Consider the following 116,012-nt stretch of genomic DNA (forward strand, 5'->3'; position numbering starts at 1 on the left):
GCTGGAGAGCGAATGATATTTTCACCAAGTTTAAGATTATGGTTCTTAAAACACAATTGGGAAAGATTTGGTTACAACTAAGTGAGATACATTGGCGTTACTCTCTGTTGAAAATGTTGGAGAACTCTTCAAAAACAAGTCACCCTTCTGGCTCAAGCTTCAATTACAACATAAACCATCTAATAATGAACGTAATTGAAGATAACCTATTTGTAAAGGTATCAAACAGGTCCTTTAAAATGGCCATTGTAAACATTATTCTGCTTACATTGCTTAATCCAATCAAATGTATCACTCACAATGAATGGACATGTAATTCAATAGGGTTGATGGTTATGCTCAGGCAGAGAACAGAACATTGGTTGACCTTTTTGAAGACCTTTCAAAAGTAAAGTGTGTTGGATTAGGAATGTTCTTTCCTCCCTTCTTTTTCTCTGCAAAACTCTCCACTTTCTTTACCGAGTTTGACGGAAAGTAAATTAAGGAGTTTCAACAATGCGTGCCTCATCCACAAACACCAGTTTTATATTAGGGAGTTCAGAATTCAAGAGATCACAGGTATAGGTTGAAAGGCGGTGGATTTAAAACTGAGATGAGGAGGAATTACTTCTCGCAGAGATGGTGAATCTGTCGAACTCACTGTCCCGTAACTCGGTGGAGTCTGAATCATTAAATGGGCGGCACAATAGTTCAATAATTAACATTGCTGCCTCACAGTGCCAGGCGCCTGGGTCCAATTTCTAGCTTGGGTCATTGTCTTAGTGGAGCTTGTACATTCTCCCCATGTCTGCGTGGGTTTCTTCCGGGTACTCCGGTTCCCTCCCACGGTCCAAAGATGTGCAGGTTAGGTTGATTAGCCATGCTAAATTGCCCCTTAGAGTCATGGAGACTAGCAGAATAAATAGGTGGGGCTATGGGGATAGGGGCTGGGTGGGACTGTGACAGGTGCAGACACAATGGCCTCCTTCTGCACTGTAGGATTCTATGATTCTATAAGTGGTTTCACGAAGGAGATAGATATAGTTCTGATTTTACAAAAAGGTTGAAAGGTTATGGGGAACAGGGAGGGAGATGGATTTGACCCCAGGGAGAAATCAGCCAAGATCCAATAGAATGGCAGAGCAGGCTCAAAGAGCTGAGTTGCCTACTTCTGCTCCTAATTCCGATATATGTTCAAGTGAACATTTACCCCATCAGAACTCAAGAGTCTGCTGGATTTTCCAAATTTCATTTTCACCCACTTACTACTGGTGCCGTTTCCAAACATTAGCAACCCAACAACAGATCGGTCAGTGGCTGGGACAACAGCGAATCTTTGGAAAAACAAAATCTTTTAGATTCGTAATAATTTCATAAGGAATTTTTTTTTGTATCTTTTCATTTCCAGAAGGCTGCTATAGCATGAAGAGTTCAGCGAACAAGACATTTGAACATCTTAACTTTTCATCTCTGATACAGCAACACAAATGAACCTCACTTCTCTCACAAAATCAACGATTTATTTATTTCCATTGGCCTGACAGAAACAACATCGTCCTTTTGTTTTTTTTTACAATTTTCCTGGGAAGGGCCCCTTCGTTTCCTTCTGTCACTTCGAAAACCCAGATGTTATTTCCTTCCTGACAAGGAATTAAAAGCTGCCAAAGGAGTGTGCTCATTTCATTCACGCAGACTTGTGAGGGCAGGAGATACTACACCGAGGAGGATCAGGCGAAGCTTTATTTTCCATTCAGCAAGAATGAAGCATGTCATTGTTTTGGGGATGGTCTTCTGTCTTTTGAAAGTTTGCAACGGCGCTCCCGATGCAAAATCGCCCGTTGATTTGACCCCATTTGGGAACAGCAAGGATGGAAGCAAGTTTAACGCCACGGAAAATGGGAAAAATAGGCTTGGAATGACGGTGACTGGGGATGCATCCCCCAACAGGTCGCCTCTTGGTAACAGGTCTCCAAGGCAGGTGGATTACAATGTAGGAAAAGGAATGTATAGATCCAGTTACAGTCAGAAACTTCCTTTCTACAGCAAGCCTGGAGTCAGCAAATCAAACTTTGAAACAGCCAGGGGGAAGTAAGTACAACAAAAATTTTAGATAAGAGGTCATGATGATTTCAGATTAGTTCTCTACTGTGCCATCTATCTGTACTCAGTAATCTCGAATCCCCCTATCTCCATCTGTCTGTTTTTTTATTATTAGTGTCACAAGCAGGCTTGCATTAATACTCCACTGAAGTTACTGTGAAAATCCCTCAGTCACCATACTCTGGCGCCTGTTAAGGTACCTCGAGGGAAAATTTAGCATGACCAATGTACCTAATTAACACGTCTTTCAGATTGTGGGAGGAGCACCTGGAGGAAACCTACACAGACACGGGGAGAATGCGCAGACTCTGCGCAGATAGTGACCCAAACTGGGAATCAAACCTGGGGCCCTGGCGCCTTGAGGCAGCAGTCTTAACTACTGTGCCACTATGCTGCCCTTGTCTCCCTTTCTCTCTGTACAAACAATGTACAGACTACTAACCATATATCAATCTATATCTACCTTTCCTTGCCATTCCCTATCCATTTATCATGCATTGTTGCCTATGTTGTACAGTGTATTATTCACATTTTACCTACTGTCATCCACATAGGGGCGGATCTGCAGGAAATAATATCAATGTTCCACTGTATATGATTCAGAGTTTCATTCTCAATGTAAGAGTGTATTATTATCCCAGATGACTTAATAGCTAAGCTTATCCTGCATTGTAACACCAAATGATAAGGAACAGGGAGGTCCTTTTTCCACAGCACTGGGATTCCAAAACTGATCCCATACTCATGAATGGAAACTGAGACTGCTGATTTTTATTTAAAGTCAGATATCCCTGATCCTTCCCTCAGATAATCTACTTATATATATAAAACAATAGATATATCTCACTGAGAGGACTGTCTAAAAAGATACAGTTGAATCCATAGAATCCAAATCATAGAATCCCAACAGTGCTGGAATGGGGGAGATCTGGAAGATAGGGGTACAGTAGTATAGTGGTTATGATACTGGACAGGTTACCTGAACTAATGATTCTGAGACATGAGTTACAATTTCACCATGACAACTGGGGAGGTTGATAAATCATAGGAATATTACAGTGCAGAAGGAGGCCATTCGGCCCATCGAGTCTGCACCGACCACAATCCCACCCCGGCCCTATTCCTGCAACTTCACCAATTTACCTTGTTAATCCCATTTTACTAGTGTCAATTTAGCATGGCCAATCAACCTTACCTGCACATCTTTCACCTAACCAGCACGCCTTTCGGATTGTGGGAGGAAATCGGAGCACCCGGAGGAAACCCAGGCAGAGACAGAGAGAATGTGCAAACAGACAGTGAAGTGATGCTGGAATTGACCCTGGGTCCCTGGGCGCTGTGAGGCAGCAGTGCTAACCACTGTACCACTGTACTGCCCCAAAGTTGGTGTGAAGCACTTTGGAAAAAGATCAGGAAGATTGTGTGGGTTCAACAGAATGACCATGCTCTGTTTCAGAATTGAGAAGCCAATCTTTTTCCAGTATTTATTTTCTATTTTCCACCTTCCATTGCATGCTGTGATTGTGGACAGCTAATCATTTTTTTTTGTCTCATTGATTCACGGGGTGCAGGCATCGTTGGCAAGGCCAGCACACGTTTCTCATCCTTAATTGCCCTTGAGCAGATGGTGGTGAGCTGCCTTCTTGAATTCTAGCTTGCTAGGCTATTTCAGAGGCCAGTCAAGAATCAACACATTGCTGCGAGTCACTCATACATCAGACCAGGTGAAATAAAAAGCAGGGCATCAGTGAACCAGATCAGTTCACTTATCTGACATCTCCATGATGGAAAGTTTTTAATTTGGATTAATTTGATGACTTATATTTACACTATGGACAGCATGGTGGCACAGTGATTAGCACTGCTGCCTCACAGCTCCAGGGACCTGGGTTTGATTCCTGGCCTGGGTCACTGCCTGTGTGGAATCTGCACATTCTCCTCGTGTCTGCGTGGGTTTCCTCCGGGTGCTCCGGTTTCCTCCCACAGTCTGAAAGACATGCAGATTAGGTGCATTGGCCATGCTAAATTGCCCCTTATTGTCCCCGGATGCGTAGATTCAAGGGATTAGTGGGGTAAATATGTGGCACTATGTGGATAGGGCCTGGGTGGGATTGTGGTCAGTGCAGACTCAATGGGCCGAATGGCCTCCTTCTGCACTGTAATATTCCTACAACTTATCAACCTCCCCAGTTGTCATGGTGAAATTGTAACTCATGTCTCAGAATCTTTGGTTCAGGTAACCTGTCCAGTATCATAACCACTATGCTACTGTACCCCTATCTTCCAGATGTCCCCCATTGCAGGACTTTCGTTGTCCATGAGCAGACGTGCAAAGCCATTATGATTGTTCCTTTGGGTGCTCATACAACCTCCCCCTATTGATAGTAGAGGTGAAATCAGTAGGTGGGAACAGGGAGCAGAAATTCTGGTCCTTATATTCAGCAGAGCACACTAAAGTGTGCACCAACATCCTATGAAATGCTTCAAGTACACAGAAAGAGGGGCAGCTCCTCAAGCCTGCTCCTTCATGCACTTCGATCTCAGCTGATCCGTATCTTAAATCATCTGTCCGCCTTTAGAATCATAGAATCCCTGCAGTACAGAAGGAGGCCATTCAGCCCTTCAAGTCTGCACCAACCACAGTCGCACCTAGGCCCCATCCCCATCACCCAATGCATTTACCCTAGCTAGTCCCCTGACACTAAAGGGCAATTAAGCATGGCCATCCACATAACCGGCAAATCTTCGGACTGTGGGACAATACCAGAGCACCTGGAGGAAACTTACGCAGACACAGGGAGAACGTGCAAACTCCACACGGGCAGTCACCGGAGGCTGGAATCGAACCTGGCCCTTGGCACTCTGAGGCAGTGCTAACCACTGTGCCACAGTGCCGTCCTTGGTTTCCCTTGCCTAACAAAAATATATCAACTGCAGTTTTGAATTTTTCTATTGACGTTCAGCCTCAACAACTACTTGGGGAATGCGTTCCAGATTTTCACTACCCATTGTGTGAAGAAGTGCTTCCTGACATCACCTCTGAACAGTCTAGCTCTAATTTTAAGATTATGTTCCCTCCCCTGCGCCACTAGAGGGAATATCTTCTCTTTTTATAATGCTCTATCAAATCTTTCAATCATTTTACAAACTCCAGTTAGATTCACCACCACCTTCAACCCTCCTCCGCGTACCATTCCTAAAGAGGGTGGTGGTAACCCAAGGATTGGTCCACTGGTCCAAGATTTTGCCTGGCAAAGTAGTGCCAGTGGTTTGCAATTGTCTCCTTCAGTCTGGCCATCCAGGAAATTCTCCCATGTTACCATCTGCCAAGGGGCATACGGGAAGGAATTTATAGGCTGATAATCAACCTGTGTGGCCACGTTACGAACATACTTTCCATGGTCATCACATCCCAGAGTGGAACTTGAATCCAGAGCTTCTGGCCCAAGGATAGGGGCACTTATCACTATGCCACAAGACTGCCTCGTTTTTGATATCCAAGGCGTTACAAACATAGTTTAGGAAGGGGCAGCACAGTGGCACAGTGATTAGCACTGCTGTCTCACAGCTCCAGGGACCCGGGTTCAATTCCGGTCTCGGATGACTGCCTGTGTTGAATTTGCATGTTCTCCCTCTATCTGCGTGCGTTTCCTTTGGGTGCTCTGGTCTCACAGACCAAATATGTGCAGGTTAGGTAGATTGGCCATGCTAAATTAACCTTTAGTGGCTAGTTAGGGTAAAAATATTAGACCTTTAGAATTAGTTAGGGTAAAAATTTGGGGTTATGGGGATAGGACCTGGGTGGGATTGTTATCGGTGCAGACTTGATGGGCCAAATGGCCTCCTTCTGCACTGTAGGATTCTATGAACGTTGCTTTCATCGGTTAATCCCATTAGCCCTGGTAAAAGATGAATCTACACCCAGGCCTTTCTATACAGAATATGGGTCGGAATTTTCCATCATCCACACTGGCCCTGCTGCAGTGAACATAGATTTGGCTTAGTGCCACATTCTCTGATCTTGCTGGCAACGGCAGCAGAGTGTGAACGACCAGAAAATTCCAGTCATGGCTTCTATCCAGTTGTGTTTCAGGACTTGGGAGATAAAGGCTAATATTCCACAAACCATTCAAATGATTTTTGGACCTCTGCACAAGTTTCTTGTGATTTCTATACACAGACCCTTAAATCTCTCTGCACATCATAGCTCCCAGCTTCTCACTATTCAGATAATACTCTCACCTCTCTTTCTTGGGTCCAAAGCCATGATTTCACACTTTCCCGCAGTGAACGCCATCTGCCACAGTTTTGCCATTCATTTCGTCCATCAGTGCAAATTTCTGCTCTCATTTTCATTGCTTTTTGTGCCAGATCTTTATTCCTCCCTCAAATTGAACAAGGAGTACAGTGGTTCATGCAAAAAGCCCATCAGTTTCTCCTCAGGGAAAATAGCAACGGGCCATGACAATTGATAAGTGTTCATGGTCATTTCTTAATTTAATAATTACATTAAATGCGCTATATAAATACAACTATAAATGCATGGTTAAGAGAGGGACAGGACAGGCAGCTCAACGTTCCAGAGTACAGGTGCTATAGGAAAGATAGAACGGGAGGTAAGAGAGGAGGGGGAGTTGCACTCTTGATTAGGGAAAACATCACGGCCGTGCTGAGACTGGATATTTCTGAGGGTTGGTCTGCTGAGTCTACATGGGTAGAACTGGGAAAAAAGAAGGGGGAAATCACTTTGATGGGATTGTACTATAGGCCCCCAAATAGTCAGCAGGAAATTGAGGAGCAAATATGTAAGGAGATTACAGATAGAACCAAGAGAAACAGGATAGTACTCGCAGGGGACTTTAACCTTCCCAATATTGACTGGGACAGCCATAGTATTAGAGGGTTGGATGGAGAGAAATTTGTTGAGTGTATTAAGGAGGAATTTCTCCTTCAGTATGTGGATGTCCCGACTAGAGAGGGGACAAAATTTGACCTCCTCTTGAGAAATAAGGAAGGGCAGGTGACAGAATTGTTAGTGGGGATCACTTTGGGACAGTGACCATCATTCCATTAGTTTTAAGATAGCTATGGGGAACGATAGGTCTGACCCAAAAGTTAAAATTCTAAATTGGGGCAAGGTCAATTGGATAGGAACTTTCAAAAGTTGGTCGGGGGGGTCTTTTGGCAGACAAAGGGACACCTGTTAAGTGGGAGGCTTTCAAAGATGTGTTAACCAGGGTTCAGAGTAAGCACGTACCTTTGAGATTAAAGGGCAAGGTTGGTGGAAGTAGGGAACCCTGGATGACTCGGGATTTTTGTAATCTTGTGCACAAACTGACTGCTGCGTTCTTTACATTATAACAGTGTTTGCACTGCAAAGGTGCCACACTTGCTTCAAAGTCCTTTGGGCTGTCTGTTGTGGTGGAAGGTGCTGAATGATATGTCAATTCTGTCTTAGCTGATAAGGGCCAAGTAAAAGACAGTTTTTGGAGCCCCTGCATCTCGGTACTTAGAATGGGATGGGCAATTCTGGCAGTCTCTCATTGCCTGGATATATATTGCAGTGCCTTGATGTACTCTACTACCCTGGGCATGAACTTGGGACACAGTGGAATTGGAACAAGCTCTAAAGATACTGGGACGGCATAGTGGCATAGTCGGGCAGGGTATGGAGGGTGCGGTACGGATGCACAGTGATTTGCACTGCTGCTTCACAGTGCCATGAACGCATGTTCAATTCCCAGCTTGGGTTACCATCTGTGTGGCGTTTTCCCCGTTTTCCCTGTGTCTGCGTGGGTTTCCTCCGGGTGCTCCGGTTGCCTCCCACATTCCAAAGATGTGTGGGTTGGGTGGATTGGCCATGCTAAATTGTCACTTAGTATTAGCTAGATTAGCGGGGTAAATGGGTGGGGTTATGGGGATAGGGTCTTGTGGTGGGTGCAGACTTGATGGGCCAAATGGCCTCCTTCCACACAGTGGGGATTCTATGATTTTACTTCCAGACACACACATTTCAGACAGTGCCAAATGGACTTAACCAGGCTTGTGCTGTACAATGCTACCATCTGCTGGTAAGTGGCTGAATGGACACAGTTGAAATGGAAAAAGAACGGAATTTTTCTGAGGATGGTGAACTGCAAAGCTCACTCATGAGTACATTTTGAAATGTGATCCTTCAGAATCACAATCAGTTTACTCTCTTTTGCTTTATTCGCGCTCAAGATCTCGTTCCCATTCGCACAGAAGGCAATCCAAGTACTGAACATGCAGAAGGAACCGCTGTCATTCCACAACATCCAGGCAAGGCAGGAAGTAGAACACAATCTCACCCAGACCCTATCCCAGAATACAGAAGGAGGCTATTTGGCCCATTGTGACTGCACCAACCACAATCCCATCCAGACCCTACCCCAGAATACAGAAGGAGGCTATTTGGCTTACCGACTCTGCACAACCACAATCTCACTCAAACCCTATTCCTATAACCCCTAGCTAGTCCTCCTGACACTAAGTGGCAATTTAACATGGCCAATTCACCAAACCCACACATCTCTGAACTGTGGGAGGAAACCGGAGCACCCGGAGGAAACCCATGCAGACACAGGGAGAACATGCAAATTCCACAGCGGCAGTGACGCAAGCTGGGAATCGAACCCGGGACTCTGGCTCTGTAAGGCAGCAGTGCTAACTACTGTGCCACCATGCCCCCATTTGACTGGGTGAAGTGGGACTTCAGCTAAGACCAGTCCTGCTCCTTGGTACCCATACACGCACACTTCCAGCAAAAGCCGCCTAGTGATAAGGGCGAGAGTCCGGGATGATACCCTCTCTCCCTCCACTCAATCTCAACACCTTTCAGGGTACTGAAGCTAGCTGTAAATCTCCAGTATCCAGTCTGGTCTAAACCTCTCCTCTTTCTCTCTGCGTGTCTCAGTTATTAATTTATTTATACATGGGGCATGGGAGTCCCTGGCTGGCCAGAAGTAATTGTTAATTCCTACCTGCCCTTGTAATGAATGCCTCATGAGGCCATTCCAGAGGACATTTGAGAGTCCAACGGTGTGTAGGTTAGGTTGATTGGCCATGCTCAACTGATCCTAGTGTCAGAGAGTTAACAGGGTAAATGGGTGGGGTTGCTGGAATAGGCTTGGGTGGGATTGTGGTTTGTGCAGACTCAATGGGATGAATGGCCTCCTTCTGTACTGTAGGGAGTCTATGATTCAACCACATTGCTCTGACTCTGGAGTGATATATTGGCCAGACTGGATAAGGATGGCAGATTCCCTTCTCTAAAGGGCAATCGACAATGGGTTAATGGTCATCTCTAGATTTTTAGGGCAGAATTTTCCCGCCTCGCCCACCATGGGAATTGGACAAGGATCGTGCAAAAGTCTGTTGACCACAGGCAGGATTTTCCAGTCTTGGGGCAAACACAACAATCCCACCCTTAATCCCAGATTTTTTTAAAATTCAAATTTCACCATCTTTGAACCTGGCTCCCCAGAGCATTAGCTGAGTTTCTGGATTAGTAGGCCACTGGAGAGCACCCTTCAGTGTTTGATATTATTAAACTAAAAAGAATGCAGAGAAGATTTACTAGGATGCTACCAGGACTTGATGGTTTGAGTTACAAAAAGAGACAGGATAGACCGGAACTTTTTTCTCAGGAGCGTAGGATGCTGAGGGATGACCTTATAGAGGTCTATAAAATAATGAGGAGCATAGATCAGCTAGATAGTCAACATATTTCCCCAAAGGTAGGGGAGTCTAAAACTAGACAGTATATGTTTAAGGTGAGAAAGGAGAGACACAAGAGGGTCCAGAGATGCAACATTTTCACTCAGAGTGTGGTGAGTGTCTGGAACAAGCTGCCTGAGGTCATTGTAGACATGGGTACAATTTTGTCTTTTAAAAAGCATTTAGACAGTTAAGTGGATAAAATGGGTGTAGAGGGATATGGGCCAAACATGGGCAATTGGGACCAGGTTAGTAGTTAAAGAAATAAGGGTGGCACGGACGAGTTGGGCCAAAGGGCCTGTTTCCATGCTGTAAACCTCTATGATACCATGACTATGGCTTTAGCGATATTACAATTAGGCCATTGTCTCCCTCACTACGATAACTGCACCATGAGGTTAGTCGCTAGGATTGGATTTGGGCGTGGAAATCTCCTGGCCATAACACATGTGGAAAGGACACTAAAAGTATTCAGTATTTTGAGCCAAAGTTGCAAAGGGTAAATGGAGAATCCTGCACAGAAACTTAGCCCCTGAAGGCCCTTGTGCTAAATTCGAGGTAGAAATTTGTTTAAGGGGTGAATTTTTTCAGTGCAATCTCAGCCAAGGTTAAACCACATATTGCATGAGGCGTGGGGCTTCTGCTGTGGACACAATCTGGTAATAGCACCTAAAATGGGCTTGAAATTGTGCTGGTCAAATTAAGTTTCCACTAAAATTAATCTGAATAATCACAAACCTATAATCTTCCATGGACCAGTGCAATCGAGTTATGTAATTGAACATAACCAATTCTTGTCTGATTGAAGGAAAACAAGTTTTTCAACAAATGAAAACTCAGGTTTTTATTTCAAATGTAATCTCTTAAGGTGGAGTTGGAGGAATGCAGATTCCTAGGAGTAGGAGGAGGCCATTCAGCCCCTCAAGCCCATGATTAGGTCATGATTTGTACCTCAATTTGTTTTCCATTTCTCTATATCTCTTAGCATCTTTACCCAACAAAGACTGATTGATCTCTGCTTTGAAAATTCCTGCTGGCCTCCCAAATCAATGTTTTGGGGAGCAGAGAGAGTCCTAAGCCCCCATTACCCTTTATGTGAAAGAGCGCCTGGTTCTAATTTTAGACAGTGCCCCCTTGTTCTGGATCTCCCCTCAAGAGAAAGTAGTTTCTCTATCTCACAGAATCACTTATAGCTCCACAGGTCCCCTATTTTATCCTGTCAGATCCTGTAACGCTTCAATGAAAAAGCTCTAATGAAAATGAGTAGTTAAATTGCAATTGGTATGAGACAAGGTAGATGTGATTACATGATCTCTTCACCCAGCAAAGGGGAATTCTCAGCCGATTGGATATTTCAGAAACTCAGATGTACACCAAACATAAAGGTTAAATAATCTGAATATTGCTGTAAAGAGAGATATGCTGCTGAAGTTTTCATCTTGCATTCATCAGGACAAACACAAAAATGTCAAATCTCAAATGCTCGCAACAACTTATGCTATGGTAGAAGAGTGCCGATTGGTTGACAGGTCAACTCTGATTGGTTCAGGAGTTTCCATGGAGAAAGCTACTAGGAAATTCCCCAATTTCCTGGGTAATTCTAAACAAGTGCAAGGCTTGAAGAAATTCCTTTTGTTTGCAGAATCAGGGTGCCTACATGTGAGTGCATATTACTTTTAGCAAGCATGAATGAGTCACATTATGAGCTTGACTGACTATCTTATATTAGTTGTTAGTGTAGCTATTAGCACACTCAGGATTGTTCAGCAGGTGCAGACCAATTATAGTATCGTATCCAACAAAATAAAACAAAAGGGATATGTTCGTGCCTTGCGCCTTTCTTCAAATTACCCGGGAGCTTGGGGGGTATCTATGTGCCCATTGCTTCTTCATTTCTATGCCTTGACCAATCAGAGTCACTTAGGTGGCATAATGGTTAGCACCGCTGCCTCACAGTGCCAGGGACCCAAGTTCAATTCCTGGCTTAGGTCACTCTCTGTGTGGAGTTTGCACGTTCTCCTTGTGTCTGTGTGTGTTTCCTTCGGGTGCTCCGGTTTCCTCTCACACTCCAAGGGTGTGCTGGTTTAGGTACATTAGCCATACTAAATTCTCCCTCAGTGTACCCGAACAGGCACCGGAGTGTGGTGACTTGGGGATTTTCACAGTAATTTCATTGCAGTGTTAATGTTAGCCTATTTGTGATATTAATAAATAAGCTTCAAACTTCAAGCAGTACCCTTGTCGCCTGTAGTATTAATTGTTGTGATCGTTTAAAATTTGGAATTCTTGCATTTGTCCTGATGACTGCAAGGCAAAAACTTCCTGCAACTTCAATCCCTTCACAGCAATATTCAGATTAATTATACAAGTTGATTCTCATTGTATGTGACCTTCTGGAGAAACATTCTATCAAAACAAAGCAGACTCCAACCCCCCCCCAGAAAATAGTTTGGCCTTGGATGTGAAAAATCAACATATCCTTCTCTCTAATTAATATGCTCTTTGTATTTTCACCAGAATCTCAATAGCCCCTTACATTTCCCCATACGTTCCTCCACTGGACTCACCCTTGTGAGTTGTCCCTATTTCTTTTTCATCCACTTACGGGATATAGCCATTGCCGACAAGGGGAGCATTTGTTGCCCATCTCCCAATTGCCCTTGACCTAAATGGCTTGCTAGGCAGAGGGCAGTTAAGAGTCAACCACATTGGTGTGGGTCTGGAGTCCAATGTAGGCCACACCAGGTAAGGAGACTTCTGTCCCTAAAAGTCATTTGTGAATGGGTCTTTATGAATGTCAATGATAGTTTTATGGTCCCATTGCTAAGAATTGGGGCTGGAGTCTCCAAACTTGCCAGGGTTGGGAATCTCCCGTCCTGCTGCAGTGAATGGAGATTTGGCTGAGTGCCAATTTCTCCACTCTCGCTGGAAGTGATAGCAGGGCATGTGGAAAGCCAGAGAATTCCAGCCTAGCTTTATTTTTCATATTTATTAATTCAATTCAAATCTCACCAGTTGCCTTGTTGTTCCAGATTCCTTCCCAATTTAACTTAATGTTTCCTGGTATGTTTTGAAGGAACTGGTGTGCCTATGTCCATACAAGACTTACTCCTACTGTGACAATAGAGAATACACAGACATACGTGATGCAGACATCAAACCCATGCCCGTTGAAATTGGGAAACTGCCAGCCAAGGTATGTCACATCATTTCTCTATATTGATTAACATGGTGAAATTGCTTATTTAGCAAGGATGTGATTGCAATGAAGGGGGTATAGAAGAAATTCACCAGGATGCTACTGGGATGGAAGATTTAAGTTATGAAGAGAGTTTGGATAGGCTTGGGTTGTGTTAATTGGAGCAGAGAAGGCTGAAGGGCAACCTGATTGAGGTATACAACATCATGAGGTCTGGCACGATGGCACAGTAGTTAGCACTGCTGCTTCACAGCATCAGGGACCTGGGTTCAATTCTGGACTCGGGTCACTGTCAGTGTAGAGTTTTCATGTTCTCCCTGTGTCTGCGTGGGTTTCTCTGGGTGCTCTGGTTTCCTCCCACAGTCCAAAGGTGTGCGGGTTAGGTTAATTGGCCATGCTAAATTGTCCATAATGTCAGGGGGTTCGCAGGATAAATAGGTAGGGTATCGGGAATAGTATCTGGGTGGATTGCGGTAGATGCAGACTTGATGGGCCGATTGGCCTCCTTCTGCACTGTAGGAATTCTATGGATCCTATGGACAGAATGCATAAGGAGCAGCCATTCCCCTTAGTTGAAGAGTCAGTCACAAGTTCAAGGTGAGGGGCAGGAGGTTTAGGGTGGATGTGAGGAAAACATTTTTACCCAGTGGTGATGGTTTAGGACGCACTGCCTGGAAGGGTGGAAGAGGCAGGTTGCCTCACATCTTTTAAAAAGTACCTGGATGAGCACTTGGCATGTCATAACATTCAAACCCATGGGCCACCCATGGGTAAATGGGATTGGAGGGGGGGGTCAGGTGTTTCTCGGGTGTCAGTGCAGACTCAATGGGCCAAAGGGCCTCTTCTACATTGCATGATTCTATGAAATAGTTGATGTAATAAATAGAAAAGCTTAATTGAGACCAAGTGTACATTTTCTATAGAAGAAAAGAAGGTTAAGGGGTGAACTAATTGAGATATTTAAAGGAATTAAAACATTCGATTGAGTAGATAGGGGACCATTCCCTTTGGTAGGGGAGTCCAGAAAAAGGGGACTAGGCATAATCTTAAAATTAAAGCCAGACCATTCAGATATCAGGAAGCACTTAATCACTCGCGGATAATGGAAAGCTGGAATTCTCTTCCCCAAACACCACCACCTGGAGTTCGCTTCCAGGTCACTCACTATCCTGATTTGGAAATATATCACTGTCGTTGGGTCAAAATCCTGGAACTCCCTCCCTAACAGCACTGCAGATGTACCTACACCACACGGACTGCAGTGGTTCAAGAATGCAGCTCACCATCATCTTCTCAAGGGCAACTGGGGATGGACAATAAATGCTGGTCTAGCCAGTGATGCCCACATCCCATAAAAGTATTTAATAAAAGCAATGGAACCAGGGTGGGGGGTGGTTTATAGAATCTCTACAGTGCAGAAGAAAACCATTCAGCCCATCGAGTCTGCACCAACTGTCCTACAGAGCATCCCACCAAGACCCAAACATAACCCCATGCCTTTACCCCCTTAATACACTTTATGTACACATCTTGGGATACTAAGGGTCAATTTAACATGGCCAATCTACCTAACCTGCACATCTCTGGGGGGGAACCGGAGCACCCGAAGGAAACCCACGCAGACACAGAGAGAAAGTGCACCCTCCACACACAACACACAGTAACCCAAGGCCAGAATTGAACCTGGGTCCCTGGCATTGTGAGGAGGCAGTGCTAACCACTCTGCCACTGTGCTGCCCAAACTGAGCCTTTCAAAATTGAGATTGATAGAGTTTTTGTTCTTGGAAGGTCATTAAGAATTACAGAACCGGGTGAGGTGGGGGGGAGGGGGGGGTGGTAAATAGAGTTAAGAAGCATCTCAGCCATAATGTAATTGAATGGTGAACATGCTCAGGGGGTTAAATCGCCTGCTCTTGTTCTTTTGTTGCTAAGTGAGTTATCATCGGTGATTTATTTGCTGTTCACTCACTTATTAGGTGTGATTGTAGTTTGGGACACACTTCACAAAGAAACTGGTAAGGTTATGCCTCTTGTTACAAGTACCTTTATTAAATACACCTCACAGCAATGAGAATGGCTTTTAACTGCCCTCTGTAGTGGTTACATTCAAGAAGGCTGGTTATAACATATGTACTCATGCGGCCTGTTCACATTGTCCGTTAAGTGACCCGAAGAATGTGATTACATGAAGTTCCAAGGTGCTTACTTTATTATACCCACCTCTTTTTGGTAGCTGAAAAGAATAATGTGGATAATCTAGCCAACAGATTTTCAATTGGGGCAAATTTGGGCAACAATGTTGGCCTTGCCAATGACATTCATGTTCAGTAAATGCCACCCTTTTCCTTCACTGTCGCTGGGTCAAAATCATGGAACATCATTCGGGTGTACCTGCACCAGGGACAGCTGCGGTTCAAGAAGGCAGTTCACCACCACCTTCTCAAGGGATGGGGAATAAATGCTGGCCTAGCCAGCGACACCCACATCCCACAAGTGAATAAGAAATAAAGTTTGTCCTAGAATCTTTGGGAATTGAAGTTTTATTTCTAGGTATGTTGCATGTAACTCAGAAGAAAGAACACAACAGGCACTAAAGAAAACGCGTTTTATTTATTTTCTTTAATCACATTCACCAAGTAGTTTTATGATTACAACTGGGTGGTACAGTTGGAGACGGGGACCTGGAGTTTCCAGGCAATTGTGCTGGCCTATTCACAATTTTCCCAATATTGATATCGCCAGTGTAAAAGTGTACAGAACACATTGTGTTCCCTGCAACTCAGGTTTCCCTGATCTTTTGTGCTAGTTTTTAATTTGCAAGGAACAAAAAGAGCAAGCCATGCTCCTCGGACGAATTAATCAATACAGAGTCTTTCCATTAATTCCACCTATTTGTGGGTCTAAAGCTCAATCTGGATTCTTTGGTCACATTTTGATGAAGGAATCTCCAACTGTGCAACAATGTAACTAGAAAATAGTTCTGCATTTTTCTAAATTAATTCTCAGTCGCTGAAAATTGGGTTACTCACAGGTGGAGAATTGCCACTGTGATTAAAAACATATTTTCAGTTGCTTTAATCAAACTGCACCAAGTTGTAACAAAAACAGAAAATGCTGGAAAGTCACAGCAGGTCTGACAGCATCTGTGGAGAGAGAATAGAGCCAACGTTTCGAGTCTAGGGCCATTTGGCCCTTCAATCCTGTTCCTGGATGATCATCCAACTCAATAGCTTTCCAGGTGGAAGGAGTTTTGAGATCTTTTTGGTATCATTGGTATTATTGCTGGAATAATGGGTTGATTGTGGCTGGGTAATGTACTTGGACCAATCCTGGCAAAGGATGGTTAGACGGTTATGTCAGGTATGTTTGAGTTTCTACCTTGAATGTGGAGACAATGGGACTGGAACAGGGAAGAGCACTAGATGAGAGGTGCTTTGATGGGGAGTGATGGGGCCTGAGGAGAACAGATGAGTGGGTATAGGGGGAAAGCATTCCTTAAATTCAGATATTTTGTTCATTTATTTGTGTCACAAGCAGGCTTACATTAACACTGCAATGAAGTTACTGTGAAAATCCCCTTGTCACCACACTCTGGCACCTATTCGGGTAAACTGAGGAAGAATTTAGCATGGCCAAAGCAACTAACCACGTCTATTGGATTATGGGAGGAAACCAGAGCACCCGGAGGAAATCCATGCAGACTTGGCGAGAATGTGCAGATTACGCACAAACAGTTACCCAAGCTTGGAATTGAACCTGCATCCCTGATGCTGTGAACACCAGTGCTAACCACTGTGCCACCATACTGCTCCATGAAAGTGAGGATCACGGAGCTGGGAGAAAGTTTGGAAATGTGGACACCAAGGGAGACAGGGAAGTAGTTTGGAATGGGCTAGCTGACTAAAATTTCAGGAGCAGAGAGGCGATGAGGAATGGTAGGAGGGTAACAATGGGCATGGTTAGGAGAGTTTCTGTGAAAAGTGAGATCAAACGTAAAAAGGGGAGACAAGAAAATATGACACTCACCTGAAAATCAGAGATTTCCGCCCCACTGAGATGGACCTTTAAGTAGTCCACCCCCCCCACCCACTAGAATTCCAGGGGTGGGCGGGATGGGAGAATTCCATCCTGTGTCTTGTTCAACTTGACCATTCTCCATTTTGGCTGTGATTTAGAAGGACAGACTCCATTTACTCATGATATATTTAAAATGTGTCGGCCCTTCCAGCTTTGATCACATAAAGAATTATACAGAAACCTCTTTACAGTGCCAAAAGAACACTCTACTGACACAACTTCAAATAGTCCTTTGGTCGTACAGAGCCCGAGTATTGCTGAAATCAGGACCTTTTGGCATTCTCGCAAACAAAAACTGTCTCTTTCCTCTTCAATAACAACTTCATGAGCTTACACTAAAATAACAGGCTCCAGTGATTATGAACTGATTGAGCTATTCTTTCAGTCGGTTCAATAAACAGGATCAGTTTATTTTCTCTTGTGTCTTAGCCAAGCAGTCCACAAGAAAATGAAAAGATGCACAGGTAAGTAAAATCCATGCCAAGCTGCCAGTTATAGGCAGTGCACAGTCTTGGATCCACTGTCCCACATTCTCTCCATGTCAGTAAAACAAGACAGGTTTCACTTTCTGCTTTGAATAATGTGAGTTACCAACTCTGTCCAATAAATCACTGGGATCGTGTTAGATATCATGGAAGCAAATTGTATCTTCATTCTTATAAATTAGGAAAAAAATCTTAGAATGTTACTCCCATGAGTTTGATTCACTGATTTTTTTTTTAGTTTTTATTGGTGTCACAAGTAGGCTCATCTTAACGCTGCAGTAAAATTACTGTGAAAATCCCCCAGTCACCACACTCTGGCACCTGTTTGCATACACTGATGGAGAATTTAGCATAGCTAATGCACTTCACCAGCACGTTTTCAGACTGTGGGAGGGAACCGGGGCATCTGGAGAAAACCCGTGCAGACACGGGGAGAACGTGCAGACTCCACACAGACATTCCCAAGCCGAGAATCAAACCTGGGTCCCTGGCCCTGTAAGACAGCAGTGCTAACCACTGTGCCACTGTGTATAAGAACATAAGAACATAAGAAATAGGAGCAGGAGTAGGCCATCTGGCCCCTCGAGCCTGCCCCGCCATTCAATAGGATCACGGCTGACCTGTTGTGGCTCCGTTCCACATTCCCGCCCTCTCCCCATAACCCTTAATCCCCTCTCTTATCAAAAACCCATCAATCCGCGTCTTAAAAACATTTAGCGAGGCAGCCTCCACCACTTCAATGGGCAGAGAATTCCAGAGATTCACCACCCTTTGAGTGAAGAAGTTCTTCCTCAACTCCGTTCTAAACCACCCCCCCTTTATTTTGAGGCTGTGCCCCTTGGTCCTACTGTCCTTTCTGAGTGGGAAGAGTCTCTCCACCTCTATCCTATCCATCCCATTCATCATCTTATACGTCTCAATGAGATCTCCCCTCATTCTTCTAAACTCTAACGAGTACAAGCCTAGTTTATTCAGCCTCTCCTCATAGCTCAACCCCCTCAACTCCGGCATCAGCCTAGTAAACCTCCTCTGCACTCCCTCCAAGGCCAAAATATCCTTGCTTAAGTACGGCGCCCAAAACTGCACAGAGTACTCCAGCTGCGGCCTCACCAATGCCCTATACAGCCGCAGCAAGACCTCCCTACTTTTATATTCAATCCTCCTCGCTATGAAGGCCAGCATCCCATTCGCCTTCCTGACCACCTGCTGCACCTGCAAGCTGGGTTTTTGCGACTCATGCACAAGGACCCCGAGGTCCCTCTGCACTGTCGCCTGCTGCAGTTTTTCTCCATGTAAGTAATAATCCTTCCTACCATTATTCCTACCAAAGTGGACCACCTCACACTTGCCAACATTAAATTCCATTTGCCATTTCCTGGCCCATTCGCCCAGCCTAAAAGTCTTATGTTTTTAATCCCATTACAAATTGACGTTATTTTTATAAACTCTCCATTTGATTTTGCTTTGATTTATTATTGTCACATGTATTGTGATAGAGTGGGAAGTATTGTTTCATGCGCGTTATACAGGCAAAACATACTGTACATACGAAAGGAAAGGAGAGGGTGCAGAATGTAATGTTTCAGTCATAGCTAGTCTGTAAAGAAAGATCAAATTAATACAAGCTAGGTCCATTCAAAAATTTGATGACAGCACAGAAGAAACTGTTCTTGAGTCAATTGGTACATGACCTGAGACATTTTTTACATTTTTCCTGACGGAAGAAGGTGGAAGGGAGTATACCCGGGGTGTATGGGGTCCTTAATTATGATGGTTGTGTTTCCAAAGCTACGGGAAGTGTAGACAGAGTCGATGGATAGGAAGCTGGTTGCTTGATGGATTGGGCTTCACTCATGACCCTTTGTAGTTTCTAGTGGTCTTGGACAGAGCAGGAGCCAATCCAAGCTATGATATAACTGCTTTTTGCTGATCTGATTTTCTTTTAAGTATTAGATTGTGCTGCATAATATGATTAAACGACAACTATTCTCACAGCAGGAATATATTTAGAGTCATTTTTTGAGTTCGCTAACGCTCAGGAAACACATGCCCTCTGACAAGGAAGCACTGGTGGATGCTTTTTTGTTCCAGGGCTCCAGCTTTTCCACTAGGTGATATACAATGCCAGCCCCAGAGACAATTCTTCCTCTGTGCACCTCCCTCTGTTGGTGCCTCACAATTGCCAGGGGGACTGTAAACTATCTTCTCCTTCATTGTTTCAGTGGCCGGTTAGGTTCACCTAATGTACTGTGCTGTTGAGATACTAGATCAAACACTCCTTAAATGCAATTTTAAAATGAAGTCGGATTGCCAAAATCCAGAGGGCAATCTTCAATCATCTCCCTAAATTGGTCCAGCATTAGAGGACAGTCATGCCACTTTCCAATCCTTGCTGCCAGGAGGCCCAGAACAAAGAATAAAGAAAATTACAGCACAGGAACAGACCCTTTGGCCCTCCAAGCCTGCACTGACTATACTGCCCGTCTGAACTAAAACCCCCTATCTTTCCAGGGACCATAACCCTCTATTCCCATCTATTCATGTATTTGCCCCTTAAAAGTCACTGTCATATCTGCTTCCACTACCTTCCCTTGGCGGCAAGTTCCAAGCACACACCATCCTCTGTGTAAAAACCTTGTCTCGTACATCTCCTTTAAACCTTGCCCCTCGCACCTTAAACCTTTGCCCCCTAGTAATTGACTCTTCCACCCTGGGAAAAGGCTTCTGACTATCCACTATCTTGACAGAGATTGATTAGATTCTTAATATTTTTGACTGAATTCAAATTCTACCATCTGTTGTGGCAGGATTTGAACACAGGTCCCCAGAACATTAGCTGAGTTTTTGGATAAACAGTCTAGCAATAATATCACTAGGCCATCACCTCCTCTATGACAAAGATGTCATGGATACAAGACAAAGAAAGTGGTAACGATACCACTTAAAGACTCCAGCATTTGTTCAGAGTAGACGGTAATAGCTAATTAAAGAGCTCCGATAACATCAAAGATATCAACCCTGGTTCAATGGGTAACACTCTGACCTCTGAGACTGAAGATCATGCACTCAACCTTCACTCCGAACCCTTGAGAAAATAAATTAAGTTGCCATTCCAGTGCAGTACTGAGAGAATGATTATCATGGGAGATTTTAATCAACATATAGACTGGAATAAACAGATGGGCAAGTCAAGTGCAGATGACAAATTTATAGAATGTTTTTGGGATAATTTTTTCGATCAGTCCATTCTGGAGCCAACCAGGGAATAAACTATATTGAACCTTATGCAAGAGATCGAATTAATTAATGACCTAATAGTGAAGGTGCCCCTCAGTAGCAATAATCATAATGTGATTGAAATTTACATTCAATTTGAGGAGAGAAAAGGATGAACCTTAAACTAATGGTGGCATTCGCCCCCAAAAAAATTCCATGTTTCAAATTTGCGTAAAAACTGGAACAAATCCCGTAGGGTTTTTTTTCAGCGGGACTTTAAAAAATGAATCTCCCCCACTCTGTGCATCATGCATGAACTGTGCTGAAAATCTGTGTGCAGGGCCTGTTCCCACTGGAGAGACCGGCAGCTGACCTGTCTGCCCCGAGATGGGTGTGTGCACAGTAACCCCGCACTTGCTGGCCTCCCGCTCACTGGCTAGCTCGATCACTGGCCAGCTCCACAAACTCGCATTGCTGTCCATGCGAGCCCCACCCTCCACCCCACCATTGCCCTGATCACTGGCTGTCCCCGCACCGCCCCGCCCGCCGAACGTAAGATTAAAATGACTGTGTTAATGATTTTTGTACCACCCCACTGATTTCCAGCATGGAGCAGACGCCGGTGGAAATCCAGCGCTGGGAGACGCTAGCGGGGCCCAAACCCCACAAATCAGCCAGTGTGACAATCTCCCAGCCCACTATGCTAAACAATTAGTGCAGCGGGATGGGAGAATCGCGGCCAAGATCTCGAGGGGATTGACAGGATGGATGTTCCCTCTTATGGGAGCATCTATGACAAGGTCACCTATTCAAAAATGAGGCATTGACCATTTTAGACAGAGGGGAGGAAAATCTTTTTTTCTCAGACGTTTGTGTGACTCTGGAATTCTCTTCCTCAAAAGATGGGTGAGAGAAGTCTTTGAATATCTTTCAGGCTGAAATAGATAGAATGAGAAGCAAGGGGGCGAGATGTCATCAGGTTAGGCAGAAATATAAAGTTGAGGTTCAAATTAGATTATCCTTGATTTTATTGAATGGTGGAGCAGACTCGAGGGGTTGAGTGGCCTACTCCTGCTCCTAAATCATACGTTCATATGAACTGGTGTGGAAGCCATCTTTCTGTCGAGACCTTGGGGCGAATTTTCCCATCATGCCTGCCACATGAACCATAGCAGGCGAAGGGCAGCGGACCATGGAAAGTTCTGTTGATCTCGGGTGGGATTTTCCAGTTTTGGAGTGAGTGTGGTCGGAAAGTCCCAGCCCCTATCTGGCCTCTCAGGTGGAAATAAAAGATTGGACAGTACTACTTCAAAGAAAAGCATTGAGATTCACCCCAGTGTCCCTGCCAATCATTACCCCTCAAACAGCATCACTGAGACATAGTTATTGTTCGTCTCATTCCTATTCATGGGAGCTTGCTGTGCTTAAACTGACGTTTCCTACTTTACAGCAGTGACTACTTCACTGGTATTTCAAAGGTACTCCACTGACTGCAAAACCTTTTGAAATATCCTGAAAGAGCAATAAAAAATGAACGTTCTTTATTTCTGCCAGGGTTTGTAGTGAAAGATCAAATGTGAATAACAACCATTTGGGCACCATGTGGGGGAACGCCTGCTGCCTGAGGGACTCTGCCTCTGTAGGATGCTTTAGTCAGAGGAGCCAAAAGCAGAGAAATCATGTAGAATCTCCAGCAATGGAACCGCACTGGTTAATGCCGTTCAAAATACAATATATCATCAGCGACGCTGACATATTTGTCTGACCGAGATTATGCGTCCTGCCTTTCTCCCAGCAATGCAATCAGATCCATTCACCTCGAACCAATAAAAAGCATCAAATCCATTCTCTGGGACAGAAATGAAAAGCTGCTATTATCAAATCAAGCATTTCCCTTGCAGAAACTGAGTGAAGAGGCAATAATTAAATATCAAGCAGGCAGATGCATCATTTACCCCCATCATCAACATCAGCCAGATGTTGCTGCATCTGCATCCGCTGTGATCCTCACACTGAATAGAACCACACACAATGTTCATTATCCCATCACGGTTCAGTCGCAATTCTCATTGTTAATGGGGTAATGGATTTAAATCATTCAAATCACCTTAATCAATATATTTACATAGCGGCACCATGTTAAAAATATTGTGCAATGTAGTGAAGCCCTACTGCCAGTCCGATACACTTCTTATGAGTGTATTTTGGTTATTTCTTTCATCCTTGTTACAAGCATTTCTGCACAAAAGAGAATGATGTGTGGATTGGAGTTTAAACAACCCTCCCGGCACCCTCTACATTCTTATCAAAATGATGAGAATTGTTGACGGCTCTCTGTTAAGAAATAATATAATTTGAATATAGTGAATACGTGTTGGAGAAGAAAGGCAACGAGTTGGCAGCTAGATATTTTTAATTTATTGATGGGATGTGGGCATCGCTGGCTGGGCCAGCATTTATTGCCCATCCCTAACTGGCTTCCAAAAGATATTGGCAAGCCACCCACTTCGACTTTGGAGTCCACTTAGTAAAAGAGCAGCCACAGTGCTGTTGGGGAGGGAATCCCAGGATTTTGACTCAATGAAGTTGAAGGATACAGTTCCAGGTCAGCATGGTGCATGACCTGGAGGAGAAATTGCAGGTAGCGGTGTTCCCATGCATCTGCTGCACTTGTGTGTGTACATATACATTATATTAGTGTCACAAGCAGGCTTTTGTTAACATTACAATGAAGTTACTGTGAAAATCCCCCGGTCGCCACACTCCAGCACCTGTTTGGGTACACTGAGGGAGAATTTAGCATGGCCAATGCACCTAACCAGCACAGGAGGAAACCAGGGCACCCAGAGGAAACCCACACACACACAGGGAGAATGTGCAGACTCCACACAGACAGGAACCCAAGCGGGGATTTGAACCTGGGTCCCTGGCACTGTGAGGCAGCAGTGCCAACCTCTGTATCACCATACTGCCCAGACTTCTAGCTGCTAGAGGTTGTGAGTTGGAAGGTGCTGTTAGAGAAGCTCTGGAGTGTTGTTGCGCTGCATCTTGTAGTTGGTACACAGTGCCATCACTGTGGGTCGCGGTGGAGCAGGCGAATGTTTAAGGTGATGGGTGAGGTGCTGATACAGTGCTTTGTTCTGGATGATTTTGACCTCCTTGTGTGTTGTTGGAATCTTATTGTTGCATACATGCAGGTGGGAGGAGAATATCCCATTTGACTTGTGCTTTGTGGGTGGAGGGAAGGTTTGGAGTGGCCGAGGCCAATAATTTAATTTGATTCTCATCTAACTTTGTTCCCCAAAAACTCACTGGATAAATTGCACCATTTGATGTGGTATTGACAGAAGAGGAAAAGCCTATGTGCTTGTTGACAAAAACACCTACATTGAAACCTTAGCTGAGAAAGGAGTTAGTTGATTGGTGTGGGGGTTGGTATTAGAGTGGTGGCAGAGGAGTGCTGGGGGCAGCAATCAGGAGAGGGAAAGGATGAATGCAATTGGAGATTGGGAGTGTTGTGGGGGGCCCGGGATTGGGTGTGGGAGACAGCTGGTGCAGCACCACAATAAATTGGCAGGGGGATTGTGGTGCAGAGGTGACCAACAATTGACCACGGTTTGAATGAGATTGATAGGATCACTCCCCCATCCTTTGGCTCCACATTCAGCTAACATGGGGGCGATTCTCCCACCCCGCCGCATTGGTGTTGTAGTGCAGCGTGGTGGGAGAATCTCGTATCTAGTCGTGCACGGGATTCGTGCATGTGTTCCCACTGCGGGCACATCTCCCACTGCTGGTTTTCCGGTCTGTCTGCGGGGGAGTGGGAATGGCTGGAGATCGGGACAGACCAAGACCAGCGTGGGGGTCTGGGGGTCGGTGCTGGGCCTGGGACTAGTCGGGGGGCGGGGGGAGGGGGTGCAGCCGCGATCAGGCCGTGGGGAGGGTTCGGGGAGGCAGCACCGTGGGAGTCCCAGGAAGCAAAAGGGAGGCTATCAGTTTGGGGGATTAGGGTGGAGGAAGGTGCTGAGTGGAGTAGGGTTGGGTTGCCCTACTGAATGAATGTTCCATCCAAATACCTCCTTCATCAGTTGCTTGGAGATGGACTGCACTGAGTTGAGTCACCTCCTCTCCAATTGGACATTAATTTGCTACCACCCAATGGCACTTGTAATAACTCGGGAAGCCAACTGATAGGGAATGAATTTATATTCATGAAAGCAAAAATTAAACTACAATCCTGTTGGACATTAACATGAGTCCCATCCAGGGCAATAGAACACTGGAACAACTCAATGGTCTGGCTTATCAAGGTTTCGGGATGCATGTTCCACTTGGTTAGGCAAACATCTATCACCGCGGGAACTTGTATTCCATGAGTCCCGCAGGGAGGTCAGTTAGGGATTCCTTGGGGGTTACCACAGCAATGTTGTCATCAGAATCTGCCATGTACTGCGCACCAATTTCTCCTTCCATCCCCCAACACCCCACCTAACAAATCCACCCTCTTCTGATGACTGCGGGCTTGTTAAGGACAGTGAAAGGATGCTTTTTTTCTCTCCCTCGTTTTACTGCACAGTTAGAGGCAGCTGGCTTCCTGGCCTGCATTACAGGGTCATATTAAAGGCTGAATTAAGCTCCCATTAGTGGCAGCATTTATACAATCTGTTAGCATTTTTAGCCTTTCCGCAGTTAATGGTGCATTAATTTGATACGAAAACACAAGCCAACTGTTCTGATGAATCCCAATCACCATAGCAAGGAATGATATGAGAGTAATCCTGACAATAGCTTCATTAACATGGAGAGCAAATGCTTCTTTAATTCATTGGGGCAAAAATTAAGAGTTCACTGAGGTTTGTGACTAAAATTCGCAGCAGTAAATGAATTCATATTTATGTCAGTGGAGATCATTAGTGGTTTTTCACCTGACAATGGTGGGAGCTGTGGGCTGAAATTTATAAACCATCAGTGGGCAACTTACCCATGAGGACATGTTAAATAGGGTTGGTGCCCACCCCAGAGCCCATCCCCGTAATACCAAAATCAGCAGCCTGACCGCCATGCTAAATAGTCTGGGCCTGTAGATTATGAACAGTATGGTAGCACAGTGGTTAGCACTGCTGCTTCACAGCTCCAGGGACCTGCGTTCGATTCCCGGCTTTGGTCACTGTCTGTGTGGGATTTGCACGTTGTCTGAGTGGGTTTCCTCTGGGTACTCCAGTTTCCTCCCATAGTCCAAAGATGTGAGGTTTAGGTTGATTGGCCATGCTAAAATTGCTCCTTAGTGTCCTGAGATGTGGAGATTAGAGGGATTAGTGGATAAAATATGTAGGGATATGAGAGTAGGACCTAGTTTGGATTGTGGTCAATGCAGACTTGATGGGCTGAATGGTTTCTGTGTAGGGTTTCTATGATTCTATGACATCTAATGTTCAGAGACATTACCACTATGTACCCATGGAGTGCATGTTATTTGTCAAATTCTGAGGTTCCATTCCATTATATCTTGCTCAGTGGGGGAATCTGGCATGGGTATCTGCTCCTGATTTTCCACTAATGAATGGGAGGGCAGAAGGGACATTGAGAATCAATATATTGACCTCTCTGCATCAATGCTATAACTACAGCTCCTGCCAACACACAATCAGGGAATGGCTCCTCCTAACATTTCTCCTCCTCATCCTTCATTGAACTTTGGGTCCAGTTAGAGGTTTTTCTGACAATAGCAACTTATAAGGGTGGCGTGGTGGCACAGTGGTTGGAACTGCTGCCTCACAGCGCCGGGCACCCAGGTTCAATTCCCAACTTGGGTCACTGTTTGTGTGGAATTTGCACGTTTTCCCCGTGTCTGCATGGGTTTCCTCCAGGTGCTCCAGTTTCCTCCCACAGCCCAAAGATGTGTTGTTTGGGTGCATTGACCATGCTAAATTCCCTCTCCGTGTACCTGAACAGGCACTGGAGTGTGGCGACTAGGGGGTTTTCACAAGTAACATCATTGCAGTGTTCTTATAAGCCTACTTGTGACTAATAAATTAACTTTAACTTTACTTTGTACTTATAGAGATGCTTGAACATAATGGGTGGAATTTAATGGTCCAACCCTTCAAGAAGCAGGCAGGAAGGTGGGGAGGTGAGACAGATAACCATGTGGGCAGGTGCAATGTGGAGAGCCTATCATTGTCCCTCCAATTAAGGCAGTTTGAAATGGTCTACCAGCCCCTAGGCCACTAAACAGTCACTGAAGGGCCTTATGCCACCACCACTTATATCCTACCAGAAGCAGGGGTTGAGGGGTGTATGCTAAGTAATGGGTCTGCCAGATATATGCTGATGGCTTCCCTGTAGGCTTGGAGGAGGAAGAAACCCTCTTGACCAGACACCCTGTGCGTCTAGGCAGGCCCTACCGGAGGCAAGGACACACCACCCACTTCCCCATCACCTCCACTGTTGAAAGACCCGCCCCTGCCCTCCACACTAACCCAGTGACCTCAGGCAGCTAAATGCACAGCCACCAATGGCGGGGCAATAATTAAAAATCTAAACTGTTCAGGGGCCAGAAATATTTTAAGTTTATTTATTACTGTCACAAGGAAGCTTACATTAACACTTCAGTATAGTTACTGTGAAAACTCCCTAGCCACCACACTCTGGCACCAGTTCAGGTACACAGACGGAGAATTTAGCAAGGTTAATACACCAAACCAGCACGCCTTTTGGACTGTGGGGGGAAACCGGAGCACTCGAAGGAAACCCACACAAACACAGGGAAAATGTACAAACTCTGCATAGTCACCCGAGCCAGAAATCAAATCTGAGTTCCTGGCGCTGTGAGGCAGCAGTGCTCACAATCGTGCCACCGTGGGTGCTTATAATTTGGAGGGATAGAAGTGAATATAGAAAATAGCAAGAGTAGGGCTTTGGAGGGATCTGAAAACAGGGAATAGAATTTTAACATTGTGTTGTTGCTTGGATGGGAGCTAATGTTGGTCAGTTGAGAGGTAAATAGGGCTTGCTATGAGAAAGGACATGAGTAGTCAGACTTCAGATACCCTCAGGTTTATGGAGAATAGAATATGCAATGCCGGCCAGGAGTGAGTTGGGATATTAAAGTCTCGGGATAACAAAATGGATAAGGGGCCCATACTTGCTGATCACTGGACTCTGGTTGCTAGCTGTATGGCTGGTCTAGACAGGCATCCTACTTGTTGCTAATTCAAAAAAAATAAGATTGCTTTGTTAAGGAAAATAAAAAATTGAAAGTTGTCTTCCGCACAAAATCTTCTGGATGTTTCTGTTTATAGATACCAGATTCTGAACCGCCCAGGTTACAGAATGAAGCACAAGATAGTGACATCACTGGAATGGAAGTGTTGTCCCGGATATATTGGAGCTAACTGCCAGCCCAAAGGTCAGTATTAAACGAGTCAGTTTGAGTGCCTAGTTCTGGCACACGCTTAAGTCATATATTTAGCTCTTGTTCCTGACTTCTGGTGCCTTCTCCTGCTTGTTTTCAAATCCCAACATAGCCTTACCCCTGCCGGTCTCTGTGATCTAGGGCAAAGCTTAGTCTTGGAATACACCGATGTTTTACCAACAGTGATATTATGGGCCCTATTTTAACTCAGCGTCAGTACATGTGTTTTGAACAAGTTAAAATCCAGCCCATGATATGTGTTTCCTCTCCATTATTTCTCTGTACTTCGTTGTTAGGAGGAGGCGATGGCCTAGTGGTATTATCGTTGGGCTCTTAATCCTGAAACTCAGCTAATGTTCTAGCGACCTGGATTCGAATCCTGCCACAGCAGATTAGATTTCAATAAAAAACATCTAGAATTAAGAATCTACTAATGACCGTGATACCACTGTTGATTGGAAGAACCCATCTGGTTCACTAATGTCCCTTTAGGGAAGGAAATCTGCTGTCCTTACCTGATCTGGCCTACATGTGACACCAGAGCAATCTGGTTGACTCTCAACTGCCTTTGGGTAACTCAGGGTGGGCAATAAATGCTGACCAGCCAGGGATGCCCATGAATGAATAAAAAAAAATTGTTTACTTGGCCCTCCCAATCCTTGTTACCACCATCAGCTCTCTTCCAAATCTCTTTTATGATAATATCTAATATCATCCTCTTTTTGCACCTTTTTTATTTCTTGCTGAGTGCCCTAAGATTGCCTGTAAAATGGTTTGGGGTGTTGGATGCATGAAAGGTACCATAGAACTGTAAATTATCATAGAATTTTGCAGTATAGAAAGGGGCTATTCTGTCCCAGTCTTTGAAAGATCTATCCAGTTAGTACCACTCACTTGCCCTTCATCAAACTTGTCATGTGTAATATGTGCAATAACTGGCGGCCACCGGCTAACTAACAACATGGCTTTATTATTATCTACAACTACATACAGAGTGATTTGGCTTGATTTGTTGTTGTCACAAGTATTAGCATTTTACAGCCACGCTCATCCGGGAACCGGAAAATCCCGCCCGAGGTCAATGGACCTTTCCATGTTCTGCCCCTCGCCCGCTCCAACTCCCATGGACTATAAAATTCCGGCCAATGTGTTCATTCCCAATTCTAGGATCCAACTGACTGCAAAAGCCAATGCCCTTTCCTGAGATCCCCATGCTTGTTCCCCAATGGGCGATTGGGTCACTTGATGTATATGTGGATGCATGTCAGTAGACCTGGCACTTTCATTCCCACTGCTTAAGCCTGCTTGTTTACTGATGGGAAAGTTGATGGCCTCATGGTATTGTTGCTAGACTATTAGTCCAGAAAGTCGGCTGATATTCTGGGGACACGGGTTTGAATCCCGCCAAGTCAGATGGTGGAATTTGAATTCAATAAAAAAAAATTCTGGAATCAAGAACCTACAGATGACAATGAAGCCATTTTCAGGAAGTCCATCTGGTTCACTGATGCCCTTTAAGGAAGAAAATCTGAGATCTTACCTGGTCTGACCAACATGTGACTCCAGAGCCTCAGCAATATGATTGATTCTCAATTGCCCCAGGCAACTAGGGATAGGCAATAAATGTTGGCCAGCCAGCGACGTCCATATCCCATGAATGAAGTTAAAAAAATGTAATTTCATGAATAGTTCACTCTGTTTTTTGTCACGCCTCACCAAATCTTGTGGCATGGTGGCACAGTGCTACCTCACAGCGCCAGGGACCCAGGTTCAATTCCAGCCTTGGTGACTCCCAGCGTCTGCGTAGTTTCCCCCGGGTGCTCTGGTTTCCTCCCACACTCCAAAGAAGTGCAGGTTAGGTGGACTGGCAGTACTAAATTGTTTCTTAGTGTCCCAGATGTGTAGATTAGGGCGATCAGTGAGGTAAATACATGGGGCTATGGGGATAGAGCCTGGGTAAGATGATCTGTCGGAGAGTCAGTGCAGATTGGATGGGCCGAGTGGCCTCCTTCTGCACTGTAGGGATTTTATGCTTCTATGATTTTATGCGACACTTAGTTTGCCTAATGTTTGCACCAGCACTGTCCTGATTCAAAAGCTACTAATGATTATTTTCAACAGCTAGGGATTATATGAGGGCGTGTAGGCAAAAATTCCTTCCTTGGATTTAGACTTCAGTTCACAGAGAGATGAGGAAGAAGTGTGTATGTGGAAAGGGAGAAAGAATAGATTAACTAACCTCTTAGAGACATGTACGCCACCCCTCTGCTGTTTGTGTAATTATTGTCATCCACAGTTTTGCGATCACTTGGCATTCTTTCTCTAATTACCATGCTGGAGCAGTATCGCAGATAATGACATGTATTAACCACCCATTAAGATCAGACATCAGTCCCTTCCCATTAGATTGTTAATGAGATCAATGCAGTTTTTGATCGAGATAAACAATTGTGCTAACATCTTATAATTTTAGTCAAGCAGAATTTTTTTTTGTTGTTTATTTATTCCTTGTGTTTTCTTCCTTCTCTCTGCTCTTGCTGATGTCATGGAATCGTGGAATCCCTACAGTGCAGAAGAAGGCCATTCGGCCCATCGGTCCTGCACCGACCACAATCCCACCCAGCCCTCGCCTCGTAATCCCAGTTATTTACCCTGCTAATCCCCCTGACACTAAGGAGCAATTTAACATGGCCAATGAACGTAACCCGCACATCTTTGGACTGTGGGAGGAAACCGGAGCACCTGGAGGAAACCCACACAGACATGGGGAGAATGTGCAAACTCCACGCGGATGGTGACCCGAGCCGGGAATTGAGCCCTATCCCTCGTGCTGTGAGGCAGCAGTGCTAACCACTGCACCACTGTGCCGCCCCATGGCCACTCTGTGGCCAGATTTGCCACCACTCTTTCCTGTCTCTCAGATTTTGTGAGTTTTGTGGGATAATCAATTATACTCCTTCAGGGAGAGTTTATCTATACTTCCCGCTGCCTCGCAGAAGCAGCCAGCACCATCAAGGACACCACACACCCCAGACATTCTCCCTTCCACCTTCTTTGCTCTGGATTGGGCGAACTTCTTTCAATTTCTGATCCCAAAAATCTCATCACTTTTGATCTTTATCCTCATCTGTCAGTAAATTCCTGCATTCATTTCACAGGATCGAGTACTTTTGTTAACATCGAATGGGTTCCTGTGTCCTCAGAGATGTATCTCAGCCTTCCACCCACAGTGAATAGACCATAAAATGTGGCTGTGGTCTGAAGAAGGTGATATCTTTATACTGGGGTCCTGCCCTGATCAGGTTGCATTGGAGTCATGGGTCCCTTTCACCTGAACAAAAGTAGAATTTACAACATTGAAGCCACTTTAGAGACTTGCACTGTAAGGTCTTCAAAGTGGCCTTTCCTCCATCTATCAGAAGACTGATTACCCTGCTTATTCTTGGATGTTCTCCCATGCCAGGAGCATGTGAATGGTCAGCCTGCGAGTTTCAACCTCTGCCCACCACCACTCCCCGCTACCTCCAGCCTCTGCTTCTGCTCGAGTAGGCAGAACCCGCTGCCCCTCAGTGGAGAAACATCCACAGGAGTGTGGCCACATTTGCCGTATTCGTTTCCCGTCTCTCAGACATTGGGAGTTTTGCGGGATAACCAATCGCACTCCTTGAGGGAGAGTTTGTCTACACTTCCCGTTGCCTCAGAAATGCAGCGAGCAGAGTCAAGGACCGCATGCAGCCCGATCATACTCTCTTCCAACTTCTTTGCCCCAGGTCGGGCGAACTTCTAGCAGAAGATTGGGTCATTGAATATTCATATGGTTTACTGATACAATTTGAGCTTTAATCTATTCATTGGGCTATGCTACAATCCATTCCAACAAGCAACAGCTGTTTGCTTCCAGTTTGATGTTCACTGGTTAAGTGACAGCCATCACTTCCCAAAGTCAAACTGTTCAACACCAGCTGCAGCTTCTGATGGCTTCCTTGTTCTATTAGATCTTCACCTTCTGCTTCATTGTGCCAAGGATTGCGAATTCTTAATGGACCTGTTCCTGAAGTTGCCTCCCACTATCACCTGCCCATTCAAACTATAATTTTTTTTTATCCTTCTCACCTATTTGTTTAACCAAGAAATGAAAATGAAACAGATGCATTTTTACTTTACACTCCTATGACTTAATATCTGGGTTGCCCAGTGCAGTGTCCTGGAGATTAATTCTCAAATCCTTAAGACTCCAGGACACTCCTGGAGGGTGGTTGGCAACCCCAGTTGTATAGAAACAATGGGGGTCATAAAATCCATAGAATCTCAATCGTACAGAAGAGGTCATTCGGCCTATCATTTTGCACTGAATTTCTTGCAGAACATCCTACCCAGGCTCTCTGTCCTACCCTATCACTGTAACCCACACACTTAGCATGGCCAAGTGCCTAACTTGCATCTCTTTGGACTGTGGGAGGGAACCAGAACATCCAGAGGAAACCCACACAGACACAGGGAGAACATGCAACCTCCACACAGACAGTGACCCGAGGCTGGAATTGAACCCAGATCCCTAGAGGCAGTAGTGCTAGTCACTGTGCACCATGTCGCTCGGTTGGTCAGTTTATTTGGTTGGACAGCTGGTTTGTGATGCAGACTAATGCCAAAAGTATGGGTTCAATTCCTGTGCCGGCTGACGTTATTCATGAAGTCCCCATCTTTTCAACCTTGCCCCTTGCCTGAGGTGTGGTGATCCTCAGGTTAAAATCGCCATCAGTCATTCTCCCCTCAAAGCATAGAATAGCCAATGGTCATCTGTGACTGGGGCAACTTTACCTTTATGGGAACTATGTGGTCTTGGTGAAGGAGATGCAAGCTTACTCCACGCTCTGCATTCCTGCAACATTTGTAAATTTCATCAGGAAAATATCAAGTGCTTTTTCCAACATTATTTTGCAATTAACGTGAAGAGCTGATCTTTCTCTACACCCTAGCTATGACTGTAATACTACACTCTCTTCTTTCCTTCTCAACAGTATGCTTTGTCTGTGTAGAACGCAAGAAACAATACTTGCATTGTTGTGTTATTCTTACAATATATACCAATACATGTGACAACAATGGATCAAATCAAATCAGATCAAAGAGTTTCAAACTTCTGTTTTATTCATAGACCAATATTTAAGGAAACAAGCAGAAGAGAATCAAGCTGAGAGTCAGACAACTGGGGTTGGTATGTCTCGGGAACATCAACAGCCTCATGATCCAGGTCTGGAAAACTCTTCATTTTCTGGGACTGAATAATTCAATATGTTGATTTGGAAAGCTTGTTACAGAGAAATAATTTTTGCATAAGGGCACTGTTTGCTACACTTATTCAGTTCCAGGACTTGACATATACATCAACCACCCATGCTCTATTTAGATGGATCTAAGGGATAATCCAATTGAGGTGTTTAAGATGATTAAAGAATTGATAACATAGATTGAGAGAAGTTATTTCCTCTGGCTGGGGAATCCAGTGCAAGGATAACCTTAGAGCTACATCATTTTGGACTCATGCTTGGAAGCAGTTCTTTACTCAAAAAGAAATGAAAATCTAGAACTCTCTCCTCCATGGAGTTGCGGAGACTGAGACCAGGAGGGGAGAGGGGCTGGTGGGGTATGAGGGGGGGGGGGGGGGGGGGTTGGGGGGGGGGGGGGTGGTTGGGGATGCGGGGTGGTAGCCAATTGAACATTTTAGTTCACATTGAGATTGATAGACTTTTGTTGGTAAGGATATTATGGGATATGGGAACAACTACATTGAACTGGCCTGACAGACTGAGTTACATAATCTTTCTTGCTGTGTAAACAGTCAGCATTAGGGTCCATCACTGCCTTGTCTACTTCTGCTCAAACAAACAGCACACTCCACTCAAATATCCTGTGTCATTTGGGGTTGATGACCCCACAAGCTCAACAAGAAAATCAAGGGCCATTGAAAGTTGAGTAGGTTAGTTTATGAGCAAGCTCAGCTCTGACATAAAGCTTAAGTATCTTGCAGAGATATGGAAAATGGTTCTGGGACTCATTCCCAGACCTGTCACAAAGCAAGTTTGCAATCTAATGAAAACTGATTAAAGGCTAACACTTATACAAAGAGTCGATGCACCTACATCTGGTCCCAGGAGCAATTTCCTTCAATGCTATTAATTTAATTAGGACCAAAACAGAATTAAGACAAAAAAAATTGGGAACATATGATTACAAGACCCAAGGAAGGTCAATGTGAAATAAACTGGCTAAGCCAATTACAGTAACAAAGCAACTATACACAGGAAGCAAAAAGGAAATATCTTATCTTGTTGTAAAGGTATGCCATGTACTGTGATTCAAGCTGTGTATTTTATAGACAGAATATTTCACTTGTTCAGCAACCTAACTTGTGCATCTAGATCAGAAGCATAGGAGTCAATGGAGTTGCAAAAACGGCTACATTCTTCTGTTAAAATGAAAGGAATTGCACCAGGTGACTCCATGAACCCTGCTAGGTCTGACACACTCTCCCATTTTAACCCCCATTCTACTTGAAGTCAATGGAGGGGAAGTTTGGTCTAGGGTCAGATCGAATGTCTGCCAGGAACCTCGGTTAAAAACTGAATGTGCATTTCATCCAGCACTTGGTATATTCTGTGGATTGAGTTTTCTGCTCCTTTTTATACAAGGCATTGGTGAGGTCACACCTGGAGTATTGTGCCCAGTTTTGGTCCCCGTACTTGAGGAAAGATGTAGTGGCGTTGGAGGCAGTTCATAGGAGATTCATTAGATTGATTCCAGAGATGAAGGGTTTGTCACATGAAGCGAGATTGAACAATTTAGGCCTATACTCTCTGGAATTTAGAAGAATAAGCGGAGGTCAAATTGAGGTATTCAAAATGATAAAAAGCATCGATAAAGTAGATGTGGAGCGGATGCTTCTGCTGGTGTGGCATTCTAGGATGAGAGGTCTTAGGATAAGGGGTAGCAAATTTAAAACAGAGTTGAGGAAAAACTATTTCTCCCAAAGAGTTGTGAATCTGTGGAACTCACTACCCCAAAGTGCAGTGGATGCTGGGACAGTGAGTAAATTTAAAGAGGAACCTCTCTGGACTCTTTTGTATCTCTCCCATCTCACCTTAAACCTATGCCCATGAGTTTTAGACTTCCCTACCTTTGGCAAAAGATGTTGACTATCTACCTTATCAATGCTCCTCATTATTTTGTAGACTTCTATAAGATCATCCCTAAGCCTCCTAAGCTCCTGAGAAAAATGGTCCCAGTCTATCCAGCTTCTCCTTATAACTCAAACCATCCAATCCTGGTAGCATCCTAGTAAATCTGTCAAAATTGGTGAGAGAAAAGAAATAAAGAGGGAAAGAAAGATTACGTTAGAGAGAAAAAGAATCAGGAAAATAGGAAAAAAGAAACATTTAAATGTAACTTTTCTAAAAAGAAACTCCAATAAATAAATCCTGAAGGAATGAACCTATAATAGTTGATTTTCAGAGCCAGAGAGGTTGATTGGCAGTAGTACCATTTATCACATATTAAATGGTCAAGACTTTACTTTCAGCAGTGTGTTGAATTCTGCTGTCAAATAAGTGGTGTCACACCATTCGATGCAGTTCAATGGTGAGACGGTTACCAGGATGCCAATTTCATGAAGCGACTGTTGTGGTGACATGTCTTGCAAGGAGCTTTCAGATACCCCCATTTAGCCACACCTCGGTCCCTTGACTGTCAGTTGTTGTACAATGTGTGCGTAAGTATCCCTTAATATCACAATGACTTTAACAGCAAAATTTGGCCCAACATACTTTTAACAGCAACGATTTGCATTTATATCCTGCCTTTAACATAGAAAAAACATCTCAAGATCCTGTAGAGAAGCATGAAATAGACTCAATTCATTTTGGCTTGACAAGATTATAGTTTTTGGCTCCAAACTGTCTGAAACTCCTGATATCCATTCTTGTAAATCAAAGTCCCCACCACATCACAATAAATAAATAGTCTTTTCAGTGTTTGGCTATCGAATCCTAAATCTGCCGTTCCAGCGCACCTTCTGTAGATGCTTCTAAGGTTGTTGTTTCATTCCCCCCTACTCCACCCCTATGTTGAATTATTTAAGTTGGGGACACTTATATGTTTTGAATAAGCGGCTTAAAAAAAATCAATAAAAGGAATTAAACCTGCTGATAACGGAGGCCCCTTCAATCCATCACAACGTGGTCCTGGGAGAATGTCACTGAATTAAACAGTTAACCAGCTGCTTCCATGTCCTGTGTCCCTTCCAATGTAATTGTGATTGACAGCAAGACCCTTATTCAGTGTACCCCAGGGAATATTTCACCTTACAGTATCTTGACATTCAAATCAAATACATTAGCAATGTTAGGGAAGATTTCTGTGCTTTACTTGGGGAATATGTTGAAAATGCAAATTTCACATTGCCACTTTTTAAATAAAAGGCACTAACGTTTTGTTCCAAAGAGAATGATAGATTTTTATATAATAGCAAACATAAAATCTCTTGCAGGAAGTAATCTTCCTACAGCTATTGTTCATATAATTAGATACTGTGCTTGCAATATATGTGTGGTCTTAGTCCAATGAATCATAACTTTGGTAGCTTATTTTGATGTTTTAAAGCACTCACGGCGAAATTCAATGACAAGCTGTATAATCAGGAAATTAAACTGGGCCTATTGCGAAAGAAGGTGGAAAACATTTCTGCCAACATGAATGATGTGCGAATTGTACTGTACTCTCTGGAGGGAAAGATAAATGAAGATAAAGAGAAAGATCTACAATCAACCTCAAAAGGTATGACAAATGCTTCAAGATTGCAGCAGGGGTGCACCTTCACGATCAAACAGAGTCAAATAAACCTCATTTACACAGATTTCAATGATATTCAGAGAAAGGACCTTCCTTCCTTCATTCCATCCCATGCCACGTGGCACACGAGGCCGGCAGAGCATGCGTTTATCTGTTTTCCTGTCGGGCTTTCCCTGCAATGTATCACCAACCTGTTGCCTGACGCTTGTGGGGCACCAGTCCACAACATGCATGGCTGACCAGGAGACTCTACCCCTTTTGCCACCTGCCACAGGCACATTGGAAGGGTTTATGGGCTATCAATCAACCTGTTTGGCCACTTAATGGACACACGTTTCCATGGCCATCAATCCCCAGGGTGGGACTCGAGCATGGAGCCTCGAGCAGGAATGTTGACCCTGGCACTGCAAGACCTCAGTCATCAGACAAAGAACTGATTCAGTGATGAGAGAAATTACCTCTTTCAAAGGGATCTTTGGGATTCGCTACCTCAGAGTGCAGTGGATGCTGGGATATTGAGTAAATTTGAGGAGGAGATAGACAAACTTTTAGTTAATATAATAGATTGAAGCATAACGGGAATGGGCGGGAAAATGGAACTGAGGTCCAAGAGAAGATCAACCGTGATCGTATTGAATGGCGAGGTAGACTCAAGGGGCAGAATGGCCTACTCCTGCTCCTCATTCTTATGTTCTTATGTAGATACTGCCAACTGGGGTTGAGCGGTCAGACTGGGAGTGTGGGTTGTAAATTTCTTTGAAATATCAGCTGATTTACTGAGTGTTGGCACAGTTGATAACACTCTCATCTTAGAGTCAGAAGCTTGGGGATTGAAGCCCTATTTCACAAGGTGAACATGAGGTCAATGCTGACACTGTAATGCAGTAGGGAGGGAGCACTGCAGTGTTGTCATTCAGATGAGGTGACTGAGGTCCTGTCTGCCCTCTCAGGTGGGCACAAAGGATCACATGGCTCTCATTTTGCAGAGGAGTAGGGGAGTGATTTCTCGTGTCTTTCCCAAAATGTATCCCTCAATCGAGATTGCAAGAGAAAACAGATTATCTGGCCTTCATTGCATTGCAGTTTGTGAGAGCTTGCTGTGTGTAAATTGGGGGTGTCACATGTTCTATATTGCAACAATAACCACAGTTCACAAGTACCTCAGTGGCACCAAGCACTTTGGGACATCCTGAGATTGTGAAAGGTCATAGAACAGAATCCCTACGGTGCAGAAGAAGGCCATTTGGCCCATCAAATCTGCACCAACAACAATCCCACCCAGATTCCATCCTCGTAACTCCAGGTATTTACTCCACTAATTCTCCTGACACTTAAGGGGCAATTTTGCATGGCAAATCAACCTTGCCCGCACATCTTTGGCAGGAAACCACAGCACCCGAAAGAAAACCACGCAGACATGGGGAGAACATGCACACAGTCGCCCAAGGCCAGAATTGAACCTGGGTCTCCAGCACTGTGAGACAGCAGTGCTAACCACCGTGCCACCCTTCTTATATAGACGTACACCTTTCTTTTGCTTTTGTGAAAAGGCAATCCAGATGACAAAGGCCACATTGTGAATGGGATCCACCTCCTTAAGACCGGCTCGCAAATGGGGTTGCAGGCAGTGCTCACACCTGCATCCCCTTCCCAACCGTCCCCACTCCAGTCCGAAGAACAAGCAATCACTTGCCAAGCTAAGAATGAAATCTAACTAAATTTGGCAATAAGTGGATCCAGATCCTGATCTTCTTCCCATTGGCTCCGTAGCAACCCTGTCGGAATCATGATGCGAGTGAAGTGAAATCAGCAAGAAAATTTTACCCCTCCCCCAACCATGCCCGTTTGCTTCAAGCACAACCAAGAAAGAGCTGATGGGGCTGAATCCCTTCACCAAGAAAGATGTCTGTGTCCAGTTCTGATGTGCCTTTCCTGACAGCAGACAAATAAGTTGTAAATTTTACAGTGGATTGCTGTATTGATGTATGCGGCTGTCAGTTTGATTAACCCACGTGGAACTGTTAACTCATTCTTCCTTTAAAAAATGTGAAGCACTTAAGTCAGCTGTGCCATACTGCGAATGTGCTTTGCCTGTCCCCCGCAGATACACGAGTCCCCATACAATCAATGGAAATTGACTGAGTTCTGCTGCTGCCGAAGGTCAAAGGCCTTTTGCTAAATTATGTATCGGGCTCAGTCTGGTCCCAGTACAATTGAGTCCGCTGCACAGAGCCGAAATTGCCTCGTTTCATCGTCAGATATGTTTGTGACCCCAAGGCTGTAAAAGGGCTGAGCTATCAAAAGACTTTGGAATAGGAAATTGTTGTCTAAGATTTTCATTGTTTAGAGAATTCCTAAGATGAGAAGTTGCATACCTCATTCGATTTAAGAGATGTTCAACACTGTGGCATGGAGATTGCTTCCTGCTTTTTTTTTACACCAAAAGTACTCATTCTAGACATGTTTGGTTCGCATGAAATTGGAAAACACGAAGTCAAATCTATTTTTCCTTCCGTTCTTCCACGGAAAATAGAGAGAAAAGATCTTGCAGTTTACAAGGCAGTGGGCAGGGGGTGGGAGGGAGGGAGGGGATAGCTGAAATATAATGCAGAAAACAGGGTTACAATAGCAAAAACTGAGACGGAATCATGGAATCCTACAGTGCAGAAGGAGGCTATTTGGCTCATCGAGTCTGCTCCGACCACAATCCCACCCAGACTCTATCCCCATAGTCCCGTGCATTTACACTAGCTAGTCCTTCTGATACTAAGGAGCAATTTAGCACAGCCAATTCACCTAAACTGCACATCTATGGACTGTGGGAGGAAACCGGAGCACCCAAAGGAATCTGACACAGACATGGGGAGAATGTGCAAACTCCACACAAACAGTGAACCCAAGCTTGGGAATTGAACCCAGGTCCCTGTGAGGCAGCATGCTAACCACTGTGCTCCCATGCTGCCCAGGAAGTGAATGAGAGCAACATGCAAGAGTCATTATGGGACAAAAGGGAGGGGACAATTCTCATTTGTTAAAGCAGCTAAGAGGCTAAAATCGACACCTAAGACAAAGTTCAGTAATGGGGAGATTCAGCAAAAATGATAGCTGCTGGCAAATGGGTGACACTTTAACATTATACTTATTCCGATCCATTTAGAGAGTGCAACAGTATTTAATGAGAATTACTGGAAGAAACCGAAGATTTTCAGACACTATTAGCATCTCGTCAGCACAAGTTGCTCCCTCAGGTTGAGGTGGGGAAGTGCAAAAGCTCAGTGACTTGTCATAAGAAATTCTGTCTTTTGGATGGACTCCTACAATATACATACTGCAGACCATCGATCTGCAAAGGTCTGAAATTCCTTTGTCATGTTCTGTGTTTGCAAAACCACTTTTCTACAGAAAGAATTTGGAAAATGTGTTCATTTAAAATACTCAGCTTTAAAGCAAGGTGCAAGCACACAAGTGTTAAAAATAAACATGGAAATAAAAGAAGGATCAAACATTAACTTTCCCCAAAGACTATAAGCAATAGTCAATCTATTGCTTATTACAAAAGCAGCAATAATATAATGACCTAGATAACCTGTTTTAATGATGTTATTTGATGGATAAAGTTAAAGTTTATTTATTAGTCATAAGTAAGTCTTACATTAACTTGCAATGAAATTACTGTGAAATTCCCCCAGTCGCCACAGTCCCGTGTCTGTTCAGGTCGATGCACCTAACCAGAATGTCTTTCAAACTGGGAGGAAACTGGAGCACCTGGACAAAACCCACACAGACACGGGGAGAATGTGCAAACTCCATACACACAGCAACCCAAACCAGGAATCAAACCTGGGTCCTTGGTGCTGTGAAGTAGCAGTGCTAATGCCTGTGCCACCCAGGAAGTGAATGCAAGCAATATGCAAGGGTTATTATGGGACAAGAGGGAAGAGATAATATTCCTGTGCCGCCCATAAGTACGGTTGGAAGCAAAGAGAATTCCCCTGTTCTTCAAATAGTGCTGTGGGATCATGAACCTCCTCCTGAGGGTCACATAGGGATTCAGTTTAGCATTTCACTCAAAAGGCAGCAGCTTTGGCAGTGCAGCACTCCTTCAGTATTGCAATGAAGTGTCAGCATATATTATAAGCTAAATTCTCCAATGTACATCTCAAATCCACAACCTCTGACTCAGAAGTGAACATGCATCCAATGAGGAATTGTTGCCAGCTCTATGCTATCATAGAGTTACATATTAAGCAACCCTTTGTTAAGAGACGTTTGAGTAGTAAGGGGAACAATCAACAATCAACAGTACTGTATCTGTTAGAATATCTAAGGCAAGACACCTAAATTATAATGGGACAATACGCATCTTCTTTGCATTCATAGAGTCTGAGGAAGGTAAAGCTTTGAATGAGCAATTTCTGAAAGTCTAATCCCATTTGGCACCTCCAAGGATGACGTGGTGTAGTGCGTTGGGAGCAAGTTAACACAATTCAATAAAACACACAATCACCATGCCCGGGATTTTCTGGGTCTGTTCAGCATGGACGCAAATACCGCTATGATCCGAAACTCATGCAAGAGGGCCTTTACGGGATTTGTGCAATGGAGATCTGAGATCTTCTCCACCCCCAGCCAATGACACAAACAATGTTCACACCCAGTGAGGGCCTGAACCTGATTACTATCAATTTAGATTTTAATATGGTTAAACTGCAAAACACCTTACTTCCGGGATTTGGCATATGCTTCCCCCCTACCCCCACCCCCTTCCCCCACTCACCTTAACAGGAATTATGACTGCTCTCTTACAGTTGGGATGACCATGCCAGGGGTGTGGAGGCCATTGCAGCCCCATTGTGGTCAAGAAAAAGGGAGGGCAATGCCCTGGCACTGCCTCCTAGGCAGCCTGGCACTCAAAGTTGGCACTGTCAAGTTGGCATTGTAAGGGGCAGAACCTATAGGGGGGCCTGGGGCTGGGGAGATTACTGATAAACATTGATCATGTGGGAAGAGTTTGAAAGTGATCATTGTTGTGGGGGGAGCGGGGTGCAGTTCCTCAAGTCTGGGGGATTTGGGAGGAGAGGGGCTGGCCGTTAACATTGATATCAGGACACTCTCTGTGGAGCTGATCTTGCCGTCGTCCTGAGGCTTCACCCCTCAGGCACAAAACATGCCTCTCCTCCCGTTTTGTTTTGACAAAGTGTAAGAAGATCTGGGGAGAAAATCTGGCTGTGGGAGAAACACAGCAATATTCAGTCAGAATCTGACACTTTGCCATTTTTTGGGGGGGGAGGAAATTCCACCCATTTTAGTGATTATTCTGTCAATGATTTTTCAAAGTAGAACCATTCCTTTAAACTGATTTGTTTCCTTTCTTTCAGCAATTAAATCAAAGGGGATTCAGGAGCTGGTAAAAGAACTTGTAACACAACAAGTTCAGTCATTTCAAAACAATATGCAGAAGACGATTGCTCAGCTCACCAAAACTGTTACAGGCTTAACTGAAGAACTTGAAAGTACGAAGGAAGCTATCAATCAATTAAACAGCACTGTTTTGACACTATCTGAGAATGCCCAATCCGCAACATTGAAGCAAAATCTCACAACTGGTGCTGAACTCCAAGAGATTAGGGAGGAAATGGAAAGTGCTCAGAGCATATGTGTCAGTGGCTTGTAATGACACATCTCAGGAGGTAAATGCAAAGCTTAAGTCTCTTCAAGCAGAATTGGCAAAGGATCGCAACTGGACCGGCTCTTTCTTTGAAACCATGAACCATACCTTCTCGCAGATAAAAGAAGCTCATGAGATGCTGGCCTTCAATCAGATGTTCCCAGGTGTCACCATCTCCGAGGAGGAAGGAGGCCTGAAGGAGGAAAGCTTCCAAAAGTATTTACTCAACATAACCGAAAATGTCAAAATGCAGGGCCGCATGATATTCCAATTGTACACTAAAGTGAATGCGCACGGATTACAGCTCTTCAACCTCAACCATTCTTTTGGCAGCCAGCAGGACATGGTGACTGGAACTTGCCAAGGGATGTTGGAAGAATGCAAGAGCAGCACGCACCTCCGGCTGGTCCAGGTGGAGAACCAATTGCACAACTTAACCAAGACTTTCTCTGACACCTTCACATCACTGGATGATATCCTAAGCTCAATGAACGAGCGGATCAGCATCTTGTCGTATGATGTTGAAGTTCTTCAACCTGTCACTGAAGGGCAAAGGCCGTTCATTGAAACAGGAGCCGCTGACCACGGTGCTGAAGCGGGCCGTGCTGTTGCTCCTGTCGCCGACCACGGTGCTGTCACTGACCATGGTGCTGAAATCGGCCCTGGTGCAGCCGCTGCCGCTGGCCATGGTGCTGAAGTTGCGGCCCTAGTCGAACGTTTAGACAATCTCAGTTCCACAGTGGACGTCTTAGTTGCATTTGTCAAAGTTGCAGCAGAAAATCCATGGGCTGGCAACCAAAATCAACCTGGAGGTGAAATGCTCAAAGGGTTGCTGGCCGAATGCCACCTTGAAATTGAGGATAGTCTGAATGATACAATGACGGTTGTTAATGATGCCGTTGATTCCATGAGAGATGGTTATTACATCCTGAAAAACAACATCACTGATCTAAGGCAATATGTTTTGGAACTGTATCATAGGAGTACTGAAAAACAGAAGGATGTTTTGACTGTGATCCCACTGTTTCATCAATTGAATGCCTCTTTTATGGTGCTGTTAAATGACATGGTGAGACACCAAGATGCATTGGAAATGATGGGTGCCCTTCAGGAGCTGAAAGACAATGAGGTAAGCGTACCTCCAAATCTCACAATGATGTCTCAGTTGTTGAACAGGACTGTGGCCAGAATTGAAGATCACCAACAGCTAATGAACCATCTGCAGGAAACAGTGCTCCGTTCACCTCCAGAAATTACAGACTATGAATCACGCATTCTGGCACTTGAATCACAGCTGAAATCCATACTGTCCGGCACCAAATCTTCGTCAAAGATTAAGAAACCCAAAAAAGCACAAGGCAAAGTCCAGCTTGCTCCTCCAAAATATCAGGAGCTGAGCCGCAAAGTGTCAGGATTGCAGTCCAAATGGATTGACCTGAATGACAGGCTCTCCCAAATACAAGTGGAGACAGGGACAACCTGGGGATTTTGTCACAATTTGTCTTTGTTGGTAGATCAGGTCAATGCCAGTATTCCAAAGACTGCATCAATAATGGCAAAGCCAAACATCACAGTCCTTCAGGAAGACCTGAGAGATTTCATGCAGTCTATCAGCAAGACCACTGTGGAGGTCTTTTTCACTAATATTACAGTGTTTATGGATAAGGCCATTTCTAATATTATGAGGAATATTACAAAGATCCAGAAGCAAATGAAACAGTTATACAAGAGGCCACGATTCATTGCGAAAACCAACATTACAACCAGTACTGTGAGAAGCCAACGCTATGCTGACAAGAATATGGGTCCAGGTAACTACCACAATTTATCATTTTATTCCTTTCTCTCAAGCACCATTAACGTTTATGCAGTTACTCAGCCAGAGAAGAGAGACACAAGTCTTCCATGCCTGAAACAGAAGTTATTATGTTAACTGATTTGTAAAAGATACACAGAAGCAGAGGAAGTATGAGTGCCACAAACATTCATCATGGCAGTAGAGCAAATAAGTGGTGAACTTGCAAAAGAAGGGAACATAATCTTAAAAATCACACCTAGGGTCAGTCTGAGATAATGGCAGTAAGTACTTCTTTGGACAAAGGATGTTGAAAACCTGGAATACTCCATCAAAACGCTGTTGAGGATGGGGATCAAATGAATATTTTTAAAATTCTAATATTTTCTAATTCATTTTTGGGACATGGGCATCACTGGCTGGCCAACATTTATTACCCATCCCTAGTTGCCCAAAGGCAGTTGAGGGTCAACCATATTGCTGTGGCTCTGGAGTCACATGTAGGCCAGGCCAGGTAAGGATGGCAAATTTCCTTCCCTAAAGGGCATTAATGAACCAGTAAGGTTTTTCCAACAATCGACAGTGATTTCATGATCATCTGTAGATTCTTAAGCCCAGATTTTTTTTTATTGAATTCAAATTGTACCATCTGCTGTGGCGGGATTTGAACCTGACTCCCCAGAACATTAGGTGAGTTTCTGGATTAATAGTTTAATGATAATACCACTAGTTAAATGTCAACAAAGATTGACAAAGAAGTTGATAAAGGAGGGTAGGAGAAGCTGTGAAGCTGGGCTTGCACTTAATATAAAAAAGGATAGCAAGAGTTTTTATAAATATATAAAAAGGAAGAGGCTGGCTAGGGTGAACGTTGGCCCTTTAGAGGATGAGAAAGGGGACCTAGTGGTAGGGGATGGGGATATGGCTAAGGTCTTGAATAACTTTTTTGTTTCTGTCTTCACGGAGGAGGACGTGAATAATTTGCCGGGTGTTAGAGATGGAAAGGTGGTAGGACTGGAGGGTCTTAATGACATTACTGTTACTAGAAAGGTGGTGCTCAACAGACTGGAGGGGCTGATTGTGGACAAGTCCCCAGGACCGGATGGAATGCATCCGAGGGTTCTGAAAGAAATGGCGGAGGTGATAGTGGATGCCTTGGTGGTTATTTTCCAGACGTCGCTGGATTCCGGGGAAGTGCCGGAAGATTGGAAAGTGGCTAATGTTACGCCGTTGTTTAAGAAGGGTGCCAGGCAAAAGGCGGGGAATTATAGGCTGGTTAGTTTAACGTCTGTGGTAGGTAAAATGTTAGAATCCGTCATTAAGGAGGAAATTGCGAGGCATCTTGAAGGGAATTGCTTGATAGGGCAGACGCAACACGGTTTCATTAAAGGGAAGTCGTGTCTGACAAATTTACTGGAGTTCTATGAGGATGTGTCTAGGGCAGTGGATAGAGGAAAGCCGGTGGATGTGGTCTTTCTGGATTTTCAGAAGGCGTTTGACAAGGTACCTCACAAGAGGTTATTGCAGAAGGTCGGGGACATGGAGTTGGGGGTAGGGTGTTAGCGTGGATAGAGGATTGGTTGTCAAATAGGAGACAGAGAGTGGGGGTCAATGGGTGCTATTCAGATTGGCAGTTGGTGACTAGTGGGGTGCCCCAGGGGTCGGTGCTGGGGCCTCAGCTATTTACCATTTATATAGATGATCTGGAGGAGGGAACTGAGTGTAGGGTGTCGAAATTTGCTGATGACACCAAGATTGAGGGAAAGGCAAATTGTGCGGAGGGTGTGGAGAGTCTGCAGAAGGACCTAGATAGGCTGGGCGAATGGGCCAGGAAATGGCAAATGGAATTTAATGTTGGCAAGTGTGAGGTGGTCCACTTTGGTAGGAAGAATGGTAGGAAGGACTATTACTTACGTGGCGAAAAACTGCAGCAGGCGACGGTGCAGAGGGACCTCGGGGTCCTTGTGCATGAGTCGCAAAAACCCAGCTTGCAGGTGCAGCAGGTGGTCAGGAAGGCGAATGGGATGCTGGCCTTCATAGCGAGGGGGATTGAATATAAAAGTAGGGAGGTCTTGCTGCAGCTGTATAGGGCATTGGTGAGGCCGCAGCTGGAGTACTGTGTGCAGTTTTGGGCGCTGCACCTGCGCAAGGATATTTTGGCCTTGGAGGGAGTGCAGAGGAGGTTTACTAGGCTGATACCGGAGTTGAGGGGGTTGAGCTATGAGGAGAGGCTGAATAAACTAGGCTTGTACTCGTTAGAGTTTAGAAGAATGAGGGGAGATCTCATTGAGACGTATAAGATGATGAATGGGATGGATAGGATAGAGGTGGAGAGACTCTTCCCGCTCAAAAAAGACAGTAGGACTAGGGGGCACAGCCTCAAGATAAAGGGGAGGCGGTTTAGAACGGAGTTGAGGAGGAACTTCTTCACTCAAAGGGTGGTGAATCTCTGGAATTCTCTGCCCGTTGAAGTGGTGGAGGCTGCCTCGCTAAATATTTTTAAGAAGCGGGTTGATGGGTTTTTGATAAGAGAGAACATAAGAACATAAGAAATAGGAGCAGGAGTAGGCCATCTAGCCCTTCGAGCCTGCCCCGCCATTCAATAAGATCATGGCTGATCTGTCGTGGCTCAGTTCCACTTTCCCGCCCTCTCCCCATAACCCTTAATCCCTTCTCTTATCAAAAACCCATCAACCCGCTTCTTAAAAATATTTAGCGAGGCAGCCTCCACCACTTCAACGGGCAGAGAATTCCAGAGATTCACCACCCTTTGAGTGAAGAAGGGGATTAAGGGTTATGGGGAGAGGGCGGGAAAGTGGAACTGAGCCACGACAGATCAGCCATGATCTTATTGAATGGCGGGGCAGGCTCGAAGGGCTAGATGGCCTACTCCTGCTCCTATTTCTTATGTTCTTATGTTCTTAAGACTTCTCCTCATATCCCAATACGGAGACTGATAGATTATTTATAGGTAAGACATTAAAGGTTATGGAACCAAGGCAGGTCAATGGATTTAAAATGCAGATTAGACATGATCTAAGTGAATAGCAGAACAGGTTCAAGGAGCTGAATGGCCTCCTCCTGTTCCCACATGTAGTTGGTCATGTCAAATCATGTAACATTAAATGTTTTGTAGAACATAGGACTCTCTGCCTCAATGTATTTATTTATTTATGTATCCAATATTTATGTTCCCCTTTTAATTGAATGAGATATAAATTTAAATATTTTCTGGGTTTTGTGGGCATAAAATAGACAAACAATAATAAATTGAGTGGCAGAAGGCTGTGTGCTTGATCTGCCTTAGTGCTAGGAACACTTGTGAATTTGACAGGGCCTTTCTTTAGGTGGTCATGACAAGCACATGATATTTGTATAGGTTTCATCTTAATATTGAAATGAAGTTCCTGTTTTAATTTCCAAACCTATTTGCATAATTGGTTTAAACCAGCCAGATGTCATGTTTTCACAAGTGCCAAGTATATTTTCAGGATTGACAGTGAGTGAACCAGGTGCGTTTTTGCAGAAGAAGCCCGTAGCTATTTTTTTAAACTCACATTAAGATGAAGTTAGGGAGAGCAGGTGAACTGATATTGATGCCATATTAAGTCCGTTAGCTGCTGTTTGCCTGTCTCCCAATTACATCCCTGGTCCGCTTCATGGAGCAGGATAAGTTGGTGCTTGGGTTTCTTCTTCCAAAAGATACACACAGAGAGCTTTGTAATCAGCAGTTTGAAGGAATAAGATGGCTTGGTAATGTCACTGCAGTCTGGCATTTTGAGAATCAGCAAATCCTTTTATTATCAGACTATATGAGATGAAACAAACAGACAGCATGGCTTTCAAGTCCTTTCAGTCCTCTGTCATGGAGATTTGATTTGATTTGATTTATTATTACACACGTATTACTATACAGTAAGAAGTATTGTTTCTTGCACACTATACAGGCAAAACATACTGTTCATAACATACATAAGGGAAAAGGGAAAGGATAGGGTACAGAATGTTGCAGTTGGGTGCTGAGGCGATGGGTTATGAGACAGATCAGCTTACTATATGATAGGGCCTTTCAAATGTCTGACAGCAGCATGGAAGAAGCTGTTCTTGAGTCAGTTGGTATTTGACCTTAGACTCTTGCATCTTTTTCCCAATGAAAGAAGATGAAGAGAGTATGTCTGGGATGCATGGAGTCCTTGATCATGCTAGCTGCTTTTCTGAGACAGCAGGAAATGTAGACAGAGTCAGTGGATTGGGCTTCATTCACGACCTTTTGTAGTTTCTTGCGGTTTGGGGCAGAGCAGGAGCCATACTCAGTTGTGATACAACCAGAAAGAATGCTTTCTATGGTACATCTGTAAAGGTTGGTGAGAGTCGCAGCTGACAAGTGAAATTTCCTTAGGCTTCTGAGAAAGTAAAGGCATTGGTGGGCTTCTCTAACAATTGTGTCGGCGTGGGGGTGGGGGGTGGGGGGGGGGGGGGGGGGGGTGGGGGGGGAGGGGGGGAATGCGTCCAGGACAGGTTTTTGGTGATCTGGACGCCTAAAAACTTAAAGCTCTCTACTTTGTCCTCATTTTCAACTTCGAAGTTGAAAAAATTTGCAATGCATTTTTGCAAGTTTAATGCATGAAGTATATCTTTTGGGAAAATATCACTTCCCCAGTTCTTCCAGGAAACAGTTGACGAGAGTGAAAGCAGGGTAGGAGCAGGAGGGATGCCTGCCAAGGACATTTATGGAGGAATGGAAGACAAATTTTCCTTCACACTGTGGTGGTGATGATAAAACATCAAAGCTTTTTTTGACAATGCCAGCTGCCTCCATGCAATCCTCCGAATGTTTCGCAGTGGCAAAGGTGGCCCATCATTGGCCAGTGGTGCAATTGGTCTGATCCCACTATTGTCAGTGGGGTTACCAGTTAAACGCACCCCTCACCACTGGGAAATCTGCGGTGAGGATATGCCATAAATATGACCAGAAGATCCGCCGGCATTAATGACCAGAAAATTCTGACAACTATCTATAGCAGCTTTCCACATGAAAGCCACAAAAGGTATTGAAGACTATAATGAAAAGATAAAGAGGAATCTAAATGTGGATGAGGATTATGATGACTAAGAAGAAGTTGTAGGCTACTTGAGCGGAGTTTGCTTTGACATTCAATAAGATCATAGAATAGAATTCATAGAATCCTTACAGTGCAGAAGGAAGCCATTTGGCCCATCGAGTCTGCACTGACAACAATCCCATCCAGGCCCCATCCCCGCCATCCCACATATTTACCCCAGTAATCCCTCTAATCTGCAACTCCCAGGACACTAAGGATCAATTTACCATGGCCAATCAACCTAGCTTGCACATCTTTGGGGTGTGGGAGGAAACCAGAGCGCCTGGAGGAAACCCACACAGACACGAGGAGAATGTGCAAACTCCACACAGACAATGACCTAAGCCAGGAATCGAACCCAGGCCCCTGGAGCTGTGAAGTAGCAGTGCTAACCACCGTGCTACCATGCTGCTCTATATTTGCCAGTGAAATTGATGACTAAATATGTTAGTTGCAGCATCAGTGGTCCTTTGCTTTCTCAGATGTTCAAAATATATTTCGTTCATGCAGTGTCTACCAAAATAAATTTTAAGAGGAAATAAATATTTCTAGATGTTAAAAAATTGCCTTCCTTTCTCCTCCCACTGAAGGCTCAGTTGTGGACCTCAAATTTACTAGGCCCCATCCAGCTAGCTATGGGTGGTTGTCCAATTAACTCTTGCAGTTTGCTGGCATTATGATGACAAGGCCCAAGGAACAATTTAGGATGATGCTTTGTTCGGCCTTCTCATTTTGTTTGCAATCAAGCATGGCCTTGGTCACTCACAGGCTTCATAGAATCATTCAGTTCAGTGCAGAAGAAGCCATTTGGCCCATCAAGTCTGCACTGACTCTGTGACAGAATATCTTATCCATGCTCTCTCCCCTGCCCTGTCTCCTAATCCCCCACATTTCCAATAGCTAATCCATCAAACCTGCACATCTTGAGACACTAAGGGACAATTTAGCACGGCTAACATTGAGCATGTGCCCTAACCTGCACATCTTTGGAGTGTGGGAGGAAACTAGAGTACCCAAAGAAAACCCATGTAGACATGGGGAGAAGGTGCAAATTCTGCACAGACATTGATCCAAGGTCTGAATTGAATCCGGGTTCCTGGCGCTGAGAGGCAGCAGTGCTAACCACTGTGCCACTGTGCCGCCCCTTTAAGCTTAGACTTTGGCTCTATTTTTCTCCTTTCCATTGACTTCTCTTTCTTCTGACATGGAAGGGGCAAAACATCCAGTGTAATGGGTGAGAGTAAAATAACAATGAACATCTTATCCTTCATCAACAGAATATTCCAATCTGTGGACACCCTAATGTGTACAACCCATGCTGCTCTCTGATTGTCCCACTAGGTGGAGTACTTGAACAGTGTAGAAGGTAATTTTCCTGGACCAATGTACCTTGTTCTCTCACAGATAACCATGCCAAGCTTACCGAGATGCATCCTCTTTGTAAGGCATGCCGTGTGACTAAAGATTGGGTGGGCCATACTCTCCAACATGTCATGAATGGGCCACATCTCCAACACACCCAACAGTACCCTCTGAAGCCCACCTCAATGACACGTGTTTAACACCATAAGAATGCAAGAACTGAAATAGGTAATTCTGTCCTGTTCCAATTCATTTAGATAATGTCTGATCTGCACCTTAACTGCATCAACTTGCCTTGGTTCCTGATCTCTTAGCCAACAAATATCTATCAATCTCAGTTTTGACATTTGCAGCTGACTGCCAATCCCAACAACATTTTGGGGTGGAGATTTCCCAATTCCCACACCAAATTGGCAGAAGAGACATTTTCTGATGTCAAGCTTGCATCACCTGGTTCTAATCTTAAAGCTACATTCTCTTGTTCGCTATTGCCCCATCACAGCAAATAGTTCCTCTCTACCTCATCAAGTACTTAAATCATTTTCCACACTTCAATCATTATCTTCCACATTTGAGAGAAATATCTGTCCTCATCACTTAACCCACAAGTTTTGTATCATTCTGAAGAATCTGTACTTTAATTTGATTTGATTTATTATTGTCACGTATTAGCATACAGTGAAAAGTATTGTTTCTTGTGCACTGTACAAACAAAGCATAACACTCATCGAGGAGGAAATGAAAGAGTGCAAAATGTATTGTTACAGTCATAGCTAGGGTGTAGACAACTTAATGCAAGGTAGGTCCATTCAAAAGTCTGATGACAGCAGGGAAGAAGCTGCTCTTGAGTCAGGTAGCACATGACCTCAGACTTTTGTATCTTTTTCCTAACGGAAGAAGATGGAAGAGAAGATGTCTGGGGTGTGTGGGGTCCTTAATTGTGCTGGCTGCTTTGCTGAGGCAATGGAAATGGATGGGAGCCTGGTTTGCGTGATGGGCTACATTTACAACCTTTCATAGTTTCTCGCAGTCTTGAGCACAGCATAAGAACATGAGAACATAAGAACATAAGAAATAGGAGCAGGAGTAGGCCATCTAGCCCCTCGAGCCTGCCCCGCCATTCAATAAGATCATGGCTGATCTGTCGTGGCTCAGTTCCACATTCCCGCCCTGTCCCCATAACCCTTAATCCCCTTGCCTATCAAAAACCTATCAACCCACGTCTTAAAAATATTGAGCGAGGCAGCCTCCACCACTTCAACGGGCAGAGAATTCCAGAGATTCACCACCCTTTGAGTGAAGAAGTTCCTCCTCAACTCCATTCTAAACCGCCCCCCCCTTTATCTTGAGGCTGTGCCCTCTAGTTCTACTGTCCTTTCTGAGCGGGAAGAGCCTCTCCACCTCTATCCTATCCATCCCATTCATCATCTTGTACGTCTCAATGAGATCTCCCCTCATTCTTCTACACTCTAACGAGTACAAACCTAGTTTATTCAGCCTCTCCTCATAGTTCAACCCCCTCAACTCGGAGCTCGGCAAACAAATACTTCCTCAGTGGCAGTGGCCAGCAGAGAGGAGAACAGTTCTATAAATATATTTTGGGCTCATCTGAAGGTCAGACCATGATCCCAAACTAGATCTCCCTCCTTTCCTCCCCAATGCAGCCTATGTCCAACCAGCCAGGATGTGTGGTATATTGGTACTCAAAGCTATGTGGCATTCCTATGAGTCCAGGCTGCCCGTACTTCCTTACGTGGATGCCTTTGTGTGGATGGGCAAAGGAGGGCAGTAGGAGATTTTTTTTAGGTATGTCCTCAGAGCACCCTCAAAGTGCCAAACATGCCTGCCAACTTATGGAAGATCCTAGTTTGTCACTGACGAAAATGGAGAAGGCTTATTTACGGAGGTACCAAACACATCGAGAGATCTGATCCAGGGACATTCCAAGGCCAAAATGAGGTATTGGAGGAACCTCACAAACATCAAAACATCACTTCAGTCCTTCGCGGACCATCTCCTCCACGTGTGGCAGTCTGCACAATGCACATTGGACTCATCAGCCACATCAGAACCTATCAAACAGGCGGCATGGTGGCACAGTGCTTAGCACTGCTGCCTCACAGCTCCAATGTCCTGGGTTCGATTCCTGGCTTGAGTCACTGTCTGTGCGCAGTCTGCATGTTCTTCCTCTATCTGCATGGATTTCTTCCGGGCACTCTGGTTTCCTTCCACAGTCCAAAGATGTGTGGGTTAGGTGCATTGGCCGTGCCAAATTGCCCTTTAGTGTCCCAGGATACATAAGTTAGAGTGATTAGTGGGATAAATATGTGGGATTACGTGAATAGGCCTGGATAGGGGTTGTTTTCAGTACAGAATCAATGGACCAAATGGCCTCCTTCTGTACTGTTGGGTTTCTAAACAGGAGTGGCAGCAAGTCATCCTCAATCCTGAGGGACTTCCTGAGGGAGAGAAAGAGAGAGAGAGAGAAATGAAATCTGGGAATGTCCAGGAGAGTAAGAAGTCTCACAACACCAGGTTAAAGTTCAGCAGGTTTATTTGGTAGCTCAAGACATAGGCTTTCAGAGCCCTGCTCCTTCATCAGATGATTACCTCACCTGATGAAGGAGCAGTGCTATGAAAGCTTGTGGCTTGTGCTACCAAATAAACCTGTTGGACGTTAACCTGGTGTTGTGAGACCTTTTACTGTGGACCCCAGTGCATTGCCAGCATCTCCACATCATGTCCAGGAGGCCTGATTTACTGGAATGCAGGCATCATGCAGGGGTGTAGAATTGGAAGAGGTTACTGAGATGGGGAGGGCAAAGCCATAGAGATTTAAAAACAATGGGAATGAAAGTAGAAATTACCAATTCCAAGTTAGGAATTCCAGCAGCTGGCTGGAATATAACAGGTAGGAGTGGCACGTTGGTTAGCACCGCTGCCTCACAGTGCCAGGAACCCAGGTTCAATTCCAGCCTTGGGTGACTGTCTGTGTGAAGTTTGTAACTGCTGCTTGTATCCGCATGGGTTTCCTCCAGGTGCTTTGGTTTCCTCCCACAGTCCAAAGATGTGCAGGTTAGTTGTATTGGCCATGCTACATTGCGCCTTAGTGTCCAAAGATGTGTTGATTAAGGGACTTAGTAGGTTAAGTATGTGGGGTTACTGGGATAGCACCTGGGGCAGATACTCTGTCAGAAGTCAGTGGAGTGTCAATGGGTTGAATGGCCTCTTTCTGCAATGTTGGGATTTTATGATTCTAGGAGGAACAAGGAGTTGGCTGTTTACTGTATCAATGTTGCAAGGCCCAATAAAATATTTGAATGTAAGAATATTGCCAAAGAAAATGTATGAAGGTGGGTGCAATTAAATCACAATAATTGACTCTTTAAAGAGAGACTTGCACTTATTTGGTGCCTTTCTTAAATTCATGACATTGCAAAGTGCATTACGACCACTGAAGCACTTTGGAAGTGGAGTCACTGTTGTAACATAGGAAATGTGGCAGCCAATTTGCACACATAGTAAGCTCCCACCAATAGCAGTGAGGTAAGTGACCGGACTGTTTTAATGATGTTGGTTGAAGGATAAATAATGGGATAACCTGGATTAACAGCTCTGCTTCTCAACGCACAGGACTATCTTTTACTTCCACCTGAGAGGAAGATGGGGCTTTGGTTTCTTATCTCATCTAAAGAGATGATGTGGAGTTGCTGGCGTTGGACTCGGGTAGGCACAGTAAGTAGTCTCACAACACCAGGTTAAAGTCTAACTGGTTTATTTGGTAGCATGAGCTTCACTGCCTGATGAAGGGGTGACGCTCCGAAAGTTCATGCCTCCAAACAAGCCTGTTGGACTTGAACCTGGTGTTGTGAGACTACTTAGTGTCCAAAGAGATGACAATTTGTCATGTGGGAATTTTATTTTCATGCAATATTTAGTTTACCACCTTACTCTGTGTTCCATCACAACAATCACCCATTTCACTCTTCCTTACTGCGCACAGTGTCTACTCAATGGAACCACCGCATTTCCTCCCAGCTCCCCTCACCACCACCCCCCTCCCCTCACCACCATCACTTTCAGGAAAATTCTCCCTGAGGTCACTGGCAGGAGAAATCAACCTAAACATTATCCTTGCATTCAGACGGAGTCATCCATTTGCAGTGCAAACAGCATTAGTGTCAAACAGCGGGCTGTACCTTTTAAGATAATTTACAGTTCAAAATTGTATTTGCTGTCAGCAAACTGATGGTGATTGAAGTAGGTTCCGTGACAGAATGCCTTAATAGAAGCAATACAGATTCACTCACCTCTGCAATATAAAGTCCTGTTTTGTGATTTTCAGGAAATGTCTGTCCATCGGTTGTGGGGTGGTGGTGGGAGGGGGGATTAGGCGCAATTATCAATATCATTGGTTGTGACAATCGTGAGTTAGTCCTTGTACAAGATGCAAAGGAAAGAAGCTAATGGAATGCTCACCTTTATATCTAGGGGACTACAATACAAGGGGGTGGAAGACACTTCTCAGCTATCCAGAGTCCTAGTCAGACAACACTTTGAGTACGGTGAACAGTACTGGTCACTAAACATGAGGAAGGATATAGATTGACCTTAGATTCAACAGGAAGCCACCTGGACTCCTAGGGAAATTGTATTCCCTGCAATTTAGAAGATTAAGGGATGATTGGATCAAGGTTTTCGAGATATTAAAACAAACAGGGAGTGTAATGTCTTAACTATGTTAGGGCTTGTGCATTTTACATGAAGGTGTGGCTTGAACATATAGATTGTTACAATGCTAGACCTAGACTCCAATGTATATTATGAAACCAGACTAGGCCCCAACATTTTTTTATTTTTCCAGAAATGTGAGGAAAGGATGCCTCACCGCAGGAGTAATTCCAATGACAACCTAAGGATCTTTTATCAAAACAAACTTTATTCATAATACAGTTTAAGTAAAACTCTGACAAAATGAAACAGTTTGAATTTTAACTATTAAACAAGCTTTAAACATGAAAGAAAACAACTCTTAACTTCTAATTTATCGCTATGTCAGTTCCGATTAAGCAATATTTGTCTTATAGACTTGAATTCCACTTTAAAAATAGTTAGCAAATACAGATATACTTGCTCTAACTTTGATAACAACTTTGGAGCTTTCAGAGATAGAGAGAGAGAAAGAGAGAGAGAGAGAGGCTCTTCTTTTTAGCAACTCATGTCACCAACTTCCTTTAAATATGAAATGAAACTCTTTTGCCTCCTATAAGCCTAGCTCTACCCATTAATCAAACATCACATGACTCTGTCACCAACTCCAATCTGAAAACTCTGGAGTACTTAAGTAAACAAAAAACACACATTCCTAGCTGAAATGTGTTATTATCCTGCTTTCCAGCACCTGCTAAATTCCCCCCAAACAAATCGACTGCTTGTAGTAAAACACAATCTTAAATCAGTCCCCCTCAGTCATAAAGTATATAAACAGGACAGCGTCATCACAAGATTCAAAGAAGTCCACAATAGGTTTAGTGAAAGGAATGTTCTCTACACAGAACAAAACTAAGAAACCTGTGAAACGCCCTAATGACATCACCATCAAATCATGTGATGGGCTCTTAAGAAGTCATGCAACCATTTAAATATTAGAGAGTCATAGAATCCCTGCAGTGCAGATGATAAATGATGGTAAATTGATTGTTATCTGGTTCTCAAATGGTCCTTTAGGGAAGGAAATCTGCCGTCCTTACCCGGTCTGGCCTACATGTGACTCCAGAGTCACAATGTGGTTGATTTTCAACTGCCCGCTGAACAAGGGCAACAGGGATGGGCAATAAATGCTGGCCAGCCAGCGATGCCCATGTTTCATGAATGAATAAAGAACAAAAAAGAAGGAAGCCGTTTGGCCATGCACTGACCACAATCCCACCCAGGCCCTATTCCCGTAACCCCACATATTTACCCTGTTAATCCTCTGACACTAAGGGGCAATTTAGTATGGCCAATCAATATAACTTGCACATCTTTGGACTGTGGGAGGTAATTGGAGCACCCAGCAGAAACCCACGCAGACATGGGGAGAATGTGCAAACTCCACACAGAGTTTACATATAACACGATTGATTGGGAGAAACTATTTCTGTGTGTTAGGAGTCCAGGATTAGATGCAAAGCCTAAAAATTAAATTTGGACCTTTTAGATATGAAAGAGGAAATATTTCTTCTCACAAAGAGTAATAGAAGTTTGCAACCCTATTCCACAAGCAGCTATTGATGCTCGATCAACTGTTTTACAACTGAAATCGATATATTTTTGTTATACAAATATGTTAAGGGACTCGGGGGAGGCCAAGATGGGTACGTGCAGTTGGGTCACAGGTAAGCCATGATTTCATTGAATGGTGGAACAGTGCTTGAGGGGCTGAATGGCCTCTGTGTATTCCAATGATCTTATGAAGCCCGACGCTTACTGCAGCTCCTGGCTGGATGAGGTTTTGCAAATTGTTTTGTTTCTTTTTACAAAGAAGCTAAAAGAGATAAGGTAATTCATTTCTAATAATGATAACAACTTGCATTTATGTAACACTTTTTAAAAAGTACCTGCTCGGTTGTAATCAAATCAAGGAAGGTGACACCGGAAAGGGTGACCAGAAGTTAACTTAAAGTGGTTGATAACAAATAGAGATTTAAAGGAAATGAGAGAGGCAGAGAGTTTTAGAATCATAGAATCCCAACAGTGCAGGAGGAAGCCATTCGGCCCATCAAGTCTGGACCTACCACAATCCCACCCATGCCCTACTCCCATAACCCTTATTTACCCTGCTTTTCCCCCTTATACTAGGGTCAATTCAGCATAGCCAATCAACCTAACCCTCATATCTTTGGACTGTGGGAGGAAACTGGAGCACCTGGAGGAAATCCACGCAGACACAGGTTAGAAAGTGCAAACTCCACTCAGACAATGACCTGAGGCTGGAATTGAACCCAGGTCCCTGGCTCTGTGAGGCAGCAATACTGACCACTGTGCCACCATCCCACTCTTGGGAGGACATTTCACAGCACTGAGCAGAGAGAGATGAAGAGCTGAGATCTTGAAAGGGACTGTGTGAACAGAAGTGGGGGGCGGGGGGCAGGAATTTTCCCATCAGCCCGCCATGGGAATCATAGTGGGTGATGGTGGGGAGGGGGAGTCACAGAAAGGTCTATTGACCTCTGGCAGTTTCTTTTGGGGAAAGCGGGGCCAGAAAATCCCACCCTTCAGTCTTTTTAGTTCATACAATTTCGTTCATACACACGGACAGCACGGTGGCATTGTGATTGGAGCACTGCAGCCTCACAGCAGCAAGGACATAGATTTGATTCTGGCCTTGGGTGACAATGTGATGTTGGCACGTTCTCCCAGTGTCTGCCTGGTTTTCCTTTGAGCGCTCCAGTTTCATCTCACAGTCCAAAGATGCGCAGATTAGGTGGATTGGCCATAGTAAAAATGCCCCTTAGTGTCCCAGGATGTGTAGATCAGTTGGATTAGCCATGGTAAATGTGTTGGGGGTTGCGGGCATAGGGCAGGGGAGAAGACTTGTGCAAGATAGTCTTTCGGAGAGTTGGTGCAGACACGATGGACTAAATGGCCTTCTTCTGTACTGTAGGGATTCAATGATTTGAATTGATGGCTGTTGGTATCGGATTGCAAACGCTATTTTACTATTCACAACACCCATCAACTGATACCATTTTGCATAGATTCTTGTGGCCAAGCATGGAATGAACGGGACAATAATGGAGCGTGTTCTCTAAAGAGTATGCAACGTCCCCCAGCAGATTACCACCCAGGCAGTAAAGATAAAAATCTATCCCGCTGGGCTTTCATTTTCTTTTCTCCCGCTGCCTGACAGCTCTGTTTGAAAACATTTTTCTTGGGGGGAATGGAGAAGAAAAAAAAGTACTTACCTGCTCTCAGTTCTCCCTGAGGGATAAATTGTCTGTCATACATCCGCCTTGGAAATCACAGTCACAGTGTTGTTTGAAGCTAGAATTACAATGTTACTGTGTGAAGTTTGTAAAGGACTGACCTTGCTTTGAAACCAGATGTTAGCACAGCGATCCATCACAAGAGACTTACTGAAGAACTTCTGGATTTTGCAACTGCCCTAATATTAAATCCTTGTCAGACTTCATTATAATTGTGATAACAAATTGTATCACCAGCAAGTCTCTCAGAAAAGAAAGACAGCAGTGATACGAATTGTCTCATTACAACAGGATCGGTATTGATCAGAGCTGCAGTGAGTACTGATCCGTGGAGCAGAAACACAAAGGGTGGAATCTTCTGGTGCTTGTTTCTTTTTGGCAGTCGGGTTCATGTCCGGGTCCCAAACTTGCACACTCCAGCATGATCTTCCAGGAGACAGAACCCAGAGTCAGTTGCCTCCCCATTCTACTTCCAATTAATTATGGAATTTGGTTTGATTTCATTTGATTCTGTACTGCATGACTTCCTCCAAATATTTTCGTTTGATTTTGATTTGATTCATTATTGTTACATGTATTATATACAGTGAAAAGTATTGTTTCTTGAGCACTATATACCCAAAGCATACCGTTCATACAGAAGGAAAGGAAAGAGTGCAGAGTTTAGTGTTATAGTCATAGCTAGGGTGTGGAGAAAGATCAACTTAATGCAAGGTAGGTCCATTCAAAAGATGGCAGCAGGGTAGAAAATGTTCTTGAGTCGGTTGCGACAACCTCAGACGTTTGTAACTTTTTCCCGAAGGAAGAAGGTGGAAGAGAGTATGTTCGGGGTGCTTGGGATCATTAGTTATGGGAGGCTGGTTTGCATGATGTATTGGGCTACATTCATGATCTTTTGTAGTTTCTTGCATCCTTGGGCAGAGCAGGAGCCATACCAAGCTGTGATACAACCAGAAAGAATGCTTTCTGTGGTGCATCTGCAAAAGTTGGTGAGAGTCATAGCTGACATGCCAAATTTCCTTAGTCTTCTGAGGTAGATGGGTTGTTAAGATTTTGTCTGAAGCAGTGTCTTCAGAGAAGGAAGGCATGTTGCCAGAAAAGATAACAGTGTTAATGATAATACTTTAGATGGGAACAATATCATGCGAAACAATGATAGCACTCTCAAGGAAGTTGCCCGATATCATTGTCCTTCTGTCAGCTGTGGTAGCAGTTTTGCCTCAGAGTCAGAAGGTTGTGGATTCAAGTCACACTCCATGACATAAAGAGTAAATTCAAGGCTGATACTTCAGTGTTACACTGAGGAAGTCATGCACTTCTCACGATGCAATTTTTCAGGTAAGACATCAAACAGCACGGTGGCACAGTGGTTAGCATTGCTGCCTCACAGCTCCAGGGATCTGGGTTTGATTCCCAGCTTGGATCACTGTCCATATGGCATTTGCACATTCTCCCCTTTTCTGCGTGGGTTTCATCTAGATTCACTGGTTTCTTCCCACAGTCCAGTGATGTGCAGGTTAGGTTGATTGGCCATGCTAAATTGGTCCTTAGTGTCCCGGGATGTGTATGTTAGATGGAGTAGCAGGATAAATATGTGGGGTTTTGGGGCAAGGGCCCAAGTAGTTGTTGATGCAAACTCAATGCGCTGAAAGACGTCCTTCTGCACTGTAGGGTTTGTATGAGATTGTATGTAAGCTGAGGTCCTGCCTGCCCTCTCAAATGGATTTAACAATTCCACAACACGACTTTGAAGAGCCGGGAATTACATCTGATTTGATTTATTATTGTCACGTATACTGGGATACAGTGAAAAGTAATACTTCTTGTACTATCCAGACAAAACATACCATTCACGGTGTACATAGGGGAGAAGGAGAAGATAGGGTGCAGAATGTAATCACAGGTACTATCAAGAGAAAGATTGGCTTAATATATGATAGGACCATTGAAAAGTCTGATGGCAGCAGGGAAGAAGCTATTCTTGAGTTGGTTGGTTCGTGTTTTCAGACACTTGTATCTTTTTGCCAATGGAAGAAGGCGGAAGAAAGGATGTCCAGGGTATGTAGGGTGCTTGGTTATGCTGGCTGTTTTTCCAAGGCAGCGGGAAGTATGGCAGTGTCAATGGGTGGGAGGCTGGTTTGCGTGATGGACTGGGCTACATTAACTACTCTTTGTTGCCAGTGGCTTCCTGGTCAATAGTTATCTCTGATGCAACATCAGAAAAAGTGATTACCTGGTCACCACTGCATTGTTTCCAATGAGAGTTTGTTGGGCATAAATTGGCCATCCCACTTCTCTCATTACAATAGTGACTGCCCTTCAAAAATACTCCATTGAGGACACTAAAGAGCAATTGAGAATGGCCAATTCACTGCACCCACACATCTTTGGACATTGGGAGGAAACCAGAATTTCCTCTGATTCTGGAGGATGTGTAACCTCCACGCAGACAGTGACCCAAGAGAGGAATTAAACCGGGTCCCTTGCGCTGTGAGGTAGCTGTGCTAACCGCTGTGCCACTGTGCTGCACATTTGTCAGTCCTGCCATTCCGGGAATCAATCTGGTGAACCTTTGCTGGACTCCCTCAATTGCAAGAATGCCCTTGATAGGGAGGGGTCAGTGGTTGGATTTGGAAACAAGCATGAGAATTTAAAAAATTTTGAAACTGCAAGGATGAACCCAAACTAACCTTTTTCAGGAACCCTGCCAATGACTACATTTTGCTATCATATCAACTAAGCTTCCCATAAGACACAGGATCAGAGAACATGGTAACCGTAGTTTCGGAGGTGGTAATTGACTATTATTATGTTCATGATGTCTGCTTCAGAGGGCAACTGTCTGAGGAGACTGGCATCAGCAAAGGTGGCTAAAAGTTTTCAAAATTTCTTTATGAAATGTAAAGAGTGAACCGCCCAGTTCTAAACAATGTTATAATGACTCTTGCCATTTTTGTTTTCAGTGGAGTCTCTCAGCTGTGATAGTGGCCCATGCCAGCACGGTGGTACGTGTATAAACCAAAGGAAAGGCTTTGTTTGCGCCTGTCGTCCCCCATTCGGGGGTCCCAGCTGTGACGTAAAGCTACTGGATGAAAATACCTTGAAGACAGGTGAGGTCCATCGATTTTCCATTAATACAATACTCACAGCAGAGTAGACAAGGTCTGTCTCCTGGAGTAAGAAAGGCTTAGCTTCAGCCAATGAGTTTTCCAATTGAATGGACCAAAATGGGCCACTTTCTCTCCTGTAGTGCAATGGGCTGCTGCACCAATAGAATAACTCAACACCCACTCATAAGATCGTGACAAGCGTGCATTTTCAAATAAGCTAACTATTCCAGTCCGAAGACACTGCGGCACAGACAAAAACTTTAGCCGTTCAAACTGATTACATCACATTGGAAGTGGCCCAGACGGGATCTGATTCTGTTTGGAAAACATCCATTAAATTTGGGACAGCATTTTTCCATTTGGCATTTTATTTCCACCCTAAGGCAAATTATTCTCGATGCAGGTGCAATACCACAAATCCAGCACCCTCAGGACTCAGGATGTCATTAAAAATAACACTTTAACTCATCATGCAATGGGTCATAGAATCCCTACAGTCCAGAAGGAGATCACTTGGCCCATCAAGTCTGCACCAACTCGCCCACTCTCCGGCTCTATCTCTGTAATCCTGCGCATTTACCCTGCTAATCCAAAGTTCTGGGATATTAAGAGACAATTTAACGTGACCAATCCATGTAAGTGAACATCTTTTGAGTGTGGGAGGAAACTGGAGCACCCGGAGAAGACTTATGCAGAGACGGCGCAGAATGTACAAACTCCACACTGGCAGTCACCCAAAACCGGAATCGAACCTGGGTCCCTGGAGCTCTGAGGCAGCAGTGCTAACCACTGTGCCACCATGAACTATACTACCCATCAAAGATAACTGGCTCTCCAGTGACAGAATCTCCTGTCACTAAGGTGGCATGGTAGCACACTAGTTAGCACTGCTGTCTTACAGTGCCAGAAATTCAGGTTCAATTCCTACCTCGGGTCACTGTCAATGTGGAGTTTGCACTTTCTCCCCTTGTCTGCGTGGGTTTCCTCCAGCTTCCTCCCACCATTCAAATATGTGCGAGTTAGGTTGATTGGTCAGACTAATTTGACCCTAGTGTCAGGGGATTATCAGTGTAAGTGTGTGGAGTTACGGGAATAGGGCCTCGTTGGGATGCTGGTTGGTGCATACTCGATGGGCCGAATGGCCTCCTTCTGTACTGTAGGGATTCAATTCTATTCTATTGTTTTTACCAAATCTTCTCCCAAACTCTTTCACCCCATTGAAACAGCTAAATCGCCCATAGGTGCCACTAACATGGTTCTGGCTGTAACTCCCTAGAGGAACCATTCTCTCCCTGTTATTCAGACTAAAATCTTTCTAGGTTTTTCTAAATTGCTCCATTTTCAAACAAGAATATATGCACCAAAAGTGACTCAATGTGCCAACATCTCAACATTGCAAAGTAATCATTTGCCCCTTATATATGAAAAATGAAGAATCGCTGAAAATCTGGATGGCATGGAAATTTAATGATTGTTCTCAGTTGAACAATGAAGTGATCCTTAACCCAGTATTCCTCAGCACCAAGCTTCTCAGGCGATGTGGATGGCACAGTAGTCAGCGCTACTGCCTCACAGCACCAGGGACCCAGGTTCGATTGCAGGCTTGGGTCACTGATTGTGCAAAGTTTGCATGTTCTCCCTGTGCCTGTGTTGGTTTCTTTGGGTGCTCCAGTTTCCTCCCACTGTCCAATAGACGTGCTGGTTAGGTGCATTGACCCGAACAGGCGCTAGAGTGTGGCAACTAGGGGATTTTCACAGTTGCTTCATTGCAGTGTCAATGTAAGCCTATTTGCGACACTAATCAATGAATAAATGTCACAAATGCTTGTCACGATTGTTTGAAGGAAATTGCTGGTTGGATCAGACGTTTGCTCAAATTAAGCCACAGGCTCCATTCCTGATGTGCCCTTCCATCAATTCCTGTAAGTTTCGGCTTTGCAACTATACTCCTACCGGAATCCAAAGACTTTGGTTTCCCGGAAGCTGCTCGCCGGGTCATGGGAATAACGCCACTGGATCGCTAGTCAGCATCGTTTATGGTCAGAACTGCGTTGGTATCTGATCATCTTCGAACGTCCAACTTTCTTTCTTGATGCTCACAGCAGAGACGCATGTGTTTCTTGACAGTCAAGAAACCTCATTATAAATATAAAAAAGCATTATGTTTGTACACTATATTTACCGTTCTCAACGCATCTTAAAACACTTTACTTCTGGAGTGTAGCCGTTAGCAAACATTGCAGCTAATTTACACACTGAAGTTCCACAGGCAACAAATGAGATAAATGGCCAGTTTACCAGTTATTGGTGGTATTGGCTGAGGGATGAGTAGTTGGATGTTTGCTGGAAGAAATCCCTGCTTTTCAAATAGTGCCAAGGGATCTCTTATGTTTTCCTGGGCAGGCACAAAGCGCTTTAACATCTTGTTCAGAAGGAGACACTTCCAACAATGTGGCAATCCCTCAAAACTCTACCAAAGTGTCAACACAGATTATGCTTTCAAATCCTGGAGGTGCGCTTGAACTCATAGCCTTCAGAAGCCAGAATCCTGTCAAGAGTCAAAACAAAGTTTTGCTCTCCATTCTTACAGTTCTGAACAAAGTGAGGCTTATTTGGGATAACTTGATAGTCATGGTGAAACCTGTTTTGTGCTTTTTTTTGGCAATAACGTCGCTCCAAATGTTTCTCAAAAAGAATCAAAGTGAAATTATTGCACTTTAACTTGGACATCATCAGTGAGACTACCTTTGATGCTGCTTCTGACTAGTTCCTTGTCCAAGTGGGGTGAGCACAGTAAGTAGTCTCACAACACCAAGTTAAAGTCCAACGGGTTTAATCTGACAGCACAAGCTTTTGGAGTCTCGCTCCTTCATCAGGTGAGTGAGGACTTGTGTTCACAAACAGGCCATATACAGACACAAACTCAACTTACAAGATAATGGTTCGAATGAGAGTCTTTACAAGTAATCAAATCTTTACTGGTGCAAACAATGTGAGTGGAGAGAGGGTTAAGCACAGATTAAAAAGGCATGTATTGTCTCCAGCCTGGACAGTTAGAGTGAGATTTTGCAAGCCCAGGCAAGTCTTGGGGGCTACAAGATAGTGTGACATGAACCCAAGATCCCGGTTGAGGCCCTCCTCATTTGTGCAGAGCTTGGCTATCAGTTTCTGCTCAGCGATTCTGCGCTGTCGTGTGTCGTAAAGGCCGCCTTGGAAAATGCTTGCCCGAAGGTCACACATGGGATTTGTAGAGAGCTGGCTGGTGCTGTGCCAAGCTGGAATCAGGCTATGTTCCAAAGCTGAGACGAGTGTTTGGGTCCAGTGTATAAAATAAAAACCTGTACTCGCTTGTCCCTTTAAAGTTGTCATCGACTTCAGGAAGTGTAGAGGAGAACATGCCCCTGTCTACGTCAATGGGGATGAAGTAGAAAGGTCAGAGCTTCAAGTTTTTAAGTGTTCAGATCACCGACAACCTGTCCTGGTCCGTCATTGCTGACACTATAGTTAAGAAAGCCCACCAATGCCTCTACTTTCTCAGGAGACTAAGGAAATTTGGCATGTCAGCTATGACTCTCACCAACGTTTACAGATGCACCATAGAAAGCATAATTTCTGGTGGTACCACAGCTTGGTATGGTTCCTGCTCTGCCCAAAACCACAAGAAACTACAAAAGGTTGTCAATGTAGCTCAATCCATCACACAAACCAGCCTCCCATCCATTGACTCTATCTCCACTTCTCAATGCCATGGCAAAACAGCCAGCATAGTTAAGGACCCCATGCACCCTGGACATTCTCTCTTCCACCTTCTTCCATCAGAAAAACAATACAAAAGTTGAAGGTCATGTACCAATCAACTCTAGAACGGCTTCTCCCCTGCTGCCATCAGACTTTTGATTGGATTTACCTTGCATTAAGTTGATCTGGTCTACACCCTCGCTAAGACTGTAGCACTACAATCTGCACTCTCTTGTTTCCTTCTCTATGAACGGTATGCTTTGTCTGTATAGTGTGCAAGAAACAATACATTTCACTGTATGCTAGTACATGTGACAATAATAAATCAAATCAAATCAAATCAAAGTTGGAGTTGCAAGAAGGATGAAAATTTCTTTCTGCTTAGGCAATTTGTCAATTTACACATTGTAATAAATCCTCGGAGGCAGAAGTCTCTTCACCAAAATCCTTTTATTTACAAGTCTAACAACAGCATACAGAATGCTATCAGTTAGCAGTCTATACTCGGAGTCACAGAGGAACTGACACTCCTGGTTAGGTACAAAGCAAAAGGCCCATAAATGGCCTGTAATCGGGGAGTTCCTATTCTAACAGGCCCATCTCAATTGCAATCACACACATGTAGCAAACTTTCCCTCATAATGTCGAGTGGCTGAAGCAAAAGATAACTGGATATTTTTACCTTTTACTTGGTATTTAGACCTTTTCTTTCCCCAGTCTAGTGACCGGGAAATGCTGTTCATTGTCATCAAATTCCCATTTCATCCTGACACCTCTGTTTTAAGATTGGATTTAGACTTGGAGGACTCAAGTCATAATTTAGATTGAGTTTATAGCAGAGAAATAGGCACAGCCCAATTAATCCATGATCATTCATCCTTCACATGATCTTCCTCCCTCCTCTCTCCATCAGACTCCATCAGCGTACCCTTCTACGTCCTTCACCCTCGAGTCTTTATCAAGTTTCCCCATTCCATTCATTGTAACTATTCGATGTGTTACTGACCTCCACATTTGAACCTGGGTGAAGATGTTCCTCTTCAATTCTCTATTGAGTTCATTGTTGGCTACCATAGCCACGCAGAAGGCTTACTATCTGCAGCAGTTTACCGTGACAATACCAATAGATAGTGAAAGCATTCAGAACCCCAGGGACAGTCTCTTTGTTGTAATCAAATCATCCATCTGATTTTCCTTTGAATTCTTTTGTTAGATTTCTCAAAAGGATCTTACAGATACGCCCCAATGGTGACATTCTTCGTAGCTCACACTTACGAGATGAGAACAGCCGGTCCAATCAAGTTTAACCATCTCTACGTCAATTATGGTTCTTCCTATGCCCCCGGAAGTGGGAAGTTTCTGATTCCATACCTTGGAGTGTATGTTTTCGAATACACCATCGAGTCTTCCAGCCCACACCTGTCCGGATATCTGGTGGTTGACGGAGTGGATAAGCTTGCCTTTCAGTCTGAAGATACAGACAGTGGCGCCTCTGGCAACAGAGTGGTGACAGGTGACGCACTGCTGGAACTAAACTATGGGCAAAGCGTTTGGTTAAGATTGACATCAGGCGTAATACCTGCAAAGTTTCCACCCATGACAACATTCGGTGGTTATCTATTGTATCGCACTTAAGGGAAAGCAATAGCACATATATATGATATATAAACTCCTAGAAGCCAATTAAGCAGATACTAGGGGTATATTTTACTACAGAATTACTAAAATGAGACATTTAATATTGTTAGAGAATAATTAAAATCTATTGATAATATTCGATGTTCTTCCGTTGCATTTCCTGAGCATATATTGAAGTTAGATACTACACAGCACTAATTAGCACTGAGCTATTCATATACCCCAATCTTTAGGAACAGCGGTGCCAACATTTTGTTTTATTTTCCTACGCTGTGCCCTTATATAAAATTTGACTGTTCAAAAGAAGAACTTGATGAAGTTACTGCAAAAGAAAGTTCTACTCAACACTAACGTGGCATCACAAGATCTCTTGTGCACATCAATGTCACAATCCCTGAAGAGAAATATTGTGATGCTACAATTCCAAAACTGGCAGCTGTGTTTGTTCTACACATGGTTCCCAATCTTGGTACATTTCAGAGCTTGAGATTTTATGGGGACAGGGAGCTTGGCCGATTCAGAAAGAAAGATTTGTATTCACACAGCGCTTTTCACAAACTCCTGCCACCTGAAAGATATACAGTCAATATGCAAGGATCATGTTTCTGAAAATTGTTTTTCATTTGTGTTTTTATGAAAGGGAATGGCAAAAAGATTTGTGAACAATTTTCCTCATGAGATTATACACAATTTGGGGCCCATTGTAACTCATTCAATAACTGTCCACTTGTTGTTTCTCTTCCTGCATCTAGTGGGGTACAATGATGTGGAGATACCAGTATTGGACTGGGGTGGGCACAGTAAGAAGTCTCACAACACCAGGTTAAAGTCCAACAGGTTTATTTGGAATCACGAGCTTACATAATGTTGCTCACCTGATGAAGGAGCAGTGTTCCAAAAGCTCATGATTCCAAATAAATCTGTTGGACTTTCACCTGGTGTTGCGAGACTTCTTACAGTGGGGCACAAGGCAGACTTTCATCTATTTCCATAACGAAGTTTTCCTGGAACAGGTTGTGACATATTCACCGGAGACTTATAGCTTGAAGAGTGTTACTGTTGATCAAATGTGGCTGATCAGGAGTCTCTTCTGCTCTTACTCCTAGCTGTTGGAGTGTTTGGAAGGATTTTGCAGGTTGGCACACTCAAACTGCTTGGCCTCATTATGAATGCACCTTCCTTGACAATCAGATCCTGAGGAGGGACTCAAACTCAGAATAATTCTGGCCAATTATTGAGCGGCACGGTGACACAGTGGTTAGCACTGCTGCCTCATAGTGCCAGGGGCCCGGGTTCAATTCCAGCCTCGGGTCACTGTTTGTGTGGGGTTTGCATGTTCTCCCCGTTATCCACTGCACCACAAGACTTCATAACCATCCACTTCCGCAGAGGTAGATTATTAGGTCCATTATATCCATTCCTGCCTACCCGCAATAACCTTTCACCCCTTTGTTAATCAAGTGACAATAGTAATTGGGCAGAATTTTACACCCCCTCCGCCATGTGTTCATTGATGTGGATGAGCATAAAATGGGTTTGCCGCTGTGTTCCTGTCTGCCCCACCCCTCTACAACTGCATGCTGGGGTGGGTGATGCCCAGGCTGGCATTCCCACCCTCGCCTCAATTGAGACCTTAATTGGCCAATTATTGAGTGGCACAGCACCAGGGACCCGGATTCAATTCCAGCCTCGGATACTGTCTGTGTGGAGTTTGCACATTTTCCCCATACCTGCGTGGGTTTCCTCTGGGTGCTCCAGTTTCCTCCCACAGTTCAAAAGATGCACGGGCTAGGTGGTTTGGCCATGCTAAATTGCCCCTTCATGTCAGGGGATTAGCAGCGTAATGGGGTTACAGGGGTAGGACCTGTGTGGGATTGTTATCAGTGCAGACTCAATGGACCTCTTTCTGCACTGTTGGCATCCTATGATTCTAATATCCAGTTAATCAAACACTATAAGATAATAAGGGCTGAAATAAATGTTCAACTATTGGTCACCACTGAAAGCTATTGGAAAATGGAAATATTTCCAGAGATTTGCAAAATCTCAGATTGAAGCCATTGCCGGAAGACCATTCTGCGTTGCAACTGTATGCGTTATAGATCAGAATTTTCCCTCCCAGGAACTGGCTGCAAAGTGGGTGGAGGGTGTAAAATTGGTTAGGATTGGGAGGGTGTGCTGTGGCCATCGTCTTTCCATGTTTACTATTGGCAGTGGACCCACCGTTAAATCAACTGAGGATCTTAACTGGTCTCTTTCTGTCTCTGCAGCTAAAGCATTAGCGACGGGCTGGGCATTTTGCCACAGGGACGGTACCCAATTAAAACTGGCAGCCACCCTGAAGATGCAGTGGGAGAACACCCCTGATTGGTACCATCTGATCGATGGAAGTCTCACCAAGCCCTCCCCAGAAGCCAACCCCTGCCCCCACATTCCAGACCCTCACCTCCTCACCAGAACCTGCCTGACTAGCCCCATCATGCCCTGATTCCATTAATCCATGTCTCCTCTTTCATGGCTGCTCTGATGACTGCCTGCAGTGCCAGCAGTGGCCATCACTCCTGGTGGCGCTGCTGGGACTGAATGTCCATCAGCCCTCTGAACGGCCAACAGCACTTGGAGGTGGGACATTCTGCCTGAGAATCATGGCTTCTCGGGACGATGGAGACAGGATTGCCCCCACTTTTCTGCTGGTGGACGGGTCCAACACTCCCGCATAAAATCCCATCCATAATTACTGAACATCAGTAGTGTAGGCATGTACATGAACCTTAACCATATGATCTCAAAAACACAATGACCTTCTGTTCTGAAGCTATTACTGGATGGATATTGTGAACTGCAAATGGTCTGATTCAAATTCAAGACCATGTGAATGAACTTTATAATATTTAGGGTCATAAAATAATCATGTTTGCAGTGAAAGGAAAAATGAGAGGTTAATTTTGTCAGCAAGGGACCAGTTGTGCCATGGGCCTGGATTTATGATAATAACATCAATATGTATTTTTGGAACAAGTAGGTGACTGAGTTGAAGCATTCTCATCCAATGGGTTAGGTTTCACTTTTACCCCTGACTGTCTCTGAGATAGGAACTAAAATAACACGAATTGCAACCAGATTCAAACAAATACAGAGCTGCTGATGACATTGGAATTCAAGTTAATTTTGGCAAGGGTGAGAAGCACACTAAAGCATGACTTTACTTCCATTGAATTCAAGTTGGGGTTGTTCCCCCTTGGGCAAAGAGGAGGTATGCAAGATTATAACAGGTTTAAGTAAGGTGGAATAAGATTAACTTTAATTGATTGTACAAGGATGAGGGGATACTATTTAAGGTTTTGAGGAAGAGTTGCAGAGTGGGTGTAAGGAAGAACCACTTTTTAAACAACGAGTAGTAATGCCCTGAATATTATTACTCACGGGAGCGGGGTGATAGAATTGGAGAGCACCAGTGGTTTCAAGTGGAAATTGGATAGGCACCAGTGGGAAATAAACACGCAGGGCTAAGGAAATAGAGCAGGGGACTGACTGGATCACCACAGCTAGCATGGACTTGATGGGCCAAATAGCCTCTTTGTTTCTGCTATTATTTCTCTGTGAAGCTATATCCCTTTGGCAATAAATTCAAAACTCACTTGGAGATGCCATAAAATCGTTGATACTGTCAGTGAAATTTCAGGGAAATGCTGTAAGAGTTGGGGGGAATGGTTCCTGTTCTGAAGTAGGGATGAGGATATGTTTTGGTACAGACAAGGGAAATTCAACTGTGTTCCTTGCTGTACTGCTCTGGCACTCAAACACACACAATCCTGATCTTGGAAAACAAGTGATAAAAAGGTTCCTTTCCCCAAAACCTCTTTTTATTATTCATTCATAGGACAAGGGCGTCACTGGCTAGGCTGGCATTTATTGCCCATTCCTAGTTGCTCTTGAGAAGGTGGTGGTGAGCTGCCTTCTTGAATTGCTACAGTCCATGTGCAGTGGTTTGACCCACAATGTCATTAGGGAGGGAATTTCAGGATTTTGACCCAGTGACTGCAAAGGAACAGTGATGTTTTTCCAAGTCAGGACAGTGAATGGCTTGGAGGGGAACCTGCAGGTGGTAGTGTTGCTATGTATCTGCTGCCTTTGCTCTTCAAGATGGAAATTGTTGTGAGTTTGAAAGGTGCTGCCTAAGGTGAATTTCTGCTTCTGCCCATCATACCGATGAGCACAAATTATAGACCATAAAGACTTAGAAGGAAAAAGAAACACAACAGAAACCTTCCTTCAAGAGGTCACCTTTACAAAATATTGAAGGTGGAAAATTTGAAGATGGAATAGTGGATGCGAAATGTCATACATTTGTGCAAGAGATTACAGTGTCAGATTTGTGGAAGTGACAGCACGAGACCTTCCCAAAGAAAATTTAAATCTGTTCTTTCATAATATTCCTCCATCTCCCTGTTATCTAACACTTGACAATCCACCAAAATCTGTCTCACTTGCTATGCCTCATTCAAATAAAGACTGCAGTCTCCCACATTAGTTGTGAGCCACCATTAAATCTGGAACCGCTGTGAGATCTGTCTTTATCCTCCCAATATTTGAACCACGTGAAGCAATCTTAGTTTGAGGGTACTGGATCCTTAGCATAAGGCGCATGGTTTAAGCATGTGAATCTTATTATGTGGCTTCAATCCAAAACAATCTCATTGCAGTGCTAAGCCAACAATAACAACCACCATCAACAACAAGGCTGTCATTGTTGCTGCCAATTCAATGGCAAATTACCTCCCACATTGAAACGGGCCAAAAAAAAATTTCCTTTGTTTGAGGTGAAATTCCCCTTTTAGTGACAAAAGGGAGAATATTTCTTGCTTGCTGTAATCCGTTAAATCACAATAAGGGGCATTTCTGCTTTCTCTTCAGATCAAATCAATTGAAGATTTCTGTGGAATGTAAAGTTCCGTGTTTCCCACAATGTTGCGAAGGTCTGCTTATCATTGAGCATATTCCAATATGAACAACAGATAGCTCCTGTGAGTGCAATTTTCTGAATCGACTACTAATTAGGAGGCAGAAGGACCGGTGATGCAGTGGTTAACACTGCTGCCTCACAGCACCAGGGACCCGGATTTGATTCCCAGCTTGGGTGACTGCTGGCGTGGAACCTGCATGTTCTTCCCTTGTCTGAGTGGGTTGCCCCCAGGTGCTCCAGTTTCCTTTCATAGTCCAAAAGATGTGTTGGTTAGGATGCATTGGCTGTGCTAAATTCTCCTTCAACGTAGCCGAACAGGCACCAGAGTGTAGCGATTAGGGGATTTTCACAGTAACTTCATTGCAGTGTTAATGTAAGTTTATTTGTGACAATAATCACATTTTTTAAAAAATCAGATAACTTGCCATTTTTCTATCCAAAGGGGAACTTGCATTGATGTGACCTCTGTCATTACCTCAGGAAACCCCAGAAGCTCTTTACAGCCAATGGAATACTTTTGAAGTGCAGTCACAGGGCTGGATTTTCCGACCACGCTCACCCCAAAACTGGAAAATCCTGTCCGAGGTCAAGGGCGGGATGGCAAAATTCCTCCATAGAGTCAAAGGAAATTTGTGACACCAAAGGCGGTCGTTCAGCCCATCATCCGTGCTGCTAATGTAGGAAATGCAGCAACCAACTTTGTGTAGCTTCCCCAACAAGCAAGATAGTGACACTGGCTTGTCATTATGTTTTTGTGGCATTATATGCCGGCCAGGACACCAGACAGAACCACTCCCACTTCACCTCCGCCCCCCGCCCAACACCCCACACACACACACACTGCTCTTCTTCAGAATAGCGTTGTGGGATCTTGCGCATCTCTCAGGCTATCATCCCAATCAGAAATGGGATTGTGAGACAATAGACATCAACGTAGCCTTGAGTAGTTTCCTTCTTTATGCTGTGCTGACGATGTACACAAAGACATCTTACAGTCTAGCAAGCTCTTTTGAATTTCATTCACGTCAATGCAACTTTGAATGACAAGTGAAAATGTTTAGTCGGTCAAACAGAAATTATGCAGCGTTCTCTCGATCCCTGCTTGTAATTATTCTTATTTACATTAACACCAGCTGCATGGCAGGAGACTGATGAACGAGCGAACTTAAAAAGCTACGGATATCTGAATATTTCATTTAATGTTATTAGTCATAAATTTTGCATGCAAAACTCTGGCATACAAATGCTGCATTTTTTAAATTACAACAGCGATGTGCCATTTCAGTACAGATTTCAACAACAATAACCAAGTGTGAGCGGTTAATAACTGATAATATTATGAAGACTGATACAGTTGCTTTTCTGTCCATGCTGTATGTTAAAATAAGATTTCATGAGATAATTATAATAACTTGAATAATAATATACCCTTTGCTTTATTTTATTTTACAATGCACAGCAGTGAATGCTACACGGTTGGGCTAGTATGCTCTCAGATGCAGAAATGATTCTCCATGGTGTGTTGAATTTCAGCTACATATAGTGACGCGTTTCCTCAGGAATTATTACATTGACACTGCCCATGCCCCCAGTTGCAGAACAGAAGAAAGCTGGGTGTAGGATATGGTGACATGGTGACACACTACTGCCTCACAGCGCCAGGGACCTGGGTTCAATTCCCAGCTTCGGTCACTGTCTTGTGGAGTTTGCATGTTCTCCCCATGTCTGCCTGGGTTTCCTCCGGGTGATCCGGTTTCCTCCCACAGTCCAAAGGTGTGCGGGTTAGGTTATTGGCCATGATAAATTGTCCTTAGTTTCGGGGGCATTAGCAGGGTAAATACGTGAGGTTATGGGGGTAGGGTGGGATTGTTGTTGGTGCAGGCTCAATGGGCTCCTTCTGTACTGTAGGGATTCTATAATTCTACACACAACCTATTGTTCTCAATTGAGAATGGTAGATATTTCATGTCATCACTGAGGTTTTCTTCTTTTCACTCTTTCGTGGGATGTGGTTGTTGCTGGCAGGGACAACCAACTCATCCCTGGTTACCCTTGAGAAGGTGGTGGTGAGCTGCCTTCTTTAACTGCTACAATCCCTGAGGTATATGTACACCCTCTGTTAGGGAGGGAGTTTCAGGATCTTGACTCAGCGGCAGTGAAGGGACGGTGATATATTCAGCTGGAGAGGCGATGTCCTAGTGGTATTATCGCTAGACTATTAATCCAGAAACTCAGCTAATGTCCTGGGGACCTGGTTCAAATCCCTCCATGGCAGATGGTGGGATTTGAATTGAGTAAAAAATATCTGGAGTTAAGAATCTACTAATGACGTGAAATCATTGTTGATTGTTGAAAAACCCATCTGGTTCACTAATGTCATTTAGGGAAGGAAATCTGCTGTGCTTACCCAGTCTGGCCTACTTGTGCCTCCAGAGCCACAGCAATATGGTTGTCTCTCAAATACCCTCTAAGGGCAATTAGGAACGGACAATAAATGCTGGACAGCCAGCAACACCCATGTTTCACAAATGAATGAAAAAAAAATTTTCGAAGTCAGGATGCTGAGTGGCTTGGAGGGGAACCTTCAGGTGGTGGCATTCCCTGGTATCTGCTGCATTTGTCTTTCTGGCTGGTAGTGGTCGTGTGTTTGAAAGATGCTGCCTGAGGAGACTTGGCGAGTTCCTGCCATGTGTCTTGTAGATGGTACGCACAGTTGCCACTATTTGTTGATGATGGAGGGATTGAATGCTTTGTCCTGGGTGGTGTCAAGCTTCCTGTTGGAGCTGAACTTATTCCAGACAAGTAGAGACTATTCCATCACTCCTGACTTGTGCCTCACAGATGGAGAACAGGCTTTAGAGAGTCAGGATGTGAGTCAATCGCCACAAGATTCCTAGTCTTTGACCTACTCTGGTAGCCACAGTATTCATAAGGTGATCCGAATTCAGCTTCTGATCATTTGTAACTCCCACGTTGACAATAGTAGAGGATGCAACCATTGGATGTCAAGACGTGATGGTCAGATGTCTTGTTGAAGATGGTTATTGCCTTGCAACAGTGTGGTGTGAATATTACTTGCCACTTGGCAGCCCAAGGCTGGATATTGTCCAGGTCTTGCTGCGTTTGGACATGAACTGCTTCAGTATCTGAGGAGTCGACAATGGTGCTGAACATTGTGCAGTCATCAATGAACATCCCCTCTTCTGACTTTATGATGGAAGGAATGTAATTAATGGAAGGAAAATCATTGATGAATCAGCTGAATGTGGCTGGACCTAGGACACTTTCCTGAGGAACTCCAGCTTCCCTCAGCCCCAGTCAAGTAAAAATAAAAATTACCAGTGATCTCCTCATAGGCTGTTCACCCGCTGATACTGAGCAGGGTGGGTGTGGCATGTGCTCGACTCTGGAACACTCTGGGTCCTGTGAGTATCATTGAATTTGAAATTTGCCCAGCCTACTGCCTGACTCTGGGTCAGTGGTGCACTCATCCAGTGATCGGCCTAGTTGCCACAGTGACAGTGGGAACAGTGGCAGTAAATCATTCCCCATCAGTTTCCTGGGAGTGTTAGAGCTTCCTGCTCTTCTCCACAGAGAGGAGGATTCATGTACTCCCTCACAAATTACTATCAAAACTCCTTCAGGATGGTTCTCAATTCAACATAACACTACGACAATGGAAAATAACTACAAATTTTCCAACAGTGTGTCTAAGCTGACATATCTGCTCCTTCACTTTGGAAATCTCGCAACACACGATGCAATGATAAATGCCTCACGTTTGTCCTTAACAACAGGAAGGTGGAGTATGCTGCATAAAGGCTGTCTTTTATAATACACAATAGCTCAATGCAATTACGAATAAAGAGACAAGTTGTCCTGTGTGTTCATCAATGTTTATTTAACGACATTTAAAAGTCAATACACCTGTCACTTTGATGAATATTTTTCTATTGAGCTGTAAGTATGTTCAAATTGTTACTCACATATGCCCATGGCCCTATATGCAGAGACCAATGAACCTTGACATTTGTTCACAAATAGAAACACAGAAAGAGAGAATTATAACCCCTATGCTTGTGTCATCACCAGCTCCACACTGGAACAACATAGCTGTTCTTCCCCCATGTACATTAAAAGATTTGGCTCTCATTCTACATCAAAGTCTTATGTGGCAATGTGAAAGGATTAGTGAGACCTGGGGGTACACGTACAAATCTCTGAAGGTGCAGGAGAAATTGACAAGGCTGCTTAAAAAGCTCCTTAGCTTTACAAATCGAGACTCAGGGTTCCACAGTAACAAAAGCATTAATGTACATTAGCACTGGTTAGCACTGCTGCCTCACAGCGCCAGGGACCTGGATTCGAATCCCGGCTTGGGTCACTGTCTGTATGGAGTTTGCACATTCTCCTCATGTCTGCATGGGTTTCCTCTGGCTGCTCCAATTTCCTCCCACAATCCAGAGATGTGTGGGTTAGGTGAATTGGCCATGCTAAATTGCCCCTTAGTGTCAGGAGGACTAGCTAGGGTAAATGCATGGGGTTATGGGGGTAGGGCCTGGGTGGGATTGTGGTTGGTGCAGACTCAATGGGGCAAACGGCCACCTTCTGCACTGTAGGATTCTATGATTCTACACATTATGTTATTCTGCCTGTGATGGTCAGGAGAGGGACAGGAGACAGGACAGTGGTCAAAAATTAAAAAAAACACAGATCGTAGACAATGCAATAGTCTCTTCCTCTCCAACTTGCCAGTACCAGCACCACCCCTATCTCTGTACCCCAACCTCACCACTCACACCTCACCACCCACAGCTCACCACCCACAGCTCACTGTCCCTCCCAAGGCATGGCCTTGGGTTTCACCTCCTCCCTCGATCAATATGACCACAACAGAATTAGATTATCTGGTCAATAACCTGTTAATGTTCAACACGACAAAGCCTCAATCGAATAGTGCGCTGAGAAATTTTGGGCTGACTTTGAGACATGTTCATTTCGAATATGACTTGGCCACAGCGCCATTTCCATGACTGAATGAATAAGAGTCTCCCTCAGATGATGGGATTTGTGGTTATTCAATAAGGTGGGATAATATGAAAGTGGTTGTTCATTTATATTGATGGTTGTCAAAACAAACCATCATAGAATGTAAATTCCATCGTTCCTGTCCACTTTGGCTTTTGTATAGTTTCCAGTGCATTCACCAGATAGAATGTAACCAATATATTGAATGAATGCTGCTCAATAAAACACAAAAGGATTGAGACTGAAATGTATTTCAAATTCTGTACGTGATCAATTTATTTGCCTCAGTTGGGCAGTTCATCATCAGTTTATGGTATAGTGCATCTGTGTAATATATTATTCATTTGCGCTAGTAATTTATTGCACTGTACAGTGTCAAAAAAGCAAAAACATAGCCGAGGTTAACTTCTAACAAATTGGTTTCTGTTGTGTTGAGTGGGTTTTCATGTTGCACATCAGCCGTCTCAGCAACGGTGATGAAAATGAAGATAGATTCTGACATCAAGTAAATTGTTTTTCTGAGAAGTTTTGTTTTTCTTTAATATGTTTGTCCCAAATTTGAATATTTCTAATAAAAATACTGTTGCTCGCCTGTCGCAAGTTTACAATCATGTCAGAGATATCCAATGCGTGTCTCAGTGTCAAACACTTTTCCAGAAGTGGTTAGAAAGAGCACACATCAGGTGTGAAAAGTGTCCCTAGAACAAACCTGTCTCTACCAATTTTTGTTTTATTCATTCATGGGACTTGGGCATCATTGGCTGGCCAGCATTTAGTAAGCCATTCCGTTTAAAGTTTAATTTATTAATGTCACAAGTAGGCTGATATTAACATTGTAATGAAGTTCCCACACCATTTCAGAGGGCAGTTGAGAGTCAACCACATCGCTGTGGCTCTGGAGTCACATGTATATCAGATCAGGTAAGGGTAGCAGATCTCCTTCCCTGAAGGACATCCGTGATTCAAATGGTCTTTTTCAACAATTGACAATGGTATCGTAAAGTAGGATCACTACAATACGGAAGAAGGCCATTTGACCCATTGAGTCTGTACCGACTACAATCCCACCCATACCCTGTTCCCATAACACCGCATATCTACCCTGCTAATCCTCCTGACATTAGGGTCAATTTAGCATTGCCAATCAACTTAACCCACGCATCTTTGGACTGTAGGAGGAAACCAGAGCACCCAGAGGAAACCCCTCCACCCATCATATTCATTAGTAGACTCTTAATTCCAGATATTTTTTATTGAATTCAATTTCCACCATCTGCCGTGGTGGGATTCGAACCTGGCACCCCAGAACATTAACTGAGTTGGATTAATAGTCTAGTGATAACACCACTCCATTGCCTTCCCTTACCACTGTTATAAAAATTTATTTCCGGCCATTTCCAAATTATTTATTGAGTTTGATGTCAGCTCATTAAAGGAAGAGATAGATGGTGAGCAAACAGTTTTATCGTTATTGCTTTTTCCCTTTTTAGTTTCAAAACCCGAATAGAAATGCATTTGTTAAAGAGGTTATGACAAAGAACTTTGGCAATGCACTCTATCAGTAACAATCCTTGGCCTGTGGAATTCCAACTTGAGTTCAGCTGCAACTGATACCCACCTGGCAACCACCTTCTTTCTAAGTCAACAGTCAGTTTCTTAACGCAAGTGGAATCTTGTCAGAGCCCAATGCAACTTATCTGCTGGAGGATGAACCACACAGATCAGTCAAGCAGGCAGGGCCAGAGGCTGACAGATTGGCCAGTAATGGCTTCATGCTTTCCTTTGAACAGAAGAGAGAGAAGTGGCAGAATGGGCAGCTAAGCTACTAACATTTATTGCCATTCATGCTTTCCAGCTTCATACTTGGTATTTAAAAAGAAGGAGTGGTGGAGGGACTAAGGGAGGGAATTCCATGTCATGGGGCCCAGGATTTGAAGAAAAAGTTGTCGACAGCGCCATGATTTCACCATCAGCTGTGTAGTAATGGGGATTCATGATGTGGAGATGCCGGCGTTGGACTGGGGCAAACACAGTAAAAAGTTTCACAACACCAGGTTAAAGTCCAACCAATTTATTTGATAGTAAACCCTCAAGCTTTCGGAAGCGCTGTTCCTTTGTCAGATGTGTGGAAGGTAATGGGGATTGGCAGCTTGCTAATTGCTCTTAATTCCAAGAGGTGCAATTCTTCACTGATGCTCACACCACCTCATCTGTATTGAAATCTGGATTCCGGGGAAGTGCCGGATGATTGGAAAACGGCTAATGTTACGCCGTTGTTTAAGAAGGGTGCCAGGCAAAAGGCGGGGAATTATAGGCCGGTTAGTTTAACGTCTGTGGTAGGTAAAATGTTAGAATCTGTCATTAAGGAGGAAATTGCGAGGCATCTTGAAGGGAATTGCTTGATAGAGCAGATGCAGCACGGTTTCATTAAAGTGTCTGACAAATTTACTGGAGTTCTATGAGGATGTGTCTAGGGCGGTGGATAGAGGAGAGCCGGTGGATGTGGTCTTTCTAGATTTTCAGAAGGCGTTTGACAAAGTGCCTCACAAGAGGTTATTGCAGAAGGTCGAGGGACATGGAGTTGGGGGTAGGGTGTTAGCGTGGATAGAGGATTGGTTGTCAAATAGGAGGCAGAGAGTGGGGGTCAACGGGTGCTATTCGGATTGGCGGATGGTGACTAGTGGTGGAGGCTGCCTCGCTAAATATTTTTAAGACGCGGGTTGATGGGTTTTTGATAAGCGAGGGGATTAAGGGTTATGGGGAGAGGGTGGGAAAGTGGAACTGAGCAGCGACAGATCAGCCATGATCTTATTGAATGGCGGGGCAGGCTCGAAGGGCTGGATGGCCTACTCCTGCTCCTATTTCTTATGTTCTTATGTTCTTATATTAAATCCTTATTTGTTCAGGAAGATGTCGACGAACTATTGAAGATGGCAGGGTGAGAGAGTAGTCAATAAAGCGCACAAGATAATAATTCATAAATAGGGACATAGGCCGCAAATTTACCGGCCTACCCGAATTGGAGCAGGCAAGGGACAGACCATGGAAACGGGTTTGACCTTGGGTGGGATTTTATGGTTTCAGGGAATGCCTGCCCATGGAATGCAAAAGGAAGGAATTTATGACAAAACGTTTGTTTGGCTTGAGCTAGAGTATGGGGGCTAATTCTGGGCAACACGTTTTAATAAGGATGTGGAGCCTCACACTCTATACAAGCATGAGGATATTGAACATTACAGACTGTAAGAGAATACTTCTTGAAAGTGGCCTCATACTCTCTTCAGCTAGCTGCAAATTAACTGATGACTATGGACGTCTGAACTGCGGACAGTATTCAATTCTGTGGCCGATACTTAATTAAACATGGGCCTGAATGAGGGAATGCTGCAACCACCTGTGAAGTTTGAACATCACACTGGGTGAGGATTTACCAGCATTTGAGGAATAAGAAACCTCTAGACTGTGGATCTGAGAGTGACACCGAACAAAGGAGAGTAGTTGAGCTCAGGTTGAGACAGAGATCAGAATAAATGAGCATTGTCAACTGCGATTGCATCGTGGTAAGCCTAGACTCCAGCAGTGCTATCCCTGTAGTCACGTGACTGAAATTAACCTTCAGAGACTGCATTATACAGGCTGAACAAAGCAAGTGTGTGTGTGTGTGTGAGAAACATGTGAAGCACCAGATAATATCTAAAACCAGCAGTGAACCACTGTAACTGAAAAGCTTCTAATGCAGTCAAAGTGCTGCATTTAATCCAGCATGCAAGTCCAGCCGAGAACCAACCTTCTGGCTATTTGTCTACAAGAGGCCGTTGCAATTTCATGAGAATCCTTTATTTGGAAAAGATCTTCATTCTAGCTAAAGTATCAACACAACTAAAAAGACACCAGACCTGCATTGAAATAAAAACTCAGATAAAATTCCATTTCGATAATTACAACTTTAACTAATTTTCTAATTTTTGCGTGCCACTCCAGTCAGTTGCGTGGGAGCTGTTTAAAATGGAAACATAAAAAGCTGGAAAAAAAACTCAGCAGGTCTGGCAGTGTCTGTGGCGAGAACAACAGAGTTAATGGGGGAAATTTTCCCATTCCACCTGCCATGAGAATCGTAGCGGGTGAGGGATGGACCATGGAACGGTCTGTTGATCTTGGGCAGGATTTTCCAGTTTTGGGATGAGCGTGGCCAGAAAATCCCACCTGACGTTTCAAGTCCTTATCATTCCTCTTCATACAGTCTCAGAAGGTTGTCTTTGTTTTTATCTCAGATCTGCTGAGCTTTTCCAGCATCTTCAGTTTTTATTTCAGATTTCCAGCATCTGCAGTATTTTGCTGGTATTATGAGGACCTGATGAGTCTGTTATTGGGCAGAAAGTGTGCAAATGGTTCCTTTATCTCACTGCTGCCTTTTCTGATGAACTTTTAACAAAACTATTAAAATCTTGCAGCCTCAATGTGGGAAAATATTAACCACCCCTGCATACGCCATACTATTAAATCCCCCCCAGCTCTCCACCCCACTTGCTCTGCCCCCCACCAAATATGATTATACCCCTCACCTTGCACTCCACCTGCTCTGCGCCTTTGTACTATTAACTTTATACCCTCAATGCTATTAAACCCCCCACTCTACACTCCCCATACTGTTAAACACCCCCAGCTCTCCATCCCACTTGTTCTGCCTCCACCAAATACTATTAACCCTCGCCATTCTACACCATAATACTATTAAACCCCCCACTCTACACCATCAATACTATCACACCCCCCTCCACTCTGCACCTCAATACTATTAACCCCTCACTTTGCACTCCTCATACTATTAAATCTCCCCAGCTCTCCATCTCACCTGCTCTGCCCCCCACCAAATATGGTTACAACACCACCCCCCCCCCCCCCACTCTGCACTCCACCTGCTCGGCACCTCAATACTATGAAACCTCCCCACTCTGCAACCCCCCAGTGCTATAAAACTCCCTACTCAGTACTATTAACCACATGCTCTACACACCCCAATTCAATTAAACCCCCCCACACTACATCTCCCAATTCTATGAAACCCCCCCCACTCCACACTGTCAATACTATTAATCCCCCCTTCATTTGCACCCCCTCAATGCTGTTAAACCTCCCCCACCCTACAGCATCAATACTATTAAACCTCCTCGCTCTACACCCCCTAATACTATTAAACCCCCTACCCTACACCATCAATACTATTAACCCCTTCCAACACTGCACTCCCTCAATACACTTAAACGTCCCCCACTGCTAATCCTCCCTGCCCCCAACCCCCTCCATCCCCAACGTTGCTTAAAATTCTGGCCTCGTGGTTTACAAGATCGTTTGAGAGGTGAGCTTACATTCAGTGTCTCTGCAATGTTTGAATGTCATCCTTGTACAAGGTGAACCATCACTGGACTTAGAATGGAAATCTGTCATTAATGAAGGGTCAGTCTGGTCAATTCCCCCAGTGTCAATGGCTCCTGAAACTCAATCCACAGCTTTACTCTCCCAGCTGATATTTTCCCCAAGCAGGAATGCCTGTGAAGGATACCTAGCCCATTTAGATTTGTGATGCTATGCAGACTGGGGGGGGGGTGGTTTCTCTGCATCCTTGACATTGGATTTCACCAGGAGGACACTGAGTGAGAGAGAACAGGATTGGTAATTAATGCAACCTTCACCTTGGCCTCTGCTCCAGGCTTTTCCCATAGAATTCCCAGCTCATCTATCGTCCAGCAACACATAATGAACACGATTTGTCCAGTTTAAAAACTAACAAACCACCAATCCCCTTTTTGTTCAAAAATGCAAATGACTGGTTTTTAGACAACATGCAACAACATTCTCCATTCCACAATGCCTTACTGCACACTTCCCATTTCTGTAAGCTTGTGTCAGCAGTCAGGATTTGATGTTCCTGATACCAATGAGAATTACATCCTCTTGACTTCCTGGCACCTACTGTGGGACTGCAACTTATTTGTAGCTTTACATCTCGGAGGTGGGAGCAGGGTTTGGGAGGGGTGGGGGGGGTTGCAGCTGGAGAAGGTCGAGGCATAGGCTGTGAATGGCACAGTGGTTAGCACTGTTGCCTCACAGCACCAGGCACCCAGCCTCATTCCGGCCTTGGGTGGCTGTATGTGTGAAGTTTGCACGTTCTCCCCGTGTCTGCGTGGGTTCTCCGGTTTCCGCCTACAGTCCAGTGGTGTGCACATTGGATTGATTAGCCATGCTAAATTGCCCCTGAGCTGTCCCAAGATTTTTAACTTAAGCACATCTTTTGGGCTGTGGGAGGAAACCAGAGCACCCAGAGGAAACCCACTCAGACACGGGGAGAACGTGCAGACTCCGTGCAGGCAATGACCCAAGCCAGGAATCAAACCTATGTCCCTGCATCACTAACCAGCTATCCAATCAGCTGAGCTACACCAACCCCCTATTAAATGCCATTCTTAAAGGTATTAACAAAGAATTGCCATAAGATTTGTGATAAATTGCGTGCTGACATGTACCATTTATTTAAGTTAAGAAAAATTAATTTATCAGTTAGAATGGCCTAGAATCGGAGACGATGATCTCATGATATTAACGCTAGACTATTAATCCAGATACTCAGCTAATGTTCGAGGGACCGAGTTTGAATCCCAATATGGTGGAATTTGAATTCAATAAGAATATCTGGAATTAAGAGTCCACTGATGACCATGAAACTCTTGACAATTGTCAGAAAAACCCATCTGGTTCACTAATATTCTTTAGGGAAGGAAATCTGTCGTCCTTACCTGGTCTGGCCTACAAGTTAACATCGCAAGTAGGCTTATATTAACACTGTAATGAAGTTACTGTGAAAATCCCCTAGTCGTCACATTCTGAGCTTGTTTGGGTACTCTGAGGGAGAATTTAGCATGGCCAATGCGCCGAAAAAGCACATCTTTTGGGCGGTGGGAGGAAATCAGAGCACCCACAGGGAAACCCAAGGGAGGAACAGAGTTGAGGAGGAACTTCTTCACTCAAAGGGTGATGAATCTCTGGAATTCTCTGCCCACTGAAGTGGTGGAGGCTACCTCATTGAATATGATTAAGTCATGGGTAGATAGATTTCTGATAGACAAGGGAATTAACGGTTATGGGGAGCAGGCGGGAAAGTGGAACTGATCCACTTCAGATCAGCCATGATCTTATTGAATGGCGGGGTAGGCTCAAAGGGCTAGATGGCCTACTCCTGCTCCTATTTCATATGTTCTTATGTTCTTATGAACGTGCAGACTCCACACGACAGTGACCCAAGCTGGAAATCAAACCCGGGTCCCTGGCGTTATGAGGCTGCAGTGCTAACCACTGTGCCACTGTGCAGCAGTGTGCTAACCACCATGGTGGGTTAAATAGGTGGGGTTATGGGGATAGGCTCTGGGTGAGATGCTCTTTTGGAGAGTCGGTCTGGACTCAATGGGCCAAATGGCCTGCTTCTGCACTGTAGAGATTCTATGATTCATTTGCCTTGAGATAAGAACAACCAAGGGACTGTTGATTTACAGATGTTATGTGTGTGCTATGCTTCCTTTATTTTCATCCCCAAGTCTCTCAGTCTCCCTGGGCTGTGCATCGTCTGTGGACAATGGAGTTGGATGAAAACCCTGCAATGATATGAAAGGCATGTTGGCAGCCTATAAACATCCTTCACTTTTCTTCTCATTGTGTGTTGCCATCTGACTTGTGTCATTGACCATACAGTCAGTGCCAGTAAATTTTTAAGTCTGTAATCCACATTGAGATGCACTGATGACGCTGTATACTGTCCCACCATATGGCCAAACCCTTTTCCAATTTAACAGCTAAATTTGCTATAGTCCCAGATGGCCGCAGGCTGTTCCCCCCTCAAAGGGGGACTGGGGATGATTTATCCTGCGGTCACCATACTTCAGGCAAGGGGCAATGTTGAGAAGACAGGCTTTCATGAATAACCTCAGCCGGTACGGGAATTGGGCGTGCATTGTTGGTGTCGCTCTGCATCACTAACCAGCTGTCCAGCCAACTAAGCTAAACCAACCCTCTATTAAATGGCATTCTTAAGGGCATTAATAAAAAATTGCCATAAGTTTCGGGACAAATTTCCTGCTGCCATACACTATTTACGTAAGGTTAAGAAAAAATAATTTATTAGTCAGAATGGCCAATTCCCGTTCCTATAGTTCATTGTTCCTGTATCATTCTGAGAGACAAGATGTGGAGATGCCAGCGTTTTATTGGGGTTGGCACAGTAAAAAGTCTGACAACACCAGGTTAAAGTCCAACAGGTTTATTTGGAATCATGAGTTTTTGGAGTGCTGTTCTTTCATCAGGTGATTGACTCAATGAAGGAACAGCGCTCCGAAAGCTCATTATTCCAAATAAACTTGTCGGACTTTAACCAGCCGTTGTGAGACTTTTTACTGTGCCCATTCTGAGACACACAGCTTATTAGTGAGGCTGAAGTCAACAAAAAGAGTTTGGAAAAGGAGTTAAGATATAGGCCTGGAGTTTAGTGACTGAAGTAGGGAGGGGAAAATCTACTCAGGAATTTCAACAGAAGTGGCAAATTTTATCTCTGAGGCTTCTGGGGACTGCACGTGAATGTTGGCATATGAGGGCTGGGGTGATGAGCTGGTGTGACAGTATTGGAGAGGATACAAGATGTCCAAATGTAACCAATGATAATATTGGATCTGTTGTAGTGTGACCAATGATAACAAGTTGTAAGGGTCAGCTGACCCAGTGAACCATGTAACCAATGACAAAATAATGTGATGATAAGCTGACTCAGTATAAATAAGAACCTGTTGGGAATTGTTGGAGAGCTTGGAGTGACCCAGGGTGAGGCCTCAAGTGTTGGAGTAATGAAGTTTCTTTATTAAATCTTTTTCTTTGATTCATCTGTTGGATTAAGTTTTGTTTTGTTTTATTGCCTATTACTGAAGAGTACCTTCTGCTGTATGGACACGAGACACCAAGGTTTGGACAAACTGAAAGTTATGGAAGATGCAGGATGGGAGGCTGATTAGCAGAGCATTGGAGTAAATGAGTATGGAGGTTGATTGAATGTTTGAGTGGAAGATGGGCTGAGCTGAGACAGAGGTGATCTTTGTGGTAGAGAGGATAGAGGGTTGGAAACAGTTTGGTTCAGAGCAAGATATAAAGGTTGTGAGCAATTTCATTTCGACTGAATGATTGGCCAGGGAAGGGGAATACATTTACACAATTATCATAGCTGGGGATATTCACATGATAATATGTCTATTGGGGAAGGAAATATAAAATAGTCTTAATAACTAGCTGACCTATATCAGACATCCAGTAACAATATAACTGGGTGTGAATCTGGGATGATGTTGCTCTTTGTTTGAGAAGAGAGGCCACAATTGCTAAAATTAATAAAGAGACGTATCCTGTGTTGGAGATTCAATGTCACAAGATCTGCAAACTTCTAAGACTGTGTGAACTTGTTTCAAGTCATGTTAATAAAAGAAAGAGATGCTTGCATTTATGTGGCACCTTTCATTAATCAATACATCCCAATGTATTTTTGAGAGGCTGAATAAGGAAAGACACCAAGAATACTGTGAGCAGTTTTGACCTCCTTATCTAAGGAAAGATATACTGGCTTTGGAGGCAGTCCAGAGAATGTCCACGAGGTCAATCCTGGATTTGGAGGGATTTTCTTATGAGGAGACGGTCAAGTAGGTTGGGCTTGTACTCACTGGAGTTTAGAAAAATGAGAGGCAAACTTATTGGGACATAGAGGATTCCCAGGGGGTTTGACAGGATAGATACTGTAAAGTTGTTTCCCCTTGTGGGAGAGTCTAGGAACAGGGGGCATAATCTAAGCAAGGGATTGCCCATTTAAGGCAGAGGGGCAACATGGTGGCACAGTGGTTAGCACTGCTGCCTCACAGCGCCAGGGATCCAGGTTCGATTTCTGGCTTTGGACACTGTCTGTGTGGAGTTTGCATGTTCTTCCCATGTCTGTGTGGGCTTCCTCCCACAGTCTGAAAGATGTGCTGGTTAGGTGCATTGACCTGAACAGGTGCCGGAGTATGGAGACTAGGGGAATTTCACAGTAACTTCATTACAGTGTTAATGTCAGCCTTACTCGTGATAAATAAACTTTTACTTTAAAGATGAGGAGGAATTGCCTTTCTCAGAGGGCAGTGAATCTGTGGAATTCTTTACAGCAGAGGATTGTGGAGGTAAGTTCAATGCTGAGATAGACAGGTTTTTAATCAGTAAGGGAATCAAGGGGTTATGGGGAAATGGCAGGAAGGTGGAGTTGAGGATTATTATATTGAATCAATCATGATCTCATTGAATGGCGGGGTAGACTCGATGGACCAAATGGCCACTTTCTGCTCTTGCGTCTCACAATTATTTTGTTGCTGATCGAGTGATGAGGAGTCATCAGTTTAAAATTGTCAGGAAGAGACAAGGAGAGAGGTTAGGAGAGAAAGCTCTACATAGATTATTTATACTGAGGAATGTTTTACAAGAGAGTGGGCGAGGCAGGCACCATTTTACCTTCCAACAGAAAATTAGATCAATATCTGAAGCAGCTTTGAAACCAAAATCAGATAAGCCATGATCTTATTGAATGGTGAAGCGGGCTCTAAAGAACAGATCGTCTACTCCTGCTCCTATGTCCCTATGTCCTATGTTCCTAGGTAAAGAGTTACGTGGAGTGTGCTTTAGGGGCAGAGAAATTCATTTTGGATTTCTCCAGCTTAAAGCTGCATTGATTTGCTTCCAGCTGTGCTGTAAACTTCTAAAACATTACACTTTTCATATTTGTTATACAGACACTATTATAATGTTTGCAAACACCTTTTGTTCAAGGAGGTGAAGGTGTATGATGAGGATTCAAGTGGGGCATAATTCTGATTTGATTTATTATTGTCACATGTATTGGTGTACATTGAAAAGTATTGTTTTTTGCGGACTATACAAACAAAGCATACCATTCATAGAGAAGGAAAGGAGCGAGTGCAAAATGTAGTGTTACAGCGATAGCTAGGGTATAGAGAAAGATCAACTTAATGCGAAGTAGGTCCATTCAAAAGTTTGATGTCAGGAACTGTTCTGGAGTCGGATGGTACATGATCTCAGACCTTTGTCTCTTTTTCCTGACAGAAGAAGGTGGAAGACAGAACGTCCGGGATGCGTGCGGTCCGTAATTATGCTGGCTGCTTTTCTAAGGCAGTGGGAAGTGTAAACACGGCCAATGGATGGGAGGCTGGTTTGTGTGATGGAATGGGCTTCATCCACGATCCTTTGTAGTTTCTTGCATCCTTGGACAGATCAGGATTCAAGTGGAGCATAATTCTGATTTGATTTATTATTGTCCCATATATTGGGACACAGTGAAAAGAATTGTTTCTTGTGCGCTATACAGACAAAACATACTATTCATCAAGAAGGAAAGGAGAGGGTGCAGAATGTAGTGTTACAGTCATAGCTAGGGTGCAGAGAAAGATCAACTTAATACAAGGTAAGTCCATTCAAAAATCTGATGGCAGCAGGGAAGAAACTGTCCTGGAGTCGGTTGGTACGTGACCTCAGAATTTTGTTTCTTTTTTCCCAAATGGAAAAAGGTGGAACAGATACGTCTGGGATGCGTGGGGTCCTTAATTATGCTGGCTGCTTTTCTGAGGCAGCAGGAACTGTCTACAGAGTCAATGTTGGGAGGCTGGTTTGTGTGATGGAATGGGCTTTGTTCATGACCCTTTGTGGTTTCTTGCGGTCTTGGACAGATCAGGATTCAAGTGGAGCATAATTTTGATTTATTATTGTCACATGTATTAGTGTACAATGAAAAGTATTGTTTTTTGCACTCTATACAAACAAAACATACCGTTCATAAAGTACATAGGGGAGAAGGAAAGGAGAGGGTACAGAATATAAATGCCAGCATAGGCCATATGGGGGTCAAATGGCCTCCATTTTTATGTTGTAGAGTCCAATATTATTCTCAACATAATAGCTTTTGCTTTGTCTGTTTCCTGTTGTAGTATTGTCCCCATTTTAGTCTCCGAGCTCATTATAACTTTCCAAGATGTGGACAAACCACAAGTGTCAGAAACCTGCTTATTGCCAGTGGCAGGCTGCAGTCAATTCTCTCCCTCGCCTGCGCACAGTGTAACAACACATGGCCTTGCAGTTTACTGGGCCATATTCCCACAGCAGAGTCTTCTATTTAATAGCCTTCTGGTTTACTCTGGGCTATTGCTTACATCCTGTGAGCAGCGTCTGTCGGCTCAGAATTCCAGCTAATTAAACTCAGGTCACCACTTAAGTATCCCTTTATATCCCAGTAGGTCTTGCATAATAGCGAAACCGCAATATACTTTGAATATCCAATTAGGTGTCAAATGGGATTGGTGATGACTGCTTAGGAATTACTGTCTAATCCTTGACAATTTTGAACAGTTTCCGTGAAATTGCTAACAATTACACGGTTATGCCTAAGTAGTCATCACCGCATTACCTGTATTATCACAAGTGCCATCAAATCATTGTTCCCCAGCTGTCCGGGACAGATTGTGTGGACCGTGGTGTATGCCAAGCACCCTTTAGGCACACAACTGGAGTACTCCAAGCATCACTCAAGCCACTCATTATAAATCACAGTCAAACAAGTACATTAATGATCTGTGCGACCTATTTCCACTCAAGAAATAGATACGCAATGTCAGTTACGGTGGAGTGATGGTCGGAGGCTCAATAAATCTTGAAGAAGTTCAGCATCTGTATTTCTAGGGGCTGTCCCCACTCACATTGTCAAAGGCATAGTTGTGATGGTTGTTTGACGTATTGGTTCTCAGTGCATCAGTACAAAAAGGGACAGTGGGGACCTTTTGTGGGAATTCGCTGCACAGAAATCAAAGTCAAGTTTATTTATTAGTCACAAGTAAGGCTTACATTAACACTGCAATGAGGTTATTGTGAAAAAAATACCCTGGTCGCCATACTCCGGCGCCAGTTCAGATCAACGCACTTGATCAGCACGTCTTTCGGACTGTGAGAGGAAACTAGGGCACCCGGAGGAAACCCACGCAGACACAGGGAGAATGTGCAAACTCCACACAGACCCAAGCCAGCAATTGAACCTTGGTCCCTGGTGCTGTGAGGTGGCAGAGATGGCCACTGTGCCACTGTGTCTGCTGCATTTGGAAAAATTTTTTTTCCAAAAATATACTTTATTCGTAAAAAATTTCAAATAAACTGTTGCAAATATACATGGCTTTGAATTGCAAACAGTGCAGAATCAAAACATTTTGACATTTTTATACAAATTATGATCAATACATTTCAATACTTAAAGCTATATACATGCCTCAATAAAATACTGTGTGCCGTTAGTGCTCAGATTGGCACACAGTTATGCAGGTCGAGGGTATTCTGCAGTTCCCGGGCCCTCGGTCTGCCTCCGTTAAAAGGCCTTACAGTGTGGCCTTTCCCCATTGTGCCTTTGCGGCGGTTGCCCCAAGTTCAGCGCGTCCCTCAGCACATAGGGCATTTGGAAAAATATTACATCAGTTTCACTGGCTGTAAGGTGCTTGTGGGCACCCTGTAGCTGTGAATGAACGTTACACAAATGCAAGCCTTCCTTCCTTTAAGATGGTCGAGGAAATTCTGAGGACAGAAGAATCGAAAACCACAGAGTGGAAAATGCTTGTGGTCTGTGCACGGGCAAAGCTCAAATGTTGAAGTTTCCAACTCAGGGAATCAGCAGCATTCCAGGTTCAGTGCAGCTCAGAGATCAGTACGGTAGCACGGTAAATCATTAAGGCATGACCTGATGCCTTTCCCTATGGAACCCACAGGAGACTTGTTTAAAAACTTGAAACCCAAGTTCTGCACACATGAGGACGGCCTCAACCGGGATCTTGGATTCATCTCACACTACATATAACCCCCACCATTTGGCGTGGGCTTGCAAAATCCTACTAGCTGTCCTGGCTTGAGGCAATTCACACCTCTTTACCCTGTGATTATCCCTCTCTCCACTCTCATTGTCTATACCTGTAAAGACTTGATTACCTGTAAAAATTTGATTACATGTAACAACTCATATTACCATTATCATAACCATTATCTTGCAACTGTGTATTTTTCTATATATGCCGTGTTTGTGAATCCACCTCTCCACTCATCTGATGAAGGGGCAGCACTCTGAAAGCTCGTGATTCTAAATAAACCTGTTGGACTTTAACCTGGTGATGTGAGACTTCTTACTGTGGCCACCCCAGTCCAACACTGGCATCTCCACATCATGCTTGAAAAATGGACAGCCTCTGCTGCTGAATTTTGAACCTTCTCTTGCAGTATCTCAGTGTTCGTGAGCTGATTGATCCAAGGAAGTTGGCAATATTGGTCTGAATGTTAGCAAGTTAAATAATAATGGGGAGGCAATGGCATAGTGGTATTGTCGCTATAGTAATCCAGAGCCCTGGGTAATCCTGCAGGGATCTGGGTTCAAATCCCACCATGGCAGATGCTGGAATCTATATTCAATAAAAACCTGGAATTAAAGTAAATTTTGTTTATTAGTCACATTAACACCGCAGTGAAGTTACTGTGAAAATCCCCTAGTCACCACGCTCCAGCACCTGATCGGGCAAACTGAGGGAGAATTTAGCGTGGCCAATGCACCTAACTACCATGTCTGTCAGACCATGGGAGGAAACCAGAGCACCTGGAGGAAACCCATGCGGACACAGGGAGAATGCGCAAACTTCACACAGACAGTGACCCAAGCCAGGAATCGAACTTGAATCCCTGGTGCTGTGAGCAGGGCTATCCAATGTGCCACCTTGCAAAAAGGTCTAACAATGATTATGAAACCATTGTCCACCGTGTAGAAACCCATCTGTTCACAAATGTTGCTTTAGGGAAGCGAATTTGCCATCCTTACGTAGTTTGGCCTACATGTGACTCCAGACTCACAGCAATGTGGATTGACCCTTAAATGCCTCCTGAAATGGCCCAGCAAGTCACTCTATGCATTAGAGATAGGCAACAAATGCTTTCCCAGCCAGCAATACCCACATCCTATGGAAATTTTAAAAATTTCAGTACATTAAGTTGTGGATTGCAAGCATTTTTATTCCAAACGATCATAGAATCATAGAAACCCTACAATGCAGAAAGAGGCCACTCGGCCCATCAAGTCTGCACTGACCACAATCCCACCTACGCCCTACCCTCATATCTCTACATATTTATCTATTAATCCTTCTAACCTATGCCTCTCAGGACACGAAGGGGAAATTTTAGCTTGGCCAATCAACCTAACCCGCACATCTTTGGACTGTGGGAGAAAAACAGGGCACCTGGAAGAACATAAGAACATAAGAAATAGGAGCAGGAGTAGGCCATCTAGCCCTTCGAGCCTGCCCCGCCATTCAATAAGATCATGGCTGATCTGTCGCTGCTCAGTTCCACTTTCCCGCCCTCTCCCCATAACCCTTAATCCCCTCTCTTATCACAAACCCATCAACCCGCGTCTTAAAAATATTTAGCGAGGCAGCCTCCATCACTTCAACGGGCAGAGAATTCCAGAGATTCACCACCCTTTGAGTGAAGAAGTTCCTCCTCAACTCCGTTCTAAACCGCCCCCCTTTTATCTTGAGGCTGTGCCCCCTAGTCCTACTGTCTTTTCTGAGCGGGAAGAGTCTCTCCACCTCTATCCTATCCATCCCATTCATCATCTTATACGTCTCAATGAGATCTCCCCTCATTCTTCTAAACTCTAACGAGTACAAGCCCAGTTTATTCAGCCTCTCCTGATAGCTCAACTCCCTCAACTCCGGTATCAGCCTAGTAAACCTCCTCTGCACTCCCTCCAAGGCCAAAATATCTTTGCGCAGGTGCGGCGCCCAAAACTGCACACAGTACTCCAGCTGCGGCCTCACCAATGCCCTATACAGCTGCAGCAAGACCTCCCTACTTTTATATTCAATCCCCCTCGCTATGAAGGCCAGCATCCCATTTGCCTTCCTGACCACCTGCTGCACCTGCAAGCTGGGTTTTTGCGACTCATGCACAAGGACCCCGAGGTCCCTCTGCACCGTCGCCTGCTGCAGTTTTTCGCCCTGTAAGTAATAGTCCTTCCTACCATTCTTCCTACCAAAGTGGACCACCTCACACTTGCCAACATTAAATTCCATTTGCCATTTCCTGGCCCATTCGCCCAGCCTATCTAGATCCTTCTGTAGACTCTCCACACCCTCCGCACAATTTGCCGTTCCCCCAATCTTGGTGTCATCAGCAAATTTCGACACCCTACACTCGGTTCCCTCCTCCAGATCATCTCTATAAATGGTAAAAAGCTGAGGCCCCAGCACCGACCCCTGGGGCACTCCACTAGTCACCATCCGCCAATCCGAATAGCACCCGTTGACCCCCACTCTCTGCCTCCTATTTGACAACCAATCCTCTATCCACGCTAACACCCTACCCCCAACTCCATGTCCCTCGACCTTCTGCAATAACCTCTTGTGAGGCACTTTGTCAAACGCCATGCAGACATGAGGAGAATGTGCAAACTCCACACAGACAGTGACCTACGCCAGGAATCAAACCCAGGTCCCTGATGCTGTGAAACAGCAGTGTTAACTACTGTGCTACCATGATGATAGGAAGTATCAGGGGTAAGGGGGGAGAATTCTTCTTTTTCTGATGAGGCTATGCCTTTTCTGATCTCTGCTGTGTGCACGCAGGCTGTGTTTATTCTGTTTTCACTGTTGGACAGAACTTGACTCCATTCCTTCTATTTACTCTTTTACTGTTTGCCCTATTTGGGCTCTTCTTCCCACACCATCTCGCCCAACAAACCCCAGTTCATCCCATTCCTGTTACTCAGCCATGACTCTTCTGGTTTTCCTCCTTTCGGATACTTCCTCTGCCTCTTTCCCCACCCCAATCATCGATACCCTTCAGGCTTCTCCCTGGATACAGAATCATAGAAACTTACAGTGCAGAAAGAGGCCATCTGGCCCATCGAGTCTGTACCAGCCACAATCCCACCCAGGGCCTACCCCATATCCCTACACATTTACCCGCTAATCCCTCTAACCTATGCCTCGCAGGATACTAAGGGGCAATTTTAGCACAGCTAATCAACCTAACCCACACATCTTTGGACTGTGGGAGGAAACCGGAGCACCTGGAGGAAAGCCACGCAGACACGAGGAGAAAGTGCAAACTCGACACAGACAGTGACCCAAACTGGGAATCGAATCCAGGTCCCCGGAGCTGTGAATCTCCCATGAATGAATTCACCAATAGTCTCTGTGCCTCTCTTGACATTTTTTGATTGGTCCATTAAGTCACCCTTTGCTACAATGCTATACTTTTCCAAATTCCTTCTTGCCTTGTCCTTCCCATACAGCAGGCGGTATGGAGGTGATGGGGATCTCACCCATTGGCGGGAGAGCCAGCGAGAGCCCTACATTACCTCCATCGAGAAAGGTTCCCTCACTGAATTTTGGTTGGGCACCTAACTCAGCATTGGCGAGTTTCCCCCAGAATCAAAGGCCCTGGGTGTGGAAATCCCACCTGGTGGGAGCCGCAAACTCATCAGAGGCTGGCAGCTCTATTTAACCTTGGGGAGACAGCAGTTGCTATTGGTATTACACCCACCTGAGATCCAGAACTCAGGAATAGGTGGTGGGTGGGAGAGGTTTGACAACAAGACTAGGGGTGGCTCTCAGTGGGCCACCCCCCTTCCTGATGCAGGGTCCCTTAATCAGACACTGAGTGCTTTCGAAAGAAGCACCCTTCCTTGGACCCTGCAACCAAATACACCAGGATTGCCATTTAGGCTTCCCATATTGTGAGTCCCTGAAATGTGTTAATTGTTCATTTAAAATCCTCGGTAAGTGGCAGGGCAAGTAGGCCGTCCATAAGCCTTTCCATCAAAGGCTTAATTGGGGCAGAAATGGGGTGTGACATGGTCTCCACTTGACAGCCACCTGTCTGATTGCTGCTGTGAGCAGATTCAGCAAAAAGCAGGAGAGTTCCTGGTTCAAGGGTTGAGTAAGTGGCTTGTTTGGAGATTTATGCACTCCCTCCAACACCTCGACTTCATCTCTGCACATTCCTATAGACTCCTCCAATGTGGTCAGTGCCTTCCCAAGTGATCCTTCTCCATTTTGATTGGTTGTTAGCCAGGATCTCCCATGAGTCAACAGGAAAGTTCTAAGAAAAATAATATGTGGCACGGTACCACAGTGCTTAGTACTGCTGCTTCACAGCTCCAGGGACCTGGGCTCAACTCCCGGCTTGGGTCACTGTCTGTGTAGAGTTTGCACATTCTCCTCGTGTCCGCGTGGGTTTCCTCTGGGTGTTCCGGTTTCCTCCCACATTCAAAAGATGTGCGGGTTAGGTTGATTGGCCGTGCCAAAATTGCCCCTTAGTGTCCTGAGATGCGTAAGTTAGAGGGAATAGTGGGTAAAATATGTGGGGATATGGGGGTAGAGCCTGGGTGGGTTTGTGGGTCAGTGCAGACTCAATGGGCCGAATGGCCTCCTTCTGTACTGTAGGGATTCTATGATTTCTATGAAAGTTTGATCTTGCTCGTGGATGTTTTGTTCCTGGGAATCTCTTGTCATGGCTGAGTACCAAGCTTAGCTGTTGACCTCGGAAGTCTGGCGTCAGGCATGTGAATGACACGTCCCACCCAGAGGAGCAGGTTTTGAGCGATCAGCACTTCGAACTGGGCATGTTGGTTTGGGAGAACACCTTTCCTGCCGCCAGATTTGGAGGCTCTGCAAAGACACCAATGATAGTATTTCTCCAGTGCTTTGAGGTTGTCCAAGACTCCGAAAGCAGCTAAGAGCTGAGGGTAATAGTCTAGCAGCAGAAGGAATGCTAAGTCTATGCCCCTAAGCAGTGTTAGCCAGAAATGGTGACCTTATCAGCTACAAAGGCAATTAGGTTCTCTGTTCAATTTTCAGACTTCATGAGACAGGCGTTCCCCTCCTAATACTAATCACAGTCTCATTAAGAGGGTTTTGGAATTGTGAATAGAAAGAGGGTTAAGTAATAGATAAAGCTCATTTTAAAAGAATAGTGATTCAAGCAGCCAATCAATTTTCAGCCATTGCCAATTCTTAAAGGTGCTTCAGAGTTCTACTTTTCTTCATGTGGTTGTGACCATCATTTGATTTGATTTATTATTGTCACATGTATTGGCATACAGTGAAAAATATTGTTTCTTGCATGCTATACAGACACAAAATACTCTACATAGAGTGCATAGGGGAGAAGGAAACGAGTAAGTACAGAATGTAGTGTTACAGTCATAGCTAGGGTATAGAGAAGATCAACTTAATGTAAGGTGGGTCTGATGGCAGCAGGGAAGAAGTTGCTCTTGAGTCAATTGATACATAACCTTATACTTTTGTATCTTTTTCCCGAAGGGAGAGGTGGTAGAGTGAGCGTCCAGGGTCATTGGGGTCCTTAATTTTGCTGACTGCTTTTCTTAGGCAGCGGGAAGTGAAGACAGAGTCAATGAATGGGAGACTGGTTTGCGTGATGGGTGGGGGTATGTTCACGACTCTTTGTAGTTTCTTGCAGTCTTGGTCAGAGCAGGAACCATACTAAGCTGTGATAAATACAGAAAGGATGCTTTCTACGGTGAATCTGTAAAAATTGGTGAGAATCATGGTGAATATGCCAAATTTCCTTAGTCTCCTGAGAAAGTAGAGGCGTTGATGGGCTTTTTAAACTATGATGACAGTATTATGGATACTAATCACAAGAATGTGAAAATTTTACATATATCTCCCTCTGCTGGCATCATGTGGGAGCCAGTGGGCAGGACAATTAGTAACCCTACACTGTCAGCCATTGCAGCTTTACGATGCCAAACACCTCTGCAAGATTGTACAGGGAATAAAGCAAATCCAGCAAGAGGCAACTATCAGTGGGATCATTCAAATTTATCAATTACCTCTCTCTGCCCAGATGTTTCTAGTAAGGGGACACATAACATCTGCCTGTATGCTTGAGAAACTCTATGTCTTATGGGAACTGCAAAGGACTGGGATGGTTTGTGAAAGAAATAAAGAAAACATCTGCTGTTCGACGTGATTCATTGATTCTCAGCGCTTGCTGAGAAATCCTGAGTGCGCCAATAGCTATGCTCACAACTAATTTAAGATAATCAGTCGTACTCTTGTCATGGCTCATTTATACTTGCTAGTTGTGACATATATGCCTGGATCCATTCTCAATAGTCAAAGGTATACATTCAAGCCTTGGACCTTTTCTGAATGACCTGCAAGCATGGGGAGCCTGTAGTTCTCCATTGGTTTCTCCGGAGTCAACTTGCCCACCAATCAGCACCCTTTTTGCTTGTAGTATATTTTGTTGTGAACATTTGAAATTTGGCATTCTTGCATTTGTCCCAATGAGTAGAAGACATAAAGCTTCAGCAACATGTCTCTCTTTTCAGCAATATTAAAGAAGAGAAAGAAAGCCTTGATATTATATAGTTGTTATGGACCAGATCAGAAATTAGCCTAGACCAGAAAGGCAGGTTAATAGAGTGGTGAAAAAGGCATATGGCGCACTCGTCGTTATCAATCTGGGTATAGATTACAAAAGCAGAGAGGTCATGATGGAGTTGTATAGAACTTTGGTGAGGCCACAGCTGGAGCAGTTCTGGTCACCACATTAAAGGAAGGACATGAACACACTGGAAGGGGTGCAGAGGAGATTCACCAGGGAGCTGCCTGGGATGGAATATTTAAGTTATAAAGAGAGGTTGGACAGGCTAGGGTTGTTTTCTCTGGAGCAGAGAAGACTGAATAGTGACCTGATTGAGGTATTCAAGATTATGTGGGGTATGGAAAGGGTCGATAGGGAGCTGCTGTTCCCATTAATTGAGGGGTCAGTTACGAGGGGTCACGAGTTAAAAATGAGGGTGGGGGGTTGAGGGGGGATTTGAGGGTGGTGACAGCCTGGAATGCGCTGCCTGTGAGGGTGATGGAGACAGGATGTCTCACATCCTTTAAAAAGTTCCTGAGTGAGTACTTGGCATGCCATAACACTTAAGGCTATGGGCCAAGTGCTGGCAAGTGGGATGAGGTGGGCAGGTCAGGACCTTTCATGCATCGGTGCAGACTTGATGGGCTGAAGGGCCTTTTCTGCACTGTAGGATTCTGTGATTCTGCGACCCTAACTTTTTTTGATTTTGGCATTTTGGTGAACATAAGATGTTTCGCTGCAGGTGTAATTCAATTGACCGAATTATTAAAATAAACTTTATTTAAGAATGCAGTTAAAATATAACAAAAAGAATTAGCATAACTTTACCAATTGGAAATACTTAAACATGACAAAATATAATTCTTAACAGCTATCCATCTCTAGTGTTCCAATGTAAGTAGTATCCTCATAGACATAAATCCCTCTAAGAATCAGCACAAAACAGATAGGCTCATGTGGGTGCTACATTTCCAGTCTTTTAACCCGTCTGGACATGTACAGAAAAATACCTGCTTTCCGACTCCCATACAGCAACCTCCAGAGAAAGATCCACCTCCAAGCAGCAGAATTTTAGAGAAAGAGCTTGATTTCCTGGCAGATCCCAGTCACAAAATCCAGAGAGAAAAAGAGACACAGAGGTTGTGAGCTCTCTCCAAAGATCCCAAGCATCAAAGTGAGCTTGATTTCTCAGTATAAGCCGAGCTCCACCCAGACACAGGGCATTACTTGTCAATTACACTAATCAAGCCCTACTCTGAAAAACATTAAAATAATAATCCTGCATTAGACCAGAACAAACAAACATTCCAGCCATTAAGATCAACTATGCTGCTGCAGTAACAAGTCTGCCAGATGCAGACAAAACTGCACTGATAATAAAACAAACTCCTTAACAGATATTACACAAAAAACATGAGCCAAATACATTTCCTGAAGGCATAGTTTTCTCACAAAGTGCATTTTCTAACTTCAGGGTATTCCGATTTTCTTTGCAGTCAATGGAGTAACTAAGTGTAGCCACTGCTGTGTTGCAGGAAGTTCAGCAGCCGATTTTCCAACAACAAGCCCTTACAAACAGCAATGTGATAATGATCAGGAAATATGCTCTTTTTGTGATGTTGATTAAGAGATTAATATTTACCTGGAAACCAGGGATAACTCCTCAGATCTTTGACATAGTGCCAAGAGATCTCTTAAAGCCCACTAGAGAGGGCGGCGTTGGTTTAATGTGTTGTCCAAAAGATGGCATCTCCAACAGTTCAGCACTCCCTCAGTGCCGCACTGGAGTTTCAGCCAGAATTTCTGTGCTCAGGTCTCTGAAGTGGGACTCTGGAGTGAGCAGTGCTATGATTTTGCTTTACGTGTTTTCTTTGTGTTTTTTCTCTTATTATGGTTTCCCTCTTTGATCAGTTATGCCCCTTTAGGAATGGGAGCACTTAAAAAAGAAAAGGTTTCTTTCTGCTAACACTAGGGCAAGCCAGTTTCCCCTTATTAGCTTAACTGTAGGGAATGGATGAAAGTTAATTATAAGACGTGATAAAAGGCAGAGGAGTAATGAGAATTTTAAAGAATATGCCATTTGATTTAGCAAACACATTAGGAGCTGTTATGATATAGAATCACTACAATGAAGAAGGAGCTCATTCAGCACATTGAGCCAGCACAATCTGACCCAGGTTCTATCCCCATAACCCCATGTAATTATCCTACGTATCTCCCTGACACGAAGGCCAATTAGCACGGCCAATCCACCTAACCTGAACATCTCTGGTCTGTGGGAGGAAACACACGTAAACACAGGAAGCACATGCAAACTCCACATAAGACTGTGATCCAATTGAACCTGGGTTCCTGGTACTGTGAGGCAGCAGTGCTAGCTACTGTTTCAGAATGCCGCTCTATGTTTACGTTTGGGCAAAAGGCTGTAATGGGATCAGGAACTGAATGAGTGGCCATGGTAAAGCCTAAGATGAGTGTTGGCGAACTGGTTGTTGCTGAGTAAATGTTGCTTGATCATCTTGTCAACAATATCTTCCGTTTCTTTGTTGAAGATCAAGAATAGACTGATAGCGTAGTAATTGGCCAAGTTGGATTTGTCATCTTTTTTATGTGCATGACCTACTGGGGAAATGTTCCATATTGCTGGGGAGATGCCAGTAATGAACTGGAACAACTTGTTAGTGGCACAGCTAAGTGTGTGCCTGGCAGCCTGAGGCTGTTAAGCAAGATTGGATAACTGCAGGTCTAAAGAAGGATTGAGTGCAGTGTATTATATGACAGGAGCAGATGATCTGGATGTAAACACATAGAATTGACAATGGAATTATTTTGATAATATTTGCACTCAGTAAGGATAGGCAATAACACCTTTTCTTCCATGATCATCCTCAACACCAGTGCCCCACAAGGCTGTGTCCTCAGCCCCTTACTATACTCCTTATATACCTATGACTGTGTGGCCAAATTCCCCTCCAACTCGACTTTCAACTTTGCTGATGACACCACTGTAGTGGGTCAGATCTCAAACAATGAAGAGTACAGGAATGAGATAGAAAAACTCCTGCTGTCTTGGAAAAGCGGCCAGTTTAATTAAGAACCGCACGCACCCTGGACAGACACTCTTCCACCTTCTTCCATCAGCACAAAGGTACAAAAGTCTGAGGTCACCTACTAACTGACTCAAGAACAGCTTCTTCCCTGCTGCCATCAGGCTTTTGAATGGACCTATCTCGCACTAAGTTGATCTTTCTCTACACCCTAGCTATGACTGCAACATTACGTTCTGCACCCTCTCCTTTCCTTCCCTATGAATAATATGCTTTGCCTGTAGAGCGCGCAGGAAGCAATACTTTTCACTGTTTACTAATGCATGTGACCATAATAAATCAAATCAAATCACTGGTTTGTTTGATCTCTGCTATCAATGCTGGTGAGATCTAAACAGCCCCTACCTGAATTGATCGCAGTTAGTGAAATCCTGACATGACATGACATGTTGATCATGATAACAGGATTTCTGCACTCCCCCATAATTATTATCATCAATTGTTTTGAGCCACTTTCTAACATCAAAATGGTTTTGCAATCTCTGGACAAAGTCATTATGATCCCATATAAGACTCTAGACTTTACAAGTAGTGGCATAGTGTACAAAAGTCAAGGAGTTAAAGTTTATTTACTAGTGTCATAAGTAGGCTTACATTAACACTGCAATGAGGTTACCATGAAAATTCCCTAGTTTACCACACTCTGGAGCCTGTTTGGGTATACTGAGGGAGAATTTAGCACGGCCAATGAACTTAACCAGCAATTTTGGACTGTGGGAGGAAACCGGAGCACGCGAAGGAAATCCATGCAGACACGGGGGTGATCATCCAGACTCCACACAGACGGTGACCCAAGCCACTCGAACTTGGGTCCCTGGCATTGTGAGGCAGCAGCGCTAACCATTGTGCCACCATGCCGCCCTGTAGTTATGCTAAATCTTTACGAAATACAAGTCTGCCTTCAGCTGAAGTACTGTGTCTAGTGCTGGGCACAACACTTTTGGAAGGACGTAAACTTTGGAAAGAGTGTGGGAGAAATTTACTCAGACAGTTCCAGTGATGAGGGATTGCTGTTATGTGGATTGACTGCAGACAGTGGAGTTGGTCTCCTTAGAGAGAAGATAAGGGGAGATTTGATGGAGTGTTGAAAGTCACGAAGTGTTGAGGTAGTGTAAATAAAGAAAAGTTGTTGCCAGTGGCTGAGGATTCAGTAACTGGTAGGCACAGACATAGGTTGATTGACAAAAGAACCAGAAATGTTACAAGGAAATCAGTCTTGACATAACAAGAGGGTTGTTTGGTTTTGGAATGAATTATTTGATCATGTGGTGGATACAGATTTAATAATAACTTTCAAAAGGGAATGTGATAAATACTTGCGAAATAATGCAGGGTGTACAGTGAAAGTTTAACACTGGAAACACACATGACACTGATGTAAAATATTGTCAGATCACATGGCTGAGCATTAAGGAATTCGGAAAAAGGAGAAGTTCCAGCCTTATGTTGCGACTGGGAATGTGCAAATGTTTAATATAAATGCAGAGTAATAGAGACTTGAGCAGCGTACTTTGGGAGAGGAGACAATCCCTAAAACCCCCCATCTAGGCCCCAATCACATGACAAAACATGGTGGCAGTGTGTACCCTTGTAAACAAAGATACAAGGCTGCCAAGGAAACAGATCCTTGAAGGGACAACAAAAGGAAAAAAATATAAGACTCACTTGTTAGAATGTAACAAATTTGTGTTGGATGCAATGTGACCAATGGCAACAAGATGTAAGGGTCAGCTGACCCGGTAAAACATGGAACCAATGACAGAGTGATAAAATAGTCAGCTGACCAACAGATTCACTATAAATAAGGAACTATGGGGCATTGTAGGGAGCTTAGAGTAACTCAAGGTGAGGCCCCAAGTTTGGAGTAATGATGTTTCTTTACTAAACCCTTTCTTTGATTTATAAGTTGGAGTAAGTTTTGTTGTTGATTCACTAGCTGCATTTTGAAGAATTCCTTCTGAAGAAACATCACCAAGAAATCAGAGTGTCATGAGAGCTGAGACACAGACCCACAGCTCCAAAGCAGTTCAAGATCTCAGCAGAAGCATGGAATCCACACACACTATCAGTCCCAACACCATTTCAGGAAGTACATAAGGCAAACAACAGGCCCAGAACCAGGACAACAGGCGAAAAAGGTTCACAAGGTACAAAACTGCTTCTGGGCTGCATAAAAATAGTCAAAAGGGCCAATTAAGTACACTACGTTATGCAATAGGATCGATTGCTTAAGACATGATAGCACAGTTAATGAGACTTCAACTCCTCATGAAAAATTCTTGCAAGCTTTAAATCCTTACTTCAACATCTGTAAAAATTTAATAATTGAGAGGGGTAATTTAATTTAAGAAAACAAAGACCACCTTGGAGACTAATCCAGTGAAACCTGAGACTTTGAGAGGGGGTGGTGGGGTTTATCGGAGGATGCAAATGTGATAGGGAGGAAAACTTGGTTTGAGACCTGGAGTAGGATTATCATCAGAGGCATAAATGATGCTGGTGTAAGAATGAGTCAAATCACATCTCTGAGAATTAAGAGATCTAGAAGGAGGAGAAGCTACAACAGTATGCAAGTACTTGCTTTAAATAAAGAGTAATGGTTTTAAGAAACTATAGACTCAAGCAGCATACTTTGGAGGAAGAGTCACTTCTCAAAACCCTTTCTTAGATCACACAACGAAATTCAGGGATATGGGGAAAGAGTTGGGAGTGAGACTACCTGGGCTGTTTTCCAAAAGAGCCAGCACAGCCTGAATGGACTCTTCCTGTGCTGTACTCTTTTATGTTCCTGTAATTTAAGGAGCAAGTATTAAAAGCGACAGAAAATAAAAGTGGGATTAAACATTCCTTTGGTGATGAATCTCACCTTTCTACAAACATGTCCTTGCTATAAAGGGCATACAGCGAAGGTTAACCAGGCTAATTCTTGGAATGGCAGGTCTGTCATCGGAGACGTAATTAAGTTGGTTAGGATTTATTCACCGGAGTGCAGAAAAGTGAGTGGAGATCTCATAGAAGCTTAGAAAATTCTAACAGGGCTACACAGGACAGATTCAGAAAGATTGGCTGCTATTTTACAACCTCCCTCAGGCAAGGCTCATAAAATCCCACCCAATGCCAATGGAGAATTCCATTCTGCAAGCCTCATCCACCCTGATTCTAGGGCGGGCATGCTGGTAAAATTCTGGCCAATTTCCCAATGGTGGGGTCATAGTTTGAGGATAAGGGGTAAACCTTTTAGAACTGAGGTGAGGAGAAATTTCTTCAGAGTGTGCTGAATGTGTGGAATTCATTACTACATTGTCTGGTTTCTTAAGATTTTAGATATAGCTCTTGGTGCCAAAGGGATCAAAGGATGTGGGGAGAAGGGGATTCAGGATATTGAATTTGATGATCAGTCATGCTCATAATGAACGGTGGAGCAGGCTCAAAGGGCTGAATGGCCTACTCCTGTTTCTAGTTTCTATCTCTCTACTTATATTTGTATTAGAAAACAAATATGTATTTCGCTTGTGACAACATTTCCTTGTATTAACCCCCCACCTATTGCGAAAATTATTCTGAGATGTGTTCAATGGGTTAGCACAACATTGGAGAATCAAGCAGATGTCACCACCTTTAGGGCAGTGGGAAATAAATTCTAGAATTACGAACAGCACCCATACCCCAAGAAATAATTTTGAAAAAGATTCATAGGACTAGCAGTTTCCCAGTGATTTAATTGGATGGCAGACCAAATATGTCTGGAAAATCTGGGAATTGGGCATGCAGAAATCCATACTGACATACATTTAGCTTGAATGAAGTGCTGTTCTGCAAGTGAAAGCCTGCACAACATTGACAAAAACTGCTATAGTATGTTGAGTGGCAATATTATAATAGGACATTTAGTTAAACAGCTGCCTATGAATTAACGTCACTCATGGAACATTCACAATTTATATTGAGATGTTGTGTAAAGCTCTGTCTCGGGAGGGCTTAAAAAATCCCAAGGCACCGTTCAAGAAAGAGCAGAGGAATTTTCTCAGTGTCCTGCCCAGTATTTATCCTTCAACCAGTATTGCAAAAAGAGATTATCTGATAGCTAATCCCATTGTTATTTCCCTAGCAACAGTGACTACGCTTCAAAAACATGCTCCATTGTTTCATTTAGCAGGGTAGGCCAGTCAGGGAATAGAGCTAGGGGGTATGATAATGTACTCATTATTTTACTGGGCAAGTAATCCAGACGCTTGGACTAATGATCCAGAAACATGGGCGGCACAGTGGTTAGCAATGCTGTTGCACAGCACTAGGGACCCAGGTTCGATTCCCAGTTTGGGTCACTGCCTGTGTGAAGTCTTGATGTGGAGCTGCTGGCTTTGGACTGGGAGACTAAGTAGTCTCACAAGTGATGTTAGGGGTAAGTTTTTCACTCAGAGGGTGGTGAGTGAATGGAATCGGCTGCCGTCAGTGGTGGTGGAGGCGAACTCGCTGGGGTCTTTTAAAAGACTTCTGGATAAGTATATGGAATTTAATGGGATTGGGGGTTATAGATAGGTCTATAGATTGGTAGGTGTTGATGTGATCGGCGCAACTCGTGGGCCGAAGGGCCTGTTTGTGCTGTAGTGTTCTATGTTCTATGTAACATGGGGAGAATGTGCAAACACCACACAGACCCAACATTTCTAACATCAGAATTGAACCTGGGTTCCTGGTGCTGTGAGGCAACAGTGCTAACCACTATGCCATTGTGCTGGCCCAATGTATCCTAAGGCACTTTGCAGGAAAGCTATGCAAAAGCCTCTGATGCTGAGGTATTTAGTTAGATGACCTCAGGCTTACTTCATGGGTTAGAGATGTCTTGAAGGTGAAAAGCAACATTGAAAGGCAGAGAGAGATATGTGGAGGGAATTGCAGAGCTTTGGACTCGGGCACTTCTGCTAATGGGGATGGTCAAGGGAACATAATTATAGAAATCTCGGAGTTGGAGGAGATTGCAGGGGCAGGGAGGGGGTTAGACATTGTCTGAAAACAAGAATGAAAATTTCAAAATCAAGACATTGTTTGGCTGGGAGCCAGGTCAGTCGGATGATAGCTGGATAGCATTTGGTACAAGTTATAACATGGGCTGCAGAGTTTTTGGACAACTTTAAGTTAATGGAGAGTAAAGTCTGAGCAAGCAGTCAGGCATATGATGGAATAGTCACATCTGGAGCTAGTGAATGAGAACAAGGAGTTAATGTGCCTTCAGGAGAGAGTTAACGGTCTGGTGGTGTTGGTGGGTTCGGGGGCAAAGGGAGATGGTGTGCGGCAGGTGGATGAAAGATGAATATTAAAGAAAATTTGTGACTAAATGCAAACAAATTTGCAGCATAAATTTTCCAGTATACAGTCCTTTTGTTTACAAACAGGATTATCTCTCAAACAATTAAACTCGAGGAAGCCCACTGAGAAATCCATCACTCTGCAGCCTCATTAACTGTAGCAATCATAACAGTAAAATCTAATTCTCCAGATTTCCACCCAGCAGCATTTAACAGTTACTTCTGAAAGCAGCAAACAGCACTCCATGACTTGCTGTGTCATGTGTTGCACTGTGGTACTACAAATAATCACTGAGCTTTCTCCAAAACAATGCTGGATCTTTCTGAAACCCACAATGTAAATGAAGACATTTTATACCCTCATAGACTGGGCATCACTTAAAAGAGCATGAGGAGAAGCAGGAGCAAGCCCAGCCAATGAGGTGTAATGGAAGGAAGTGCTTGGACCCAATGAGAAGGAGCAGGAGAGAAAAGGCTAGTGGGAAGGAGTGAGAGAGGGAGAGCGAGGACTCAATGAGAAGGAGCGTGAGAGAAAGGATCCAATGAGAAGGAGTGGGAGAGAGTGCAGAGCCAATGAGGAGGTGCGAGAGAGGTTGCGGACCTGATGAAAAGTTGCAGGAAGAGTGTGGAGCTAATGAGAAGGTGTGGGGAAAAGTGTGGAGCCAATGAGAAGGTGCATGGAAGAGTGTGGAGCCAATGACAAGGTGCGGGGTAGAGCGTAAATCCAATTCTCCTGCTCCTTCTCGTTGAGTCAGAACTCTCTCCCGCACCTTCTCATTGGCTCTGCACACTCTCCTGCTCCTTCTCATTGGCTCCACACTCTTCCCTGCATCATCTTATTGGATAGTCAGAAGCTTTTTCCCAGGGTGGAAGAGTCAATTACATGGGGGCATAGGTTTAAGGTGCAAGGGGCAAGGTTTAAAGGGGATGTATGAGGAGATTTTTTACACAGAGAGCAGTGGGTGCCTGGAACTCGTTGCCGGGGGAGGTACTGCAAGCGGATACGTTAGTGACTTTTAAGGGGCATCTTGACAAGTACATGAATAGGATGGGAATAGAGGGATATGGTCCCTGGAAGGGTAGGGGGCTTTAGTTAAGTCTGGCAGCATGGTCAATGCAGGCTTGGAGGGCCGAAGGGCCTGTTCCTGTACTGTAATTTTCTTTGTTCTTTGTTTATTTCACATCCTAAACATATCTGCTTCTTGCGTGAATAGCAGTGTGGAAGAGTTTTCTGCTTTGCAATAATTTGCTGGACGAACATCACAGGTTTTACATGGCTGACAATTATTTTTCTGAACTTGTGGACCATCGAGCTGTGAAATCTCTGACTCAATCACCTGTCGCAGACTGACTGATGTGGGTTCACAAAAATGGAAAGTATCTTTATAGTCCCCTACGTATCAAGCTATTCCCTCAAGACTCATTAACACTATAGCCATGCCAAATACATTGACCATGTTCAGAGAAATAAATCTGCCCCTAATGACCTCCTTTGAGACTCCCTTTCATTTGTTAATGTCTTGAAAGGGACATTTGTTGGATGGTTGCTGTGGATTGGGCATTTTGTGATAGGTGGGTGCAGATTATTAAAGGTCAATTTGTATCATTGAAAAGGTAAGAGCAATACAACCTTTTTTATGAATGTACATTCGAACCTCCTCAAGCTGAGTGGACAGTGTTACAGATGATCAAATCCAGGGTTGCTAGACTGTGCTAGTGCCTCAGTTATTTATCCATGAGACGAATAGTTTGTCAACTCCCTCAAGACATAAAAGGACTGACATTTGTGTCACTCCTTTCAAACGCTCAAGTGACCTCAAACTGTATCACAGCCTATTAATTACTTTTTGAAATGTATTTGTTACAACATCGGAAATCTGGCAACCAAATTGTGTACAGCAAGTGCTGATAACCAGCAATATGGAATTGACAAGGTGATCTTCTTTGTGCTAATGTTTTTTGTAATTAATTTATGGGATGTGGGCATTGCAGGCTTGGCCAGCATTTATTGCCCATCCCTTGTTGCCCTTGAGATGCTTGTGGTGGTGAGCTGTCTTCTTGAACCACAGCAATCCTTGAGGTGTAGGGACGGAGTTCCAGGATTTTGACCTACTGATGATGGAGGAATGGCTGATATATTTCCGAGTCAGGTGGTGAGTGACTTGGGGGGGAATCTCTAGTTTTCCCAGATATCTGCTGCCCTAGAGAGATATATATTGACCAGGCACCAGAGAGAACTCTTCTGGTTCTCTTCAAAGGAGTGCTACAGGATCTCTTATGTCCAGCTGAGAGGGTCTCAGGTTAAAGCTCATCTGAAAGATGCCACCTCCAATAGTGCAGCACCCCTTCAGTACTGCATTGAAATGCCAGTCTGGAATTGTGCTCAGGTCTCTTGAGTGGAATTTGAACCTGTTGTGTCAAAGGAGAGGGTGCAATCTAGCAAGCTTCCAGCAGCACGGCTAACTTAGTGGGCAAAGGCATTGTTTGTAGAGGGGTGTGCTATGCCACAGAGGTCCTATTACTCATCCCAGATCTGTGGTGTCAGCCACTTTCAGCTCAAATTGTGATTGAGTCACTTAAGCAGCCCATGTGCCAACATTGGGCTTAAAAGCTGTCTGTCAGAGTTAGTGCAACTGATTGCCACCTATTGAAATAACGCTGGAAAGATCATTGTGTTGACATTGGGATTGGACTCTGTCGCAATGGCTTTAGAAACCCAATGGTCAACTCATTATAAAGATGCACTTCCACAGACTTCATTAATATAGAGGAAAGTTATTTATTAATAAGAATTATACGGCAGCCTACTGACTGCAGCTAGCTCCCAAAATATCTCTTATGTTGGGTAGCCTCTCATCACCATAATTCCACAGTCTGAGCCCTGATTGGCTGCACAGGACATGTGACCCTTATTCTGCTGTGTTGACCTTAAAGGGGCCATCACCAATGCCATTGTCAAGGATTCCGCTTGAAGGACAGATACAGTCCCAGAGAATGAAATCCCCCTATCCATGATGCCCAACTGTAAAAGGAGTCAACATCTTCAGGACAGAAAAGGAAGGAAATTGAAACTAATAATCGTGATGATAGCAGAACTTGAGGTTTCAATGCCTGATGTAGAGAGATGTTGCTTACACAAATATCCAATGCAAGAATAAGCGATTGTACTCCTTATGATTAAGAAAAGAATGATTTTTAAATAGATGTTAGTTTAAAAAGATTCTTGCCATGGAAGTATCTGCTCCCACTTGAAATTATTGATCAGTGTCAGGCAAGACATGACAAAAGAAGGACAGATATCAAAATAATTTATATTCTATTACCATGTTTTAGAGTCACAGAATCCCTACAGTGTAGAAGGAGACCATTCGGTCCACTGATTCTACACCAACGCAGTATCTTACCCAGGACCACACACCTGCCCCCCCGCCGCCTGTTTTCCGTAATAACGACTCCACCTTATCTACACAACTTGTGACCCCAAGGGGCAATTTATCACAGCCAATCAACCTAACCTGTACACCTTTGGACTGTGGGAGGAAACTGGAGCGCCCGGAGGAAACCGATGCAGACACGGGGAGAACATGCAAACTCCAGACAGAAAATGACCTGAGGGTAGATTTGAACCTGGTTGTCTGGTGCTGTGAGGCACCATTGTGCCACAATGCTGCCCTTAAATATGAAATGTGTTACCGCGAGTGGTTATTGAAGCCTCAAAGAGAAATATAAAAGATACGGGCAGCAGGGCCATATCTCTGGGCTCAATTGCTCTTGGTTTAAGTCCTACTTCAGGACTTAATGGAAAGTGTGTTCATCATGTGGCCAGTGAGACTGATTTTTGGCCTGTTTAATCCTCCTAATTGCAGGTGGTGAGAACAGGAGAGTTTCTTAGTCAGTCACACTGCAGAAAGCAATGGCAAACTGTTGTAGAAGTTTGCCAAGCATAATCAAGGATTAATCCAATGTTTGCCAGTGCAGTTGGAGATGATACCTAATGGGGGCTGGGGCAGGTGATCAGTGAAATGGAATTTGTCAGATGGCTTCCATATGAAAGTTCAACCAGATAGGCCAAAAGGTGTGTCTTGTGCGCTGTGATTCGAATGATTTCCAATCTGCAGAGTTCCCCATGCACTGCTTTCATCTTGTTTGGAGCTGTGCGAGGCTGACAACCCCAAGGTAACCTTGGCAGACACGTGCCTACTTTTTCACTCGGATGTCCTGGCTACAACAGACTCAGCAAATTTACTTTGGCGGTGTTCGTCTCGCACAACGTGAGGTGATGGCATGACCATGGCATGAAGCCAGTGTAAAATTCACCATGGGTGAGGCTGCTTTCGAAAATCTGTTCAAAGACTTCATTTCAAACCCATCTAATTATGCACCACCTTCCTTTTTGCTGCGACTTGTAATATTTTATTCCAAGTAATGAAATTAAATGAAGATCAAACATTTCAAAAATAACCATTCCCTATTGAAAGGAAGTGTTATAATCTATACTCCAACAAGATTGTTCTCTTCGAGACGGTGTTGATTATTTTATACACTGTCAGTTACAGATACTCCTCCCAGGTAGAGCCAAATTGGATATAATTTCTCTAATAGCGTATAAGTGAGCAAATTCTCCTCAGTCCAAAATTTAATTCAAGTTCTTTGCTTCGAGCTAATTGGAGCCTCCTCCTTTTCAGAGCTTCGATAATAAATTATTTAAATTTGAAATGAGTGCCAGAAAATCCACTGCCAATGAGCTTAAGGGTGAGTCTGGAAAAAAAAATGACTTTGGTCAAAATTTGCGAAGGAGACAGAATCAGATTTCATTGGATATGTATGTGTAAACTATTTGTATTGTGCGCAGGCTGTGAAGTTCCATTTTACATAAGAAACATAAGAAATAGGAGCAGGAGTAGGCCATCTAGCCCTTTGAGCCTGCCCCGCCATTCAATAATATCATGACTGATCTGTCGTGGCTCAGTTCCACATTCCCGCCCTCTCCCCATAACCCTTAATCCCCTCTCTTATCAAAAACCCATCAACCCGCGTCTTAAAAATATTTAGCGAGGCAGCCTCCACCACTTCAACGGGCAGAGAATTCCAGAGATTCACCACCCCTAGAGTGAAGAAGTTCCTCCTCAACTCCGTTCTAAACCGCCCCCCCTTTATCTTGAGGCTGTGCACTCCATTACAAGAGTAAAGTTAGAGTAAAGTTAAAGTAAAGTTTGTAAAGTTTATAAGTCACAAGTAGGCTTATATTAACACGGCAATGAAGTTACAGTGAAAATCCTCTAATCCGGCGCCTGTAAGGGTGCAACTCAGAAAATTTAGCACGGCCAATCCACCTAATCAGCATGCCTTTCGGACTATGGGAGGAAACCGAAGTACCCAAGAAAAGCCCAAGCAGACACGGGGAGAATGTGCAGACTCCACACAGGCGGTGACCCAAGCTGGGAATTGAACTGGCTCCCTGGCGCTGTGAGGTAGCAGTGCTAACCACTGTGTCACGTGGAGGAGGAGTACTTGTAAATTATACCTGCAACTTTCAATAAGCTTTTGTGGGAGGCAAATATTTATTTTCCCTCACCAGAATTATCCTCGGATTAGGCCAAATGCATCAAAACTTCATATTCTGTAGCAGCAATGTGCTTGACTCTCAAATGCCCCCCAAGGAAGGTCACGTAGCAATGGGCAATAAATGCTGGCCAGTGACATCTATGTCCCATTAATGTATAAAAAAATTGCAACAAAACAAAAACAAACTTGCAGCACGATGGCACAGTGGTTAGCACCACTGCTTCACAGTGCCAGGGACCCAGGTTCGATTCCTGGCTTGGATGAGTATCTGTGTGGAATCTGCACGTTCTCACTGTGTCTGAGTGGGTTTCCTCCGGGTGCTCCCGGTTTCCTCCCATAGCCTGAATGACGTGCTGGTTAGGTGAACTGGCCATGCTAAATTCTCCCTCACTGTACTCAAACAGGCGCTGGAGTGTGGCGACTAGGGGATGTTCACAGTAACTTCATTGCAGTGTTAATGTAAGTCTGCTTGTGACACTAATAAAAATAAACTTTAAAAATATTAAAAGACTTACTGAGCACATGCTATCCTATGAAAGGCAATCTCGTATCTAACAGGTCCAGGTATTTAACCCTGGTTATGAATTATTTGACTGGATTATTTCCCAGCTCAAGTTGAATTTTAAATCAAACCATGTTATATTACGTGACAATCTGTCAGGTTTTGTCACATCAGCTCCTTCTGCCTATTGCCAAGGTTGGCTCTGATCAATAATCACAGACCTGTCTCTTCAACCAATTTTCCCATCTGATGGTCTCCTTTGTCTGAATGCATTCAAACCTTTATCTTACCCATATCAGTTATTCTTCGGTTGCGTCCTGTTGCCAATCCTCCAGAGCAGACTTATCGATTGTCAACAATTGAACCACTAGCACGAGCAGCTGCCTTCTTCCTTCCCTTCACTCCTGTGAATGCCTCCTCTTTAAAGTGAATCTGTGCCTTTGTTATTGGTCACTAAAAGATTTCCTAGTTCCATTGTCAACCATGGGGTCATGTCGTCCTTTACGGATATAAAATATCCATCAAATTCACAATGCTGTTGATAAACTTTAAACGTGCCTAGCGCTGGAGAGAAAAACCTGGGACTCATTTGTCGTCATAGGTCACATTTCTAAATGTCATGAATATGTTTTTTTCAGCTACGCTTGATTTCTTTTTGTCAATCCCATGTATCTTTCAGGTTGAAAACCATTTCATGTCCTGTTTTTATAAACAACACTGCTGCCAGTGTTCCACCAGAATTACAACTAAAAACTTGCACAAGAAGGTTTACATTTGTAAACTGAGTCAAATATTTCCTTTGCATGGATTCCCCAATACTTAGGTATACTCCAAAGTGTGAACATTGTCGCCTTAATTATAAAACTGGGTACACACCTCATAGAAGATTTCATAGAATCATAAAATCCCTACAGTGCAGAAGGAGGCCACTCGGCCCATCGAGTCTGCACTGACTCTCCGACAGAGTACCTTACCCAGGCCCTATCCTAGTGACCCCATGCATTTATCACTCTCATACCCCTAATTTTGATTTGATTTATTATTGTCGCATGTATTAACATATAGTGTAAAGTATTGTTTCTTACATGCTATACAGGCAAACCATACCGTTTGTAGAAAAGGAAATGAGAGAATGCAGAATGTAGTGTTACAGTCATAGGTAGGGTGTAGAGAAAGGTCAATTTAATGCAAGGTAAGTCCATTCAAAAGTCTGACAGCAGCAGGGAAGAAGCTGTTCTTGAATTGATTGGTACGTGACCTCAAACTTTTGTATCTTTTTCTCAACAGAAGAAGGTGGAAGAGAGCATGTCAGTGAGGGATCCTTTATAATGCTGGCTGCTTTTCTGAGGTTGTGGGAAGTGTAGACAGAGTCAATGGATGGATTAGGCTTCATCCATGACCCACATCTGTCCATTTTAATCTTAGCTTCGTCCAGTAATAAATAGCTGGAATTAAGAATCTAGTGATAATGATGGAATCATTGTTGATTGTAGGAAAACCCCATCTGCTTAACCAATATCCTTTAGGAAAGGAAATCTGCCATCAATACCTGGTCTGGCCTACATGTGGCTCCAGAGCCGCAGCAATGTGGTTGACCTGCCAAAGGCAATTAGGGATGGGCAATAAATGCTGGCCAGCAAGCAACACCCATGTCCAATGAATGAAAAAAAATTGTAGTCACTTTCCCCAACCCCTGCAAATATAACCTCCAGTTTTTAATACAGTATATTGTGTTCCTCAGTTTTAAATCTTAGGTCTTATTTTGTGGACCATTGTTTTGGTCGAACACTTCACTCCCAAATCTCTGCCCCTGTTGTTCTTGACTTATCCAGCAGGAGGTCTGCAAGAGTGATCAAAGGCAACTTGTGCTATGATTTTCTCTCTCTTGTTATAGAATCCCTACAGAGCAGAAGGAGGCCATTTTGCCCTTTGAGCCTGTGCTGACAACAATCTCACCCAGACCCTATGCCTGCAACCCCACGTATTTACCCTGCTAATGCACCTGACACTAAGTGTCAATTTAACATGACCAATTCACCTAACCCGCACGTCTTTGGACTGTGGGAGGAAACTGGAGCACCCGGAGTAAACCCACGCAGACAAGGGGGGAACATGCAAACTCCACACAGACAGTGACCTGAAGCCAGAATTGAACTTCGGTCCCTGGAGCTGTGGGGCAGCAATGCTAACCACTGTGCCACCGTGCCTCCCATTTAAAACACTGACTATGTTTCAAAAACACTTAAAATAGAGTGCTTTGGGATATCTATAAATGTGGAAGATTTTACACAAATGCAAATTCTACTTTATAATCATTACCATTGTGTAGTATATTTGAGATGTGACTCAGCGAGTGTCTCTTCATTGTTGACAACTTTACAGCGAAGTGTTAGACTTTAAAAAGAAATAATGAAAACAGTGTGAAGTACCAACACAAGTACTGAAGTCATAGTTACAGCACAGAAACAGGCCCTTTGACCCAACTTGTCCATACAATCTAATTTCTACCACTAAGCTAATCCCAATTGCCCACATTTGATCCGTATCCCTCTATACCCATCTTACCCATGTGACTGTCTAAATGTTTCTCCATTGAATCCTACAATGTAGAAGGAGGCCTTTCAGCCCATTGAGTCTGCACTGACCATAATCCTACCTGGCCCTGTCCCCAGTGCATTTATCCTAGCTAGTCCCCCTGACACGAAGGGGCAATTTACCATGACCAATCCGTCTAATCTGCACATCTTTGAGCTGTGTGAGGAAACTGGAGACAAAATTGTACCCACCTCTGGCAGCTCGTTCCAGACACTCACCACCCACTAAGTGAAACAGTTGCCCCTCTGGACCCTTTTGTATCTTTTCCCTTTCACCTTAAAATTATGTTTTCTACTTTTAGTCTCCCCCTTCTTTTGGTAAACAATGTTGACTATCTGCCTTTTGTGTAAGAAGCTTAAATACAAAAGTACAAACATATGAATTGGGAGCTGGAGGAGGCTATTCAGCCCCTTGAGACTGCACTGGCTTTCAATAATATTATGGCTGATCTGATTGCGGCCTGAACTCTACATTATGCATGATTAATCACTGTTCAAGTCGCAAGGTGTAAGGATAGAAAATCACATTTTTTGGAATTTTACCGCCACGGGAATTGGAGCGGGGGAGGGACGAACCATGGAAACCTCGGGTGAGATTTTAGGGTTTTGGGACAAGTAAAGCCATAAAATCCCACCCATTGTCTGTGAGATTTAAGACTATTTCCTATCATAGCTCTAAATTCACATTGCCAAGAGACTTTCCCCAAAGATTCAATGGCTATGCACAAAATTGATTTCCAGTGACTTGTTCAATTGCTGGAACTGTCCTCACCTGAGGGCAAGCTGAAGTTGTGAAAAGTGCAACAACTGAGCTTATATCAATAAACATCTGTCTTGGAGAACATTGAGCTTACAACCAAGTTGGTGTTTTAAGGGAACTACAGATGGAAGAAGATTGACTAACATATAACCAGGTACATAATGACAATATCATCATGGGCGAACTAGGCAATTTTCTGGGAGAGGCAGAAGCAAAGGCAAAAC

At 44.0% G+C, this 116,012-nt stretch overlaps 1 protein-coding gene across 1 annotated transcript; it reads left to right on the top strand.

The window, feature by feature from the left end:
- Positions 1-1,696: 1,696 nt before the first annotated feature.
- Positions 1,697-67,537, top strand: LOC145347771 (multimerin-1-like). The gene is given in 9 exon segments (XM_080195570.1): positions 1,697-2,067; positions 12,893-13,012; positions 28,095-28,201; positions 33,363-33,458; positions 36,863-37,036; positions 42,430-42,692; positions 42,694-44,530; positions 61,909-62,055; positions 67,007-67,537. Coding segments are annotated over 9 exon segments (3,495 nt in total). The 5' UTR covers positions 1,697-1,738; the 3' UTR covers positions 67,429-67,537.
- Positions 67,538-116,012: the final 48,475 nt, after the last annotated feature.

The sequence above is a fragment of the Carcharhinus amblyrhynchos genome, chromosome 1 (assembly GCF_965287045.1).
Source record: "Carcharhinus amblyrhynchos chromosome 1, sCarAmb.v2.hapA, whole genome shotgun sequence".
Classification (NCBI taxonomy): Eukaryota; Metazoa; Chordata; class Chondrichthyes; order Carcharhiniformes; family Carcharhinidae; genus Carcharhinus; species Carcharhinus amblyrhynchos.